We start from the raw sequence: 137,133 nt of genomic DNA, 5'->3' as shown, positions 1-137,133 counted from the left end.
TGTTTCTCCTTTCTGCTCCCTGCTGTAATGGAAAAAGTAAAGTATTCAAGAAATAATTTCACAGCTTGGCTAAGCATTAACAGTACTTTCTGTGTAAAAAATACATGATGCTATGGATTAATTCCTGAACTGACGTATGAGAGGATAGAAAAGCAGAATATAACGTCATTTTCAGAATCTGTGGGCTCTGTGCATATTCATCTCTCTTTCTCTTATTGCTTTTCTTTATCTGATCTTTCTAGATCTAAAAATTCATAAAAATCTTGAATCACAAAACTCTTGGGAAGTGAAACAAGCTAATTTTCAGCCTGATGCCTTTTAAAGAGTCTCCTTCAGCAAGTGAAAAAACCCTAAAATTCCCATATACTTTATTCCTGTAGTGACTATGACATGAAACACATTACTTGTGAGTCTTTTAAGATATTTTTCTTTATCTTCATAAGTTCTCTGCCTGAACCTACCAGTAACATGCACTCCCAGCAAAATCTGCACTACTGGGGTATAAGGAGCAGTCTGAGAAACGCAAGACAGGGAGTAGAAACAATGAGAGTAGATGTTGGCTTCTGTAAAATACAGTTTTGAGACACCACACGAAGTTCCCTTACAGCGAGTTTTAATTCAAAAGAAGACGTACAGAAGTTCAAGTATTTGTCTGGCAGATTGAGTGGCACATAATAAAGGCCTTTGACCCCAATAAAATGGGTACTTAAATTTTTGAGAAGCCTCACGCCGACAGACATCAAGACAGGAGCAGCAATGTGAGAAAGCAAGTCAGGCAGAACCTCTCTGAAGAAGTGAGAAACCCTCCTTTTAAATGAAGACGTGTACTTTAATCTTCGGCTGAGTTCTGTCGGGGTGAAATAATAAGTATTTGAAACTGCAGCTGCCATTTCTGAACCTGCTCTATTACTTCCTTAAGGTTAATAAGTTCACTTAGTCTTTATTCCTCTATGATACCAAGAGACATTTAATGAAGTCTTGTGTCTTAAACTCGGTTTCTCCAAATAGCCGAGTTCTGCTGAAAAATCTAAAATGAAAGGCTTTTTAACTGTGACCCTGCTCTGGAAAGGTAGTTCAGCGCACAAATAGTCTCACTGACCTTCCGCCTGTGCTCTGCTATACACGGCTTTCCTGAATTCATCTTGGGAATGTAGGTACTACTGGAATCCATGAGACTGGTGGTAATGATCTAACTGTGTGTATTAAATCTTTAGAAATATTTTAAAAGGGGATTGAAAATATCAAAGTTACTATAAATATCTGTGTAAGGAATCACTAACATTTGTTTTCCAGTTTTAATTAATTTCATTGAAACTTCTGAAAACTACACTTTTTCTTTTTTTTCTAACCTGTTTCCCTGGCCACCTTTTAAATGAAAAGAATTTGAAAGAACACCAGAGAGTCTTGCATTAATGTTATAGAGGTGAAATGTCACATATGGATATGACAACTGAATCCAATCTGTTCCGTGAGATGCAGATTTCTGAATGACTTACAGAGACACGCTGGTATCATTTATCCACACCTAAATCTTTGCTTTATACATTGCTTTCTGTTACAATCAGTGGCAGAATTATAGCTAAAATGACTGGTTTGCATACGGAGAGCTCTCCCTTTCTCTAGTCCTTTGAAGCTAAGAGTATATTACTAAACATCTTTCACTGGAAGCAGATTTAGTGGTTAAACTCAGCATGCAAAGACAGATAGGAGATGAACAACTATTACATTTACATTAGCAACATGCAGGAGGGTTTCAACATACACATAGCAAAGAGAAACTCTGGATAATTTTGCCCTTTGTTTTCCAAACACCTTTGTTTTCCCTCTCTCAGATGATATTTTACAGAGGTTCTCTAAGGTTACGTCGGGAATACGGAAAATATGGCTGAAATGATTTAATTTATCTTTAAAATAAAATCCAGTACATCATTCAGACAGGAAAGCAAGCCAGGGATGAACGTTTGGTATAAAAATTTATGAAACATGAAATAGGCTTTAATAGGAAGTCTGCGAAGTCTTGAAAGGATAGGTCTCTCTGAGGTGGCAGAGTCCTATTTTTATGGTGTTTTGATAGGTGGAAAGGTCATAAAAGTGTTGTGTACGAGGAGAGAATTCAAAATGTAATTGAACGTGGTTCATAAATCCACGGAGATGCAAAAGCTACACTGTGGTTACTAATTGCTGCGGGGCAATGTTTCTATTTAGTTACACTGTAAAGGCTAATAGTAAACACAGTCTCACATCTGCAAATCTCTGGTTTATTTTTCTTCTAAGACATGACTTAGCATTGACCTTATGTTGATACAATGATTATGTCTGTGTTTTCCAGTAAAAACTGTTCTTCCTTTTGTGATTAAATTAGGCTGTGAGCTCAGATTTTGATTTCTATGGAGTAGCAATGCCTCATTCTTCCAGGACTGCAAATGTCCTCATTTAAGATCACCACAGAAGGTGAGATAAAGCCTTTTATAATTCTGAAAGGAATCAGTCTTTTTAGGCCACTCACTACCTTTCTGTTATTAATCATAAAGATGGATATGTATAAAAGAAGATATTTTTACATCTATACTAAAATTCTGAAAATTCTACATTGACAAATGGGTATTAATAAGAGAAGGATATAAAGAGAAACGTTAAAAATGAGACCTTCCGGCTCAAAAATCCACTGCTTTCACAGTTTCCAACTATGAAGGGGCACCAAGCGAGCTCGGCCGGATCAAAGATTAAAACTCAAGGATCCCAGTTCTTGTTAAGTTCTTGTTTAGCAAATAACTGTATCATCTTTAATGAATCATCCACCTTTTAGGTATGCATATACAAGATAATATCCCTCTGATAGTGCTTGATTATATTGCAAATGAAGCTACAGACCAGAAACCTCTTTGCTGATCCTTACATGAGTTCTTGCAACAGTATGGAATAGTTTTCAGAAGACTGCAATAAAACCTACGAAAATCCGCACAAAACAGTATCTTATAGGAATACGGGTAAAGCTGAAAAGTAAAAATTTCATAACAGAATTCATACACAATTAATATTACTGTTCCACTAGCACAATATGTACTGTTCTGCCACTTGTGCATGCATGTGCATATGGTGTGTATTAAGTTACACAGACTTCTTTTTGCCTTGCTTGAAAATATAAGCTATGAACACATTTATTTTCCTTTTTTTCTTCTAATTATCCTTCAGATTTTATTTTTGTTAGTGGTGATTTGGGAATTATACTGAAAAGAAATTCCTGTTTCTTATGCTATAGTCCTAGAGAAACTAGGACGCATGTGAAAGAAGAATCTAAATAAAGAGAATTCATATAGAGGAAAAGGTCTGAGCCTCTGTCAAAATCATATGAATAAAGAAGCAGCATCGCTGATTATCTTGGCAGTGCAGAAATGCACTTGTTTTCTGATAGAAAATACATGAAGACAAGAAGAATCTGCCTCAAATCCTCCCTCACGATTGATCAATTTAATAACTCAGAAATTACAGAAATAAAATATACGGTGGATCTATTTTTCTGATAGGTGCTACTGCAAAGTATAGATGGCCAGAACTAACTCAGAAAAGCTGTCTTGCACGTGTCCTGGAGAGCAAGGAACGATCACATAGTTAAGCAAAATATGTACTTGTGTGTATTTTTGCCAGAAGAGACGTAAATTTTATGTATTTGGTATCTCTGCAGAGAATTTAAGAATTGTTTATAGATGTTAAGATTTTCTTTTAAAATAACAAACTTCTAGTCCTCTGGCTAGGGAAATTAATTTTGATCATAAATTGCTGCATTCTGTGCGCTTCCCACTGTCTGACTCTCTCATAGCTGCAAATCTCTTTCACACAGGACATTATTCTTCAGTTCAAGAATGAACACTTTCTGTCCATCCTAACTAGCCCTGAAATCAAGCCTTTTCCTCTTCACGTGCCACGGTACAAACTAAATTTGATAGGGTTCTGGGCGAAGGTGAAGGCTCATATTATTCAAATGAGCCAATACGAACGTCTTAAAGCAGAAACTTGTTTTATCTGCTGGTTTCACTCATAAAACACAGGATTAATTCTAAAATTTCTGCTCAAGCCACCTGCCTGTCCTGAGGTGCATTCATTGCACTTATAGGGCAACAAGATCCGTCAATGTCTTCTGTGTCTTTGCTGTGCGCTGTAAACCGAGCTCCAACATGTTAGTGTGTGTGGGTTTGACAGAGAGGCAGGATCTGGTGGGCTGAAATAGCCTAGTTATTGCTTTCTGTATTTTTGTAGGAAGCAATGACTAATTATGTCAGCCTGGAAAAGTGCAAATCCCCGTTCTTTATTTGTGGAACGTTGCTGAAGGGCCACTTTTTTCTAATTACACTCCAGGATACTCAAGCTGCAGAGTTTGCTGTTTTCTTCCAGTCTTTCCTTGGCTCATCCCCGCTCCCACAGCACTCCGAGGGTGTTCGCTTCTCTAGTTCCTGGGAGTCAGCAATTAAGAAAATTCCCGAGTCTTTAATTGTCTTCTCTGCTTCTCTTTCAGTAGATTAAATATCACTGCAAGTCATCTTCCGCCCCATGAAAAGCACCCATGAGGCAGTCTGAGATAATCTCTTAGCAGAAGATAAACCTCTAGCAATCTTTCCATTATGATACGTAACCTTTTGGCTTTCAGAGGTTCATGGAATATGCTTCGTCCTCATAGTTATAAAGCATCAGAGATTGAAACAGGGGTTAAAAGTGCAGGAATAAAAGAACATTTTGTTTAAATAAAATTAGAAATATTTTCAATTTGATGACAGGGATGAAGAACTTTTTGAAAGGAGTTTTAGACAAAACACATCTAGACAGACTGATGTGGTCTTTTGGAGAAAAAAAATGTATTATTTGGATGGATTATTCAATTTCCTGCTGTTTTCCCCTTGTATTCTTTTCACTTTTTACATCGTGTATTCAAATCCAAGCATAATTTTACCAACTAGATTTTCACTAAAAGAGAGTAAGCATCCAAATGGCCATTCCACTCGTACTCCAGTACCTATAGCTCAAAGCTATTTCGATATCTAAAACCTCTTCAAGATAATTGGGAGTGACGCATTTAATAACCATTTTATTCCAGTAAAAATACCTGTGCCTGGACAGAAGGAGAGCATTTCTCAACATACATGTTGGAACGTCATGTACTTCTTAAAGCAGCTACAGAAAATATGGTGATACTTAGTACTGCAATTCCTCTGGAGACCCCTCTGTCATAGTCAGAGGATACACTCATGTTTGCCATTTCAAAGGATCACTCACACAAGGCAGAAGCTTCTTTTTTCCTCATAACACTCTTAATTAATTTTCTGATGTCTGTGAAAAATGTATTATTAGATTTTAATGAGTATTTTTCTCTTGCTATAGCTGATTTGGACCTTAGTTCACAAATACACGGCTATGCAGTGAAATGGCGGGCAGGGGTTACCTGAAGCGCTTTGTTCTGTGGGCTGGCGCTGGTCCTGAGGGGGAACTGCTCGCTCCACATGAGATAAGAGACACAAACAGTCCTTCAGGGAAGAGGCCCATAAAAGTAAAACTATTTCTAGTTTGGAAAATGTGGAGTGAAATATAAGAAACCCCCCAGGCCGTTCACACAGCATCACTGATGCTGGGGAAGCTGAGAGGGTCTGGGCTGGAAGACTTGTGAAAAGGGTTGAAGCAGCAACAACCACCAACACTAAGGGGAATTTCTGAGGTCTGTGTGATTGTTCTTACTCTGTCATTGTCGCAGACACCGTTTGTCCTCTCAGGTTACGCTCACGATGAAATTTTCCTCTCAGGATATGAGCACAACCTGCGCTGCCCCTCGTTCCCTCAGCCTTCCCGCCCGGCGCCTCCCGGGACAACCGGATGGCGGGAAGGCTGAGGAGATGTTGATACCTGTACTTCTAATCATTAGAGTGTATTTTAAGAGTGTATTTTAAAGTGTATTTTATAGAACTCATAGTTTAGGAAAATATTAAGGTAGCAACCTTTAAAGATTAATCAACCTTGTAACCATAGCATCTTTGTAGTGGGTAATCATGCCCTATTCTTAAAACTGACATAGATTTACAACGTATTCTTTTAAAACGGGTAACTGAGGAGCAACTGAGAAACACGCCAATGTTACTTAACATTGCTTAAACAGCTTGTGTTGGAGTAGGAGTGCAATATGCTAATGGTTGTCAAGAATTGTAATTAATACGTAATTTTTCCATCAAGGTAAGCCTTGTGTGACCAACTGGTCAGCAGCGGACCTATGGAGGGACACCCCCAGTCCGGCCCTGGAACTGAATAAGAAATTCTACTTTTAAAACCTTAAAATGTGGTTTTAAGAGTCCATTACTTTGCTGATTTTACGGTATCACTGTGGGTACCGGGGCACCTCCGTGGGCTGTTTGGTCTCGGCTGTGGGAGCAGCCCCATGGATGCTGAGGAGATTTTTGCATCGTGGTCATTCTCCCCCCATTTGTAACAAACAACCAAGATCTGAGGTGTTTTTTTGGGCTGGTATTTTTTTCCCTGGATGGAAGGGCTTTTTTCTCAGAGCAACGCTGTCTCCTGCTGATGGCTGGATGAGGTCTCTTCTTCCAAGCAGTAAGTGATAGGACATGAGGAAATGGCCTCAAGTTGTGCCAGGAGAGGTTTAGATTGGATATTAGGAAAAAATTCTTCATGGAAAGGGTTGTCAGGCATTGGAACAGGCTGCCCAGGGCAGTGGTGGAGTCACCATCCCTGGAGGGGTTTAAAAGGCGTTTAGACGAGGTTTTTAGGGACAAAGTTTAGTGCTAGAGTTAGGTTATGGCTGGACTCCATGATCCTGAAGGTCTCTTCCAACTGAACTGATTCTATGGTTCTATGATTCTAGGAGTAGTGCTGTGCTGAAATACCAAATTCGGCCTTGAGAACTTGTTTGTTCTTTAACTTTTTTGGGGGGTGGTAAAAGCTTCAGGTAGGATTTAGGTACCACAGCTGAAAATAAAGAGGGTGTGAAGGAGAATTCATTATTCTTGCTCAGGAAGTGACATCCATTTTGGTAACTACCCGCCGTAGTTATAACAACAGAAAATCACTGTGGTCATCCTTCCATCTTTCTTAAATAAACAAACCTTGAGTTCCTTGTCTTTCATCCTGAAAACCAGCTCCTTCAACCTCACCCGATGCTAATTTGTCTTACAGGGGAATCTTCTGTACGGTGCACCAGTTCTGGTGGATTCTTAGCCCTTGCTAAGTATGTGTTGACACCTGGGAGATGGAACCAAGCACTCAGCTATTATCCTTTTGATGCTCTGTAAGCGTTTGCATATTCCAAACCCAGCGCTGTTTCCTGTGGTTTCACCAGTAGATGGGGGATGGTTTCACGTTGCAATTATTTAAAATTAATTGTTGCCTGCTGAAGAGTCCTTTTGGCTACCGGGGTAAGTCATGAAGGCTTTGGGATTCCCTCAATGCCTATGATGGAGTCAGGCAGCTGAGTGTCTTCCAGAAAAAGGGATGAAGCACCACTGGAGCACATCAGGACTGCAGCTGTTGGTGTCCTGAGTGCATGGATAGAAACCCTCTGCTCCACATGGGAGACAACTGCATTTGCTGCCAGCACAGCTGAAGTTTGCAGCAGTTTTTTGTCGTCTCTCGAGACTCGGTTGCTGCACAGAGTTCTTAATTAAAGGTGGAATTTTGCTGGGGTGTGTAGTTGAAGTCTTTACTCAGATTATTCATCAGAGGTACGTTTAGTTCTTATCTGGATGAGGAAGAGAGAATAAACAAGAGGAGGTGACAGTGCAGGAAGATGTGATGTTCCTGACCAGTGTTAATGCGAAGTCCCCGATTCCCGTCCTGTGCCACTCTGCTGTGGTGTCACTTTTCGCAGGGCATTCTGACGTAATTTTCTGTATACCTGACAAATAGGTTAATGGCAGGAAGGACAATTTTAGAATAATATCAGAATAAACAATCTGGTGGAATAAAAGCTTTTTTTGTTGTGTTGTGTTTTTTTCAAGTCCTATGTTAATAATTTCTTCCATAGTATTTGGCAGAACTATGCTTGTTATGACTGTCGTGCATAGAAATTGCTGTATGCTTGTAAAAATGTCTAAAATAAAGAACCACAGCTATTTCTCTGCTGAAAACCAAACGAAATTTCTTCTCCTTATTGCTGCAATCAGTTCCTCATATAAAGCGTGCTGAAGGTCTGTAAAATAGCTGGGGTTGTATCACCTCTGTTTTAAGGTAAAACTACAGAATTATTCTAGAAATTAGAGATTGGCAGAATCTTGGTTTGAGCAGAACTCCTGGATTAATCTGCTCATAGGGCCAGGCTGGGCATTCAGCTCCGCCACTCACATGACTTTGGATCTGTGCAGTTCTAGATTCTAAACTTCCTTCAGGCAGCTTTTCTTCTTTGGTTGCATTCGCTTTACACCTGGAACAAGGTGGGTTTCATGGAGTGAAACAACAGCATGGGCAACAATGGGGAAAAGAACTCAAAGTGCTGAATGTCATTGAGGCAGAAAGCAGAGCTTAGCTGCTCAGCGCATGAACTCCATCTTCCTTTATCTTTACAGTTCCTAAATGACCCATTGTCAGTTCAGAAAGGGATGTGAGATCCTGCCAGGTGAAGGAACGAGGCACAGCCTGGAGCTGGAAAACGTGGTGAATTTGAACCACATGTAGAGAAGAAGCCTGGAGTTTGGTGAGGGACCAGGCGTGCGAGGGCTGTGAGTGTCCTTTATACGCTGCTGGGACACTGGTGGGCAGCAGAACTGGCTTTGCTGGAACTTCCTGTGCATCAGTGGTAGCTAAATAAAAAAATTACGTGAGCTGTGTAGTAAGATAAGAAACAGTCACGACTGGGAAGATCTGCGTTCACTGCTCTTCACAACTCACTTGCTTAACTATCCAGCTTTTATCAAACCCTCAGTTCATGACGTATTTAACTTCAAGTTGAAATAAGCTGTGCCTAATACTTCTGGGCCAACTTTTGGACATCACCAGCCTCCATTGTTTTAACTTAATTATCTGTCTTGATTGAGATTTTTAAAAGTTCCTGAACTGGTCTAGCCAGCTGCAGGGAAGCACGCTGGGAAATCGCATGACTCTTGCAGACAACAATGTAATAATTAAAATGTGTTATTTGCATTACAAACAGCAGTAAGTCAAGCCCATGTAAGCTGGAACCAAGATGCATTCCTCATCAAGATACGTTCCTCATCTAGATGTTACGTGGTGTTGTACAGTGATTCCAGGCGTGATACCGCTCCGGATAAACCTGTCGTCTGCTGTCGGGATTGTGGAGCCGCATGCCAGATCCTTTAGACCGTGCAGAACAGAGCCTTTCTAAGAACTGGTCCTTTCTACACTACAGAGCAATTTTTCTCCTTTCCAAGAACAGCCGTGTATATTCTGTCGGTTCTTTGGTGCAGTTTGGCAAATCGAGCTAAAAATTCTCTATTTGAGCCATTCCTTATTGCTGAGTTTCTTTCCCTGTGCTGTGAAGCTGGTGCTTGGGTCTCTTGAGGCCAGAGGATGATTATCAAAGGCTGCAGATGCTCAGGGGAGGAGGCTGGCACAACTATTTATGTAGCAGGTTGAGTTTATCTTTGCCTGGGCTGCCTCGACCTGCCCAACCTCCTACCTCCTCCTTGGTCAACCTCCCATCACCTCCCTGTCAATAATTCATTGTTGCTGCTTTCCACTCTTCCCAACTGGTGCCAAAAGGGATCAAACAAACCCAAGTGCACTATCGTGACAAAACAAATTTGTCTGTACCTTGCTTTGTGTGGATGGATGGGGTAGGTTAGAGAGAACATTCTCCTGATCGTGACTTTCTGCTTCAATAATTTTGCGGTGTCTTAATTCTAAGCAGAGAGGTAAATGACTTAGCACAGTGTATAGGTGTGAGGCAGAGGTATTTCAGGCATTTTTAGTTTGGTCTTCTGTGGAAATGGGGCTTATTTTCTTGCATTACCTCTATCTCTCGGTACTCCCACATACCATACTTTTAACCCATGTGCAATTTCAGTTAAATCGGGGAAAGAAGTACTGAAATTAAAGATATAGATTTTGTCGAAAGAGATGATCAAGAAGGTAAAAGCAGCATTATTACATGGTTCTTACTAGACAGTAGAGAAGCCAAATGCAGAGCAAACGCCTCAGTATGGGTTTACACCTTATTAGATGTCAGAGGATCGTATTGTAAGACAAGAAATAATAGGAAAAAAACCCAACAACCCTACTTCTGCTTATGGAGTTAATCAGCTAAATTCTGTATAAACCAGAAGTTGCTGCTTTTCCATATGGAACTTAAAAAAGGGAGGCTGGTGATTTCCTTTAGTGCCGTGGTAATTTGAATGCTTCTGGTTTGCTTTTTTAATTAATGTTTCCCTTGCTCAAAGTGATGATTGCTGTGTCACTCTATGACTTTTATATGGCTGTGTTTGAATTTTTTTGGCTGGAAACCACAGTGAGAAGCAGTAAAAAGAGGTTTGGAAATATAATTGTGTGGGCAACACGATCAAGAGACCTGAAAACAAGGGCCCAGCCCCTCTGGGACAGAGATCTGCCCCAGAGAGTCTCTTTCCTTCTCTTCACAGTAAAATCTTTGCAAAAAATTGCTTTTCCATGCATCTACAGTCATCCAGTAGAGCATCTTACCCAATGTAGCAATACAGTTTTGCCTGCTTGTTGTTTTTTTAATCGTGAAGACTATTTCTGTTTCTTCTCTGCGTGGGGAAAAGTATCTTAGAGCACATGGGCTGAAACTGGCTTAAAAGGTAGGCGTTTTAGGCAAATTTTGTATTGGGATGAAGCTATACACATCTGATTATTCATTGTGACAGGTATTAATCAGTTCTTATTTCTCCTTGGGGTAGAAGCTGGGACAAGCAGCAGGAGCGGCTGCTTTTCGGAAAGGGTGGAGGAGAAGAGGCCTGGGGGTTTTGCAAGCCTCAAGATCTGCTTACAGCGTCACCTTGGGAATGGAGTTTGCTACCCCAACCTTTATTTCTGTGAAATCTCCTATTTTATGATGACATGATCTTGTTAAAGGATTCGGAAAAGCCTGATCCACCTTGCAGGAAAGGTGAGTAACGTGAAGGAAGATGCTGGCCTGCACTCTGCTAGTCAAATGTTGTTTCTTCTGTGTATAAATTGCTTTTCACCCACATTTTCCCAGAAGGACAAACCAAACCAAACCTCCCCATCCCACCCCTGCCTTCCAGACTCCATTGAAATACGTAGCTGAAAAAGTCTGGTTGAAAGGAGAAGCTCTGGGGGTAATAATCCCACAGCACCACTCCAGGGTAATTATCTCTCACATTTGATGAGTTCATTCTCTAGATCCCAACCTAAGTTCTATCGTAGCAGCTCGTCCAGCTGGGGGGATGCTCCCCTGTGGCTGGTCATGGGGCAGACTGAACTGCTGCCAGGGGCACTGCTTTCCCATTTCTCCAGTTTCCCATGAAAAGTGGCCCATTTTTAAACAGAAAACTTGATTTTGTTGAAAACTATGTGGGGGTAAAAAAGGTTGAGGGTGTAGGTCAGTGTTTACTGATAGATCAGCTCCTGGTGTGTTTGGTAAGGAAGGGAAGAAAGAAGGTGAGGTCAGACGCCCTAGACATTGCTTGTGGCATATCCTCCTAAAATGAAGCTGATTCATGTTTTGAAATGCCTTGACTGCAGGCAGATAGTTTGGAACATAATGTATTATGCAGATTTCTCCCTAATTTACTCGTCCAATTAGATCATTAAAATGCCTCAAGGATTTGTGGCTTGGTTTTATTTTGGTCACATTTTTAAGAAAAACTCACCATTTTTTTCTTGCAGAAATCTTGTCTCTGCACTCTGTTTTGTCTGGATGAGGATAACAGGTGTGTGCGCAGCCATAGGAGATAGCGACGCAGAGCAGACTGGGAACTGTCTCAAATGCCATTAATCAAGGGTTGAAGGAGGTGGTGGTTTCACCCGAGACTTTCCTGTGACCTATTAAATGAGCCACATTTTTGTGGTCACTTAACTCCGAGCCCATATTATTGCACAGACATTAAATTGCACCTTGTAGGAACTTTGGCAGCCTACATCACGAAGTCCCGCAGAAGCAGAGATACTTTTTTGAGATTGGAAATCGGAGAAGGCACAAATTGTAAACATTTTGTGTTGATTCTGTGCTTCAGCCTTGTACGTTCCTCCCTACCTGCTGCTCCTCAACTCCGACTTTGTACGAATTACCAACAAACGCTGTCATGGGAGCGCGGTGCCCGGCCAGATGATGTATTTGCATAATGAAGAGCTTTGGCCAGGGAGGTTTTAGCAGCAGCGAGGGAGGGCGGGGTGTGGAGGACACGCTCTGTAATTGAGGAGCAAAGGTGATTGTTTCTGCTTCTCAACCTGCGCGGGAGCTCCTCGGCTGCGAAAGGCAGAACTGTTAGGAAGCATCTCTCACCTGGACCTCTGGTCGTCAGGGAGAAGCGAGCAGGTAAGTTCTACTTCTTACAAAATCCATTTTTTTTGCAAGAAAACGCTTTTCTCAAAGTAGCTTGGCAATGCATTTGATGATAAGAAGCTTAGCATAACCTAGATTTACTAAAAGCTGTATGTAATGTACTGAAATGTGACGGATGCAGTAAGAATACTGCTAAAGTAGTTCAGAATAATTCTTAACTAGAGAAGCATTATCTAGTTTATCTCACCTGTCAGGCAGAAAACAAGTAGGGAAGATATGGAAGTAAAATAGAAAAGGTGAGGTAAATTTTTTCTAAAAACTTTAAGAAGTGTCTTTTGTTATTATAAAGTCCCATTCTATATAAGTTTATAAATTTGTATTTAATTTCCATGGAAAAAGTTTTTTTCCAGAGATCTTGACACCATCAGAAGTTCTTAACTTTCCAATCACAGTTTTTGTTTGGTCTCCTCTTATTCACCAAATGCCAGGAAGCTCCAGTAACAGAAACAGTCCTGTTTTCTCTTTACCTTTCCAGTTCTACATTCTGGTAACTGTATAACTTGACACTCAATAATTATTAGCATTAATTTCAACACAAAGCCTTAAAATAAATGTATATCTTTTCATTCTGGCAACAGCTCAATGCAATCTCTGCTACAGAAGAAGGCCGATAATTGGTATATAGTTTCCTTTCATTGTAATTCTGTGTGTGTGGTGTCCTGGATAGTCCCAGTTTGCATTCCAGCAGCAACTGATGCATAAGACATAAAATCCAGCGCAGCAGCAGAAATCAGACTTCTGGCCAAGTTCTATGTCCAAATCCATGAATGGTGAAAGGGAGAGGGCTTAAAGTGCTCTTTGAATTAATCCGCTTCAATAAATAATCCAAGGCAAGGCAAAGTTAGGAAAGCAGAGTTTGGCTTGGAGAACAGGGTTGCAACAATTATTGGGCAACCAGTTTCTGGACAAAAAAGAGATATTGTGGAGCCTCCTTGATAAGTAATGATGCCCAGTCCAGAGTGGTCTAAACTGGGCTGTTGTGTTCAGACCTGGAGGTAGGAAAGGCAAAAGGAATATAAATGAGGCCTTTTACGAGCTGGAGTAAAAGAACGACTCATGCTACTCTGTTACTATCTGATTGTGTTTTATACTTTAAAATGTACTTGTGATCTTGGAATTTTAGACCTCTTGTGTCTTTAAAACATCACGGTCAGTATGAGCAAACTGAGTAGCATGGAGGTGCTGCCCATACGATGTTTTTATATATTTTTTTCTTTTGGGAAGGTTTCTAGTTCTTCTAACTATCCTTTACCGTAATAGGGGAGGCTTTCAGGAGCAGCACTGGGAAGATGGATATTAAGAGCATGAAGAACTATCTGTATTGGCTGTACTGCCAGTTCGAACTCATCACCTGCAGCTATCTCATGGAGCCCTGGGAAAAACTGCTCTTCTACACTTTCAACATTTCCATGTTAGTTATGGTATTGTACACCGCCTACATCTTTGTCCCTGTCCACCTTAGCACGGCTTTTCAGTTCTTCTTGCACTTATTTGGAAACCAGCAAGAAAACACTGTTTCTATTGTGAAGTAACACGGCCACCCTGACGCTGACTTTTGGATCAAATAAGTGTTTTTCTCAACACTCTGGTTTTGTTTAGAAACAGTGTGCACGCACTGTTTTATTCTGCACTATCTCTTAATGCTCTTCTGTATCCTGGGAATCTCTGACAGCAACTTATTTTGCCAAAGCAATTTCAATCAGTCCTTGTTTATCATCATTTGACCATCTCCTTCTTAAAGAGCTTCCAATTTTAAAGACTGGCTGGAGTTAGCAAGCTGGGTTTGGTACAGAAACAACCATGCTGCATATTTTGTTATTCTGGGGAGATCTGCTTGGATATGGAGAGTTTTTATCTTGAGAAATTATAGAGCAGGGGTTTGTTCTTGCCTTCCATAGCTTTGCTGACAGGAGAGATGTGTACGTGAAAGGTTTTGCACAATGCTTTGCAAATATAAGCTGCTTCTCTAAGCTTGGTATGGGTGTACTTACAGGATGGTTTGATTATTTATTTAGTTTGCCTCAATGATTTAATCCAATGAATTACTTAACTGGTTCACCATCATGAAGCAACTAATACAGCTGATTGATTAAAAATGTGGGGATTTGCTTCCCTGAGAATTGATGATGAAATTATAATTGTCTTGGAATTTTTTAAAAAAAGAACATTTTTGGTTTACTTTTTTAGAAGGCTGGTAAAGCTTGCGTATCACGGACAGAACATGAAACCACATATCCAGCTGTGTTAGGGACATTTCAGTTGAAAAACAACAAAAATCCTACCTAAAACACATCTCCCCTTTTGTCCTAAACTCCTTACTCCCCATCTCTTACCTCCTTTTATATTCTACAGGGTGAGTCTGAAACATGAACTTTGTCACCAATGTGCTGGACACCCTGCAATTGCCTTTGTTTCAAAGTCTGTAGTTTTTAAGCTTAAGCCTTAGAAACAAGACGCCTCTGCTGCCAACTTGTGACCGCAGGTGTGGGCTGGAGCTGCTCAGGGATGAAATAACCAAACAATAAACTTCAGCAACTTGAATCCTCCTTCTGTATCACCCCAGGAGAAAAACAGAGTAGTAGGAGGGTGCGCACGGCGCAACATAAACACAACTTTGCTCCCACCCACACTGAGGTGAGTTTTCTCACATCTCTCCAGCATAGAGATGCTCCTAGAACGTCCCTCCAAGAGATTAGGATTAGTGAGTGGCAATCAAATCACTTATGAAATGCGATTTGGTCACAGACAGCAATAAACCAAAGTGAAGACACTAATTATGACGTCCTCTCAACATGAGATTCACTCCCTTTATTTATAATTAGGGGAAAATAAGATAGGATATGAAAATAGTTTATTCAAGAATATGAGGGCAGATGAGCTTAAATTTAGAATCCTTAACAGTACCCAAGTAACCTCTAAATTAGTAAAAAAATTATTCTATTTAATGCTTTCAGATGAGAATCCAATTGTATGCTTAATTAACGTAATATGATGGCTAAAGTAGTAAATAACTTGCATTTGCTCCTCGCAGCTTTCATGCTTAGTGTGGATATTGCGTTTACTAATGTTAGGAACAAAAGAGGGAAACATAGGAGTTTAGTTATGTCAGTTATTAACCTATTTAAGACAACAATTTTGTTTTGAAACTGTCAGTCTGTGATGCAGATAAGTCACTGCAGTAGTTTGCATTATACGTGCCGGATCCAGCATCATCCTACACCCATGGAGAAAGCTCAGGGGATAAGCAAGCCAACGTAAATATGTTTACACTAAACGACAGCAGAAGGCTGTACACATCCATCCCAACTATTTGTTGACATCAAGGGATCTGCCATCAGGCTGGTGAAGCAGGAACCGGTACCCTGGGCGTGTTGTTTATCGGTGCCCGTTCCCCGTCTCTCGGGCACAAACCCACTTGGTGTTTGGTGTGGTCGCCCCAGGTGTCTCTTGCACAACAGGCTGGTGGCTGTCGAGCTGCCCCGCTCGCAGGTGGCAGGTCCTGTGGCACCGGTGGCTCCTCCATGTCTGCAGGTGACAGTGACACTGGTTTAGTGCTTCGTGTCGTTCCACAGCACAGAGACCTCAGCTCAGCCGCAGGAATCGGCCGGAGCAAGGAAAGCACCCAAAAGCAAAGAAATAAACGAACCACCAAGCGGCAGCTGGGAAAAAACCCCACAAAACAACAACTTCTTGATTAATTTTACTCGTTACAATTCTCCCCTGCCTGTCCCCAAGGCTCTCATCTACGGGACAGCATTTAAAATACGGCATGCAAACTCCCGCTTGCAATTTCAGTTTCGAAACGCGAACCTGTCTGGGCTGCTCTGCACGGCAGCCCGAGGTGTTGAATGGATAGGATAAGGCCGTGGCTCGGGATTAGCTCATGTCAGGCCTGGGCAGGCTCATCTGGCAGCCAACATCTGGTCAGGGGCAGCGCTGCTGCAATCGGTGTCTGTCACCCCGCCAGGCGCTTGATAAACCCAGCCCAGCTGCGGGCGAGCAGCCGCTCCGTGCCGCGGAGCAGAGACTCTGGGACCGCTCTGCTTCCACGTTTTTCAAGACTATTTCCATTCATACTGGCTCAGCAGCCTGGCCACGACGTTTGTGTTTTAAACTCGTCGATAAGCGTTGCGAACGTGGATTTATTAATCTCTGTGTGGGCTGGGAGTTGAGGGGTGTGTGCGTGGGAGAAGAGATGGTTGGTTGCAGTTGCTGTTTGCAGGGTTTTATGATTAATAGCAATCAGATCCACCATGAAGAGGTGCTTGTTGCTCTGTCCTAGGCCTGTTGACCACAGCGGACACTTGTACGTGCAGTATGTGCTGCTTAGTGACTTTTGTCAATGAAGGAATTAATTTTAGGGTTTGGAAATGCAGACTTAAACATGCAGGCTTAACGTGACGAAGTTTTGGACATGTAACCAATCTGGTGCTCTAACATCATTTCCACTCCCCACTTTCGTGAACAGACCTGACCTCCTGGTCCCTGTGTTCATACAGGGGATGTTTATGTCCCTGTGGTACTTATACATTAAAAAGGAAGGTGAGGGTTGAGGCACCATTCAGATCACTGTTCCACTGCATCTCATATTTAAATGGCACAAATTAGCAACGCTGGTTCAGCAAGAGTTGAGACTAAAGAACAAAATAATAAACATCTCCTAAAATAAAACCGCTCATGCTGTTCACTTGGAACTGTTTGATCTTTACAGCTATAACACATAATGGTAGATTCACAGTGTTCTCATTATGAAGGTTCATGACTGTAGGACTTTTACAGCTTATCTCTCATGAAATTATAATCCATAGCTTTTATCGATCCAAATAGTCTAAACTTCCTAAAGGCAATGAAGATGATTTTGCTATGCGGAACTTTACCCCCTCTGCTACCGATTACTTCGAGCAGCTCTGAGAGGCCCAAGATAAGTTCATGCCCCTTGCTGTTACTTTTATTGTTTTGCTACTACGTTTTGTCTATGCTACTATTTACATCTGAGCGTAATTTGAGTTCTTATCTTAGCTATTCATTATCTGACTTGAAAATCCTGTTTCTAAGATGAACCTGTCAGCACTTAACAGCTTCTGCATCCTGCAGAACATATTCCTTTTAATCTCGCACGTATTTGTTTAGGACAATGTCGAGTTCACAGCAGGTCTCTTTCCTCTTACAAAGCCGAACTTAAACTATTGAGTCCTGCTTGGCTGAAACTTTCTGCCTAATTTCTTGCTCGGCTGAAACTACTGTGTGCAAGAGCTTAATTGTAACCTGCTTACCAACCCATCATTTGGGTACGTAAAACAGCGCGGTAAATTCCTTACTGTCCGCTGTCAGTGACACCTATAGAAGCTTTATGTCTGTATTACAGGAAGTGAGGTTAAAAAGTCAAACCAAACTTAGAGTAGCTACGAATACCCAAACTTTTCCAAAGCGTTGTAACCTGTGCTGAGCTCAGGAAAGCCGCAGCAATAGGAATCCTTCCAAGAGCCTGTGGCGGGCTGAAGATCACAGGCTTTGGGAACGAGTGAATTCGGGGAACGAGGAAGCTGCGGGAAACGAGCGATCCGTATCTGCGGTTCAGAGGCCGCCAAGGTTTAACAGCAGCTGTCTCAACATCCTCACGATTTGGACTAATGAGAATTCCTTCTAAACGCTGCTTGGAGCGTGCACGTTGCGTTGGATCCAAGTCTTGGGCAACACCAGCCACCTGTCAGAGCCGGGAGCTGAGCGCACGGGATGGAAACGGCACCGCATCCCCTTCCTCAGTGTGCTTTTCTCTTCTGCTGCATTCTGACCGGCTTAAATACATCAAGCTTTCATACATTAGCATAAATTCCTTTCAGCAGAAGTATGGGTTGAGAATTGCAGCCCTTTCTATCTCAGATCTGCGCTACAAAAAGGTACGAATTCACAGAGACCTGCATTCATAACAAAGGTGTTAATCATCGTCGTTGCAGCACAAAGACTTCATCATTCCAAGCGGTATACAAACAACCTGCCACACGATTTACTGTTTAAATACTTTACTTCTATCTTATAAAACTTGCCACTGAGCGTGGATTGTTTTTAAACAGCCTTTCAAGCCCTTTCAGTGCTTTGCACACCTGAAGCATTTTCTTAGTTGCTGTGAATAGGTACATTAGTTGTGCCTTTGTGTCACACATCACTGCTTAATTTCATAAAGTTGGATATTCACATTACACAAAATCACTTTCTTGATGGTTATGTTTTGCTTTTTTGCCATGGAAGATCCTGACAAGCTTTAAACTTCAGCTCCTGTTTCCTGTTTTCTTAACCAGGTTCCCACCCTGAGCGTACGATGGTTAAACACAGAAGATGTCAGTAAATTCCAGAGGCAATAATATTCCTTTCCTACACGATTATGTTCTGGAACGAGCTGTAGCAAACATTGCCAAAACCCCTTGGAAACCCATCACATGAGTCTCACCCCTATATTTAACTATTCTGGGAGAACGCAGCTAAAATAAGAGGCCTTGGCAAAGCGTGAGTGGAGCGAATCTGCTGGCAGGAGGAGCCGATTGCCAGGAGGAAACCCTTTAGCATCAACATTCAAGCAGCTTTTGTCTTATTATTCCTTAGGCTGGTGTTATGTTATCTCAAACTTAAGTGAAAATATTAAGAACTACATTGGCATAAAGACTTTTTTCAGTTTACAGTCGTCTTTTCTGAACAGGTTGGTTTTGGGGCCACCACGGCGAAGGAACAGTGACACCAGGTGGACTACCGCATTAATCACAGGCACATCTCCATTCTGTGGCAGCTTCTCCTGCCCCTGCGGACGCGTCCCGAGCAAAATTCAACACAAACTACAGAAGCAACCTATTCTCAGTGTGAACCTAACTTCTCTAAGGCAAATGGAGCTACTTCTAGGAGTAAAAGAGACAAATAATATTGACTCTATTAGAACTCCCCACCAGATCAGTAACTCATCGTCAACCAGCGCGTATTCTGTTCCTCAATTAGTGATTTCCAAAACTGGCACAGAATCAGTGCTCTGGGTCCAGCACAGGTCAGCTCTCTGGTGCCATTTTAACACTATTTTCCAGTAAATATTTCACCTGAGCAATTTCCACCTGAAATGTATTTGGGAACCTCTGCAGCTACATAAGAGCATCTCCTAACAGATTTTTAAAGCAGTTAAAGGTGAAATTATCAACCTTAGGCTTTTCATCAATATACTTTTTTTTCCTATTAAAAGGAATACTAAGTAGTCCTTGCATCCCCCAGTCACCTCTTTCTGTGTATTTGTTTCCCTCAATCATCCAGATTTTGTGCTGTGACACTGCACATTGACTTGGCAACATCACATCCTCCTTTACCATTTTCCATGAGCAAAAATCTTTCAGACCGCTGTTACAAAGTTCTGAACAGCTTCTCCCGTTATAAATGTCTTTTTTTCTCTAATAGAACTTCGAATTTCGATAAAATGATCTACAATCACACTAATGCATCAAGTGCTCACAGCAGCTACTGCACTAAATTTAACCACCACGTAACTATTCCAGACAACCCTTTTACATCTTCGTTACTATTCATAAGTTACTACACATACTGCTACTGCTTGCTACTCGCTATTGCGCATACTCCATGCTAAATCCAGCGCACACACTGTGCATTTATTCGCATCTCAAAAGCAACTCCCCCTCTCCCCAGGGCAACTAGGGGGATGTTACACTTCAGCTCTTTCGAATTCAAAACCTGGGTGCAAATTAATCATTAAGCAGTTATGGCTTAAAATCCCAAAGCAATTTCTGTATGCATGAGAGGAACAGAGATTTTCAGAAGGGGATGCAGGGTAACGCTGTGAATTAAGTACCTTTTGTCAACTCACTGATTTGGTGGCACCGAGCAGACCTTGGCAAACATTTCATTTGCTGCCACACCAGCTGAGCCTCCTTTGTCTCCCCGCTCTTTAAATGTTCAACTCGAGAAGCTAAAATTAGACCAAACTTTGGTTTCAAGTACACACAGCTCACCCCCTCATTGGAGAGCTGTTACTAAGTGTTACCAGCCAGCAAACAAATGCACAAAAAGCCAAGCAATATACTTAGATTTATGACTTGTTTGCCTAGAACCTGTAGCATGAGATCTTTCCTGACAAGACTCTTGCTGAAAGATGCTTGAAATCTAATACGGACTGGCAACAGAGCTGGGGAGACATCGCCAGTAACAAACAGGGTGACAGACAGGGCAGCAATACAGCTGAAATCACTGAAAACTATTAGAGAAGGAAAAGGGTTCATCAAACCAGCAGAATTAAAAATGAGCTTTTATTACAACTCTCTCTTCACCTGCCAACAATGGGATGCTTCTTACCAGGCACGGAATGGATTCATTTGCTACAGGTTACAAATTAAAATTCTTAAATTTCCACAGATTTGGCCCAATGGTGACTAGAACTGAGTTTATCTACATCTCCCCAACGCTACTGGCAAGTGTGGCTTCTGTAAAATCTGTATAATAAAAATAATAGAACAGTTTGTGTTGAAGGGACCTTCCCAGCTCCCCCAGTGCCACCCCTGCCATGACAGGGACATCTTCACCAGCCCAGGTTGCTCAGAGCCCCGTCCAGCCTGGCCTGGGATGTCTCCAGGGATGGTTCATCCACCACCTCTCTGGCCAACCTGGGCCAGGCTCTCACCACCCTCATACTCCCTGTGTCAAGGAGTGTGTGTAATGCTACAGAGAGGCAAACTCGCCCTAATTTTATCTGTCACTTCATCTTCAAAACGAGTCCTCCCTAATCTGAGGTTCCTCAGCTGGGGCAGCTCTTGACACAAAGCAATAATGGCACCAAGAGAAATCTTCTCTCCGAGGTCGAGGCTCAGCGTCTCCAGGTGCTGCAGAGTCGTTAAACGAGCCAAACCCGCGTTCGTCAGGAACTCAGCGTCACTGATCTCCAGGAACCGCAGCCCTTTCATGTGGCACCCGATGGAACCCATGGCGGAGTCACCGACGCCGCAGCCGCGCAGCACCAAGCGCTCCAGCTGCTCCAGCTGTGGAGCCGCTCGTTGGATCCCCGCGTCCGTCAGGCGGTAGGTGCCGGCAAGGCTCAGCGTCTTCAGGCGGCTCTGGGAGGACACGTTCAGCAGGTGGCGATCAGAAAAGGCGGGGACATTGCAGATAATGAGGTGCTGAAGCTGAGGCAGGGCCCCTGAGGCTGAGCCGCAGAACCAGGCACTGGGGATCTCGCAGCGGTTCAGCTCCAGCGCCGTGAGGGAAGCGGGGATGCTCTCGTAGGCGATGGCGCGGAGGTCGGTCTCGGCCAGGGCCAGGCGGTGGAGCTGGGGACAGCGCGTCCCCAGGGCGGCCAGCAGAGCCGGGGACAGGAGCCGCCGCCGGGTGCCGGAGCCCAGCCCGCCCCGCAGCCCCAGCGACCGCAGCGAGTCCTGGAGCCGCTGCCGCAGCAGCTGCCACAGGGCCCGGGAGCTGAGCTGCGGGCAAACGGAAAAGGGACCGTTCCCAGGGGGTGGGCGGCAGGAGGGGGCACCCCCAGATCTCTGCATGCAGTGGGGTGGTGCTCCTTCCTTCAGCCCCTGCCTGCAGTGGGGTGAACCCCCTCCCTCATCTCATCCCCAGCCTGCAGTGGGGTGACCCCCTCAATTTCATCCCCTCGCCCTCAGTGGGGTGACCCTCCCATCTCATACCCAGCCTGCAGGGGGTGATGTCCCCCTAATCTCATCCCCCCACCCGCAAGGGGGTTGACCCTCCCAATTTCACCCCCTTGCCTGCAGTGGGGTTGACCCCCTCATCTCAACCCCTGCCCACAGCAGGGTGACCTCCCCAATCTCATCCCCCTGCCCACAGTGGGGTGACACACCCCCAATCTCATCACCCCATCTTATCCCCCCACCTATAGTGTGGTGACCCAGCCCCAATCTTATCCCCTTTGCCCGCAGTGGAGTTGACCCCCCCACCTCAGCTCCTGCCCGCAGTGGGGTGACCCCCCCCAATCTCATCCCCCCACCTACAGTGGGGTATTTCCCCCAGTCTCATCCCCCTGCCCGCAGTGGGGTGACCCCTAGAATTTCATGCCCCCTGCCCCATGTCCCCCGTACCCGCTGCGCGCTCAGATCCACGTGTCTCCACACGGCCCGGTCCAGCGCCAGCCGCCGCCACCGCCGGCAGACCCTGCGGGGAAGGGGCCGCGATCAGCGCCGCTGCCGGGGCCGCTCGGGGCGGGGGGGGCCCCGGGGGTCCCACCTGGCCGCCCGCAGCCGGTCCCGCGGCGGCAGCAGCTCCAGGACCCGCAGCAGCACCGGCTCGGGCAGCGGCGGCAGCTCCGCCGGCGCCATCTTGGCCCCTTCCGGCTTCAGCGCCGCGATCCTTCAGTTCCTCACGAGTACTTTTTAAGCTCGGTTTTACGCCTTCTCTACGCTGAACTCAGTTACCGCAATGAGATAAAATAGTATCTGGTCCTACATAAGAAAAATGTAATATTTTTTACTAACTACTAAAAAACACGACAAAGCTCCTAAGAGGAAAGAGAACTCAGTGCGACAAACGCACAATAAACAACAGCACTGAGGGGTGGCTTAGAGCTCTGCTGCATCAAAACTGCCTTCCCAAATTTCCATTTTTTTCCTCAAATGGATGATTAAAAGATTGTGATAGAGTAAAAAAAAATAAAATAGCCTGAGTAACCGGTGAGTAAACCGAGCTGCAGCCTCCACAGCCAGAAATGCCGCTGCTTTCTGTGCCGTGGTGCCCGGGCTCACACAGGAAACCCAACAGACCCACACCTGGTTGTAAACACCTCAGTCTAAAGCTGCCACTTCAATAAGGCAGAAGTTTTGCTCGCCTGGCTGGGGACTGAACACTGAGAACTCCTTGATGATTTATTTCCTTTGAGGGCTTCAAAAGTGAAGAACAGCGAGACAGAGCGCGGTGCTCCCGCCGCCTCCTCAGCTGACGCTACGGAGAAATAGGGAATTTTCAGCCCTATGTATTTCTGTCACAAACATACATGCGGTGACAAACTGCACCGAGTGTTCTCATCTCAGTTATACACATCAATCATTAATACCCTGTGAGATGAATCCCACAGCTCCATTTTTTGCCAACTTCACATTATTACTATTTCCATCCTTCACATACGCCAGTTCTTTGGGAACAATTTTTCTCCTTAAGCTAAAAAAATGCAGCGGCAAACCCACTCTCATTGTGCTTCCATATTTATAGGAAATCAAATGTATATTCACATAAACTATTAGTAAAATTTCTGCTGAACCACCTTTGTGCAGTAAATTGAATTAAACCCAGATGAACATGGGTGACGTCCTCCTACCCCACTCTGGCCCCCTTAGGCTTGCACTAGAGTGAAATTTGATTTTAAAGTTAACTAAAATAAGATGGACCAAAAAATATCTGTATAGCTTTTTAATAGTTCATACCCAGTGTGTTAATTAGACATTATCCATATTGCTTTTAATACACTGATACAGAAGATAGTACAGTAAATATTCATTACAATTAACGCAAGTTTCTGATCTTTCTGATCAAGGGCTGCACTTCAATCATTTACAGGGAACTGTGTGTCCACACCATGTATGCTTAGAGTTCCTTTACCAAAGGAAAACAAGACACATTCTTGAGCTTCCACAAAATATTGTTATATGGAATAATCTAGCAACAGCATCAAAGGCTTCAAACCATCGTGCCAAAAAGATTGAAGGCAGGAAATATCCTTTCCACGTGAAGAAATGAGAACAAGAACAGTAGGTAGGTACTTTACCTACAGATCTGGAAAATTAGAATAAAGTCTCTCCTTCTGGAGATCCTTCAGTGCAAGACAAGGATTACTCCAGAAATTTAACTTTGTCGATTCTCTAGACGATTTTACATAAAACATGAATTCAGGACCATTATTTAGGGATATAGCGGTAGCCATCACATTACTTTTCACGTGCACGTGAACGGTTTGTCATGTTGATTTATGTTTTGGGTACTTTCTCCTCACTAAAGGAATATTTATTGCATTGGCGAGCGTGCTGTTCTTATTCCGTCATCATATTTGCTCCCTCCCCACCCGTGGCATCCTCAGAAATGTGAAGATCCTCCAGCATCTCAGCCAGGCTGATGCGCGGAGCGCCGTCATCGTCCGTGTCGCTCTCCACTGGAATATCTGCATCTAAAAAAGGAATAGAAAACAACATCTAAGCAAAGAAAACAAACCCCAAACCTCCTGAACCACCCCAAGGAATGACAGGGAAAAAACTAATCCCCAAAACAACCAACAAGCCACAAAAGCAACCAACAAAGCTCTTACTTCTGTAAATGTTGACGTTCTTCCTTATGGCTTCATCTTCCTCCAAATCTTCAAGGAAGTCTTGGTATTGTCTGGAAAAGACACTCAATGGATTTAATCCCTTTTCCTGTATTTTTTATGTAAATTTCTAAAACAAAACCAAAGAAGCCAAGCCCCAAGGGAGGACTGCAAGCCCCCATCCTTCTCATAGCACTCCTACATTTCCAACTCACTCTTTTCTGTTATCACCTATTAGTTTCCAAATAATGTTTAATTTATCTGTCCTCATTTAACTCTAATTGCCCCATTTTTTTCTACTTCTTTCTATTTTTGTCACTAAACAAACCAGAGACAAGCACGTTTTCACACAAGTGTCCCTTTAGCCAGACGGACACCAACTGTAACCTACAGACATGACGCTTCTAATATTAGTCACTTGTCTCATGGCTTAAGCTTTTCTTGGAAAAAACCCCATTAAAATAGCTTTTATATTTCACAATACTCAAATAGAACCAGCAGCATTTGCTTGTGTCCCCTTAACAGCCAGCACAGCAGCTTAGGCACCACACTGGGTTTATCAGCAAGCAAGACTATTTCTAGGCTCGGCACAGTCTCCTAGGTAGGAAGGACGAAAAGCTTCACAGATACTGAACCTTTCATCGTCCGTGTCTGCGCCTTCTCTGTCCCTTTCCAGCTCTCTCAGCTTCCAGTTTCTGCGCCGCTGGCGTCTGGTGCGGTCGTAGCTCTTCTTTATTAATACCTGCAGTGAAAAGCAGGACAAATTTACACATTCAACACTACCGATCACACTCTTTCAAAATCCAAACCAACACCCAAGTCTAGACTGGGGCAACTGTAAAGTCAGCTGAAAAGTCAGGCACTCAGAAGTTTTATACAGAATTTGTATAGCGTTTGTCCATTCAGAAGTTTCCAGACACTCTGGGTTATGTCCTGAATATGCAAACACACATCATGTAGTTTTCATCACTCAGTGAATGGTACTTTTAACAGGACTAACGTAGAATAAGGTAAGTTAAAGTAAATATATTCCTTAATGACCACACAAAAATTTAAGTTGTGGAAAATAATTGTCAGAATTAGATGCTATTAATATTTCAACGTTAATATCCCCTCTTCCTGTGGCACTATGGAACTAGTGAGTATTCATTATAAAAGCATATTACCTAATAGCACTGGGTAACACAGAGAACTTTGTAGGTAGAAAGAACATGGCCTTACCACATCAGGAATCTCGTGTGGGTTCATCTTATTGGCAAACTCGTCATTTAAGTTGCAGTTCGCCAAGTCGAATCTAAAATGCAAACAGGTCTATTATCCTACCCCTTTATGTAAATCTATAAAGCTGAACTCAAGGTACTGTATGTTTGTATTATAAGTTATAGCTCCTAAGAAAGATAAACCTTTCCAAATGAAGCACAGAGCAAATAAAAAATGCACTTCAATATGCAGGTGTGATAACTATGAATAACTCGCTGTCCCCAAATCCTGCTGAGCATCCACTGAGGTTCTGCTGGGCTCACAGCAGCTCCACTAATGTTCACATTTAAGCCTATTTGAGAATCACCTAATTTGCCTAATCTGAAAAAAAATATAAATTACATTTGCCACTCTTGTATATGATTCTATCAAACAAAAAGATCTTGCCTGCTATTTTAAAAATTCCTCCCATCTATCTGTGTCTAAACTGCTATTCCAGCCAATACTTCAGCTCTCGTTACTAACAGCCCTTTGCACAGGATGACTTGAATTCTGTCATTAAATGATCATTTAATAAAAGCCAAGAAACAGAACAGACCCCAAGACAAGGTCGCCAGGATTCAGGATGTGTCCCAAGTGAGTGCAGCAGAAATACTGATGATCCGTGTCCAGCTCCGAGGTTTTCCGCACCCAGGCTTCAGCCAGCGTGTGCTTGAGGAACAGAAAATAAAACACTCTTGTCATCAAATGCAGCTTAACCTGCCGCGCTGTGTTACCGTGCACTGCTATAGTGCTGGTTTAAATTACATTCATAATTAAACTTGTATTTCTACATCAAGGATCCAATATATTGCTGGCTACTCCTCACTTCTCGTCGTTATGAAAGTAAGGAAATGGACATGCCAACCACTTTTCACAAGAATTCCAACAAGGCTGTTTCCACAACTAGACGGGAGGTTTTTAAGTGCGTGTGGGTTTTTTTTAATTCATAACTTTCAACCACATGCAGCTTTTGACTGCGAAGAAAACATCTCGTACTGATTCATGAATTCTGATTAAAAAGAAATGCTTCTACACTTCAGCGAAAACAATTTAATAACTGAAGAGTTGCACAGCTACTGCAAAATGTTAATAGTGATTTTAACAACTAGTTTAAACTCTTCAACAGAAAAGCATTTCAGAAAGTGGAATCCAGATAACGCCCGTGTGACTTCCAAACCAACATCTTCCTGGGAAGAGCTTTGCCAGGGGCAAGATGCAGAAGAGCAGAAATCTGACTTTGCAAGGCAGAATGATTGAAAACAGAAGGGGAGGGAGGAGAAGGTCCAAACCACAGAATCCAATCAAGAGGAGCTCTCACCTTGTTGGATCTTGCCCCTGCACCTGCAACCTTTTTCTTTTCTTGAACCCTATTGATATCCATAATGATAAACTCCTCGAGCTGTTTTGGGTGGAACAAGCTATTGAAAGGGTGGCGCCAGTAGGTATTGCCATCAATTTCAGCGACTGGGAAATAAAAAGCAACAACAGAACAGCATTGGTCATCACAAGGGAAAGAATTTCTTGTGAAAAAATTAAAAGGAAAAAGAAGCATTTGTGAAAATTAAAGCAACTACCAAATGCATTCTGTTCCAATTTCTTATTGTAACACGAATATTCAGGAAATCATGCGTATTGCAAACCCGTGCGACAAGAGCAGCTGATCTGTGACAGACCTTGTTATTCACAAGTATCTTTCTTCTGGATGGATCCTTATCAGAGGTATTTTGCTGGTAGAGTTTACCAGCAAATACCAATCAAAGCACCGTGCTTCTTATACCAAAGTGGCTAAAATGACAATCCAGAGAAAAACCAGATGCCAGATTTGAGGAATATACCTGACAAATGAAGTGCTTAGCAGAGACCTAGAACATCCATGAACTTCCCAGTGAGCCCCCACATTTTGCTGACGATACCATGGAAATCAAGCTTTGGAAACCATACCTCTGTTCACTATTAAATTTCTACATCAGCGATTGTACAAATACATTTACAACACGAAGGTCTAAAAATATAAGATTTTAAGAAAATAGAACAAAACAAAGAATTGTGTCAGCAAAAAACAATCAGATGCAGAAGAGAAGGCTGAACTTACTCTGCAGAGTCCTGGGGTCGATGAGGTGGACGGTGCTCGTCACTCGAATGCACACGCAGATCTGGCTCATGTTCCCAAGACTCTGCGCCAGTTTTGGTGACAGACACACAACATTGTCCTGCAAGCAAAAATATAAGAGTTTACACTCACGTTTCCTTAATTTTTTAATCAAGTCTTCAGAGAGATCTGAAATAGATTTTTAAACTTGCTATTTTCAGTTCTCCACCCAATAACTTTATCACTTTCCACGCTTTGTGGGGAGCAGACCCCTCCATTCCCCCAAATACACAAGAAATCAGGCCTCTGTCACCAAAATCCAGCTCTACCCACTTCACACAATACCCTGAAGATGAAACAGAGATGCTACCTTGCAGATGGGAACAATTTCCACCGAGAAAGTGCTTTTGTAATTGTAGACATTACTATGAATATCGTGCGAGATCAAACGTTGGGATGATTTTGATCTGTAAAACATTAAAATAGAGCCTTCAGGCAGCAAGAAGGACATTGCAGGCAACGGGAGATAATCAGCAATGCAAGTATATAGGAACATACTACAAATCCAAACATAAATAGAAAAATGCACAAGGGTTAGTTTTACAACGGCTAAGTGGAAAACATGGGACTTCTGTAGAAGGGATTTTGCCTGTTTTAACTACAATACAGGTTCATTACATTTACAGAATTGTTTAAAAGCGAAGGATAAAGGATATTTCCCAAAAGCTTTTTTGTATTCAAGGCAATAAAGATAAATGATGTACCTAGATGGAACTGTACACTGAAGAAAGTCAACCATCTTCTGGGCCTGTTGCTTTGAAGAATAATAGAAATCCAGGCCATCTGAAAGAAAAGAAAGCTTGATGAGCATTTCTATTTGAAATACTGTGGGTTATTTTTTTTTCAAATACAATATAGATCCTCAGTAATCTGCTGTTTATCTGCACACAGCTCCCAGCACAAACACTCTTCCAAAATAAAACAGGTGAGTCTGTTCTGCCTCAGGACTACCAAGGCACCTCACGTACCGTGAATTTCTTTGATGCGCAGTGTGTTCTGATGGAGCCTGTGTTTTAAAATCAGCTGCTCCAAGTAGTAGAAAGTCTTCTTGTGCAGGGTCTAAAACCAACCACAGATAAAAGGTTATTTAAGAACTCTCTATTGCAAATGCTCAACAACAAGCATTCATATGGAGAGATCATCTAGAGAAGGGGCTGTCCAAAGTCTATTCCAAGTAACCAAAAAGACTTCAGAGATGTGCTCTATTTATACCAAATTATTTAAACCTTCTGTTTCTCATTTTTGTGTAATTGATTGATAAAGATATAATTTTCTTTAAAGAAGATTTACATATTTATAAACAATCTGTCCCACTGTTTCTAACACTCCTTTAAAATACAGAAGGACATCTAGTAATTCACCCAAAATCCTCCTGTCAGCCGTCATTTAAAAAGAATATGCTAATAATATGGGACAGCAAAAATAAAGGTTTGCTAAACTAAGATCAGCCAGAAGAAACCCCATGAACACAAAAGGTATTGTTGTGGCAGTGTGAGCACATCTTTTTCTGAGAAAAACCAAAAAATCACCCAAAGATTTGTCCTCCTGATTGTTCCGCCACAAACGAATGGAAATTCAGTTTGTCTCCTACCTTTTGTCTGACCTGCACTACAGCTTTCCAGAAATCCTTCGCTTCGATCCTATGACAGTCTTCACACATTTGAGACTGAACCAGGTATTCCACCACAAACACCTGCTGAAGAACGGCTCCATTTATCACCTGCAGAACAGAAGTGTAAAAGGTTTTCTCATCCTTGTTTACCACAGGATTCTGAAATAACTTCCATATTACACTGTGTGATAGACAGCAGACACATGCTGGATTCTACCAAAGAGAAGCACTTATCTAACATGCAATAATAATAAAAAATAAATAAAATCATACTGGTTTCCATTAAAGCTTTTTAAAAGCCAAATGCAGAATATTATACTCCAGTTACCTCTTTCTGAACAGTCAGTTTGAGCTTCAGCCTCTTCGAATGTGGCTCGGTCCAAATAAAACCTGCATCGATCAGCCGGACCTGCCAGTGGGAAACAACAAGAACTCAGCTACCGCCAGTGGTTGTGTTAGTTATAAATGTGTTAAAAACATAGAGCTCTAACTGCCAGAAAACACAAGCTTAAGGTATAGTTCATTGCTGTTCAATTGAGGAAGTGAATACCCTTAATTAAAAAAATATTATCAGTATACTAAACTCAATTAATAATGCTTAGTTAGAACGCAGAGTCTGATCTAACTAAAATAATTGGCAATTGTTACAGACCGTTAAACCAGAATGACTGAATAAACTATTCAGCAGCATCCTTATTAATGTTTATAAATATATAAAGGGTGAGTGCCATGAGGATGGAGTCAGGCTCTTCTCAGTGGCAAACAATGATAGGACAAGGAGCAATGGGATCAAGCTGGAACACAAGAGGTTCCACTTAAATTTGAGAAAGAACTTCTTCTCAGTGAGGGTAACAGAACACTGGAACAGGCTGCCCAGGGAGGTTGTGGAGTCTCCTTCCCTGGAGACATTCAAAGCCCGCCTGGACACATTCCTGTGCGACCTCACCTAGGCGTTCCTGCTCCAGCAGGGGGATTGGACTAGATGATCTTTTGAGGTCCCTTCCAATCCCAAACATACTGTGATACTGTGATACTGTGATCTCTGGATGCCATGTAAAGATGAATTTGGACAATATAATGGTTTCCTCACGACTTAAAGGCCAATTTAATCTCTAAAGCTAAGAACGTGCAAATTTCCTGCAGCCAAAGATCTTTTGATATTTAAGTACTAATGCAGTAGCAAGAAACTCATTTGAGCAATCTAATTCAAACCTTGATAACTGAAGTGACAATTTTTTGCTTAAAACACTATCTCAGATTTTTTCCTCTGGTAAGATTCTGAACCTAAGAGATACTTTATTCAACTGAAACACATGACTTTCCATGTGATCTATATATATAGACCTCTACAACTCTATTTCATATTGTCATAAATCAGTAAGAACAAGTATTGTATACATTATTTTTAAAATGTGTAAAAAGAAACTGTACAATTAAAGGCCATTAAAAACACGTTAGACTTCTTCAGTTAATTATGTTCAACTAGAATAAGAATTGTGCAGTATGCCTTAATATACAGAATTGCACTGCAATAGCCTCCTCAGTATGCTTGGAAATCTTTTGTTAGAGCCTGTCCTTACTGAACCCTCCAAAACCCCTGCATAGTTATTTGAGATCAGATTGTCATTATGTTTAATATAAATCAACTGATAAGCTTCATACAAGTACAAATGGCCGCTCTGGAAGGATCGAACCCTGTGTGAATTAGCTGGACTTCATTTTATGCAAAACCAGTAGACTCGCTATGAAATACCAACAGAATTAGCTACTTACCTTGCTCAGCGAAGCTTTGATCTTTTTAAGGCACAAAGCGAGCAGCTCTCTCGATTCCAAGGTGCACTGAATCCAGGTTCCCGGGGGCTGGAGGTACCTGAGATACAGGGAGCATTTTACAGCACATGGAGCTGCTTCAACAAACTAAACCCCTCAGAACATGAGTAGTTATCTACTATTTTTGCCCCTGAGGGTGGTGAGAGCCTGGCCCAGGTTGCCCACAGAGGTGGTGGATGAACCATCCCAGGTCAGGTTGGATGGGGCTCTGAGCAACCTGAGCTGGTGAAGATCACAGAATCCCAGAATGTGAGGGGTTGAAAGGGACCTGGAAAGCTCATCCAGTGCAATCCCCCCATGCAGCAGGAACACCCAGCTGAGGTTCCACAGGAAGGTGTCCAGGCGGGTTTGAATGTCTGCAGAGAAGGAGACTCCAGAACCTCCCTGGGCAGCCTGGGCCAGGCTCTGCCACCCTCACCAGGAAGAAGTTTCTTCTCAAATTTAAGTGGAACCTTTTGTGTTCCAGTTTGAACCTGTTACCCCTTGTCCTATCGTTGGTTGTCACCGAGAAGAGCCTGGCTCCATCCTCCTGACACTCACCCTTTATATATCTGTAAGCATTAATGAGGTCACCCCTCAGTCTCCTCTTCTCCAGCTCCAGAGCCCCAGCTCCCTCAGCCTTTCCTCACACGGGAGATGCTCCACTCCCTTCAGCATCTTGGTGGCTGCGCTGGACTCTCTCCAGCAGTTCCCTGTCCTTCTGGAACTGAGGGGCCACAACCGGACACAATGTTCCAGGTGTGGTCTCCCCAGGGCAGAGCAGAGGGGCAGGAGAACCTCTCTGACCTACTGACCACCCCCTTCTAACCCACCCCAGGTACCATTGGCCTTCCTGGCCACAAGGGCCCAGTGCTGGCTAATGGTCACCCTGCTGTCCCCGAGGTCCCTTTCCCCTACACTGCTCTCTAATAGGTTGTTCCCCAACTTACACTGGGGTTGTTCCTGCCTGGATTCCAGACTCTACACTTGCCCTTGTTATATTTCATTAAATTTTTCGCCGCCCAAGTCTCCAGCCTGTCCAGGTCTCTGGATGGCAGCACAGCTTCCAGTGTCAGCCACTCCTCCCAGCCTGGTGTCCCTGCTCATGGCAGGGGTGGCACTGGGAAGGTCCCTGATGAAGGTCCCTGATGACAACAGGCACCGCCGGCTCTCCAGCCACAGCCATGCGCCCCAAATCACATTTCCCCTCCGAAGGGGCTCCCTGAGGGGCAGAGGGGATCTCGGTGCCCACCTTTGGCACTGCTTGCAGAAGTGGAGGGTGCTCTGCTTGGGGATGCCCTCGGTGATGTCCACCTGTGCCCGCAGGCACCCCACGCACATGTTGGCCGGGTTGGGCGGGATGGCCACGCCGCACTGGCAGCAGAGGCTGGGAAAAAGAACGACAGACAAACAGGGAGGAAAACTCAGTCACCAACAGCAACGCTGCCCCCGGGGGTGGCGGCTACGCGAACCCGCGGACGCAGACAAAGGTATGTGGAGGGTTTTTAATGTAATATATGGTTTTTTCTTTTAAGTGGTGGGTCACGCAAGTCGTCCCCACCCCCCCATCCCTTCGCCGGGTACCGACCCCCGCGGCACCGGGCGCCCTGAGGAGACTCAGCCCCGCCGCCCCCGGGGCCCATCGCCGCTTACATGTTGCCCTGGGTGGAGGTTACCGGCCCCGTCATGTACTCCATGGCTGCGGGAAACACGCGGGCCCGGTGTCCGGGAGGGAGAGGAAGGGGAGGAGGAAGAAGAGGAAGAAGACGACAAGGACCCGGCCTTGGGGGCGGGAGCTGCAAGATGGCGGCGCCCGGCTCCTGAGGGGCAGTGGATGCCGCTTGTAAATCACGCTCTGACTACTGATTCTTTGGAACATTAATTCATTTTTCATTTGAAAATCACGGGATTTGATCCATCCATCATCCTTCCCCGCGGGGCCGCGCTGTGGTGCAGCAAATGGCGGCCGTAGGGGACAAAGGCAGCGGCTTCTCGTGTTCCTCCCTTTGAAACGGAGAAATAACAACTGCAGAGTCAATTCTTTATTTTATTAGTGCTGGGGATCATCCTCCATCAGTACTCCAAATACTGGATGCTCTTACCTTGCTTATATTTACATAATCAATACATATGCATTACAATTTTTTTAAATTTTGGCATACATCTAAGAAATCATTGATGATGTTAGTTGCTTAGTTTCTTACATCTATTATTAGTTAAATATAAACTAAGCACTGTGCTTCTAAACAATGTATCACTTAATCTTTTGTCTCCCTCTTGTGGTGCAGAAGGATCTGAAACTTGGGAAACATCCCCTGGTTTTGCCGGTGGTCGGAAAATCATGTCAATTGGTTAATGATGGATAGGTCTTTTATAACTTAATCACAGTGTACATTAATTTAGCAGTTTCTCTTCACCTTGGCCCTTAGATTTACGTCCTAATTTTTATTTTTTTTAATGGAAATGTGCCATGGTCGTTTATAAGCACAGGGACCGGTCTGGCAGGTGTTGCACGTCTGCAAATCGCATTAAAAATGATGCGACCGGGTGCTGCCAGCAATACAGGAGGTGGCGGCCGTTTTCAACTAATTCATTCTTAAAGGTTGCTCTAATTCATCTTCCAGCAACACTGCTTTGAAGCAACTTTATTATTGCTTTCACTAGTTTGTCAGCTGTGGCTTAGTGTCTCCAAATGTCCTTTATTTTAAAAGGAATTCCCAACTTTGGTGGAAAGAGTAAGAATAGGGAAGTTTGGCATTAAATTTATATTACTTTCAGTGTTGATTTCTGAAAGACTGTTATGTTCTGGCTTCAGAATTAACTGGCTACTTTTTGCATCTGTCGGCAGCTTCTCATCACTTGCAGAAATGGGTAGAACAAAAGTACCTGAACTTCTCCCTTTCTTTAGCCTTCCTGTATCTGAGCAATGAGGTCACATTTTTTTCTGAGAATACAAGTTTTAGATTGTATACGATAAACCATGTGGTGGTGCAGGTGCTTGTAAATAAAGAAACAAACAACTCTTCTTGCTGTGGATTCAGTTTTGATTTGAAATCATTATCAAGCCTGAATGAGTTCTAGTTCTCGTCACTGACTTATAAAGGATTGAATGACAATAATTACTAGGTGTCTTTTAATTTAGTGTTAGGATTTAATGTGAAACTACTCCGAGAAGCAGTTGTGAGTTTTTGAAGGGAGGATGCGGTTTCAGTAGCAGAATAAAAGGACATTATCCTAATTTATGTCAATAATATACTGACTTCAAGAGGAGCCACCCATTGCTAGTACATCTTACAAAGCTGAAAAAAACTTTATGGTGAGATTGTTGTCAACTACACGGTCATAATTCATTAATTAACAGTTACATAATACTTTGGTTTAGAAGGAGTTGGTACAATCCGTTTGGGTTATATTCCATTCATGGTGTACAATAACTAAGCATCACTCTGGAAAAGAGACGCTTTCATGATATTCAAGTATTTTTGCAGGTCAGCATTTGTTTTCTGCAGGTTTGCGGTTACAATGGAGAAAAGCAGAGCTGAATCACATCCACACGTTGTGTGGGGTTCATTTGATGCAGTGATATCCTGATGGAAAGGAAGAGTTGTTTGGGTTGCTTTAGAGTTGCTTTGGGGACTGAAAATCACAGACTGTGGAGCTGCCTGACGTGTTTTTATTTTGGCTCATTTTTCTCCTTGCCTTCACAGGCTGTTACTCGCTTCTGCTGCTTTGAAATTAAGTTTATTTGCAGATCTCTCTGGAGACTTACTATGTATTGTTAAGAATAAAAAAGGAAAAAGGAAATAAAGGTAAAAAGCAAGGGTTTTCCTGTGCTGAAGTTTCATTTCTATACTCTTCAGAGCGCCTGCTGCACAGTGGGTATTGTATGGTTTTTACTGTCAAGCCCTGATGAATCACTTGATCTTTGATTTCTTTGATTTCTGGAATAACACACTCCCTGTGAATTCCAGGCTGTCACTTGGCGACTCTCACACTGCAAGAGGGGAAGGACAAAACCTGTCAGTTATGGGATCCAAATCTGCTGTGAAGTCACCAGGAGGAGAATTCGATCCTAATAATACTTTTTATATTTTCACTACAGATTTGTTTGCAATTGCAGTTTTCTACACCTTATTTTGGTGCTAATATACTAAACCCTACCACAGCTCAAGGCACAGCCAGCTAAAATCTTGGTAGTCACCAAGGTACTTTGTATTGCCTCTGCAAGCTGTCGTTGCCCTGTGGCTCCCATCCATCCATCCATCCATCCATCCATCCATCCATCCAAGTAAAGTTTGTATATTTTAAACTGTCAAAGTATTATTGCAGTCTTAGCACCACTTCTGGAAGATTTACAGCTTTGTTCACCATAAACAAGATAAAAAGCAGACCGCAGGATTCCCTGAGACCTTCAGCAATGGCAGGTCTGGATTTCAGAACTTATTACACGGACTTTGGCCACGTGATGTGACTAAAAGATTTCACCAACTTTTCGTAATGAGGATCCAGTATCCGTGGAAACATAAAAATGGGCTTCGGGAGGGTTCACCTGTGGTTTGGTATAAATGACCAGAGGAACGCAAAGCAGGAAAATAATGATGGATGTGCCCAGGTGCTGTTTTAAACAGGCCAGACAAAGATGGAGAGGCTGGATTTGGAGCTGGTCTGGATTTGCAGCTGCACGAATCTCTTGGCTTTGTTCTTACTCATTCTCACTAAAACAGACACACACTCCTTAATGGCATATATAGCATATACAGTAAGAAAGTGGCAATAACCTTTCTGGAAAAAACCCTACAGGAATTACACTTCTAATGTGGACTGAGCCCTGGAGTGGTATTTTCTTTCCATGTAAATGTCTCTGGAGCTGTTCTCTGAAGGGCAAGATGGGAACTCATCAGGACATTTCAGTCTTCACAGCTCCGTTTAATTTCCGTTTTCACCCGGGAGCTGCAGGAGTTATAAGACTGTGTTCAGGCGCTGCTGTGAATTTATAGAAAGCTTTGTAAATTCTGGCAGCTTGGGTGATAAAGCTGTCAGGTCTGCACCACCAGCTACTCCAGTAGTGATGACAGAGAATGGAAAGTGTGAAAAATATTGCTCTCCCTTCTGTGACTGCTGCTGTTTAAAACTGCATTGGCATTTCAGTGTCTGACTGGTTGCACGGAGTTGTTAATTATTTCTTAGGGCTTCCTGAGGTCAGAAGCACGGCAAGCAGTGTCCCTAAGTTTTTATTTTATATTTTTTCTCCGCAACATTTGGGGATGTAGAGTGATTTAAATGTTTTGTCACATTGGGCAATTTGGATTTACAGGCTAGAATGTGTCTGGGAAATAAATACTCTGTATGAAGAGTGTGTACTTGCTAATCCTCTGCATCTGTGTCTGTGCAGAGCTCACTTTAAACGGAGAAGACACCGCATGATCGTGGCATCAGTCTGAATGCTGCAATAATCACAAAAGGGTCAGCAAAGGTCCCTGCTCTCCAGTGGCTCGGGTCCTGCTCCGACCCGTGCATCCCGGCTTTGTGCAGGTTGGTTTGGAAACACGTCCATGTGGCTCGTCCAAAGGTTGAGGCCACAGACAGGTTGTAGAGTGAGGTTTTAAATAACTCAGTCTCTTCTAATTCCACTTACGGAATCAGAAAATATGAATTAAAATATGTATTGAAAGCATCATGTAGAAATAAGGAATTTATTGACAGTATGTGGAATGTATACATCTCATTTGCAGAACTGTCTACTAATTAGAACAGTTGTATAATTAATTCAATTATCTATTCAATTTGTTACATCCTAGACTGAACCTTTTAACTCTTCCATTGATGTTATCACTATCAACAGCTCTAGCAAGTTTTTTAAGTGTCATTTTTACCCTGATTCATCTTTTCCAAGAGCCACATATATTTAAATAAACATTATTTGTGATCCCAGTAATCCAGAATGGATCAGAATGGTTTGTAGAAATGGAAAGTACAGTACTTCATCTTATGCTGTATTAAGTTTCATTTCTCTTCATTAAGCTATCCAAATATCTAACCGATGCGCACACTGACATTTGAATTATACGAATGACACTGAACTCACATGCAGATCGAGTTTATCCTAAGATTTGCAATAGATTTTTGATCTGGTCTTTAGGAGTGCTGCTCAGTCTCCGAGCTGCCAAACAATACCAAAGTCGCAGCATTAAAAGCTAAATAGCTGTTTGTGGTTTGCATGAAAACTCAAGTGTCAAGGCAAGAAAAGGCAGGACGGTGTTTGTGCCGGTGTGCTGGCTGGCGCACAGAAGCTTCATTTTCAGTAGAAACACCAGTAAATAGAAGCAGCATAGAACAATAAATTAATGGGAAAGATATTCCTGTGATTAATTGAACAGACACCTGAGGTCACTGTTCCCTCATGTAAAGCGGATCCAGGAAAGGAGGCCGTGAAGCCACCGCAGGAGCTCCTGGGACCTCTTGTCCAGTTAGACCTGCTCTGACTTTCCAACAAAGATGTTTCATTCTCATCTCTGCTGTTTTTCCTGCGTCTTTGTATTTGCAGCCCCAGATTCATGTCACTCCCCTAGTGAAGGCTGTAATCGTCTGGCCTATTTCTTTAGGAATTAAGGGCTCTTTTACTGATTGCAGCCATGAAGCTTCAAACTGATAATTGTGACTGTGCTCTGGCAGAGGTACGGCTGTTTCAACGTGTCTTTTATGGTCTCAAAGAGCGATATGAATGGGAAGAATAACACCAGCTAATTCCATTGGGACATGACACTTCCAGGGGCTGCTTTCTGTGAGATAATCTGCACTAAATTTACTGGCATAATGCGCCAGTTATTTTCCAGTTCTTGCCTATTTCTTCAGATCCTTGTGAGGAATCCAATTAGCAATCCAATTTATAGTATGAGCCACGAACATTATTACTGATGAACTTTAGGGGCAGGAACTAAGAGAGCTGAAAAGAAATGTCTTTAAAATAGCTTTACAGCAGAGATCAGCATATTGTGACACTCCACTTTCGGCTGATCGGTAGATAAAACCTGTGTTGCATCATTGAGCTTTAATGAGCTTTGTTGCAGCAAATATATCTGTGGTTTAGTTTCCTTCTAAGCAACATTTTGCATGCAAGTTGCATATAAGATACACTTGATGCTATGCAATGCATATTTTTGTGAGTAGTGTTTGAAAGAGCAGCAGTTTACATGCAGGGTTAGCATGCAGAGATGGGTAAACGCTGCAGTTTGTCAGCAGAGTGGGATAATTCTGAATTTCGGTGTGTGTTGAAGCAGCTGGGCCTGGCTGGATGCTCAGCGTGCCAGAGGTGCTGGGTCTGTGCAGCCCCAGCCCAGGGGGGATGCACGCAGTGATTTGCCATTGAAAGACATCCCCTGCTTTCTGAATTCCTGGAGCCTTTCAGGAATCACTGCTGTGCCTGTCAGGGGGGCAGCAACAGGGGAATTTTTCCTTGTAGCCTTTGACAACCAAAATAACCCAAACCATAGTTAATAGAATTGAGCTGCTTGAACAAGGAGAAATCTTAGAGAATCCTCCTCCTTGCGTTCTTCAGCAGCTCCTATCACCCATTTTATGTTTATTGAACATCACAGCTTATTGTTTCTTGGTAACCACAAACCCCAAAGCTTTTAGTTTATCATCGGGACACCTTCAGCAGCTCAGCCTTTACATTCTCTTGCCAACATGCTTTATTGTCAGAGAAACTCTCTTTGGTAATTCTCCTTTGCTTTAAAATACTTCACTGCTCTGAGAGTGCAAAGTTTTCCTTTTTGATCTCCTTGTTTAGAGTACAGACAGTTCCCACAAATACATTCAACTTAGAAATCACTTTTATTACAGTTTTTTTTAGTGTAAAAGATCATGATGCTTTTACTACCCAGTTCAGGCTTCTTCACCTGGGTTGGGGAACAGCCATAGCACAAATTTAATTTTAAGAAAAAGCACGGGCAGGACCCAGGAAGTGTTACTTTAATACTGATATGTTTGTTACCTATGCCACGATGCACTAGACCTGAACCGCAGACTACAAAACAATTGTTCCAAAAGAGCAAATATTTGCTCATCAGAACATGATAGGAATCTTTGAGACTGTTGTACAATAGCTGCTGTTTGCATTCCACGTGCCTTTTGTCATCTTCCGTGCCTCAGCTAAAACCATCTCATCCCATTAGGGGCTGAAGGAAACCCGGTGGGAGGGTGGGTTGTGCTGAGAGGAGTGGAGAACCCACCCCAGTGGGAACTCTGGACCTTGATGCCCATAAAATTAATATACCTTAGATATTTAGATTTCCAGATATTGGCACTTTGGATTCTCTCAGGAGAGAATATGAGAATAGCAATGCGCAGGTAGAATATTTTGCACATCGCGTCTGTTAGAAACTTGTATATAAAAATTACAGATGGTGTTGGTGTTTCCTAGACCTGCTTCACTCTGGAGACAACACCGAACAGAGGAAAAATCAAAACCACGCTTCAGTGAACTTGCTGTAGAAACAAAGCTGATGTCCTTTGGCTGGATGTGTATGGCTCCCTCTCCCTCCATCGCTGCTTTTGAGGACAGAAGCAGAGGACAGGAGTGTGGTGGAGGCAGGAGTTCTGTGTTTTGATGTGAATGGAAGAGCCAAAGATGGACAGTTGGTAGGGGAGAAGGAGGAGTAAGGAATGGGGACTGTATTGGTGGAAATGGGAGGTAAAATGAATAGAAATAATGATGCAACTTTGCAAGGGGGGTATGTGGAGCCAACTGGAAAGGGCAGGAAAGGACGGTGATACAAACTACAGCAGCGGGGGAGTTGCATTAGAGTGAGGCACCTGCAGAGGAGAGGGGTGGAGCGGTTTTGCTTTTGTCCAGACTTGATACCTTCTTCGGTAAGGAATGGGAATGTTCCAGCACTCCCTGTGCCAACCTCGTATCGCCGGAATAATCCTCTGGGGATTTGCAGGGCTGGACTGCAAAATAGTCCAATTCAAAGGGGCCCGGGGCAGAAAGAACCTGAGAATTCAGTTGTGTGTTTGTAGGTAATTTGTGCCAGAGAGTGCAGACTGATTAATGAAAACTGCATAAATGGTAAGGAAAGGAGAACATAGAAGGAGGAAGACAGGGACACTCTGCCCATCCAGGGCTCTGCCAGACCGCTTGAGCATTTTGACATTAAGCATCTTACCAGTGATACCCTGGGATACCACTGAAGTAGCAGGTTTGATTAATGTAATGGCAGTTAGCTCTTTTTGTGCTTGCGACAGTCCTCTGTGATGGCATACGCGTTTTATAATTATTCATCAAGATAAATTCTCAGGAAAGAGGTGTAGCAATGTTAGTGGGTTGCATTTTTGCTTTCCGCCGCTCCCGTCTTGCTGGCACACGCACAGCACGGCGATCTGACACATCGCTATTAAAGGATGGCTCTGCAGGTATTGCTCAGCTCGAAAATTGCAAAACTAGAACTTATGGTATGGATGGCAGACTTTGAATGTAAAGGCACTGACTGTAGACTACTCCTTATGAGTGGAAACTTCCAAAGCTGATCTGAATGCTTGCAGCTCATTATTTATTTAGAACTAAATGCCCTTATATAAAAGACAACCGCAGTGATGCTCCTTTTGCTATTGAAGATTTCTTGGGAAAAACAGGGCACGTATCCAGAGCTGCTGCAATGAGATGCTGATTTCACTGCCCAAGTCCTGTGTTCTTGTAATAAATAACATTTAGATGGACTGGATTTTAGAGGGCACAGGAATTCTGAATAGAAAGCTGCTATTGAACTGGGTATTCTGAGGTTTTTTGAGGTCACCAAAATGTGATAAGGCAGAGGTTTTGGATACTAAAATACTCAGATTATTGGATAGCAAATGAGTCACATCTATAGGAAGCACTGAGCATTTTTCGGTGTTTCTCCGCACCACGGACAGCTGATTGCAGCACTAGATGTACATAAACGCACCTCCACAGTGCTCTAATTCTACCTGATTTTATCAAGTTGTGCCTGATGTTCTCATATGAGAAGAAATCATAGAAAGGGAAGTAAAAATATTCATGTGTGATGTGGAAAGGGCTTCTTGGGATGTGAATATTATTTACCTGCAGTGAAATGTCCTGTACTTCCCCTGGGCCAGGCACCGGGCCCTATGGAGGTGGATGCGTCTCTTTGGTTTGCACCATCTTTTTTTCCAGCTGTTGCTTCATAAATCACTCAATCTCCGTGCATTTGGCAGATAATTAGTGCAGATGAGCTACCGGGCTTTTCTGCTTGTGCAATTTGCGGCTTTGGGGTATGCAAAGAACTGATAGAAGCTCTTTCCTCTGCCAGCCCGATGGGTGAGGCCGTTTGCTGTGCCTTGTCACCTTGGCTTTTAATTAGATTGCTGCAATGCTCTTACAGCCCTCTCTGATGTTAGGTGGCTTCATTCAGAGCCTGCCCTCAGTTGTTTTGGGTCAGATACTCCATGGTGTACATTTTACCTGCATTTTCTCTTCCTGTTCATTATTTTTTAAATACCTGAAGCTCATAAGGATTCATGGCGTGTAACTCATCCTTGAATATGACCTTGAAGTAATGAGATATTTCTGATCTACTCCATGATTATGAAGCAAAGATGGGAGCCGTCAGAAAAAATAAGTGCAACAGCACCCTAGCTGACAATAAGTCTGTTCCTGCCACGGCCACAATTTAACCTTTGTTTCCTCGCCTCCTTTTTGCTCATTGTCAGCAAATCAGAATCTGATTTTTTTTCATGGGCTTGCCAGATTAACCGTATTATCTTGTAGGCATTTTCTCTCTCTTCTTTGGCCTGTTTCTTGGGTTTTTTTCTCTCACTTGAGCGTATCTCAGCGGTAGGATACGCATTTCGATACAAAGGGTAGGCATGCATCTTTTGAATTGCTTTTAGTAACTGAGGGGGCTATAGCTTATCTTAGGCTGCATTAAATAATTCCTACAGCCTATTTCTAGCTCAAATCTTCTTATCCCAATGCAGAGGAGGCCTCAGTCATCCTGGTAACAACTCCCCACTGTACTGGAACGGCAGAATCAGCAGCGTTTATCAGCTCTTGGCTGTCCCGATGTAGCAACTACTGAGAGCAGCCTCTGCAATAAGGGTGGAGCAGGCACCGAGGATGATAAACGTGAACTCTCCGAGTTAATTCTTACCTCCACTTGTGAATCACGGCCTTACAGCTCGGGAGTTGCCGTATGAATTTCCTGGAGATATTTTCACAACTCGGGCTCTTCGAATTCAGGCAAAGTATTGCTTACCCTAAGGAATAAATATATTAAGGACAAAATTGTTCATGCTTTGAACCGAGGGGGTCTTCATTTAGTTCAGGGTGAGTTTTCTATTGTCTGTGTAAGGACAGAGAGTAAAGTGGAGCCCGTTTCATTCCGGCTTTCACTGCTGGAGCCGTGGGACGAGCTCTGTGCTGTCGCTGTGCATTCAGATCCAGCCTTTGCAGGACCTCAGCAACCTTACAGGCATCTGCCCTTCTTTGTCAGCTGACAAACACCGATATTACACTGAATTTTCAGTTTCCTGACATTGAAGGTAGGTTTATTTTACCAGAACATTTTGGTAATTTCAGCTCCCTTGGTTTCCTTGACTGCACCAAGTTGACCGCAGGGTGAAGTTTGCTGTGGCTGTAGGAGCTGATGCTCTGTGCTTTAGGAAGAGTCTGGCTTTTCTGCTCCCCAGTGTTTCAGTTTCTACTTAGGCTTGGCTTGGAGGGAAGTGCTGATATGATCCAACCAAGGCACTTCAGGGCTTATGCCTTGGTGCAAGCTGAGAAACACCATGTCATTTAGCTGGCAAAAGAGGGAGATTTTTTTATTGTTAATTGTAGTTTTGTATCCCCTTCATCTGACAGACCATCCTACTATTTTTCTGGAAATTATGAGGAACCCACCTGCTTTTGGAAATTTAATAGGAGAGGATGTGGCAGCCACAGCTCTGGGGGAACTCACAATTGCTGCTGCTGGGGCTGTGGGGCAGGGAAGAAGAAGCTCCTGCTGTCCTACAAGCCCGTTGCCACGTGCTCTTTTGTCCCCGAAGAAGGTAACCAATACTCCAGAAAGGCGAGGAGTGGCTATATTTGTAACGGTTTATCACTAAATTCTGCTATTGGCAATATCTAGATGCACACAGGTATCCCAGATATATTACTTATCTTGGCTAGGAAGATATCTGGAGTTACCAAACAGAAAGAAACGGGCTCTACGCAAAAAGTTTGTGGTAGGTTATCAGTAACTTGCTGATCTAGCTGCGGTTTGATATTTTGGGAGTATTTTAGCTGGTAGCTAATCTATATCCCACTGATAACCCTCCGAGCTATAAACTGCTGCTACCCCAGCTCAAGCTTTGCATTTTCATTCAGGTGATGAAAGGATTGCACCAAAATAACTTAGAAATAAGCCTGATAGATGGGCAGAGTCACTGGTGGTGATGCTGATTCCTACGTGTCCCATGCACGGCCACGTGAAGGAAGAGGTTTCTGTGAATCTGGTTTTAATAGTCCCAGGTAAAGGCTGCTCAGGAAGAAGCTTCTGGAGGCTCATGGTTGGGACACATGTGCCTGTAGTCACCCCCGGTAATGGATTTGAGAGGCGATCCATGAAAGTAGACAGGAAACCTTTACGGTAGGAAAAATACTATCTTGGCTTAAATGAAATTAATACAAATGAAGTTTAAACAAGGGAGTTCTGGTCCTGGCCAGCTGAGCCCCAAAATTTCTCAGTGCTTAATTTATTGATGCATTTGTACTTTCAGGGTGAATGCAACTGGAACTGGTTCATCTCCCATTCTGCTTTTCTTTCATTCATCACTGTTGGATTATTAGTGCTGTTTACTCTTGACATAGACGTTCCGTTTCCTTTTTTTTGGTGTGAAACTTTCCAACTGCTGTGCTCAGCCTGAACTACAATTAGTGTAGGGAAATAATGGAGCAATTAACATGGAATAATCAAGCAACAGGAGTAAAGAGTGCCCTGCCACGGTGTTTTATAAAGAGCTCAACGTTACACTCTTCACAACAGAGTTGTGCCCATATAATGTACGTACCAACCCATCTACCTCTTGTCCCCAGAAGCTGAAGAACACACACACAAAAGATGGTTTCACTTAGGTAAGGTTGCAGGGACCCTCCCAAAGAGAAGCTGTTGCTGTTTTCCTCCATCTTCCGAGCACCTCTCGCAAAGCTCAACAAAGATAACAGGAATAATAAGGAAGAGAAATGCTTTACAGGAATCCCACCGTGAGAGCTCCGGGGAAATTCACTCTTCCTGAAAGCAAAACCCATTTACTGGGTCTGTTTGCTTTAAATAGCAATATTACATTGGGGTGTGTTTTCCTTGAGACACGAGACCCAGCCTTTGCAAACCACTAAGAAAATGTTTTTCCTCATACTCCGAAAAGCAGGTCAGTTGCGTTTGATGCCATTGGGAACAAATAACCTTTTTGAGAAATTAAAAAATTAAGATGTCATTAGAAACAGGATTGATGGAGATGCCACGGCGTTTACATCATCACATTCTCTAATTAAAAAGTACAATCTTTTGAGGATAGCATAGTGGGGAGTATTTTGGGTTCAAGCACCAACTTGCTAGGTAAATACTTCCATTTTTTCACCTCCAGCATTTGGGTTGTTACTTTTATTTGGTACCTCATATTTGCAGGTTAACGCCTGGGATTAAACGGATAGGACAGCTCAGCCTGCGATCCCATTTGAGCCTAAACCACTCAGTTGTGCCACCAGCACACAGGTATTTGTTGCCTTAATTTATGAACAAATAGGAAATAGAGGACGAGCTGAGTCTTGCACTGAAATGTTATTTCTGAAGAATAAAATTTATTTTTTTTCCCAAAAAAAACCTGCATACACATGTTCAGATCTGTCCAACCTTCAAAACATGTCTTAGTTTTCAAACAAACCTTGTTCTTTTAAGCATGCAGGACCCCGCTGCAGCTTGATAAAGAAATTAAGAGGCTTTTTTTAATTCTACAACTGTGCAAACATCATTTGGAAGCTATTTACATTTTGCACCTCTCACTTCTAGTAACAGTAGCATCAGCTGTTAGACACACGCACTGTGTAGCCACGAGTTACGATTTGCCATTGACATTTGATTTGGGTGTAGAGTGAAAACCAAACAAACCTTCCATTGCTCAAGAAACTCCCCACAGGCAACTATAATAAACCTCATTTTTTCTTTATACGGCGGATATCTTTAAGCTACTAAAATATCACTTCCACTCTGATTTTTGGATCATCTTCCTCTGGTGCAGACCTGGACTTGGTGAATGGGAGCAGAAAGAAAAGATGTCTTGGTGCTCTGAGAGTTCTGTGTGTTCTGTAAGCTGCCTATAGTATGTTTTTTTCACTATCTTACACCATCTAAACTCAGATGCAGCAACTTCGACGCAGAAAGTTGGATTCAAGTTCAATACTCTTATTAATTCCTCTTCCAGTTTCCTCTCCTATTCATTAAAATCAGAAGCCAATAACCAGCCAGCTGTGAATACTCAAATCATTCTTTATTATACTCATCTAACCTGGGTCAAAGAAGACATGGCATATTTTGCCACTGCACCCTCTTGTCATAACTTCTTTGTGTATAATGAACGTGGAACCCCTTCTCACAGCCATCAGAAGTGGTTTTGCTGCTTCAAACATGCCAGTGTGATTAAATCAGGTTGCTAAAAGTGAGAACTGCTTGACTATTAGGTAAACGTGGCATCCCAGGTGATGTGTTTCATTATCACACAGCAAAAGCTGGCCTGTGTTTCATTGAACGGGGACTGCGCAGCCAGTAGTCACTGTGTTATTCTGGTTTTCAGCTCTGGTTATTAAGCAAGCCATGGTCTGTAGGAGAAAATGGTATTTTCATAACGGCAAAACTGCTGCAGAATAAATACGCAAAACTGAAGAAGACACCACATGTCACAAGTTGCGAGAGCTGCTGATTGCCACTCGGGCGAGTTCAGTTCATGATGGAAACGGTGCTTTCGGGCTGGCCCCCGAAGATCTGCGAGAAGAACTCCAGAGCCAGGCGGACGTGGATGGGGACGAAGACGTAAGCCGTGTACACCACCATAGCAACAACAGTGACGGTGATGGTGTGGAACATGGACTGCTCCCAGGGCTCCAGCACATAGCTGCAGGTGATCAGCAGGTACTGGTAGTACAGCCAGTAAATATAGTCCTTCACGCGCTTAATATCCATCTTCAGCTTGCAGGGGTTTTGAGAAGGCGACCTGTAACGATAGACAAGTCTGGATTACAGCTGCAGTGGAGAGGGAGAACCTGGAACTGATAAATCACGCGGTGACCATCGTCTCAAGTTTGACACCACGTGTAATTGTTACATAGAGGAAAGTTCGAACAGAAATAACACATCGGTGCCATCGCCAGCCTCTGGAAAACAACCCTGAGCTGCAGCAACTGCTACTTGCAGTTATTGAAACTCTATCACTTGGGCGCTCTCAGTTCCTATGTTCTCATTATGAGCGTGTTTTGCTATTCATTCTGCGGCAGGAATTAAAACTCCATTAGCTGCCAAAGGCACAGGGTTCGTGTGGAAGTCAGGGAGATACGCATTTAAATGGGAAGGCGTTGGGCTGGCTTCCATAAACGTGCTTTGCAGACTCGTATGCTCTGGAATAAAGATGAGATTAAAATAACTGCTCTGTAAAAACTCCTCTGCTTACTTCTGATAATAATTTTTATTATTCTGCGATTTTTGGAAAGAAACGACAAGCTATGAAAGGGAGGGAAAAAGTAATCTCAAATAGCATAAGAAGTTTTTTCAGCTCATTCCAAAGAAATAGGATACATTACAGATTAAGAGTATTTAATGGAAGTTACAAGTCTAGGAAATATTTTCCTCTCACCTAATATCTTTATGCATTCATTGTTCCCGTCTCCACACAGAAAGGAGGGAGGCTGAGCAGGTATTAACTAGGAAATGGGTTTTGCCTTCTACTGCTTTTTGTTAAAATTGCCTTTCAGTATTTAAAATAATCTTTAAATCCGGGCCAAAACCATCTACTTAGAGAAAATACAGAGACAGAATGATAAGCAAATGTACAAGGTTTCATAAGGGGACTCCTGTATTTTGAGGGTTGAGTTTAAAGACACAGATGCCGACCAGGTCAGCTCACAGTAAAAGGGAATACTGGAGGTTTTAGTCCTGCTGGAAAACCCTCCAATATATCATTTTGTTCTATGCTTCTGTTGCCTAAAATACCAGGAACAGAGAATTTGGACAAGTCACGTCCCTCCAGTCTTGTGCTTGCACTGAGTTTTGGGCAACAGAAATTTTCTGTCCCTTGAGGCAACAAATACTCAACTACCACTGGAAAATTTGCAACCTGTGATTAAAGTAATGATGGGCCACTGGTATAGGCCAAATATATTACAATATTTATTTAGTGGTGTGTCGTATATTCTGATGATACGTGGGTATTTACTGAAGGCAAGAGAGATTATCCATGAAAAGGAGCCCTGGTTTGTTTTGTAACAGCTTTACTTTGGTTACTGGTGTGTTAAATTTTTATCCGGTGGATGCACTGTTAAATGCACACACCCTCATGGATCATATTTCTCCATTATTCTTCCTTTAGATCACTGGTACCACCAGTCGCTAAGGTTCAACATTCCCGGATTATGCTGCAAATGGAGCATCCACCAGACTACGTCTCACCTGGAGACGCTGTCAGGTAGATTTTTACCCCTTTTTCTTTGCACAGGCAACAACTGCAGGCTCGTCCTGAGCCTGCCAGACTGTCGGGTTGAATTTGCATTCCAAGTGCCTGCCCAACGCTGTTGATAAGGGACCTGGCTATCTTTGTTCCCCCTCTTCATCCGTGTGCTGCCCCCTCTTACCCCTCAGCTTTCTCTCCAGACCTTCTCACATCTGTTCCCTAGTTGCTCCTCAACTCTCATCACCCCCATGAATGCAACCTCTTTGCTGGTAACAAGCGCAGTGAAATTGTAAACACAGGGAGGGAGACTTGTTTGCGTTAGCAGAATTTTATGTGGAAAAACCTCTGTATTTGCCCCATCACCCACCCAGCCTTTGCTTTCCCTCAGCCCCTCTTCTAGTGTCTTTTTTCCCCTCTATCTCATCTCCAAAACCAATCTGTTTCCTTCACTTCCATCTTCCCCGTATCTCCTAGACTACATCTCTTTGACCAAGAGGCCACCTATGATGCTTTTGAGGTGCAGATCACTCCCAGTTTAAATCCAGCAGTGACTGTGCTGTGAACAGCTTTACCTGCAAGCGCACAGGCTGGGGAGAAAGGCCACCACTGGTTTTTTGTGCTCCTGTGAATGGAAGATGATTCCTTTAGGACAAATTATTTTAAGGCAGAACTCAAGAGGGGCCTTGAAGTCTTGTAAATATTGCAAAGCCTGCAATAAGAATGGCCCAGCTGGCAAACTGTGACTCACTGTGAGGCAAAAGCATCTCTATTTCTACCTTCTGCAAAAAGAGCACATTTTTCAGTGAAGAGGTTAAGCCCATTCCTATACAATTGAAAGGAAAATGATAAGAACCCTCTCATACTACCTAGGATTTTGGTATTTACACAGGGGTTATACCCATGCTAGTTAAACTCAGACTTTTCTTGGGTAAATGTCTGTTAAGCCTGACTGCCATACAGGGAGACAGCAAAGCTGGAGTGCTCGCTGTGAGTGTTTAAGGCTACATGGTTATCGGGGGGGGGGTGATACAGTCATTTCAAGAGTAGAGATCCCAGGTTCATGGAGCTTTCTGCCCACAGCAACGCATACACTTGAGTATCTCAATACAGAGCTGGTGCAAGGAACAGCCAAAGACAGGAAAAAAATTCCCTAGGCTGATTTTACTGATATTAGACCAGTCTATCAGGCTGCAGACTCATCACTATCACTGACTGCATGTTGCTGTCTTGGAGGGATACATGAATAAACTATGAAGTAATTAAAATAAGGAGCAGACCTTTTGATTTATATCAAAGACCTCGTTACACTTTCTCCAGCCTGGGGATTGTGTTTCCATTCAGCTGGGTCACCAACTCCCAGCCTGTGCTGTTTCAGTTCTTCCATCACTAACCCCAACCCCACCTGTAATGGACCAGCAAGAACACAGCCCATCTTCATGCAGATGACTGATGGAGATTGAGATAAGTAAAAGAAAAGCAGTCAAATTACAGTCTTTGCCCTCACCACTAACACGCTTCCACTGCATTTAATCTACCCAGAGACTTTTCTCCGTTAGCAGGACCGTCTTGGAAATGCAGCAAACGCGCGGGGTGTCTGGGGATAATGCAATTTCAGATGCATAATTTATAAAAGGAAAATATAGGAGGGAAGGGAAAAAGAGCCATCTCAAAGTAGCTGCTTGGTCAATGAAATACAAGAATCCATTGATTTACTGTGACACAGACACCTTTTCCGAAGATTCCCCCTTTGCATTAATTCAGGGCCAGTTTCAAGCATAAGGAATGGCCCAAAGCTCCACATCCCCAGAGGCCTCAGGCAGCATCACCACTCAGGCCAATTACCTTTAGCAATAATCAAAGGGAATGGCACATCACTACACAAACCAGAAACTCTTGAGGCTAAAGTAAAAGGGGCTTGGCCTAGAGAGGCTTCCACTTATATTTTTAAGCATTGTTGGATTTTATTACATTAATGCGCAATCAGCTGGCACTCAGAGTTGAAAGGCTCCTGCATTATTAACTCATCAGTTCCCAATATTCCAGAACAGGAGATAATTTGCTGTTATGTAATTTTAACTTAGTGCTCACTTGTCTACAAATTAGTTAAGTATTCAGTTGCACTGTGCAAATGCCTCCCTGTTTAGAGGCCATGGGAATGTTAAAACCTGCTATGGATAGAATGAATAGAATTCAGCTTCTCAAGCCATTAAGCAATATTTAAATTATTTTCAGCAATTTCACCACCAAGCAAAAAAAACAAAGCAAGAAGAGAAACCTGTAAAGCAGCTTTTATTATTTTAAGTGGCAACCCGATCTTCTTGCTTGTTGATACAAGTCTCTGATTAGGGCAGCTGAAAAGATAAATCATCATAATAATAATTAAAAAAAACCCCTAGGTTTCATTTAAGAGCATGCCTAATCTCGACAATTTAGTGATTAATGACCTTAGTTCCCAGTGTTTGGAGTTGTAACCTGAAGATGCTGGTATTAGATGCTTTACTATGTCATTTCTGCTTTGAGCGACAGGGTTTTGGGGACTCTGTGGTCTGCAACCCAGCAAAATGAACCTGCTGGGTAATTCCTGGGGAAAGAAACATTCTTGCAGAGGAACTGGGATAGACGGGTTTCCAAAGAATGCTTGAAAACACCTTACACCCTCAGCAGGAGAGTTTGTTAACTCATACAGACAAAAAGGGTTTCCAACAGATATTCAGGTCTAGATAAGTTTACCTAGACCAGGGAAAAAACAAACCCTGGAGCTGGAGATAGTCCTGTAATCATCTCTGATGCTTTGAACGTCAAGTAGGGCCATGTGTTATAAACGAGGTAGGAAGGAAGAACAAGCAAACAATCCATCCATCCCAAAATGCAAATATTTAATTGGCTAAAAATTGGCCATTGGTCGGTTTTGCAAAATCCCAAGGGATTGCACACATGCTGGAGCTTAAGTAAAATTCTGCCACGGGCGCACAAGGCTTGTATTTGGTCTCTATAACATGCAAGCTCCAAATGGCAGATGTGACAATGCAAAGTGCAATAATTATTTTAAAGTTGTCCTACATGTAAATAACATCAGCTATTAGAAGAGGAATGGGTTGTCATCCCCCTTGGGTATTGAAATATATGTGCTTTCCACAGGTTATTTATCTGTAATTACTCTTATTTGAATTTTATGGTGGTAGATGGGTTTGTTCTGCTCTTACCCAGGATAGTGTGGCTTAGCAAGCAATAGGACAAGAGGAAACGGCCTCAAGTTGCACCAGGAGAGGTTTGGATTGGATATTAGGAAAAATTAGGGCTGTGGGGCATTGGAACAGGCTGCCCAGGGCAGTGGTGGAGTCACCATCCCTGGAGGGGTTTAAAAGGCGTTTAGATGAGGTTCTTAGGGACAAGGTTTAGTGCTAGAGTTAGGCTAGGTTATGGTTGGACTCCATGATCCTGATGGTCTCTTCTACCTGAAGTGATTCTATTATCCAAGACACCAATCTTGTCCTCTTCATGTAACAACTCTGGGATGAACCCACTGATTTTATGTAGACTGACATTTCTGAAAATACAAACAGAACAAAGAGATTCACATTCCCAGTCCATCACACATTTGCTTTAATATGTTTTATTCGGTAAGCACCAAGCATAGTGGATAAGGAATAAAAGACAGGTCCTGTGGACTGGTAACCAGGAAGAAATGAGGAGGAAATTCAGATGAGGCAGCAGTTAAAACTGTGCAGAGAATCCAAACACCAGCATTTCCCAGGGGTGTCTTGGTCTGTTCCTCTGTTGCATCTGTGCTGCTCAGATTCCCCACAGCCAGCATGGCCCATGGCCATGTAGTACCAGCTCAGCCTAGAAAGCTGCTAATTACCCACTGACAAGCAGAAACCCCCCTGATTACTTACATATGGATGTTTAAATGTGCCCTAAAGTTTGTTTTCACTGGGAAGTAATGCCAGAGAAAGAATGTGAACGAGAACAGCAGCAATAACGCCTGCACAGCTCCCACTGTGGACAATTATGCACCATTAAACATGTCTTTACATTTTAAGAAGAATCTCCCCCCAGTTCTGGAGTAAAAAAGCCCAGCAGCATGAGGCCATCTCTGGGTTATCTTCCTGAATCAGCACCTCATGGCGTGCTTGGCCACACATTACTGCAGCTAAAGGAATGGGAAACTCTGAGCACCAGAATGAAGTTCAGAGCTGGTAAAAATGTATTGCTGTCCATGACTCAGACATTTCGCATGGGGGTGAACATGCTTCGACTGTGCCTATGGTGGTTTTTTTAGGGAAAAAAAAGTCTTCCAGAACTGGAAAAATACTGCAGGAGTGGAAGCATTAAGGCAGAAAAGGCAATGACATTTTCAGCCATGTTTGTGCTTTCCCTTGCTCAGAAGTAGTAACTCCAGCATCTTCTGGACCTGTCAACCCTAACCCTCCTTCCTGCTGCCCTCAGTGGTAGCAGGGAGCTGCTATTTTGTTTCTTCTACATGGAAAGAGTTACATAATGCATACAAGACCTAGAGGATTAACACAGACCTTTCCCTGTTGACAAAAATACTTCCTTTCAGCTTTGATAGCTTCAATTGAGGCAGCAAAACACTGGTCGAGTGGCACTACGGGAGTGGCAGCGCCACACCTGCACAAAACCTGACCCAGACTTCCTCGTCTCCAGCTCTGAACACAAACCGAGTCCTCACGTGCGTTCTCCTTCAATAACACTGTAGTCCCAAGCATTACTTTGGCTGCATGGACGCATTTCTAATTGGAGCAAATGGATTCTTCGTCAGACTATTTCTCCACTTCGACTGCAGCACACCTGGGTGATTTCTGAAATATTATTTACTCCTTCAGTCAAGTTAATACACGGATGGAGTGTATGATGACCTACAACAATGCAGGAAGCAATTTTAAATACGCTATATAAGCTCTTGACCCTCAAGAAAGGAGAGGATGATCCCTGCACCTGCAGGGATCTCATTTGGAGAGAGGCTCCCAACCATTCAACCAAGAGCACAGCAGTTGAAAGCAGTTAATGTTGAAATGGCTTTCATGCCTTAACTACTCCCTGAAAACTGTAGGCTGCTCCTAGCAAAAAAACAAAACCCAAACAAAACCATTTTTTTCTTCAAATCATCTCCTCCTAATTTTGAAACCTGGCTGATTTATTGGTGCACCCTCCTTTCTCTGCACTCAGGCACAGAGGAAGGAGAAGGTGCAGCTTCTCTACAAGAAAAACATTCTTGAAGCAGCTCTGTCCCATTTTCTTCCAAGGCCAAATTAATTTTTCAAGGAATTCTCTGTTCTTCCTCCCTCTGAAGTTTCCTCAGTCATTTCCTTACATAACCAGCTGCTTCTTACAGTTTACGTGCAAGCTCTTTGCTTTCCAGCTCTCTCTGGGCTGGGCATGTTCTGGGTTCCAAGTCGTCCCCCTGTGACAGGAGCAGAACTGACTGTCGGTGACAAGCTGTGCCAGGGAAGATGGGTAAATGGGCAAGCTGAGATCTCAGGGCAGGCTTTCCCTGTATTTTCAATGTACACATCATTTATTAACATGGTTTTGAACAGAGCTGATTCCCAAAGAAGACCTCCAACTTGTGACTAGCGACCAGCATCAGGTTTAAATTGCAAATACTTCAAAATCGAGAGATCTTGAAGAACCGCTCCAGGAGGTATCTTAAAGGGGGTTTGGCTTTGTTTTTGGTGACAAGCTTCAGTTCCTGCAAGACTTTTCAGATTTGGGACATTGGCTAGATCCTACAAAGGCACTTAAAAGACTTCAAAGTTCAGAGGGTTGTGTAAACACATCACTCTATAAACCAAATAGCTGAGATGTTTGGGCTCTACAAAAAGATTTACTTTCAAATGTAGTTCTTACTTTGTTCAGACTTCTTTGGTTTGCTCTGAGTCATTTCTGAAGCAGCTGAACATAATAGCCGGTCTTAGGTTATATGTAATATGAGGAGGTGAATGCTGTTGTAGTTACAACAGGTATTAGTGGAAAATAGGTACTAAGCTCTTGTGCAAGTGCATCTCCTTTGAAATCTAATGAAAGGAAGCAACATTGCACCATGCCAGTTATTGGTCTAAAAAGAGAACAGAAAAACAAAGTAAGATACTTGCAACAGATACCTAAAAATGGAGATTTGTGTTTTTTGCAGAAAGTGATTTAACCCCATATATGTAATAAGGAACAACTTCCTTTGCAGGTCACTTCATCCCTATGAGCAAACGGTTTCGAACACAGAAAACTTGATATAGCAGAAGCTGAATACCCTTCAAATTGGGGGGGGCAGCAAAGCCATCCTTAATTTTCGTAAAGGAAGACACAAGAAATTCTCCTGTCAGGTAGCGGGCCAAGACAAGGCCCTTCGAAGTTGCAACACAACATGCAATGTCCCCTGAAAAGCTACAGAGTCTGCATTACGCTGTGTTTAACCGGAGTAGACAGCATGGGTGAAAAGAACGGAGAAGGTTTCCAGGTGATCTCTTGACATCTTATTTCAAGTGCTTTGCTCGTGCCCACCTACGTGCAGATGAGGCTGCAGGAGGAGAAAAAGGAGCACCCAAGCAGGACAAGGTGGGGTCCCCTCTGCAGGGGCACAGCCCAGCATCGTGTCACAGCCCAACTGCGTGGGCTGCGGTTCAGGAATACTCATCTCTGTGCCAGGGACGTGGCCAGGCTTGAGGCATGCACATACCACACAAATTAAAAGCTCAGTAAAAGCAGGATCAGCAGAAAGTATTGCAGAGCAATGGATGCTTTTTCTTATCAGTGAGCCGAGGCACCTGAGTCTTGGTGCTGTTCACTGCACCATGTGTCCTGGGTGCTTTCTGGGCACAGAGGAGATGGACCAAGTGTTCTTGTGGCCCTGAGCTGCTCCCCAGGCACCTTTCACCACATCTCCCATCTCTGCTGATGAACGACACACATGCTCCGTGCGGAGCATCCCTGCATTGCTCTGCCAAAACCGCAATATCTAGAAAACACTCCGAGGACTCGCAGAACTGCTCTCAAGACATAGTTATTTGTGCTATACTCATATTCACAAGCAAAAGATAAACAAGCATCCCAATTCCTAAAGCATTTTAAAATACACAATCCAAGAAGTACCATGATTTAGTGAAGTAGCAGCATTTATTACAGGGATTCTTCTCTATACTGTCCTGACTTTGCTTTTCCAATGAGGATGTACTCTTGCACCTGCTTCACACTGACAGGTTACTGGAAGCAACAAGCAGCTCTAAAGCCAAAATGCAGACATCTACGAACAGGGCGTATTGCCACCACAATGGTACAAGCAGCATCTTCACCCTCTCTCCTCCACCACTCCCCACCTATTTCAGCCTTTTTCCTTCTGAGTTTTTGACTTGTTTTCAGTGAATCCCTGCTAAGGCCAAACCACCTTCCTGGCAGCTGTATCAGCAGCTCCACCTGGAAACCTCTCACTGCAGGTCTGCAGCAACAAACCCGGAGAAACCTCACTGGAGGCTGTAAGTCCTTCTGCAATGGCACCAGCCACCTTGAGGAAGGTAAATCCTCGAGCTTTGCTGCTGCCACCCCTGCTCCAAGGCTTTTGCTCCAGCGTTTCTTCCCCAGCTACCGCCCGTCACGCAGGGTACGCGGCTCCGCTCGCCCAAGGGCACCGGCCCATTCATTTGGGGACACCCTGAGACGTCGCCCCCGCCGCGATGCCCTTGGCCGAGCGGAGCCGGGGCTGATCGCCGGTACCAGCACCGAGCCCTGCGGGGTCCCCGCAACCCCCGTCCGCACGGCGGCTCCGCGCTCCCCTCACCTCCACCCCGCTCCGCGGGATGCCGCGCACCGCACCGCTCCGCCGCTCCCCGACGGAGCTCTCCCCACGCCCCCGCGCTTAAATACCTACCGCCCCGCTTCGCTCCGCTCCGCGCCCCGCCGGCCGCGGCCGCGCCGGGGGCCGCTCCCCGCCGCTCCCCTACGCGCCGCTCCGCGCCGCTCCGCCCCGCCCCGCCCGCTGCCGCAGCCGCTGCGCGCCCCTGGCTGCTGCGCTCCCCTGCGCGGCGGGGGCGGGCGGAGCGAAGTCAGGCCCTGGACAGGGCGCCAAACCGGCTTTTACTTAGTGCTTTATATGATATCGATGCTTTGCAATATATAAGCTTATAGTATAATTGATAAGGTAGCGGGGGAGCAATGTGCCCTTGTGGCCAAGGTGGCCGATGGTACCCGGGGTGCGTTAGGAAAAATGTGACCAGCAGGTAGAGGGAAGTTGTTCCTCCCGCTCTGCTCTGCCCTGGTGAGGCTGCCTCTGGAGTACTGGGACCAATTCTGGGCTCCCCAGCTTAAGAAGGGCAAGGAATTACTGGAGGGACGCCAGTGGAGGGCTGTGAAGATGATGAGGTATCTGGAACATCTTTCTGATGAGGAGACACTGAGAGAGCTGGGGCTGTTCAGCTGGACAAGAGAAGCCGAGAGGGGATCTCATCAATGCTGATAAATATATCCAGGGTGGGTGTCAAGAGGATGGACCAGACTCTTTTCAGTGGTGCCCAGTGACAGGATGAGGGGCAAAGGGCGCAGACTGAAACACAGGAGGTTCCATCCGAATAGAAGGAGAAACTTCTTCACTTTGAGGTGCCAGAGCCTGAACCCTGTGTGATCTGCTCTGGTGACCCTGTGTTAGTGGGTGGGTTGGACTAGATGATCTCCAGAGGTCCCTTCAACCCCAACCAGTCTGTGGTTCTGTGGTTCTGGGGGGCTGGGTGCAGGAAGGGGTACCCGAGGGTGCCAGCAGGTGCCTTGGAAATGTTGGTGTTGGGATTCTGTGCTGGAAAAGACCATTGGACCATCCTCTGCTGGGCAAGCACATTGCGATGTTCTGCAGCGTGGCTGTGAGAAACCCGTGTTACGGGTGTGTGCAGGGGAAATGATGATAACGTATCAGATGAGGTGTTTCCAGAAAAGAGAGATATGGGTGGACAAGTACTTACAAGACTTTATCTGGAATCCTGTGACATACTATGTGATGCTGCCATGAGGCTTAAGTTTCCTTAGTTTATTCTGTCCTCATTATAAAGACTCCATGACTTGTTGTCCTGCTCGCTACCAAAGAGCTACTTGAGAAGTTAACTTTGCAGTGTAAGTGAGAAATAAAAGTAGCAGAAACTCTTTGTTCCCTGTTTCCCATCAGCAACAGGGTGCTGTGTAGAATCTCATTCCCTAAGCAAAGTAATTGCAGGGGCCTGATCTTGACAGGCTGATCCTATTTCTCTGCCTTCAAAACTGTTATATTTGCCACTAATTAAGTGATAAATGAGTGGCATTAAGAAAGGAAGGGTTTTATCTTATGTTCATTCATTAAAGATTATAGGTTTTGCTGCTGGGCTATGTCTAAGACATAGTGGCTTTTGCTTTGGGGCCAGTGTGGTAGTGCTGCTGGAGATCAGGGATCCCTGTATCGCTCCTGACGATCTCTCCAAAATCAGTTTTGCTCGTGTAGTGTCTGCACCCAAAACCTTGCACTGGCACTGTACCAAAATGAAGAGCTCATGGAAGATGAGTGGGAGCTGGGGTCACCTCCAGCGCGGTGGGACCACAGTGTCCCTGTTCTGGTGGCTTCTGAACCATGGAAGATCATAAAAGATCACAAACTGTTTCAAGGGCCAGATGTAACCACAGTTATTAAAGTTCCTCTTCTAGTATTTGAAGACATTTTAATGATGCTTTAAAAATGCTCTTTCCTCAATATCTTTAAAAGGCGCTTGGACAAACAAAGCTGCGCAGTCGGCAAAGGGGCACCCTGGATGGGACACTTTCATTCCCAGCTCATACAGTGAGAATGGTGCCTCTTCTGCTATTTTTATGGATGTTGACTGCAGAACTGATGCTTGCTTAGTCTTTGATCTTAAAAAGCACTTATGCAGAGGCTTTGTTTTAAACTTAGAGATAGTTGTGCACCTTTCCAGCTTGAAGCAGAGCTCCCATCAGCCCTGGAGCACCACAGGAGCCTGAGTTGTGTCTGTGTGTGCAGCTGAACTTGGTAAAATACCTCACGCCGGGGTGGACGGTGTTTTTGCCAATGAAATAGCAGCAGGTGACTATCACACTAGTCTCGTAAAAATACTTGCAAAAGCATTCTTGGCTATCAGAGCACTGTTAAGGTATTTTTCAAAGAGGAATTTACAAGTAACTTTCCCACAGTCGCTTTATCAGCCCGATGATCTGATGCTGTCTTGCTTCACTCAGTCTGCTGGTGGTTGCATGAGGTGCACTTGCCAATTTACACAAGACAAAGCTTCAGCGTGTATATGAATGCTTCACATTTGTCTTTTGACACACACCATCCTATTGAATGGAGGAGGATTTGCCTTACAATGAATTACAGATTTGCTGATAATCAGGTGTTATTTGCCTGCAGACAGGGCTGCAGGGTCCCTGCCAAGCCCTGCTGGTGTTTCAAGGGCTGGTGCTTCCAGAGGGAGGAACCTCACCAAGGATGGTCAGAGCTGCCTCCGGATTGAGTTCAGGTTTAGTAACTCTTGCGTGAGAAGAAGGACAGGGTTTAATCTGAAGGAGGCTGTGGTTTGATTTATCGTGCGTTGTTGCTGAGAGAGGAAAAGCTCCTTCCCCTCACCTGCTGTTTCTCCCTGAGCTGCCTGTTCCACTCAGTCTCCGCTCACCAACCCAGCAGAAGCCTGCTAGCCAGTACCTTGCAAGAAATAAAAAGCAAAGCAATGAATCAGGATCTAAAAGAAAGTAGAGTGGAAAAAGGAAAAAAATGGAAATGAAAAGTCTCATCCCTTGCGTTTACCAGCACAGCCCCTGCTGCCGGAGGCCAGTGGTGAAACAGAGACATAAACTTAACAGCAGAGTCATTTATACTGTTAAACAGGCATTCTTTATTTTATCAGTGCTGGGGAACACTGGGGATCATCCTCCGTCAGTGCTCCAGTAACTGGATGCTCTTGCATTGCTTATATTCACATAACTACTACGTATGCATTACAATTTTTGAAAATTTTGACATACACTATACTAAGAAATAATAGATGATGTTAGTTACAATTGTTTAGTTTCTTACTTACAATACATCTATTAATTATTAGTTAAATAGAAACTAAGCACTCTGTTTCTAAACTGTGTATCACTTAATCTTCTGTTTCTTGTTGTGCAGAAGGATCTAAAATTTGAGAACTATCCCCTCGTTTTGCAGGTGGCCAGAAAGCATTTATCTCGTGTCAATTGGCTATTGATGGGTATGTCTTTTATAACTTAATCACAGCATACATGAATTTGGCAGCTTCTCTTCAGTGGAGACCCTTGTCCCCTGAGCAAAGGAGCCAAAAAGCCTCCTGATACCTTAAAACCAAGCGTATACAATAAAAGATGAATAACATTGATAAGCTAGGCCTAGCTGTCACCTTCCTTCGGGTTGGGAGCTTCTCCCTCCAAACCTGCTTGAACCTCAATCTCCTCTAAGAGTCTTGTGCTTGTCATGGTAAAGTTCATACCTAAGTTGTTACTTGTATAAAGTATACAAAAATAAGGAGGTTTGTTGCCTTTTCTCCCCAGGGGTTGGTGCTGCCTTGTTTCACCACTGGGGATTTGCTTTTGTTATTCCTGGGGATTTGAGCGCTGGCTTTCGCTCCTGCAGGACACATCAGGAAGATCACCCCCTTGAGACAGGAATAAAACCACTTACCTACCATAAAGGCTAACATAACATTAAAACTATAGTCTTTGAATATTTCATGAGTCTTTAGGCTCTGTCACACCCTGCTATGAAAATCCTTGCCAATGGGCACGTTTTCTTCCCAGTGCGGGCCAGCACGTGGCTGGATTTGCTGTCCAGGTGCATTTCCGTCCCCTTTCCTTCTGCTCGCTCCTACAGTTTGCCTTTCCACACATGACCTGGATCCAACACATGGATGTTTCTTCTGCAGCAGCTGCTTTCTTGCCAGGGAGCACCATTCTGCATCCCTGCGGGTGCAGAGGTTTCTCCAGTGTCCCTACCTCTTGTCTTCTGCTGGTTGTTTCGCTCACCCATTCAGGCTTCATCCATCCTGGAAGGGAAACCACCAGACTGGGAGGCTGCTCAATAGGGACTAAGGTGACTCTTTGAGGTCAGAAAGGGGCTAACGTTCTAAAAATAAAGATCTTTATTTGTTAGCTGTCTGCATTTGTGGTACTGTCGATATTTGCATTGGGTATTTGCAAGCTTCGAACGTCAAATATTTACCAACTCATGTCAAAGTGCCACGATGATGCTTTTATTAATTCTGCTAGGTAGTCTGCACCTGTTTCTGGAGATGGCAGATCTTCTGTCTCGCACGCAACGTCTGAAATTTCACTTCCTTTCATGCAGTCTTATTTTGGAGAGGTAGATTTTAAGTGCAGGAGGGTCCTTTGCAGGCCTGGTTACCTGAACAGACCCAGGGGTGTTCCTGCAAACCTAACAAAACAAAAAGCTTAAGGTCATTTCTTTTTGCGATAGTGAGGTATCTGAATATATATGTTTTTCATGTCTTGTCTAGCTAGTCAGGCTGTCTTGATTAATGGAAACTTCCAGAGTAAGCATAATGCTTGATTCATCTGAGTTTGCAAAATATTCCTATAGAGCATCCCTGGGCTGGGATGCTGGGCAGAGATGCTGCTCTGGCTAAACCTCTGAGTATTGTCCCAATTTGCTGTAACTCTTTTCTTGTGGTAATGTCGAAAATCACAGTCCGATCTTCTGACAAAACCATGTTTAATGTCAATATGACAAATTAGAGAATAACCTTTTATCTCGGATAAAGCAATCGCCTCTGTGTGGTGTGTGTGACAACCATTCGTGGGTGGTTATCTCTCCGCTTGCTTTAGCTGAACACCCCATAGCTTCTATTTTGGGAATTAATGCAAAGGTGCCCGTAAGGCAGGATGGGCTGTGTAGGCGCTGGCTGGTGGGACAGTGGTGGCAGCAGTGGCTGATCCTGCCTCATGATGACATTTCTTGTGGATTTGGTACAAGGTAAGATCCACCGTCTGGTGTGAGAAATTATATTGCAGAGGAAACTGCTTTGACGTAGCATACAGCAAATTTGTGGTTATTTATAAGCAGCCCATCACTTGTCCTCATAAATATCAGTATGAAGTGGTATTAAGTATTAAGTAAAGTAAGTATTAAGTATTAAGTAAAGTCCAGTTGGGGTAACTCTGCCTGTACCCCAGCTAGAGGAGGGGCTGGGTGGCATTCTGGAGGCAGGTACAGCAATTAATTAGAAGGTAAAGGATTAATCAATTTGGAGTACAAGGGCTGGGCGGGATCTGTAATCCCGCATGAGTCAGATCTTCACATCACTCTGTCCCTTTGACAATATGAAATTGCTACAGCCACTTTAATGGTCTGTGTAAGCAAGTGTGTGATCTCGTGTTGTAATTGTAACCTTGTAATTGACCTATAGGAGATCTGAACATGTCCATACTCACATCCTCACTCAGATATCAGGTGCAAATATTTGTGCTTCTGGATTAAAAATAGCTTTCTCTAAGTGTTACCGGGAAATTTATTGTTTAATTGTCATACCTACTTGCTACAAAGCTGGTTCATTTGAGCAATCATAAAGACAAAACAGGAGGAGGAGTGAATGTGAGCAAATCGTGGGTTGAATGGGTTGAATGCTCACAAGTAGGTCTATTTTATTAATAGTTATTGCCGAATTCTTTCTTCTTAGCAGGGGCTCATCTACGAGATCTGGATTTGTGACAGGCAAAGCTGCTGGAAGCTTCAGCCAGGGATGTTCGTACCTCCAAGACACAGCTGCTCCTTTTCCCACATCTGCTGGGTGACTCGCACGGTTCCCAACCTCCATCCAGTGAGTCGGCAGCACCCCACGGCTGCGGTGGCGAATGCGTGGTGTGCTCCTCTAACTGCTGCCGAAGCGGCTTAGGGAAAAATTAATTTGCTGTAGGAGTGTGAAGTTTCCCTCTAGAGAAGGCGGCTGTGTTCTCTGGTGGTCTGGAAGGCAGTGCCAGCCCGTTTTATGGCTCCTCTGGGTTGCACCGGGTCGCTGGAAGACGCTTTCAGTTTCATTTTCAAAACACTCAATTGCATCCACTGTTTTGTCTTCTTTTACTTCTTTTACACTCTTACAATCCTGCATGACTACAGCCAGGCTGGCGATCAATCCTACTCATTCTGACACCAGTTTGCCATGGGAAATTCTCTTAAAATGAGCAATTTTCTATTAGCAAGGGTTTGTTGTGGTTTTTTGTTTGTGTGTTTTTCCCGTTTACTTTGACCATACACATTCTTTACTATTACTCTCAATGGAAACAAGTTTAGAAGATGCAGGTCTCACAGATAACTGAGTTTTCATGTTTTATCTATTAATCACATATACTCAGTGTACAAAGATGCCCTTTTTGTCCAGAGGCTGTTGGTAAGTTATTCTGGGAAGATGTTTGTTGTCTCCTGTTGTGCTGGTCCTGGATGGAGCAGGATGCTCAGGATGCAGAACACGATGTCTGGGGTCTGGGGGGGTGATGAAGGCCGAGGGCTGGGATCTTTGTGCTTTATCTTTGGGTGGTGCAGGCTGGAAAACCATCCTTGGCAGGGCTGTTGTAGCGCTTGGAGTGCCCCCATGTGCTGAGCCTCCGGCTTTAGCAACAGTTCTCCACAATCTCTGAAATGTGTCATCCTTCTCCATCCCACCTTCTGCCCCCTCATTCCTGTTTCTTCACAGCCAGCGTGGAAACCTCCTTCTTCGTCTTTCAGCTCTGCTTGTAAAAATATGCTACGTTTCACCACGATGTCTGGCATATGGCAAAGCTTGTCACTATTTTGGAGTCCAAACCAGATTCTGTCACCTCGTCACAAACAGCAGCTACTGCTGTGGAAATCCTTCCCACCAAGGCACTTTTGCCTTTTCAAGGTCTGCTGGGAGGGGTGGAAGGAGGTTACTCTGCTCCTGCCCTCATCAGAAGACCTAAAAAATACAAGGTATTTTATTCATCATTATAATTGAGTATTATTATACATTCCTCTGTATTATTGCTGCTGCTGGGTGAGGTGCGAAGGACACGGAGAGGTTTGTGCAGTGGTTCTCTTAAGAAAAATTAGGCTAAATGAGTGTGGGAGAAAGATGGATGGGAGATGCAAACCCCATGTGCACCTTGTTGCCTCCGCAGCTTGTCCCTGAGCACGCTAAGGTGTGAAATGAACCCGAAACCACAATTTGCTTCTCATACCACCTCTTACCTGTGCTTGAACAGAGAGCTGTATTTCTAGGATAGTTAATTTTTGCCTTTCATGGGTATTAAGTGTCTGTTCCAAAGAAATCAGTGGGAATCTTTCCTCTGATTTGAGTGTTGATGCAAAGTCCCGTGCATCTAGTTTATATGTCAGAAAAAACCATTCTCTCCCTCCACGCTGCTTTTTAACTTCGTAAATACTAAAAACTCCCAACAGGTTTTGAGTCCAACACATACACAGGCCATTTTGTTCCTAGATTTTTTGCTTCTTCTGAGGATTTTCAGATTGCAGCGTGAAATTCTTTAGAGCACTGTGACTTTAAGTGCCACAACCTTGCTTTATTACAAAGCATTTATTTGCCAGCGCAAAGAAGAATCTGGGTTAAAGGAAAATAGGTGTTTCAGTTTCCTTATTTCCAAGGGGTGTTGCAATACCTCCCAGTGTACAATGACCTGCAAGGGAGTCTGCGGCGTTGTGTGTCAATGTGGGGCCACAGAGGAGCAGGACCAGGTTCTTTGCTAAATAATATTTAAATAAAATTTTATATGAAAAAAATAAAAGAAAAATAAATAAGTAAAATTTCTGCTGTTGTAGAGATCTATAAGCCCTTTATCTCCTAACATGCTTCTTAACGTGGTAGTTTCAGGCTGACTGGATTTCACACAGTATTAAACCAGATAATGATTGCAGTGTTTATTATGGAATAATAAGCTTAGGATGGAAGCTTTTCCCAATGCAAAGCACTTTGCCTTGGACAAGCTGTGTCTGACAGTGAGACATCGCCATCTCCTGGGCAGGTGCAGCTGGAACACAGACTTTGGTTATTAATAAAACCTACAATAATTAAAAGCCTGGTAGTGTAGCTGAGGACCTGGCAAGGGCTGAGTCTGTATCCTGGTATTTTAGTTGATGCTATTCAGACGTACATCTTAATACAGACAAGGGCACAATCCGACTCAGAAATCAGAAGCGTGGCTTATTATGTCTTTGTGTACAAATGGTTGTAGTTACCAGGTTGATGTCCCTTAAATATTACAACCTCTGAGTAATTTCTTCTCCAGTTATGAGACTGGAAAAGTTTAAATGTAATGACAGTTCTGGGCCCCTCAGCTCAGGAAAGAGATTGAAGTGCTGGAGTGGGTCCAGAGAAGAGCAACAAGACTGGGGAAGGGACTTGAACACAAGCCCTATGGGGAGAGGCTGAGGGAGCTGGGCTTGTTCAGTCTGGAGAAGAGGAGGCTTAGAGGTGAGCTCAGCACTCTCTAGAACGACCTGAAGGGCAGTTCTAGCCAGGGGGGATTGGGCTCTTCTCCCAGGCAGTCAGCAATAGGACAAGGGGGCATGGGCTTCAACTCTGCCAGGGGAAATTGAGGCTGGAGATGGGAAAGCAATTCTGTGCAGAGAGAGTGGTCAGCATTGGAATGGCTGCCCAGGGAGGTGCTGGACTCACCGGCCCTGGAGGTTTTTAACCTGAGATTGGCCATGGCCCTTAGTGCCATGATCTGGTCAGTGGACTGGAGTTGGACCAAGGGTTGGACTGGATGATCTCTGAGGGCTTTTCCAACCCAGTCCATTCTGTGATTCTGTGACATTTGGGATTATTGTCATTTACTTCCGAGAGTCTGAGCCTTTTTAACACAAGGCTCACAACTGGCTTTATAAAAATGAAATCTGCAATTTTCTACAATCACAGGATTTTAAGAGCTTAAACTTTGAAAGTACTAACTATACTAAATCTCATGGCAAAACTATGGGTTTGGCAGTATTGGAGCCTGTCTTGCTTCTTGGTACTCTATTTCCCTTTTTAAAAAGATGTGTAGGCATAAGCTCTTGATTTTAATGAAATGTTGTCTTTCAGAAGGGAAAGAGGCAGGCGTATGGAGTGAGAGAGACCCTCTGTGAAATAATTAGATGAAAACTGATAATATTTGGCTTAATTCGCAGTGCTGGCTTAAAGGTTCTAAGGAAACACCACCTGCCCTCTGCAGATTAATAGGTGCTGCTGTGTTAGCAAACACCTTTGGTAAATGTTGCCTGTTCTCATAGTAAAATAGTAAAATAACTTCCTAAAACTTGTCAGCCAGCCAAGGCAATTTTATTTGTCTGTGGAACTTTATGGGAACTTTACATAGATGAGAATAATTGCACTCAATCCAAGTATGACTGCAGCTGTGAGACCAAACCTTATCTGATTCGTAAAAAAAAAAATAAAAAGAAATAACTGTGAATATTAGAATGAATTTTTAAACAATGGTCGCTCGCAATTTTTAATCGAGGTTTGAACTTGAGATATTTGGCCTCTCTGGGCCCCCAGACAGTACAGAGCTCAGATGTATTAACCCCTGTGCTCAGGGCGGTCCAAGCCTCCTGTTGTCTCCTCCAGCGCATCTTTCTCCAGGTGAGATGTTGCCACTCACCTTTCCTGTCTCCTCCTTATTTTGGCTCCATAAATGCAATTTAGCTTCTGAATTACGTCCACCAGAAGCCAGAAAGGGCCCTCGCCTCTTTAAATTGTTCAGAAAATCCAATTAGAAGTTGAGTGTTCATATGAAGTCACTCTGACAGTTCATCTCCTTGCCATCATATTGTCCAAAATGCAATTTTCTAATCCACAGTATGAGTATTTTTAAAAGGTAAATTACAGTTTACGACTATTTATAGAGGTCCCTGTGATTTCTACCAGATTATTGCACAGGCAAATATTTAGTCTGAGAGAAGGAAATATTTTGAATGAGGTATCTATTTAGACATAATCAATTATAAATGTATACATAAACCTGCTGGTTTGTGACATGCTATTGGCATGATGGACTTCTTTTGGGATTATTTTGATCTCAGAATAATCAAATACTGGGATGTACATCACGAAGGAAAGCAGCACGTTACCTCAGAGGTAGCAGGTACTATCTCATGGCTTTCGTATATTAAACCTGGAAAAGGAGATTTCAGCCAGGAAATATAATTTCCAGGAAGCTGCAATAAAGCAACTGTTGCTCTGTGTGTCCTGCAAATAGTGACAGTGGAGATCTTGCTGTGCTTCTTTAAGGGCTGTGCAATGTATGCAGTTTTTCCTATTTATTTTAGCACCTAAGCCTGTGAATACAAGAATCTTCGTATTTTTGGATAGGAGATAAGTTTCTGCATTGGTAGATATTCTTCAGGTGAGGAAGGAATTGTTGCCCTGAGGGTGGTGAGAGCCTGGCCCAGGTTGGCCAGAGAGGTGGTGGCTGAACCATCCCTGGAGACATCCCAGGCCAGGCTGGACGGGGCTCTGAGCAACCTGAGCTGGTGAAGATGTCCCTGTCATGGCAGGGGTGGCACTGGGGGAGCTGGGAATGTCCCCTCAACCCAAACGATTCTGTGATTCTATAGCTGCATATTGCTTCTCTACTTTTATCAGTAATCATTTTGCTGGGAAAGCTCTTGCCCCTGGTGCATTCAGCTGGTTCCCATCAATACCAGGAGCAGAATGGAGACCTGGAATCCTGCTGTCCCATGCTGGGGCCACGTGCCACCAAGGTGATCCCAGAGGGTGGCACTGGGGGGTTCCTGGGCTGCTTTGACACCCTCAGCTGCAGTGTGCAGCTGACACCCCTCACCCCGGAGGGACAACCAGCATCTAAGCCCCTCTCCAGCAAATATCATCTGTGCTGAGTGATGGACCAGAGGCAAGGAGGGCACCAATCCACCTCTTGCTACGAGCACAGGCATGGCTATTGAGATAAGTTTCTGCATTGGTAGATATTCTTCAGATGAAGTACTTGCACTGCATTATGGTTTTAAACTAAAGGAGGGAGATTCAGGCTGGACATGAGGAAGGAATTGTTGGCCCTGAGGGTGGTGAGAGCCTGGTCTATTGAGGACTATTTTGTTTCTTAACCACACTGAAGAAAACCAGCAGGTCACCAGATCCGCAGGGTTTGTGTGACGTCCCCGAGCCCCGCACACAAAGGGACACCAGGGTGAAAAAGGGGAGCCAGGTAATTTTATCACATTTTTACCTTTGACCATCTAGAGTTTCCAGACGAGCACAATGGACGTGGTTCTTAGTGGAGACCAGAGGCGCTTGGAGGTCCTGACAAAGGAGATCGGTGCCCTGTAGCGGGGCTGGGAGCGCTGAGATGCACGGAGACCTACATTTATTTCCAGGGTCATTTTCCACTCCTAAAAGGACTTGAAAAAATCAGCATCTGCGTGGGAGTTCAGCCTGATGAGCTACAACAACTCGTGTGCTGTAATTCGGTCTCTCGCAGAAATAAGTACGTGTTACTGGTATTTTAAATATGCATTTAGGGATTTGTGGAGTGATTGACTTGATAGAATGTAATAGGTATCATGAAGTTCTTGTAGCCCTTAAATAAATCCCTAAATGCTTATTTATGGGAAATGGTAGCTTTTGGATCCTTCTAGCCATTATACTTTAAAGTGCAATAAATCTCTATTTAGGTGTAACTGCACTGCTATCCTATTTCAAACAACATATGGCACAGGGTTTGGGGAATATACTGGCACAGACTGACTTTCCTGCTCTTATTTTCCCCTTCATATCTGAATCTTAATAACACTAAATGCAATTACACTGATTTTACAGGGACATTATTTTATTCCTTTGCATCCAATAAAAATCCCCATAGTAGTATTTTTTCAAGTCAAGCATGAGTAGTAGCTCCTTTTTCCTACATAAATGCCTTGTTTAATATTTACACTAAGCGCTTTAAAGTTCTAATCACAAATGAAAGCCCCCCCAATTTCAAGCTGAAAACAGAACAACTGTAGAGAGAAATTCCAAAGATCTTTGGTTTTTCCTGTTCTCCGTGGCATCTGAATAGCGGCACCTCCAGGTGAAAAAGGGATTTTAATCTTTTCTATTTTGCTTGCTTTATTATGGTGTTTTTACACCACTTAAAGCTTAGTTCCAAGTAGAAAAAACCGGACATTATTTAGGTGAACATGGAATTTGATGCCCAGTGAAGGTTCTCCTGCAGAGCTGTGTTCTGTCTATTCTGACACATGCTTAATAAAGGGAATTTAACATTATATTTTCTCTTTGATGGGTAAACCAGGATAGATAACATTCCCTCTCCTAATTAACAACATAGCAGAAAATTTTCCTTTCGATCTGCTTTCTGTTTAGCTCTGTTGGTTTGTGAGAGTGAAAAAAGGAACCAAAATGCTAAATTGTTGTGGGCAACCTTGTGACAAGTATTAATCATTTTGTTTCACACAGAAATGTTAATTTCCTTTGAACACTTTTAATCCAGCTCAAATGTCGTTTAATTCCATTTTTACCCACTTTCTAGTGTATGTGAATATTCTCTTTTCCAGTTTGCCTCTTGATATTTGAGCATTAAGATTTTCAATCACCTATTATTACAAGCCTGCCTTATTTTCCATGCTGCTTGGGTGTTCACCATTTCCTCCTTTATTGTATTTCCAAACATTTAGTTGCCCAACCTACTTCGTGCCTGCAGGTCTAAATTTGCCATTTTCATTGCCAACATTTGGAAGTGGAACCCTCTGGGAGGTGCTTTTTGAATCTCGTTTAAGAAATACTCCATTAATTGAATACTAAATATTCAATATTCCCTCTGTGTTTCAGAATGGTAGGAATTTTAATGGCCCACGTGAATCATTTGTATCAGGAAAATGTGGATCCAGATCCCTCGAATAAACAGGATGATTAATCTAGCGCTAAGTTTTCATTTACACTCTCAACCCATGAGTTTCCCCAACTGCTTCAGTAACTCAATAAGCACTGTATAATTCAAAACCCTGCAGTTGTCACATAATCTAATAATACTATTTCAGACTGCTACCAGTCAAGCTATTCAGAAAAATACGCTAACCCAAGATTAAAGCTGTTTTTCTTGCTTTAGCTTTAGTGTGCAGCAAATATGGCATTAAATTGAAGTCTGTGAGAGTGTAGGTTAGGTGAATACGGAGGAAACACTGTAAAATGCAGCAATCTTCGTTAAAATGGTTAATTTTCCCCTGTTGAATACTTCTGTTGCTAACAAAAAGGTCCTGAGTTAAGACCAAATGAAGGATTTAATTATAATTGATTTGGTTGCCTTTTATCTTCATTTCTTGTCAGAAATAACTGCTGAGGACACAAGTATTTTGAACTTCGGTTTAAAACATTGAGTCCAATTGTGGTGTTGAAAAGGGTGATTAATTTTTGAGAAAGAACTGTTTGAATTGAGGGTCCAGCTCAGTTTTCAGCAGCATGGACGAGCATCAGCGAGAGCTGGTGCATGTTCCACCGTGTCCCACACGGGGATAGAGCATCACGCTGCAAAACTCATTGATGTATCTGAAACAGCCTGAAAAGTGAATCAGTCTAGCCCGATATGCTTAGTAATAGACTTTTCTTAATCAACTTGTTGCCGAAAGCTGGAGACTATTGCGGAAAAGGTGGTCGCAAATAAATCACGGTGGATTACAATTCTCTCCATTGAAGGAAAGTTGATGGTTTTCTCCATTCTGCCTGAAACAAGCAGCTTTTCTTGTTCAGCAGCCGAGCTTGGAAGGTGCTGGGAGGTAAGAAATGCAGGGTGATGGAACGAGGTGGTTTCCTTGCTCGTATTTCAGCCAGACAAGGTGATAAAAGGCAGCCTCGCATTCCTGAGTTTGGTACTGAACTCTGAACCGGGCTGGGAAATCTAAGAATAAGTCTGACCTGCTTTAATGGGAAGGAAACAAGGGCTGTGATAGCTGGGAAAGAGCGAGGAAAATCAATTAGCCCATGAAACCCAAAGAGGTTAGTAGTTCCAATAAGAACAATGTTGTCACAAGAGATTTTGTCCCAGGTGGACGAAACCTCTGGAGGTGGAGGGAGGAGAAGGCGTTTGCTTGCTCCATTTACCCAGGGCAGGCCAGATTTGAGGCTAAATTCCCATTTTGGGAATCCAGCCCCATGCACACATGCGCTCATGAGCCCACACAGCTATTTCTGTCATTTTGCTTTTACCATTTCTCACCTCCCATGGTAAGGAGGGGAGTGCGATGCCAAACTCTGCACATTAAACACCGACAGAGAAACCCGGACCCTGCGGAAGCAAATGGGCAAATTCCCACTGAATCCGATGGTACAAAACACGAGCCGTGAGTTGAAAGATGAGTTTCCCAAAGCCCCAAAAACTGGTGTTGGGGGAAGAGCCAAAAAAGTCTCATGTGCAGAACAATGTCCCAGCACAGGAATTCACTCAAATTTCCATGTCACCTGCTCCTTTCGGGGTACTTTGCCAATCTGCCCGTCTCCCCACACCATACAGGATCTCATTGGCCGCGGGAGCAGCTGTTACACAAATAAAACCGATTCTCTCCAAAAATAAGATTGTCTTTCTCCAAGTGCCATTGAGGAGGGGACCGTTTGTAAGGTAGGAGAGAGCACACGCTGGTGGTTTGGTCTTCAGGTGGGATATTTCCAATGAAATAATAGAATTTAAGACATATTGGCAATATAATTTGTCTCAAGAAAAGCCACTGTCTGTAATGAATGTATGAGGACTCGTGTATTTCCTCCCCTGCATAAGGACTTGAAATAATTAACTAACAGAAAGTGCAGTCATCTCCATGATATTTAAAGCTCGGGGTTGAATACCTGTTATGAACTGCAATATCTAAATACTCTAGTTTTAGGGACCAAACCAGAGAAGAACTGTATTATTGTAATGTAATTGTGGGGTACATGCTAACAATTAGTGGATATTTAGATCAAACTAAATATAGATGTACTGAATGAGATGTCAGTGAGGTGAAGTTTAATTCTTCATGTTTTGTGTTCACTGTGAATCATGATCTTGTCTAGTGGGGGATTCCAGTGAATGATTTTAGAATCAGTGGTAGAATCAGCCCAGTATTTCATTTTTATTAAAATGTGTTTATATATTTAAGAATAATTATTTTAGGAACAGCTTTGCACATTATAATGAAAAATCCCTTCCTCTGAGCAATTTATTTTCTAAACAGACTGGTAAGCTATAATTTTTGTTATTAATGATGTTTTTCCCGTGTTTGATGGCAATCCATCAATCTGCCTATGGAACTGGCGAGTATCTGGTTTTAGAGGTTGCTGCAAAGTGGTTTGTGACAGTAAAACACAGAAGTGTTATTGATTTGCAAGCTGATTTGCCATTTCCCCATAAAGTTACCAAGTCTCTAAACCAAGAATTTCTCCTTCTGGCTTTCAGCATGTGGAAATTTTGTGTTTATTTAGTCACCTCCAGCAGTGGTGAAACCTTCCTGCATGAGTGTATTTATCCTTTACTGGAGCCGATGGGTTAAAGAGGGGGTTGAATGGCAGCAATGGGCAACAGTGATCGCTGGGGATATTGTATAGATAATCAATTTGCTGTTAAGTGATTTTGTTTTGGTGAGAAAATGGAAAAAATCATGACTCTTTCTTATAAAATGGAATTATTAAAGACAGAAACATTATAATCCAGCCCACAAATACCTGCCTTTGAGTCAGATCTCCTTTTCCTCTGGTTGGCAAGGACAGTGAGTGTTTCTCCTGGTGACTTTTTAATGTAATGAAGTGCCTTTGCTGCTCAGGAAGGTTCGATTACAGGTTCAGCAAGAAAGGGAGTCTGTTCCATTTGTATTTACAGGTCAGTACACTGGTTTAAAAAAGAAACAAAGATGCTTTATATGACAAGTCATCTGAGAGGCGTCATCTGTCCTATAGGAAAAAAACATGTGCTTCTTATTTCGTTCTTCCTTTGTGGTTCAGCTAAATCAACTCTTTAAAAATCAGAAGAATGGACCTGAAAGTTTACTCCAAAAGAGTCCAGAAAATGAGTCAGTAACAAAGGAAAAATTGACAAATTTTGGAATAGTTGATGTTTCATTTTGTCTCTATCTATACTTCTAGAGCAAAGCTTTTTATAATGTGCAGCTGTATTGGAGTCTGAAATCATTATGGAATTATTCCTAATCATACATGCGGAAGAGAGGCGTCGTATGTCCCACTGATCATATAACTCACAGTCTGTCCCCATAACTTCTACTGATACCCGTGGGAGCACGTCCAGCCACAGCCAACAGGAGCAGGAGAATGACAAGGGGTCTGGAGGGTGATGGTGAATAGGAGTGAGTAGGCAGGAGTTTGGGCTAATGTTGCTTTACTTTTCCCATAAAAAGTGAGGCTTTGTAATGTAGTCAGGCCCACATGTGCCTGACACTCCTGCAGGTCTTTCTGATGAGGAGAGACCAAGAGAGCTGGGGCTGTTCAGCCTGGAGAAGAGAAGCTGAGAGGGATCTGATCGATGCTGATCAATATCTCGGGGTGGGTGTCAAGAGGATGGACCAAACTCTTTTCAGTGATGCCCAATGACAGGATGAATGGCAACGGGCACAGACTGAAGCACAGGAGGTTCCATCTGAATACGAGGAGAAACTTCTTCACTTTGAGGTGGCCAGAGCCTGGCCCAGGCTGCCCAGAGAGGTTGTGGAGTCTCCTTCTCTGGAGACATTCAAACCCTCCTGGACATGACCCTGTGTGATCTGCTCTGGTGGCCCTGTGTTAGCAGCTGGGTTGGACTGGGTGATCTCCAGAGGTCCCTTCAACCCCAACCACTCTGTGATTCTGTGATGCTGTGATGCTGTGATGCTGTGATGCTGTGACTCTGGCTTGCTGGGCTGTGTGTTAGCTGTGATGAGCAGGGCTGGATGTTATTCATGCGAAACCAGGTGATTATTGGGAATAATAATGAAAAAGGAAGTATAGTGAAAGGGATGCAAATAAAAGCACAAGAAAAGAGATGGTGGATGCAGAGTAAGTGGGCTTTTTGGGGAATGTGCAAACGCAAAGAGTGTTGTGCAGTGATTTATTACGGTATTTATTTTTTCCTAGAGCTACCAACATGTGGAGCTCACCGGGGCCCATCTTGACGTTTGTGCTGCTGGTTGTCACCGCCGTGCACGCGGGAGTGAAGGTGACCCCAGATGTCAAGTACACGAAGACGAAGCCCCTGCAGCTGGCGGGTGACGGTGCCTCTCACACCCCTCCGCCTCCCCTCATGGGGAAAAGCCCATTCCCAGCAGCACCGGCCAGAGCTCAGTTCTCCACCCCGAGCCCCGTGGCCCGAGGGGCCACCACGCTCTTCCCCATTGAGAACTACACACTCGACACAACTGATTTCTTCTTCAACTGCTGTGACTGCTGCCCACCCACTGCGGGGCCGCGGGGGCGGCCGGGGGAGCAGGGACAACCAGGTACGGTGACGCCTGTCTCCCCGCTCTTGTTCCTTCAAGAAATGAGTTGCCAGGACTTGTGCAGCAAATGCTGAACATGATTATACCTCATGTAAAGCCAGAACGAAAAAAATTGCACGCTAGCAACATCCCAGAAGTTATAAATCACCAATATGAGTGGGAAAACCCCCAGAAGAAGCTGTGTCCCCATGGTGCTCACTTTGGGGACCACAGTGCCATGGGAGCACAGGCAGAGGTGTCCCCATACCACGGCACTGCTGACGGGTGCCCCATGTGGCCACACTCTTCAATTCTCTGTCCCTGGGTCTGGTCCCCTGGGAGTCACAGATTTACTTTCACGTTCACTTCAACCACATGTTTATGACCCTCAAAACTACCTGGCAACAGTTTTGTATCTTTGCTGAAGGTTTATGGTAAAAGTCTTTTATTGTGGATTTTTTTCCCCTTGAAAAAGAGGATGTTAGATACAAAAATAATTTGGGTTCAAATTTTAAAATAAATACTTGCTCTCACAAGGGGGAGCTCTGTATAGAGCACCTAAATATTTTATGAGACATACTTTGTCTCTTTTTTCTACTGCTAAAATACATATCTGTAGAGTGCCTAAATTTAATATTGCTATAATGAATTGTGCATTAGTCTGCAAATGTCCACTTTAATAGTGCTAATATTGGAGATAAAAATGATTAATCTGAGGAAAGGTGGTAAAATCATGAAATAATTTTCTTTGAATACAGTGTACTCGAGGGATTTTCACTTCCCATAGCTCGGGAGGGACTGGCTAATGGAAATGATAGTGGCTGCAGAGGGAGTTTGCACTCAAACGTCCCTTGAGTGTTGATGGAATAGTCCTTGTGTCAAGTAGGTTGTGTTGTGATGATTGGAGCTGCCATAGTCTGCTCCCAGATGGGCACCAGGAGTCTCTAGATTCCCAAATGGTTGAAAAAATAATAATAACAAAAAGACTGAAGCGAGCTTGCTCGCCTTGCAACTCATCCTTTATGCAGCATGGAGCTGTCTACCAGGTTCCACTTTTATATTTGGAGACTTAATTCTTTGTAAGGAGAGGGGCAGTTATGCAGCTATGGGAGCTCCTTAGATGTGCTGAGGTATTAAAGACAGGTTACTTCTGATGTTTTATGAATGTTTGAGCTCCTGTGGCACCGAGGCAGCTGAAAGTTAGCTTTAAAAAGTCTTTAACTCCAGCCAAGAGTGAAATGCAAAACCCACCCGTCTCATTCTTCGCATTGGTTGTATGATGCCAAATCAAATTAGACGGTTCTTCCCAGGGTGATGGAAAAAGAGTTTCCCTTACCAGGAATCCCTCAGTGCCTTGTTGCTTAGGTATTCTTTTGGATTTTCTTTATAAACGCAAACCTTTGATTTACTAAGATAATTTTGTTGATGTGATTACATTACAGGTCCCAAGGGGGAGAAGGGAGACGCTGGTTTGCAAGGTCCGCCGGGAGCCCCAGGTCCTCAAGGTCCAAAAGGTTCCAAAGGAGAAAGAGGTAAAGCAGAGTAACTGCTCATTTCAAAACCAGATGCTTTTGTCCTCATGGAATACCATGAGTGAGAAATGCAGAGCTGTCAGCTTCTCCATCTTGCCATTAAACAGCAGCAACTGCCTCCTAACGAGGCGCTAATTAGAGTCAGAAACCCAGCATTTGGGTGAGATGCGGTTGTCTGTGTGATGGTGCTCGGTGCTGTGCGATTCAGCTGAGGTTTCCAAAGGCGTTTCTTGGAATTGCTCATGTCTGTTTTGTTAATGAAGTGAGGGACACATGCAAAATGGTTCCTGTTGTCTTCTGTGTAATGATTGCTGTGCTGCAGACAACATCACCAACAATGTATTAATGGTGAAATGTCCTAGGAGGCAAAGGAGAGCAAGGCGAGCGAGGATTGAGTGGAAACCCCGGGTATCCAGGCAAACCTGGGCTACAAGGTACGAAACATGGGCTGGGAAATGCAAGAATATTGCACTGACCGTTCCCTTTGCTGTTAGTGATGACACTCATCTCCAAACAATCTGATACTAATCTTTATTTTTTCCCCTGCTTTGCCTTTTCCTTAGGTGAAGCTGGAGCAAAAGGCAATAAGGGCAACTATGGCTTCCCTGGACTAAAGGGACAAAAGGGCTCCAAAGGGGACACTTGTGAGAATGGCACCAAAGGAGACAAGGGAGATAGGGGGGATGTTGGAGGCCCCGGAGTGGCCGGAGAACAGGGTGACAAGGGGGAAAAGGGTGACACAGGGGACAAGGGGTATTGTGGGGAGCCAGGGGGGAGAGGTGCGAAGGGGGAGAGAGGAGAAGGGGGGACAAAGGGAGAGAAAGGCAGCAAAGGGGAGATGGGGGCTGAGGGTGTTCAGGGGGTGGATGGAAAACAGGGAGAGAAGGGTGAGCGAGGAAATAAGGGTGAAAAAGGGGACCTGGGACCTGCTGGTGTGATGGGACCTTCTGGGCCCAAGGGGGTCGCCGGCAGCAAGGGGGGCCGAGGGGCCCCGGGAAAGAAAGGCTCCCGTGGGGCGAAAGGTGCCCGGGGGGACACGGCAAAGCTCCTGCGATCAGCCTTCAGCGCCGGCTTGTCCAAGCCCTTCCCTCCACCCAATGTCCCCATTCGATTTGACAAGATCTTGTACAACGACCAAGCAGATTACAACCCTTCCACCGGCAAATTCAACTGCAGCGTGCCCGGGGCGTACGTCTTCTCCTACCACCTCACCGTGCGAGGGCGGCCGGCCCGCGTCAGCCTGGTCGCCCGGAGCAGGAAGGTGGCCAAAGCTCGTGAGACGCTCTATGGCCAGGAGATCGACCAGGCGTCTTTCCTGACCGTCCTCAAGCTGAGCGCAGGTGACCAAGTGTGGCTGGAGGTTGCGCGGGACTGGAACGGGGTCTACGTCAGCGCTGAGGACGACAGCATCTTCACGGGGTTTCTTCTGTATCCCGATGTTTTTGAGATCCTGCTATAGATTTAAAGGGTAAAGGCGTTACTGAGAAACGTGCCTTTCCCTCCGCCTGCAAGAGGAGAAATGATCATCAGTTTAACCCATTTAGTTGCTACGTTTCATGATGTTTTAACGAAAATATTTATATTTGCAAAATATAGATTAGTCTGAACTAACAGCGGCGTGTCCTTTGTGCAGGTGGGTGATGACTGAGAGAAACAATTGTCCAAAATGCAGCAGCACCGGCACGTGAGCGGTGTTTCTCATAACAGACTTCAGGTTTGTAATTAGCCTCTTCAAATGATGTAGCAAAAGTCATTGTCTGACAGCAATTTTAATCAGGCCAGCTCCTGCAATCCTTGCAAGTTCAAAACTCCGCTGGAAATCACTACTGAAAACCATTGGTTTTGGGAAAGATTGCAGAGGCTGATTTATAGAGCTTAATCAGATGTGGACATGAGGAGTAGGTTTCTTGAGATCACATGAAAGTATTTATTGTGTCACTGAATCAGTATTACCCAGTACTTTAGACTTGGTCGTGACTTACATCAAGGTTTGTCTAAAAGAGTTTTAGAGCTATTTGATCGGTGCAAAAATGTCCACAATCTTTGTCCATAGGCAAAAACATATCTGAAACTTCCAAAAATAACTGAGAGATGCGTAATCCGCCCCATTAGGGTACTCGGAACCCCCCATCTCTGAGCTGCTGGCGAGGAGGGGGAGGCAGGATCGGCTTTGGCATTTGCACGAGTCCTCAGTTGTGATGGCCCAGGGAACGTGTGGGCACACTTTGGAAAATCTGATTTACCAAACTGGAGCTGAATCTTGTAAAATAAAAGTAGGATGTTAAATAATCTCTGGATGCAAGATTTGATATATTTCCTTATTATTGCACCTTTTCTCGTCGTAGTAACTTTACACCACCTTTAGTATATGAACTATGGCATGCAGAATTGTTCCGATCACTCCTTTTTTTTTTTTTAGAAATAAAACTCAAGTCTCACAATTGGCCTTTGGTGGTGCTGGGAGTTACTTCTCTTCTCAGGCTGTTGCAAGCCCTGGATGTTTTCTCTGTGATTTGATGAATTCTGCGTCTGAGCCCAATGCAGATGGGGTGAATTAGGCTACTATTCCCATTGCTCTCGGTTTCCTTGCTTAAATTGCTGTCGTGCTTTCCGTATCATATTTAAATACCTTCATAAATCTTGTTCCTGTCCCTACTGTCTTCTTTTTACATGGCACCGAGATGAAGAGTTCCTGATACTTTTTTTATACAGTGAGAAAATTAACACCAGAGAACTGCTATTAAATTCAGAGATAAAAACAAGGCAATTTTTAAGAGGCTGATCCTATCTGTCTGGTAAATGTAAAGGGTCCTTCAACTCATCAGCTTCACAACCCTCTTTCAATATCAGCAATTCAAATGGGAGACGTACCGGCTCTGTCAAAAAATGGTACTTAATTTGATGCTTAATCTGAGTTAGTTCCTGTGTAGTTCAAATCCAGACTACTAAGTATATAAGGAATGCAGATTTCCATGTATGAATTCTCTGGCAGCTGTTAAATATTGAGGAAAACCAAGGAGTTGTATTATAATAATCATCTTGCACTCCTGCTGTCACAACACCCCCAATTCTTTTGTTGTGCCTTCGTGCTGCTTCCCATCCGGCCCCTGTAGCAGATGGTGCTACATGGACTGGCAATTTTCTCTTCTCCTGCTGAAGTTCCTTGCGCTTTTTGTACGAATAACTTCTACAAATGCTCTTGAGAAAGCAAGGCAAAAATTCAGGGTCTCTCATGAATCTGCTCAGATCTAATCCTCTCCAGGAATTAATTGCCTGGTCCCCTGGGGAAAAGAGCTGGCAATGCCGTACGAAATACAAGAGTGGTTGTTTCCTTCCAAAAATCTCTGTATAAAATACACCCATGGAGGGCACAGCTGGGTTAGGAGACTTTGAGCTGCTTAAATCCCACAAAGGTGCTTTGGGGACAGGTGAACAGGAGCAGCTGGGACAGTTCAGGTCTGGACTCACAGATCCAGGGAAGGATGTGGGGTGCACGGGACACAATCCTGCTGATTTTTAACCCCCGTGGTGGATACGGAAGGGTTTCTTAGCATCTATAGCCTTGCCAGGGGTACTTTTAGTTTAACTTAAAGTATTGATGTTATTTCTAAAGCTTTTTAAATAATTTTATTTGAATTAAAATACATCAAACAAGTATCTTGCAAAGTCAAGTGTGTTAAGCACAGCCAGGGGTGCTTTGGCTCAATATGGATCTTTGCAGAGAGGGAGTTATCTTTATCTAATATAAAATGGAATTAACAACAATGCTTGGAAAATATTGCTTCTCTACCTCATTTTTTTCCCCTGCTTCGTTATCTTACCCAAACCATGTGTTGTTTGTTAACCAAGTACCTTTAATCAGATCAGTCCACAGCTGGGCTCAAAAATTGCCCCAAATTAGTTGACATTTTCAACACACCTCCCCCTTTAACTGATGGAGCTGGCACTTTGGTAGAATTATTTGTCTTTTAAAGGCCGTATGAGACCTCCCTGCTGAAAGGGTTTCAGAGCTTTAACCACAGCTTTGAAGTATTTTAAAAAGCCCTTGTTTTTCTATTTACTTTCCTCATATTTCATGTCTTGTCAGAACAGCAGTGAATCAACTGATTGCAGATGTACCTTTTCTCAGTGTGTACCCCTCCTAAAAAATGCCAAGATATTTCTTCCATTTCACTTCTGAATCTGCTTAGCACAGATTGATTTTGTAAAGCCAAGTGTCTCCTGTCTGTGCTGCGACGAAGCAGTTGGGCACTGCTAGAAGAGAAAATAAATGCTCCGTGTACTGATCGGAAGAGCATCTGTCTTCAATAACTAAGAAAAACTATTCCAAGCTGACAAAAGGCCCTAAAAAGCAGCTGCTTCTTTAATTAGGATGTTGAGGGCTAAATATACAGAAGGATTTGGGTGCCTTACTAGGAAAAACATACTGGAGTTAGGCAACTAAGACCTATAAAAATGATAACAATAATGAAAAAATAAAACCGGGGGAGCGAAGGATGTCAGATGAATCCTGAGCTGTCACAATTCCTTGCTGCAAATGATCCTTCTACCATCAAAAAACAGAGTATCCTGGTGGGAAAGAAGATCATTCTTGATACTTTGAGAAATCCCCTGTCTGATACAACTTTGCTTTCATCTCAAAGCAAATAAAGCGCCTGGAGTGGTGTCAGGGCAGCGCTGAACTGGCTTTGCCTGCCACAAATCATGATGCAACCGGCTCTAACGACATTACAGAGCTGTTCTGATTTCCAGCGAAAAACACCTATTTTCTACCATTTTTCATTCCTTCTTATCCCTGTCTTGGATCTTACACAGGTACCACTATATCAACACTTATTGTCAACATTTTGCTGGCAGGGCTGTGGCTTTTAACCAGAGGAACACCCAAGGCACCATCCTCACCAAATATCTTTGGTTTCCCTGTGCTTTGTGCTCTTGTTTTATGGTTTTCCAGCTTCCCTGAGCTCCTGAGAGCCACCACTTGCTTTCAGACACCTCCCCTTGCCCACCAGCTGGGTTGAGTTTGCCCAAAACAAAGGGCACCTGCAAAGCCTGAGGGTGTTGGTTTGTAATAAATTACAATATCCCACCAGCTGGGAGTGTTTTGTGTCTTTAGGAGCAGAGACCAGCCCTTGGTGGCCTTGTTTGGTGGAAGGTTCCCATTCTTGGGAGGTCTTCTCCTTCTCTCCTGGATCAACATGAAGGTTGATGGGTTGGTGTCCTACCAGCAGCCAGGTAAGCAAGTTCTACGTGGGTTTGGGTGAAAATCGTTGTGTTTCAGTGAAAACACGCTGATTTCAAGATTGGATTTGATAACAGGCAATATAATAATCTGAATTCAGGTGTTTCACCTGAAATATGTCTTGTTGTTTCAGAGAGCTGTAACTCTGCTTACAACTACTTGGCTGCAGAAAGGCAGGGAGAAAAACCATCTTTTGATGTGAATTAAAATGGATTAGAGTGTGATCACTGCCAGTTATCCAGTGTGCTTGTAAAACGCTCGAGCTTCTTCATGGGGGTATTTATCACGCAGTGTGTGGGCTGGTGATGTTTTCAGGGTGTTTCTGCTGTTATTTATTCCCAGTAAGAGCTTTGTCCCAGTTTTCATGTGCCCTGTCTGCAAAGCTGTGCCTCGAGTTGCAGAAATAGTGCTTGAAGTAGTTTCTGAATGGCACAGCCCTGCCCCTTGCAGTGAGTTTTACTTCCAAATGGAAAGGGTTTAGTCTTGCAAGCTCTGGTTTAACAACAGCTGTGGTTTTCTGTAGAGGTGCATGAACTTAGATGCACATATTAAACACCACAAAGTGAATTTTGGGGTAAACTTGAATAACTGAAGTGCTTCTTCCTTGAGATGGCAGTAGAACAGCTGGGCACAGAAGGGCTAAGGTAGAGCTTGAAAGCTCATTTTCAGTCCCCCTTCCTGTGTTTTTGGTGGCTGTTTTGTCAATCAGATGATTCTGGGTGTTTTTGGCAGATATGAATGCTTTACATTCCCATTCCTGCTCTGAGGAACTTTCAGTTTAAGTGTTTGATATCCAAATTGAGATGATTGTAAAGGGGTTGGTGTGTGTGGTCTGTTTTAGCCCAGCTCTGTCTCTTAGGAAGCCGGTAGATGTCTGGGAGAGGAGATAACCAGACAGAGCTGCTTTTTCTTGCTCTTCTGGTAAGGAATCAATGTAAATGCATCTCTTCTATGCAGCGTAACACTTAATTGCTTCTCTCTGAGAAGGAGCCACGAGGCAAAGGGAGAATTCCTGGCGCACCTTTTCTCCCTGGCAGAGGAAACATCTGTTCTTGCTTTATTGTTAAACTGTCTCAATAGCTGCCTCTTGCCCACCTTTATCTCTGCGCTTTTTGTTTCTGTGCCTTGAACTTAAACCTATTGCTCTCTAATGAAAAATCAATTATCAGTCAGTAAAAATCACATTTGTGGAGAATCTGCTGTGCTGAGTCACTGGGTAGTAAGAAAGGGCTTGAAACATGAGGTTTGCTATGAGGGCACAGTCATAAACCAAGCGCTGGGCTTTATTTTAGTTGGATTGTGAATCAAATGAGTAATACTCTATTTTTATGGTGCCTGTGTAATATTGCTCTGACATTTCTAGTTATCTGTGTAAGCTTTCATTGCTCTATAACAATTTATTAAGCTGTAGGGTATCCATGATTATGTGGTGAGTTTAATATGATTGTTCATCAGTTTGGTGTTGAAAGGGCTCCAACTGAGTCACTAAAGATACCTGTCTCGGTGTTTCTTTAGAGAGATGATAAAATATCAGATAATACAGTCACCTTATGTGAGCTAAACTGTTATTTTTTCACTTTGGCTCTTCCACGTTTTCTTTTGGTATTCAGCTGCATAACAGGCCAGTAAATTGTCTTTAAAGGAGTAAGATTGGGGTTATGGAGAGTGGCTTAGTAAACACAAACTGTAATAATCTAGACCCGAAGCAGTTATGACCCAAGACACTATTTCTTGCTGAATAAAACTATTATCAGTCTGCTCAGAATATTTTCTCTTTGGTGAGTGAAACAGCTCAGAGCCATGGAATGTATGGCTGAAGCCATGGAATGTATGGCTGAAGCCATGGGGGATCTTGAGAATGGGAAGCAACAAATAAATCAGTCTTAAAGTTTCCAAGTCCTTAGTAAGCTTTTAGTATCAAAACCAAATCAAACTTCTTGTTAAACTTGACAAGTCACTTTAATGCTTTCAGTATCCCTGTGGCCTGTAGATGGCAGCTCCTGAAACTCAATGTTGCTGAAATTTGCTTGACTTGCTCCTCCAAGTGTTTCTTCTGGGCTCAGTGCCAACAGCCAAGGTGGTGCTTGTTATCCCCTCTCAGGATCCTCAAAATACTAAAATAACTGGGGATTCATCTGCTTCCAGTGCAATGGTGCTCAATATTTGGAGTACATGGATATTCAGAGTGAGCATCTGCTTGAACAGGGACCCAAACTGAACTTGAGGGTGTCACAAAACTGTTGAAAAGCTTCATCTCCCAGTTACCGCCTTGCTCGCGAGGTACCTTGATTAATTGCCACAGACATGAGGGTGTTCACAGAGCATCTCTTAGGGGTTTGTTCCTGGAGTTTTGGAAGATCTCTGCAGGGCTGGGTTAGCTGGTGAGCTCTGGTAGAGGAGAGAACAAACCCAACTCTCCTTCGACCAACTCTTTTCTCCTCTGCTGAAGCATTATCTTTAAATTAAGCAACTCTGTTCCATAGCTCATTTTCCCATATATTTCTCACATACCAATGTCATCTTCATCCTCTCTCCTCTGCCACAAGAAGCAGATTGGAGGGCTCTGATGTGTGCGATGAAAGCTGATGTTCCTCAAACAGCAAAGCTGCTCTGCTTTTGACAGCTGCCGAGCAGGATGGCAGCACGGGGCTCCCTTCATGTCGACCTCTTTCCCCGCCAGGATAAGAGGAGGAGAAACACCCCAGCAATAGCTGCATTTGGCATCAGGGCTGGATCAGAGAGAACGATTGCCATGGATGAGAACTTCTGAACTCCTCTGTTGTTTGGCACAGTTACTGTGCAGGACCTAATTACACAAAAAAGCTCAATTCAAATGCTTTTTCTTTCATCCAGTGAAACTCTATTGCCTTTATAGCTTTTGTAATTGGTCTGAATGGCCCAGAAAGTTCAAAATCTGACCGTGACCACCCCACCACAAGAACCTCAGATCCTTCCAGATTGCCATGACCTGCTCCAAACAGATTAAACTGTCCCACAAATGCAGCTGCAAGTAGCTCTTGGTGGCCTGCTCCTCTGCTTTCCCATAGAAACTGTAATTAACACAGCTGCAAACGAGCTCTTTCAGCAGTTTTCCCCACTGTCCCATAAAACGTGGAGAAGATGGGTCAGTGCATTTATTAGGCCCACGGAATGTGCGCAGCTCTATCGGCTCCTGGCACTTAGCAATAAGTCCTCTGCTCTCCCATTAAAATGTAAATTGGAGGAGAAAATGTCTTCAGGCTGGTGGGTTTCTAACGTAGCTCCTCTGGTACCACATGGGAAGTTAATGAGAGAATGTGATTTTTCACAATCTCCCTCATGCTGAAAGAATGGGCTGTTTGAAGCTGATATTTAATTAGTTCTGCTTCTCCTGGATAATAAATGGGGAGCAGGGAGTTGATGCATATGTTACAGAACTCCTGCCCGCAATGATGACTTGAGGGAAAGACTGAGCACCTATTAATTCCCCGATGGTTTTGCTGTGGCTGACACAGCTGTAACTGAAGGTTCCCACCTCTCTGCAGTGCTAAATGTACCTGTCCAGGTGCAGTTACATCTCATGTTGATAAGCAAACTGTACCCTTAGACTCATCTGTTCTTTAACTGACCCCTTTTTGTGACATCAGGGATGTCACTGAGTGCTAGAGCCTCTCAATAAGTACATGAAATAGGTGGCATTTTTTGTGAACTTGTGATGAAAACATTTCAAATGCTTCTACTCAAAGTATTCACCAAAATGTTTGGTATCCAGTCATGATGCTTAGGCTGGAAGCAATTTCAGAATCAAAATATTTTGGATGTTTTGGGGCTCTTATTCTTTGGCTGTTTTGTGATACCTCTGCTCCTGTGATGCCCACTCCAGCACAGCTCTGTGGCATCAGGAGGAAATAAAGTATTGATGGAAGAAGGTTGAAATATCAGGATTTCTGCCTGTTTTGGGGACAAAAATATGGGGTTCCCTTACCTGAGCAACCTACCTCTCTTCTGGTTTCTGCTGTTCAAGCACCTAAAAATCCCTAGGTAGCCAACTCAACAGGAATACTTAACACTCTTGTGGTTCTCTTTATTTTAGTTCTGCCTTCTGTGAAGGGTAAATACATGCAATATCTTATCTCTTTATCCCCACGTCCCCTTTCTGAACAAGACGACAGCCTCGGTCTTACTGAACTTGCATCTGCGGATCTGGCAAACAATTTCTGGACAGGTGCAAAGCAACAGGGTCCAGGAGAACAACCTGCTGTGCATATGCTATTTCTAGGCACCGTGTATTACACGTAACCTGTAATGCAAACTGAAGGGAACGACACAGCCCTGACATGAGAGATGATTAGATCATCCAGCCCATCTTCTGCCTTGGCAAGGCAGCTTCCTCTAGAATATTTCTAAGAGAAACGGCTCCAGAAAAGCTATTTGTTGCTGAAGAGATCCTGCTCTGTGACCTTCACCCCCCAATAACTCTAATGTTAAATCTTGAACCCCAATATATCCTGTCACATCCAGCTGTTGATGTGCAGGAGGGACATGGGTGGGCTGGAAGGGATTAGTGCACGCACAGCTGGGCACATCTGGAAACTCAACCACCTCAGTCTTCCCTTGCAAAACTTGGGGCCAGGAAATATGAAAATATTCAAGAAAACACAAATATATGGACCTGTATGTCACCACGTCTACTATATTCAGCCCTTTTAGATCTTAGTCTTTCTTTTATTGTGTTATAAATGCAACCACACAAGAAATGAGCATTTAGCAGCAAGTTGTATATGCCTGCTTTGTGTTGCCTTAGCTCTTTTCTTTTTATATTCACTTTCTATCTGTTTCTGTCTTCTGCATCCTCATACCCTTGATTTTTCTTAAGCTTTTCTTTTAGTTCTATTGCTATCCAGATTTTTCTTCTCCCTGGGGTGCATCTATTTGTTTGGATGACTAACTCGCTTTTCCTGTGCAAGTCTGAGTTTCTACGTTGCTGATCCAAGTCTCTCTGATGATCAGTCCTTGTCCATCTGTTTGCTTCCTCCGGAGCCTGCACTGCAAGCTGCGAAAAGGATTAATGTATGTATAGTAGACATACAAGTTGGGGTAGTCAGAATTAGCAAAAACAGCCTCATGCCTTGTGTTTTATGCCTTCCTGTTGATGTTTCTGGCTGCTGAGGAAGGAGCTCCCTTTGCTAGATTTATTTTCATTCCCCACCATAATTAAGCCCCAGGTTCCATCCCCCGAGTCTGGTCAGCTCTGTCTCAAAGCCATCGCTTAAACCTGTGTTTAATAAAACCCTTTCTTTGAGTTCTTTAGGAAAAAAGAAAAGGCAAGCCATGAAGGTTTTTGTCAGCAAAAGGAGGTAGCTGAGGTGTTCTTGCCTGACTGTGTGCACGGTTTTAGCAGATTAAATCTGTTGCAAATAGCTCAGTGCATCGTTTCAGGAAGCGCTTAAATACTACTATACGTTTGGATGATGAAAACAAGACGTTATTAGCTGAAGAGGTATGATTTATTCTCAAATGACTGAATTGCTGGAGTATAGAAAGCTGGTTTTGAAGCGATACACCCCTGCGTGTTATCAGCCTAATGTGCCCGGGTTTAATACTTGTGTTGCTATTGTACAGGGCTGCTTGTTTGTGGCGCTTCATCCGACGGCGTCCTCGCAAGCTCGTGTCTTGTATTTCTTAAATAGTTAATTAAAATGTTAAAATCCATTTACATCGGCGATGGATGGCGGGCCTATTTGCATTTTGAACAGCTTTGTTTAGGCTGCGCTGGCTGTGCTGCTGTATTTCACCTGGTTATTGGGGAGGCTGCCAGGGAAGGGAGGGACAGCAGATGGCGATGTGGTGCTGCGGATGGGCCAGCAAACCCCGGGAAACTCTGGTCTGGCCTACGAAGTCCCCTGAAAAATCAAGACAACTGTGTAGGGACCTGCCTTTGGTTTGACCTTGGTGGGATGGGTGCAGAGAGGGGCTTTGTACTGGAGCTGGGGCTGTAGGGTGGTTCTGATCTCTAGTGTAATTAGATGATAGAACAAGGGGTGATGGTTTAAACTGAAAGAGCGGAGATTCAGGTCTGACATGAGGAAGAAATTGTTGTCCTGAGGGTGGTGAGAGCCTGGCCCAGGTTGGCCAGAGAGGTGATGGATGAACCATCCCTGGAGGCATCCCAGGCCAGGCTGGACGGGGCTCTGAGCAACCTGAGCTGGTGAAGATGTCCCTGTCATGGCAGGGGTGGCACTGGGGGAGCTGGGAAGGTCCCTTCAACCCAAAATATTCTGCAATTCTATGTGTCGTATCAGTTGTTCTGATTATGAACCTGTCTATGGGCTTCCTGTAAGAGCACAGCTCAGCGTAGCGCTGATGTGACCATCATCCTTGCACTCGCTGTGCCCTGTTTGCCACCAGGTGATATTTTGGCTGGACAGTGCTGGGCTTGGTGTTGTCATGGTGGTGGGGCAGCACCAGGGTGTCCCTTCCATCTGTGGAAAGTCAGTTTATGACTTTATGCCCTAGAAACTGCATGAAAGGCCAAGCTTGGGTCCATGAGTGGGGAGGTTCACGTGTCTCAGTGGCTCCTTACGTGTATATTAGGGCTGTTTTGGACATGAAGAATGGAATTTCCTGATACCTTTGCTTGTACCAACCTTCGTGCCTGCCTGTTTCTTCCTCCCTGCCTCTTCCTCCTTCTCTACCTTGCTCTTTGCATATATATATATGTGTATATATTGCCATATAATCGACTACGTGATGCGTGTCATCATGGTATGTCACACTGAAGACCTATCATGGCCTGCAGGCATCTTCATGAGGGATTGTGCTGAGATAAAATCATAAATGTTGATCAAATCCTTCAACTTAGCTCTGTTTTTTATTTTGAATTAAACATTGTTTTGCCAGAGAGGATATGTTTGTGGTGAGAGGTCTGTATGCGGAGAGCTGGAGTGCAAACCTCAGCGTGTCATATGTGCATTATTCCCAACAATTGCAGTCTGGAGCCTTAAAATGCATGTGACCACATGGGGGACTCTGGCGTATGGTTTTTTTAAAAAGTTATTTTGCATATAAGGCCTAATACAAAACCTAAACCTCATGTTTTTCGTGTCTCCACATGTGCAAATTTAGGAGGTAGAAAAACTGCAACGCACAGCACTTAGACATCTACTTGATTTGTGAGACTCATCAACTAAATAGACACCCAAATGCTCTTATCAGCACCTGCAATTGATTTCTTTTTGATGGCAAATTAATGGTATGTAATTAGAGGTGGTCTTTAAAAAAAAAAAAGCTACTTAACCTTTCTGGAGCCCAAAGCATAAATAAATCCAGTGGGTTTTCAATGCGAGAGGTGTTTCTGTTTTCCCTTTACTGCCTAGAGAAGGAGAAGATGTTCTCAGTTTCTTTGCAGGTACTGACTCTTCCCAGGTGTCTCATTTGCACCGCAGCTCATTTTGGATGGAAAAGCAGAGAGAAGAGGGGCAACGGGGGACTTATTGTGAAGAACAGGGTTATGGTTACCAAGTAAATAAACCACACCAGAGCCCGTGTTCTGCGTGCCCTCAAATACGCTTGTACGGAACTGCAGAGCAGATGCTGGGTGTCTCTATCTCATAACTAATGCACGCTCAAAGCACTGGAGATTGTGGAAAGTTATATATTAGAAAAAAAAGTATATTTTGCCCTTGCTTAATTTTGGTCTAACTAGTGAATGAAGGCAATATCAGAATTTAACTTCTCTGTGCTTTGTGGAGAACCCAACTGGTGTTTGGTGTAAGGAGTTTTGGCTTTCTCGCCTGGCTGAAGAAATGGATGCTGTGAGTGGTGAGGGCACGTGAATCCAGCACTGGGATTGGAAATGGGTCCCTTCTGAGCAACCTGCCTGGGCCCAGAGGTATCAGCAGAAGTTATTGAATGAAGAGTGGAAAACAATAAGTGACTGTCAGTCGTGACCGATCTGGTGACTGACAGCTGAGAAAACACACGTAAACCAGGATTTTGTTTGCAACACAATATGCAGGCTTTTCAGGGAGATTTGTTATGAAAATCACCTCTGGAGGTGTTTAAAAGATGTATAGATGAGGCTCTTAGGGACATGGGTTAGTGCTAGATTTAAGTTAAGGTTGGACTCGATGACCTCAAGGGTCTCTTCCACCCAAACTGATTCTTTGAAATGTGCTTTCTGTTCTTCGGGAAGGGCTTGCAGCACCATGAGGAGTTAACTTGATGGATGTAGTACCCCTGTTCAATTTCTGTGGTAGTTGCACCCACTCCGATGAGATGCAGAGCTTTCAATAGGGCAGTTAACGGCTCTTTAGCAGCTTTTGTGCCCCATTGTCCTTGTCCTCATGGACGTGTCCTCACTTCTATTCCCCCCTCGGCTTGGAGGCGGGATGGTTGGGAGATCAATAGACGGTTCCTCAGCCAAGGAGGTGCCCAGACCCACAGAAGCTCCAGGTCCAGCTCATCATGGCCACAGCCAGACCAGACCGGGCTACAAACGGGGTCCCCCTGAAGACCAGGGACCGGCTGAGGACACTTCCCGGGGCTGAGCCCCCCCTGCCCCTTGGTGAGTGATTATTTCTGCTGGGAACACCCTGCAGTGAGCCCTTGGTCCCCCTGGACAAGCGATTATTTCCGTGGGGTCACCATCCTGGTGTGGTTGGGTGGGAGCAACATCCCAACCGGTACATCCAGCCCGCGGGTTATTAAATATTCCCGGAGTGCTCATTGATTTGGCATCACCCCTGCTTGCATCACTTTCTGTTGTTCCATTTCGGTTCCGAATTAAAGTTGGTTTAAGCTTATTATTTGCTTGGATTCGGTTTGGGGTGTCTCCGTGACAATTCCATGCTCTTATTTTGGAAGAGCTGTTCCAATTTTTGAATGAGCCGGGATTTGTATCTGCTGCAGTGCTGTGTCTTTCACTACTGCCCTCTGTGAAGGATGCCATGAGCTTCCCTTGAAAGCTCTGCCTTGGAGGTTTCCCATTTACTAAAAATCCCCTTTTCCCAAGGCGGAGGCAGGACTGGGGTTGGGTGCTCTGAGGTTAATCAATAAGTTGTTTCTATGCTGTGAGACTCTGGGGTGGGTGAGAAAACATGCACTTGTTCCTGCCCTCCCTTCTCCAACCTATATGGGTGCTTGGAAAACCTTATTTTATTTTTTTTTTAAATGATGACTAACATACAAACTCATTACACTTCCTAGACCTGTTCTTTCTGACCTCTGAAGAGCTGGGGTTTTAATTCCTACTACACCGCCAAGCTTCACGCTAGCGTAAAATGCCATTTCTTTCTAAAGTACTTCTTGTACTACAGACTTCTTTTCTCATTAGGCTGCAATGCGATGATTTCTTTAAAACTGTCGGTAACCCTCGCGCCAGTCAAAGCTATTTTAGAATAGCAATAATTATTTTTTTTCACTAGAAATCTCTAATGTGGTGATGTTCTCTGCAATGTATTGAAGCAGATGGGAACAAGAGGAGCCGAACATCTTTGTTTTGATTCAGTATAGCTTAATGGAAGCAGCCTTTAAAGTCGAATGGTTTAAAGCTGATTTTCTCACAGTTTATATGTATGAAAGAACAAATCCTGTCTTGTCAGGACACCCAAATGAGTAACACCAGCAAAACGTCTCGTTACGAGACAGAACATAAGCCGTGTGGGTATAGGAGAGAAGTCAAAAGCATCACTGAGGAAAAAAATGAAGTTGTGTAGGATAGACTGAAGCCAGGTGTACGGATTGCTTATACTGGATTAAGGATTTATAGGATGTGTAGCAAAATATGGTGTGACCTTTAGTGAAAAACCAACTCTACGAGGTAGCTGAGCCTTCTTCATCCCTCAGGTGGTGGTTTTACAGTGTTTAATCACTGACTGTCAAAGGTCAGACAACTTCAGGGGGCAAGATGTGTCACTTAAATTCTTGAAAACTGAAATGTTAAGATGAACTGTGACTCTGCTCTGTAGTATTACCAGAAAATTCAATCTGTGCGTTCAAGTGAGGACTTTCTGCATGGGTGGGAGATACCTGGTGTGTCCCCTCAAACCTCAACCCCTAGTTTATTGCGTGCTTTAATGAGTACTTGTGGCTAATGACAGCTTAAAGACCTCTGGAGGTCTTTGGTCCACCACCCAACCATGGCAGGGTCAAGTTCAAACCTGCAGTATCTTCATCAGGGTCCTGTAGTGTCATCTACAGAAAGCTGATTAACGTAATAGAAGGCGGGGAGAACCTCCCCTTGTATCTTTTCCCCCTCCTCTGCTTTCCTGTACATTATATGAGTGAAATTTAGCCGTGGTACGAGGATGTATATCTTCATTGATTCTCATAGACAAATGCCTCTTTCAATCTAGGCTTTGACACTTGTTAAATATCCCAATGGAGCACCTTATCAACCTTCTTGTTTCCATAATATAACTAATAACTGGCTGTTTGTGCAGTGTAACTATTCAATTCATATCTGCATTTCGCATCAGTGCACTAGGTTTTGGGGATAATAAATCTATCAAACAGGTGCGGTAACTGCTTGCCTTTAAGCTTAATAAGATTTATTCATGTGGGTTTAGTGTGTGAGAAGTTGTCACAGGGTCTGTTGGCTTTAACTTTACTTGCACTGCTCTTGTGTAAGGATACCAAGGTGCAGCAAATGGTGTTTGGAAGCTCAAAGCTCTGGAATACCAGAGTTTCATGAAGATAAAATGGTATTTTCCATCTGTAGTGCATTGTATATTTGGCATTGAAGGCTTTTCTGTACGGTTTACCTATTGGTGACTCCAGACAAGAGGATTCTGGATGAAAGTTCTGAGGGTGGAAACTTGCTTGGTAGACTTGTTGGAGGCTTCAGACATGCCCACAGAGATAGACACGCAACTTGGGGACACCAACGCCTGCTGCCACTGAGCCACTCGCAGGCTGGAGGTGACACAACTGCCTTGATGCCTGTTGGGTGGGATCAGCCCAACTCCTGCTTTTACCTCTTGGCAGGTATGTCCTAGCTCATGTTTTCACTGTTAATCAGGATTATCAATGCTCAAAGATAAATCAGACCAAGAACTTCCCATGTAGCTGTGCTCTACAATTCTATTGAGTGTGTGATCCCAGTGCTAAAATGAGAAGTTTAGCCCACCTTTCTGCACTCAAGGCAATGTAAAAAGTAATTGAAATAGCTGGATTTTGTTAAATTTTCACCCACAAAGGAGACTTCCAGCTAGCAGGCACTGTGGTCTTGCTGCCATTAGCTTCTATGCGTGGCTTTTGAACTCTGCATTGTCTTCTCTTAACTCCACGCAGGTGGGGATAGCAAGTGTGATTGACTTTCACACCTCTCCCTCGAGATTTGCTTCAATTCCCTTCAAAAGGAGCAGGAATTTTGCTCTGGATCCAGCCCTGCAAGGCCCAGCCCATGGACACCTCCATGATGCACTGAGATTTAAGCTCAGCTCTGCTGAATCATGGTTCTTTTTCCTTAGTTAAGACTTTATAGGTTGAAGCTGAACACAGCTTAACTTTCAGTTGAATAACAATAGTAGAAAAGAAGTCCAAGCTATAAAAGCTGTAATCACACTTATAAGCAGCAAAACCAGTGTCTTGCTGGCAGTTTCCAAATATATCTTCCAATTTCTTATTCACTGTTGTTATCTGCATTTAATAGAAATGTTTCCACGCAATTGGTGGTAGTTGACTAAGTCACTTTAAGGAAAATAACTTAAATGTGTCTAAATATATTCTTTCAGAGCTTTGTAAAACCTTTCCTAAATCTAAAAACAATAAATCCCATATGCGAGCTGCTGTTCCCAGTGGAGACCAAATTCATCTGCAACATGATTAGAGTTTTAACATCTCTTGGCAGCCAAAAAGAACAATCAGGAAGCAGAAGGAAAAATATCTCAGGCACTGGAAAGTTACTTTAAAACTAAAATAAAGCGCTTGAGCAGGAAAGTAACTTATAATAAAAAGAGTGAGTAACAAACTGTCAGCTTGTTCAAACCAGGTATCAAGTCAGAGTTATACCCGCATCTGTTTTATCCTGGGTAAATAAGTTATGATTGAAATTACAGGAATCTCAACAACTCACTATCTAAAGTGAACCCACGGACACCAGCATCCAAAATGACGAGAATTCAGTGCAGAAAACAGCACTCGGATTTCAACTCCATACGCCCCGCTTTTGTTTACAAACGAAGGTATTCAAGAGGCAATGCTTTCTTCCCCAGATAATAATGTACTCATTAATTTCCTGGGTACTTTGGAGCTTCTCGAGCGGGAGATGTGCAGCTCACTGTGAGCCGAGGGCTGCGGCAGATGTGCCAGCTGCAAACCTGTGGCACTCCAGATGTGCGTCCTCCACGGACAGGAGGCCTTTATTTGTCAAGGGAATTGTTCAATACCACCAGAAGGGCCTTGATGAAGATAGAAGGTGTTTTTTTCCCCGTAATTCTGGCATTTATGCATTAACAAAATATTTAACAGATACTGAAATACTTTTTAGCAGTAGTGGATGTGCTGTCCTGACCTGTGCGTAGTTTTAATGGTAAAATAGTGATTTTTATTTTATTAATTTTTGCTTCTTTTTATGGAAACTCCAAATATGCATGAAGCAGAATGTTTCAAGTTGGTGTAAAAAGGTATAGAATTTTCTTCACCCCTGAATATATACTGGGGCAGCTGGACAGGGTGGGAAGGGTGATGTTCTCCCTGCCAGCGCCACGTGCCCATCTGAGCTTTCCTGGCATGTATGTGATTTCCAAGAAAGCAATTTATAAAATCACCTTTGGGTGCCCAGGGATGGGGATTGTGGTGCAGTATTTCTGTGCTCTGGTGGAAGGTGTTGCTGTCGCCCTGTAGCATTTTTACCTTGAAAGTTGCAGGTGTGATAGCAGATCTCACAGTAGTTGCTCTATGATCTGTTTTCTTTCCATTTATTGCTGCATTGTTGGGTCTTACAGGTCTTAGTTCAAGCAAAAATATTCTGGTGAGCTTCACAATGAGTTGCTGGTGGAAGTGCTTACCTAGTTTCTTGAGTCCTGGTGGGCAGCAGGGTGACCATGAGCCAACACTGGGCGCTTGTGGCCAGGAAGGCCAATGGTACCTGGGGTGGGTTGAAAGGGGGTGGTCAGCAGGTCAGAGAGGTTCTCCTGCCCCTCTGCTCTGCCCTGGGGAGACCATACCTGGAATATTGTGTCCAGTTGTGGCCCCTCAGCTCCAGAAGGACAGGGAACTGCTGGAGAGAGTCCAGCGCAGCCACCAAGATGCTGAAGGGAGTGGAGCATCTCCCGTGTGAGGAAAGGCTGAGGGGTGACCTCATTCATATTTACAGATATATAAAGGGTGAGTGTCAGGAGGAGGGAGCCAGGCTCTTCTCAGTGACAACCGATGACAGGACAAGGGGCAATGGGTGCAAACTGGAACACAAAAGGCTCCACTTAAATTTGAGAAGAAACTTCTTCTCAGTGAGGGTGAAAAGAACACTGGCCCAGGCTGCCCAGGGAGGTTGTGGAGTCTCCTTCTCTGCAGACATTCAAACCCGCCTGGACACCTTCCTGTGGAACCTCAGCTGGGTGTTCCTGCTCCATGGGGGGATTGCACTGGATGAGCTTTCCAGGTCCCTTCCAACCCCTGACATTCTGGGATTCTGTGACTCAAATAGAGAAATATTTGCTATTGAAACAGAGTAACTTGTCCATCCATGAGTCTTCCATCATTCGTGGTCTCCTAAGCAAACCAAACCAAACCAACTCCTCTCTGAGGAGTTATCATTCCACAGAAAATCCCTAAGCACCTAATGAAAAAGAATCTTTCACAGTGGACAGTTTGCAAGATGTAAAAGTTAGTATCTGTCATCGGGATTTTACAGCAAAAGATGCTTCCGAGTGCTCTCTCCCAAAGAAATCCTAATAAATCAGCACTGCTGGAAACATTAAAAAGTTTAATGAGGCAGAAAGAATTATACTTTCAGAAAAGGGTGTTTTTTCTTTCAATAATGCTTTAGGAGCGCTTCACCATTTCGCTGGAGCCTCCTGTGGAGTCTGGGGCAGACGTGAGCGGAATCGGTGCTGGACCTGTGGCGATAGCCGCGCGTTCTCGGGGTGTTCTTATCAACCAAAGTGTGTTTAACGCACCCTGGCTGCGCCGGGATTTATGGCGAATCGTTTACCCCGAGATTTAAAGCGGCTTCAAATCTGCCTGAGATTTAAAAGACTTAAGGCAGGGAAGCTTTTGGGATTTACAGTGTTTTCAAATTTGCAAATGCTAGAAATGCCATTATCTGAGCGAGTCTTTATTAATCAAAAGACATAAACCCGTTTTTCTCTCTAGCAGAAAGCTGTAGAGCAACTCCAGAAGTTCTGGGCGGTGTGTGGTAAAACATAAATTGAATAGAAATCCGCAGTTCAGTGCCTCGGATAACAAGGAGCTACTCAGAGCCGAATCGAGCTGTCTCATCCGGGTGTAACTCAGATTGCTCTTTAGAGAACATGTGTAACACGTCTTGAGGTCTCCAGAGCCTGTGGGAGTTCTTATAATTGATGTGAATGAGCTTGGGATGCAAAGGGAAATAATATTTACCTTTGGATGGCAAACCTGCCCCTTAAGGAGAACTTTTCTAGGAGATCTCCATGCAGTTTCCTTCACAAAGCGGGAGGTAAAACCTCATTTATTGAGTGTGGCTCCAGATGCTCCAGGATATTGCTGGGTAGGAGCTTTGGAGATGTGGGATGTGAACTGATGAGACCCTGCAGTAGCCTTGAGTGATTTGGTGCAAGACAGTTCATTATTTCTTCTCAAGTACTTGGTTGTTGACAAATGCTGGTGATGCCAGAAAGGTCTGTAAAGTGACAAATATTTTATTCATGGGCATCTTTTCCTGGACACGACCAGAGTGCGGGATCAAGCCCTAAATGATTTATTCAGAGCTGATTTCAGGCCTGTGGTATCTGCCCTGTGACACAGACATTGCAACCAAGTTTAAAGTTACAAATTAATTTCTCGCTCTTGGGGGACACATTGCAAAAATGAGAACAGCCTCATTCCTCTTTTTGGACTGTGTTTTCTTTTTCTTTAAAGAGTCAGCTTACAGACATGAAATAAAGGTTGGAATGAGGTGAAGAGGACTCAGATCTGGTATTTGAAGTAGGTTTATTTTAGCTCAGTTTTGCTAGGTTGTGTTATCATTCCAGCAGCTGTTTTGAAAGTTTATCTCATCTACTTCATACTTTAAGCGCTCACTGAAACCTCTGCTATGTATATTTTATTTTTCCTTTCCCCAAACATTCTACCTTTTATTTATGCGTCATCTTTGTCAAAGCATTTCCCAACCTGACACTTTCTGAGGATTTAGTCTTCTATTACAGGGGCTTTTTATTGCTTTGCAGCAGGAACTTGCTACATGATGCGTGTTTATATATATATATACACACATATATTTTAATTTTTCCTGCTCTTCCTGATTATTTCCCTTCCCAGCACTGACAACCCCTCAAGCTCCTGTGAATGGAGGTGTCTTCGTGCCATTTGCTTCCTTTCAAGCAGAGTCAGCTTTTTAATACCAGAAGAGTCTGAGGGGAAACAAAATGCAAAGGATGACATTTTTGAAGAAAAGATGATTTACATGTTGTCATTTCTTCCATTCAGTGTGATGTCAGTGTTGGGATGTGCTCATGATTGATTCTCTTTGCTAGGAAAATCTTCCTTATACTCCCAAGTAGAACCACCAGAAATCCATCTGCAAATTTTTTGATTGCTTTTTCCATTCAGAAAATCGATTAAAAAGTAATAAGTAGCTAATTAGAGTTCTCACTGCGTATCATGTACGTCTGTGGACCGGCCTTCACCGAGCTCTATTAAATTGTACCATGTTCTAATAATGAGCTTTCATTTTTCTTGTGAGCCAGTGACAGAATATTCTAGCATGTAACGCGACTGATATCAGTGCAAAGCACTTAAAAGCGATGCTTAAGTCTTCTGTATCTTTAGTATTTTATACATAAGGATCATGCAATCCCCAGATCCTCCAAGGCATGGCAAAGCAGCAAAGATCAGCAGGGCTGTTTAACCAGATAACGTGCCAGCAACTCAGCGGGTGTGGGATAATGTCTCTCAAAGGGCTTCACCATTAGACAACAGACTAATTGATCAGACCAACTTAGTCCAAGGTGAATTCAGTTGTTTGTAAACAACCTAATGCCAGAACATCTTCTGCTGTTCCGTTCTGCTTCATGAAGTAGTGTAAATGCTTTAGACTTCATATAGACTTCAGTATTCAATTTATTTATTTATTTTACTATGTATTTTCCATACTCTTTCTGGAATTCCTATTTCCTTGTTCTCTTTTGCTAGCTCTTCTCCCCACACGCTTGTTCATCTTGGCCAAATTTCCACCTTCTTTAACATCTCCCATCTGTGAAGTGGTGGCATAACAAGTGTAGAGAGTTCTACCAGATATTTTGTCTCCCTAAAATATTCACATGAATATTATACAATATTCAGGTCTTATTGTTTCCTGCTTTTGTTCTTTCTACAATGCTGATTAGTGCTTGTGACTCACAAGTGCTTGTTTAGGGAAATGTACCCACCAGCAATTGCTGTACAGTGGTGTCGCTGATATGAAAACACCACAAAAATGTTAACAAAGTGTGTTCGGTGTTATTAGAATTGGATGTTAACCAAAGAACATTGAACCAAGGTTGCAGGACTATAAAGTTTTTACTTGGAGGTTGACTTCCCAGCTATTCTGGTCTTATCACAATCTCTACATCTACTTTTATTTCTTGGTATCTCGCACTGTCTCATGAAAAATAGTATTGGATATTCAGTCTCAATGGACCCCTGGCTGATCCAAGGTGGATTTTTTTCCCCTAAGATGCTGTAGATGTACTCACAGCATAAGTGCATTTCTACTTTATCTTATAGCCTGAGAGTGTCTGTATCTAAAATGCCACTTGAGATGAATGCATAATCACTGGGAAGAAGTTATCCAAGAAATAGAACTTCTCTTTTCAAGTTGTCTGAGAACACCATAAGATTTTTCTTGAGCTCATTTGAAAGTCAGTGTTAGCTTTTAATACATCCTGCAAATATATTCTAACCCATGGATTTCTTGTGGACAATTTGTTGCAAGTATTTGAAATCCAGGTAATGCCTCTTTAATCACCAGTATGGATTTATCCTTGAGCTCTGCTTGGGGCATGACCCAAAGGCAGCTGTAACTGGTGAGAGTTCTTCCAATACAGTTAATCACTAGGAAAACAAAAGATGTTAAAGGTCTGACTTGGATTTTGCTCATCAATCCCATTGACTTGAACAGGGTAACAGGGACTTCAGAAAGGGAAAATGTTGTGTCTTCTCCAGCAACTTCAAAGAAGATGCTCCTTATTTTGGATCCATCATTTGTAGCTTATTGAAACCAAACTATAGGCTTTTATTACGTAATCAATACATCTAATAAAGTTTTATAGGAAGGGTGGATTAATTTTATGTTCTCATAAATTCTCCTCATTTTGTCTATCAATATTCACAGGATATTTGAAAAGCAGTTTGAAAAAGAAACCCCATTCTGTCTCTTGCATTTAGTTTATCAAGAGGACTCTTAAATCTCTGTCTATGCTACATTAAGAGCAGAATCAAAAAGTGTTTGATAACCACTTATTAAATCTGTTCTCCTAAATTGAGTCAAGATGGACATCCGAGATGGAAACTTGTTTTCATAAATACACTTTATGCACACAGCCACAAGGCACGGATGCTGATGAATCCCTGAAATAAAACTCTGGTAGCTATAGAAACACTCCCCAAACATTGTAGTGCTAACTCTCAGTCCTCCATGCCTTTAGCAAACTACTGTTCTTGTCTGTATCTGTTCTGTCCTTAAAAAAAATAGCACTGGATATAGTGCATTCCAGTTGCAAAGATAAAGAAAGAGTATTGGGTGCTCATTCGCAGACTGCACTTGAAACGCATGAAAACCAGTGGACATAACTTTGTAATTGTTAGCTATTCAGCAACATGGAAGATACCTGGGGAATTGAAAAGCACTTTTCAGAAGTGAACCTTGGGAAACCAGAATGTCATGAACTCTTACTCATTCCTGTTCTGAACAGAACAGTATTTTATTTTTCTTTTCCATTGTTTTTACTGGAAAATGGTTGTAAAGCTGAAATACAGGGTGCAACCATGAATTCCATATCTGCTTCAGAGGTGGTGCTTTGGAACCAAGTTCCCTGCGCATCAAATCTCTCTTTGCTCCCAGTCCTTTGGAAGGTGCTGGGGAAACACGAGTTATTTCAGCAAAGGACCCTGATCTGATAGTGGAGATGTCTGACTTTTGGAATAGTTGTTCGCACCAGCTTTCTGCCTGGGGGGGTCCCTGCTCTTGTTGTGTGCACCCTGGAGAAGGGTTGAGACAGGAGGTTTGTGGTGCAGGGAAGGAGCGAAGTGATGTCCCTGCTTTGCCGTCCTGCTGAGTCTCCATCCGAGTTCATCAACTTTTTGAGCAAAGACCATTCTAGATATTTATATTTTTTAAGTGATACTTAAGGTAGGGTTTGTTAGTAAATTTTCTTTTACATGCTGAATTTCTTTTTTTTAAGCTGGTGAAATCTATGTTTGTGTTTTCTCTGTGGAAAAATAAGTATTTAATAAAAATGACTGCAATGTGTAATTTAATTTGTAATACATAATTCACTCTGAGGTGTAAGCGTGCTGTTTTCATCTGGTGCTCCTTTTGGTTTCTTATCAAATATTGGGTCGGGTTTGGGCTTGAAACCAGCAATTGCTTTCACATGGTACCTGGGATAGGCAGCCCAAGAATCTGAGGGCTAAGGAATGAAACTTGCAGCTACGCATGCGGTAAATTTAACCTGCTGCCTAATACCAAGTGTAGGGGTCTAAATGTCAGAGAAGAACGATCCACTTCATGTAACTGTCTGCTCCATGCACAACTGGTCTCTGAGAACATCTCCCGAGCGCCAGGCTCAGTCTGAGCCTGGGAACTGGACAGTCTGACCTTAAAGGATGAGATATATTTACCTAGGTAGAGTTTTATTTCCCTTAAGGCACCACTAGCAAGAATCAGATCAGGATAAAATGCCAAAAAATAAAAGTTTCTGCCACTTAGCGGGGATGATTTCGGTGCTGGAGGTGCCCAGCAGAGCAGAGTGACCTTTCTGGGTGCGCTGAACTCTCAGCGTCTTCTCCCAGACCTTCCCTGGGGTGATGCTCTCAGTGGGCGAGCACTTCACAGCACTTGCGTGATGCTCTTTAGGACGTGCCCTTTCTCATTCAGACTTCTTCCTTTTGCACTTCTGTTATCTGGGGAGGATTTTCTTCTGTGGCCCATGTTGCTCTTGTTATTTATCTCCTGTTACAAGCGCTACTTTCCCACTGTGTAACTGGGAACCTGTTTTCTGGTGACCTCCCTCTGAAACCCGCCCTGCTCTTCAGCTTCACCACTGTTTCCTTCTGCTGCCACATGCCAGTTAGGTTGGGTTTACTCCTAGGACTGGTTCTGAATACCAGATTGCCGTAACTTATTTTTAAACTCTTTTTGAATGTATTCTCAAAATGAGATGTATAGTACTTTATGGAGAGATGTTTTTGATGTTGTGCATGAAAGTGTTTGTGGCTAAATCCACCTGAATTTAGAAGGAAGCTACCTGCTTTTGTTTGACTTAGGACAATAACGCATCCGATCTGGACCCAGCCTTGCTGGATTGAAAGTAGCTTTTCTCCTCAATTAAGAGGCCTGTGTGTGTTTTATTTTTTGCCAAAGTGGTTGTGCTGTTTTTCCCTCAGAGACACACGATGGAGTTTGTGTTGGTACAAATCCCAGAGCCAAATTATGGTGCATATGTGATGCTGCTTCATGCAGAAGATGTTGTATTCATGGGGAAACGATTCACAGAACTCTCCAGAGGGACATCAAATATCAGCCTTTGGATTGTCAGGTCACTGTCTATATATAAGCAGAGGTCTGACCCAAACTTTTTCCAGCAGCAGCGTTTTTTTGTGTATATATATATATATATCTTAAATATATATAAATATATGTGTGTGTATAAGTCTGCTTTTGTTTTGGTGAAGAATACATGTTTATATGGACACATGCATAATGTTGCACAACTATCTGGGGTGCTGATGTAGTTCAAGGATGGGATCAGGCAATGTTGCCAAGAGATTTCAGATGCCCTTCTGTTAGTGCAATGTTGTGCCCTATTTTCACAGCGCACTAATAGCTCTCAGACATCTTGTATTCAACAGTTGTTGTATGTTTTAATTTACGTGTATGTTGTGGTTTATTAGTGGCCAAGAAGACTTGGCTGGATTATGATTAGCACTCTTTTAATTGATATATTTTCTGGTGGTAACTTGTCTTTTGTGGGTGAACACGAGCTGATAGTTAAGTCAGATTGTGACTTGGAATGATGGGACCTCTTTGATCCTAACCTTAAAACCAGGGCAGGTCACCTTTTTTCATATTAATACCTTTTCCTGCTGAAGTCAACTATAATTTGGGAAGAAATGTACTTACAAATTAAGCGGCAAAGTGTTGTGTTTTCATGATGTATTTTGATGCAACTCAGATTTAGAAAGGTCTCAGCTACACAGCTGTACCTGATACACCTTTTGATGGGTGACCTTCAAGTTCATGAGGGTACTGACTTCTATTTTTAAACCTTTCATGGCATAACCCAAGGGACACCCTTGGAGTACATCCCTCATTTTACAGTATGGAAATAAGTCAACAGTTAATGGTGAAAGACAAAACAACAACAAAAACCATTGAATTCTGGTAAACGCAGCAAATTCTTGACTGAGGACCTTCTGTTCCCCTGGTAGTTGGCCACTAGGGATGTGTGTTCTTGGGGAGGCTGTTGTGCATCAAACAACCCACTGAGAAGTTTGTTATATTTTTCTTGGTGTTGTGTGTTTCTGTTGTGTGTGTGTGGTGTTTTTTCCTGGGGATTCACCAAAGCACATTCTCATGTGCAGAGGGGGTAGAAGAGTCAAAACACATGGAGGTCTCAAACCTGCTGATGTTCTAGAAGAGCTGTTGGGTCGTTACTCACTCGCTGCTCACGGCTGCCAAGGACAGTGTGTGCATCAAACAGCGAAGATGCTTTTACCTCCTTCTTATCTCCTGGTTGGTAATTAACCCTGAAGTTGAGCTCCCGCTCGAGTATGAGGCCAGAAGCATCGTGTGGGAAGCACGTATTTATCTGATTGCTTCTCTTTGGCTCTTCTTCACGCACTGCATATTTATTTCCAGACTATTTCTGGCCAGCAGGAGTTATTGATATTAATGATGGGTAGACTTTTCAAAAGATCCTGAATTTTTAAAGCAACTTTGAAGCCAGTTTGCTTTAAACTCTCTTGAAAACTTCTGCCAGTACAATTTCATTTAACATAAATAATTAAAATCTTTCATCCGTGTGATCTTATTGTTATCACTCTCTATTCTCAAGATGGTTATCATACTCTATTCTCTAGATTAATAAATCCATTTTTTGGGGGACAGAGGTGAACTATTTCTATATTACTTTAAATATCCTTATGTAGGTTTCCAATACAGTTTCATACAATTAAATCATGACCTTGACAGGAGGCTTGAGCCGGTGATGTGAAACTTGTGAGGCCATTCAAAATTCACACTACATGTGTAACAAGCCCTATGAACGTGGTTTGCACCAAATGAATCAAATGCTCTTAAACATAAGGTATTTAAAATCCCAAATGCAATTCAGATGGCAATTTTTGTAACACAAACCCATCTCTGCTGCCTTTTGCTGTCACAAAAGGGTAAGTCCTGTTGGAATGTTAAAGCAGCCATCAGCTCGGTGTTTTGGTGGTCTTTTGCCATGACTGTACCTTCACCTTGACTTTTGAGAACAAAACATCATTTTTATCACCTCTTCAAAGAGGAATTAACCTGGGCTCTGCTGCTGTTATTTCTTCCTCCTTGGCCACCTGTCTGATCCAACCCTAGTGATGGGGGAAGCTGCTGATTTTTTTTCCTTTACTCAATATAACAAAACCATGTTACTGAAATTAGATCCAGCTTGGTTAAAAAAGAGTTGCTCTGCTGCAATTAAGAAGGTGCTTAAATGACCCCTTTGATCCCTCAACTACTTAGGAGGTTTTGGACAGAACTACTTCTGTTGAACTGGCCCAGAAAGAATGTAGGAATGGAAAATACTGTGTTTCTTGTCTCTTCCTCCCACCTGGAGCTGCTGGGTATGTGCTGATGGATGCAAAGCTTGGCAATGGATCATGATGTAGAATCAAATCAGCTGCTTTCAGTCAGATTTCCTGTCACCTGGGTTTTTGGGGTCTGGATCCATATTACAGACTTGCTTCCACAGCCAAGTGAATAGCATAGCAGCAAGTTGGTTTTTTTGGTTTACTTGTTTCTTTTAACTTTTCTACTAAAGGGAAACTGTCAGCTTTTGGTCACCAACAGTTTATCACTGCTCTTCTGAAGTTTCTCCTTGCTGAATATCTGATAGCTCCTGCCTTACGGATGCTCTGGTTGATGGCTGATCAATATGCAGAGCCCACCAGTTTGTAAGAGTTCAGGGTCTGCTGGGCACCTTGGACCATTTTGTCTTTGATCCGTGTGCTGTCCTGGATGGAAACGCCCCATTGGATCTGGGGTTCCTGGCAGCCTCATCTTCTGCTCTGTAACTTCGTTGCCCTCTTGCTGTGGAACCTGGGCTGGAGAAGCTGCTTTGCCGTAGTGGTTCTTACCTCTTTGTCAAGTAATGTTCTATCCAAAGGCAGGAAAGGTCAATATTCCACTCATACCCTTTCTTGGTTTTCTGTCCAAGAATCTCTACTGGTCTTTTTATAAGCAGGAAGTAAGAAAATAGAGGAAAAAACAATGAAACCCTGCAGCCAGGACAGGCTGCAAACTCTGGTTGCTGTTGTGTGTCTCTCCTTGCAAAAGAGGAGCAAAGAAAAACCTGATGGGAATCAAAGGTCTCCAAGAACCCTGAGACTCAACCCCTCTGGTCTGTGCACTCAATTTTCAGCGTGACTTTTTGAAAACTTTGTTTTAATTGGGTTGTTGTGGCCAATAGCTTGTCTCTGGTGTGGACGTGGTAGGGTTGATCCCTTTGCTTCTGTGATCTGCACCATATTGTTACCCCTCTGGTTTCCCATAAGTAACATGTAGGGCCATTGACCCAAGGTAGGGCCATTGACCCAAGGTAGGGCCATTGACCCAAGGTAGGGCTGCCAACCCAAGCCATTGTGTCCTCCAGCTCCTTTTTCACCAACTCAGCCCCACCATGGTCACCTGTGGGCTCCCTTGTGCAAGCCCATGATCTGCTCATCCTGCCTGTGTATGTCCGTACACTTACATTTCATGACATATAAATTTAACTCTACAATTTACATTGGGAGTCTCACAAAAATGCCATAAAATTTGGTAGCAATGCATATTAATCTTTTATTTTGGTTTATAATGTGTGAAATGCTGCGACTCAGGTGTGTTTCTCTGAATAGGTTTAGTAACCACAATCCTGCTTTGCCTTTCAAAGAAATAATTGATATTTGCTTGGGGATGTCTGTGACTCTATTCTCTGCTTCATTTATGTGGGCTCAAATCCAATTTGGTTTGAAACAGTGATGATGATGTCCTTACAAAGTCAATATTTCAGAACAGCTCCAAGAGGGGAAAAATTAGAGGATCCCAGGATCCAGAATGATGGCTTTATCTTTAATTTAGGTCAATTATTGTGAAATAATCTTGTTATCCATAACTACCTGGCTGGGGAGGATGACATATTTCTTCGTTGCGGCTCGCCACCATCCCTGTCTGTAATGGCAACATGTCCTGCGTGCCTAATGATAGCATGCAAAGTGTCTAATATTTTCAGATATCCTTTAGTAAAAGCTATGAATTCATATTTAATGAAGCCCAAATGTCAGGGGGAGTCATTTCAATTATATTTCTGACAAAAATAATATTTCACAACATGCAGAGAGCTGTGAGAAATAATTGTAGATTCCTTATTTATATGGCAACCAATAATGGCATTTTTTTTTCCCCTTCCGTAACATGATTTAGTCTCATGAAACAGTGATTTTGTTCATCTTTCTGTGGAGTTTGGTTTCAGCTGCTGCTTTCTTCCAAGATGGGAATTTTTTAATATGACATTTTTCTTCTGGAGGTCAATTGCTTTACTAACCATCTGAGCTGAGTGATGTGACTTTAATTTTAGCCAGATTTCCTAATATTTTGTTCCACATGTGAAGCGGAAAGGTGTCGTTTGGCAGATAATGGATCATTTACAAGAAGTAGTTCTAAAAATTTAAAATAAATGCTGTTCTTAAGACGTGTTCTTAAGTGTTTGGTGGTTGTCTGGTGGCAGGGAGCTGGAGAGCTCAGTCCTGGTCCCAGCTGTGTTCTCTATAGCAGCTTAGCGGGAAATTGTATTCTATTTAACACCTTTTATTTTGATGGACAGAACAGAAAGAATATAAATCCTGATCAGCAGAAAGCTTTTCTGTCTCTGAGAAGATTTTTGCAGTTGTGGGAAATGTGTGTTTTATTGAGGATAAGCTGATATTGGGTAACATCTAGTCCCTGAAAATACTGTTGTGCTGTTTGACGTTTAAACACAGTCACTTCAAAAATCTTCCTAGTGGAAAATGTTGCCCAATAGTCCAGTAACACATCTTTTATTGGCTATAAATCCATGTGAAGATGTCCATATAATCAAGCATATTTTTCTTACTTGGGGTTTGTGTGCAGAAATTCAGAATTATTTTCTTTTAAGGAATAGGTACAGTGTTTTTTTTTTTTTTTTCTTCACAGAATGTTAGGGATTGGAAGGGACCTCAAACGATCATCTGGTCCAGTTCTTCTTGAAATGGAATTTATCTGGAATATTGTGTCCAGTTGTGGCCCCTCAGTTCCAGAAGGACAGGGAACTGCTGGAGAGAGTCCAGCGCAGCCACCAAGATGCTGAAGGGAGTGGAGCATCTCCCGTGTGAGGAAAGGCTGAGGGAGCTGGGGCTCTGGAGCTGGAGGAGACTGAGGGGTGACCTCATTGATGTTTACAGATATCTAAAGGGTGAGTGTCAGGAGGATGGAGCCAGGCTCTTCTTGGTGACAACCAGTGATAGGACAAGGGACAATGGGTTCAATGTGGAACACAAGAGGTTCCACTTAAATATGAGAAGGAACAACTTCTCAGTGAGGGTGGCAGAGCTTGGCCCAGGCTGCCCAGGGAGGTTGTGGAGTCTCCTTCTCTGCAGACATTCAAACCCGCCTGGACACCTTCCTGTGGAACCTCAGCTGGGTGTTCCTGCTCCATGGGGGGATTGCACTGGATGAGCTTTCCAGGTCCCTTCCAACCCCTGACATTCTGGGATTCTTGGTGATCAAGCCTGAAGTGCTGTTGTATTTTCAGAAATGTTTGTGCTAACAATCTTAACTGCTAAAATCAGTGTTAATTGGTATGGACTACGCAGCAATGAGTAATCTAATTAAAATAAAAGTAAACAGAGGAATCCCTTGAATGGTCATAAAATATCTGGGACATCAATCAAAGGCTCAAAGATTTTGAGATTATTCTAAATTTAAATATACCCCACCAGGGAACTGTACCCTGCCTAGGAGGCTTAATTAGACTGTAAGTCAGCATAAAACAAGTGGGTGCGTTCATGTTGGAAGCTGCTTAATGCACCTTTCGATAGCTCCAGCAGCATGTGCATGAACTTTAAAGCATCTTCAACTAAGCCTTTTGTTTGGCTTCTAATTTCCCTGAGAATTTTAACAGTGGGAATAGCTACATTGAAGAGCTTTGTATTTCTGAGAGCTCTGAGCTGGTAACGTCTGCTCAGTGTGGGAATTCATCTACGAACCAAACCCGACGATCGGCTGAGTAATTTAAACAGCAGAGCCCGTCATCTCCGCTAAATATAATTTATAGTATAAGGGGGATATTTTTTGATGAATTGAAGCATAGAATGTATTAAATACTGTGTGTTGCTAATGAAAATGTGTAAACTTTTAAAGTAACTGATTTTTTTCCCAGCGAGTAATTTTTGCTGAGCAAAACAGCCCCTTCCTTACTAGTGCTTTTATGGGATTTGTTGGAATTATATTGTAAACCAAAGACATGTTCTCTCCCCCTCAAAAAATAGTACAAGCAGTATATTTGTATTTAGGAGTTTGGGGATGTTTCTTTGCTTCTCTGGAGCATTCATGGGAGCTCTGGGGGTCACCCAACCATCCCCGGTTTGCTCCCTTGCCCACGAGAACAGATGCAGGTTGACTCCGTGCTTGGGTGAAGTTTGAGAACATCAAGAAATCAGTACAAAGGTAGATGAAGAGAAAAGCACTGACGTGTTTATTCCTGGTTTATAGAATCCTTTTATATCTCAGTGAGGGGTTTTTTTTCTTTTGTGTTGTCCCTCGCCAGCAAAGCAGGTTTTACCGGCTTTGCGTGGGATTTGGGTCATCAGACAAAAAGGATCAGATCTTCTGTCCTTGAAAAGCTTTGAATTGCCTTCTGTGGATTCTTGGTTAGAGTTCTGAACAGACTTTAATTGTTGGTTTGGCTAATCTATTAATTTCATTTCTGAAAAAATAAATATGATCCTTTTGGAACAGTTGGCTATCTGCCTTTGCTAGAGGTGTGTATTTATTTCCATAAATTTAATTTTTATGGTGTTATGGCTTTTACTGTGATATGGTTTTGCCAGCTTTTGAAGCTTAAGAGTAGCAGAGCAGCTTAGCTTTACATCTTGCTGGATACTCCGTAAGTGATTTGTATTGATGTGTGCTTAGATGAATCTGTTTTCATAAAAAAACCTGGGGTTTTCATGGATGAATCAGACCTAATTCTGCCTGACAAAACATCAACGTAAATAAGAGCTGATGCCATTGCATTGAGAAGAAGCAATTGTAAATAATGGGGAGAAAATTCTATTTACAGAAATATTTCTTGTCCAGAGGGTCATACTGGTTTTCACTTATCTATTTGTTTTTTAACTTGCGAGATGTCTGTATTTGGAGTGAACACAGACAGAGATTGTATTTCATTAAAAGAGAATGCTGAATGTTCTGGCTGGAGGTGGCCAGGTTTAGAAGAACTTAATTGCTGAAGGTGTGCATCTTCCATACAATCACAGAATCACTTCACCACCATCATTTCCACTGAGAAATTGTGTGTATGGTAAACTCTACCTGGCACAACCAGCCTCCTGTTTCTTTCCAAGCATTAGAATCGATTCATTTTTGTCTCAGTGGATGTTTTGATGCTTCAGATTTTATTTCATTGGTGTTAAAATTTTCTAAGATTAAAAGGAATTACACAGTTATTCTTGAGGCTTCCCTTCACCTATTTTCTGACATTTAATTCTTTTTTTTTTAAATGCTGCATTATGCTTGATTCATCCTTAGTTCTCTTAGGTCTTCTTCCTTTTTTTGTTTCTTCCTTCTGACATTATAACATGTTCCTTTCGATGTTTTTATAGATCAGAGAGTTCTTCCCTACCTTTCTTCCTGTCTGTCTTTAAAACAGGTATTTCAATTAATGTAGACTGCAGCTGGAAAGGGAAGACTTTTTATGAGCAGTATAGTGCCGTGGTAGTTTAATTTGGGCATCTCTGAGTATGTCATTGAATTTCCAGTTGTTAATGTACTTAAATTTCTTGTTCACATTTGACTCTCGTGGAAATCTCAGGGGATGCCTCCAGACAGCCAAAATGCCCTAAAGAAATAGAAGAAAGAACAGAGTTTAGAGAGGTCTTGTTTATTCAGATAGAGGTTTTTGAAGATGAAATGAATATTTAATTGGCGACCAACTCTCTGGGACCACTGCTCCGCAGCTGAGGATGTCCCTTGGGACTTGGTCACGTCCTAAGCTATCTCTTGCGTGTTTTAGTTGTTGTCTGTGCTGCTGGCAGCCAACGTGCAGCGAGAATCCTGGTGCAACACTTGGGGGGAGCAAAAAATTATTCGTAGTTCAGAAACAGCTGCTTTAACTGAGATAATTTTGCTTATTCCATCAGAACAGCTAAGTAGAGATTTGTATGTTTGCTCTGTTGATATGTCTAATCAAACAAATCCTTAAGGAGAGGATGGAGGTGGAATCTTTTTCTTTCACAGCTTTCTTCTCTATGGAGCAATTTCACTTAGCAGCAGAGATTGCTAAGGCATTGCATGGCAAAAGAAAGATGGATGGAGATGGTCCTTCTATAGCAACAAAGGAATCAGAGAGTTGTAAGGCTGCTCTGGAAAGCCACCAGTTGTGAGGAAGCATCAGTTCTCCATAAACAGGAATCTCTTGCTATCTAAACAAAGTTTTAGTAGCTGAACTGCATGGGAATGGGTGTTTTCCCTGGCACATTCTGCTATGCAGTTCCCCTCTGGAATGTGTCCCTGTGCCTTTGCTGGGCAGGAGGATGCTGGGAAGTGGGTACAAACATGTTTTGGAGGTTCTGTGTATTGTGGTTTAACCCCAGCCAGTAACTAAGCCCCATGCAGCCACTCGCTCACTCCCCCATGGTGGGATAGGGGAGACGATTGGCAGAGCAAAAGTGAGAAAATGTGTGGGTTGAGAATAAAGACAGTTTAAGTAAAGCAAATGTTGTGCACACAAGCAAGATGAGGGATTCACTCACTACTTCCAACTGGTAGGCAGGTGTTCAGCCATCTCCAAAACAGCTGGACTCCATCACGTGAAATGGTTACTGAGGGAGACAAACTCCAAATGTTTCTGCCCTTTCTTTTTCTCCCAGATCTATATGCTGAGCATTGCATAATATGATATGGAATATCCTTGTGGCCAGTTTGGGTCAGCTGTCCCAGCTGTGCCTCCTCCCAGCTTCTTGTACAGGGACTTGGAGCCTCCTGAACCAGATTCAACTCAGGAGCTTGATTTTGGCCACCTGTGCCTTATTTTGAAGACTGGATGTAAATGAGTGTGTTTACATCCAGCCCCTTATAGAGAATCTTGATTTGTTGTGAGGATGGGGAATTTAGGGTTCTGAGCTGAGAAAACAGGGATTGCCTTTATAGCTGGTTATGTTTGGGATTTTGTGAGTGTGGGAGTTGTTCAGCTGTGCCACATTGGCTCTCCTTGTCTGAAAACTCTTGTTTAAAACAGTTGGAATATGGAATATTTTTGGTTATTTAATCATTCAGTTGGAACAGAGCAATTGATATTTACTGAGATGCTGGTGACTGACCTGTTCTTCATGTCTGTCTTTTGGTGAGAAGGTGTCTCTTGGTAGGCAGGTTGTGAAGCTACCGAGATGAGAGCAGCACTTCCAGAAACCTGGAAAATGGAGAAGAAACAGCAAGGTGGACATGTACAAAACCCCATCTGTGCTTGCAATTTTTGTGCTGTGATCATTTAGCGCTCAGGTTGTACCCTCATGGGAGAGGGTTCTCTCTAATCAGTTTTACAAGCCCTCATCTAATTTATCTTCCTAATCCTGACAAAACCATGGTGGTGTCACTGGTTTATTTCCATGGATCTGGTGTCAGCATTTCATGGACCAGTTACAGACTGGTGGGCAGTTTAAATATGTATTGCAAATCTTTAAAATTTGGGTTGTAGTTTAATTAGCTACTACTTTGATCTGTTGCAGTGTAAACAGGAAAGTGAGGGAGCTCATTTTTTCCCCAAAAGCCCAGATAATGTTTAAAATGAGAAAGACCCAGTGTGTTTCTGCATCTGCTTTTGGTTTAGTTTGTCATCAAAAGTATTTATTTGCTAGAAAACCACCACCAGGATCATATAGTCTTTTTCTTACTTGAAATTTCTTCCTTTCGTTTTCAAATACCGCAGCAGCATTGCACTTGTATTACGTTAATCTCTCCTTACATTCAAACTGAAATCGTGTTGGTTATAAGTAATCATAAACTGACAGACTTGAAAAGCTAACATTTGCTGGCTTCAAAGAAAGGGAAACTGGTGATAAGTGAGGTTGTAAAAAGTCAAATTAAATGTTAATTGATGCGAGGGCACAAAGCAGTGAGACACTTATTTTGGATGCAGGCGGTACATTTATCAGACTTGACAAATTGACCACTGTGGTTTCGTGGATACTCTCATTTCTATTTTCTTAATTTATACGAAGAATAAGCTGTTAGGGGAAAACCAGTAGTTAGGCTGAGCTAAAGCCGGCTGGTTATTTAGGCTGATGCAAAACTGGGTAAGACTTGAATGCCATTGTGCGTACCTGAAGAGGTTTATTTTGCGAAAAGTGGTGATCTAAAAAGAACAGTACCAAGTAGTCTGGATAATTTCCATGAAGAGAAAGGACATATGCATACTTGCGGAAATAAATTGAAAATCCTGTCTTAATCATCATACTGCATTTAAATTATGTGAATTTGCATAAAAACTGATAAACAGTAAAAACTGATTATTTTCAGAATCGTAACAAATACTTGTTATTACATGTATGAAACAAAGAATTAAAGCTATCAAAATTAAATCACGTTTTAGGGACCGTTCTCCTTTTCTCTCGCTTCCTGCTTCTCCTTAATAACCTGAGACAAATCCCAGACTGTTTAGAATTGCTTAATGCTTAAAATAGGTTGCAGAAGTAGGACAGCTACATGAGCATATATTTAGCATATTTGCATTGGCCTTCAAAGTAAGCTGATTTTGCAAAAAATGAAAGAAGAAAGGTGTGTAGGGGGAATGACACAGAAAAGTAACCTTTCTCTTGAAAATTCTCTTGAATTCTAAATCAACGCGTCTCCATCCTTAAATACTGTCTGCTCAGATTTGGAGCAGAAAATAGACTCAGATGCTGATGGTCAGATTTCTCTTAGCTCAGAGCATAGCCATCCAATTCAGCCTAAATTTCATGTCCTTCAAAGAAAAACAACAGGCACTTTCGCACCCACACACTTGACTTGTGTTTAGGAACCTCTGGGGACTTGGTTGAGTAACAAGAGGGGGGTTCTGCACTGAAGCTCCCAATATAAAACCTTCAAAAATTAATGTGCATCTGGAGTTTGGAAGTAGCTCCTTTATAGTGATAACTTGGGTTCAAGTAAAGCCATACAGTAGTGATAAAGGTTTAAATGATGAAACTGAGGCAGCAAGTGGTACCTCTGAGAAGAGTCAGGAAATTTAGACCATTTTTGATTTAATTATTTATGTCTTTGGAAAAAACAAACAAACCCAAACCAAAAAAAACCCCAACCAACCAATGCAAGAAACCACACACACTAAAACAAAAGAACCCCCACAAAAGCCCCAAAGCCAACCAAAAAACCCCAGTCAACCAAAAAAACCCCACCCACTACCACCACCAAAACCCAACAGCCCAACTGCATTGACATGATAAGGTTGTCACAAATACAGAATTCCACCCTGGTCAATACTGTCAGTACATTTAAGGGGATCTAATGGCACTGTGAAGAATTTGAGAAAATGGCAAATTTTTTCGAGCTGTGTCTGTCTTCATTAATTACCACTTCAGTATAACTTTATATTTTAAGCTTCTGAAGAACTTTTCTTTATTTGAAGTCTCTTGGCTTCCTGGTGCAATTAAGTAGTTTTGAAAGTAGCCAGAGAAGCCTCTAGAAGACCCATGGAAATAAATGGGAGAAGCAGAGCTGTAATCTGTGTTAGTGAAAAAGGTTTCAAAGAGATTATACACAAAGTACACAGGTGATCCTATTATCTCAATAATTATTTTCATAACAGTAGTTAGAAAGTTTTACATTAACTGCGTAATTAACTGCTACAGAGAGGCCACTGTATGTGAAATAACTGGGACCATATCTTCCTGTTGAAAAAGTACTTTTAAAGAATGAATTTGTGGGTGGGAGGAGATGTTAAAAGTGTAGACAAAAAAGAAAAACGATCCATTACCTATTATATTTTTTCCAAAGCTTTTAAAAGCAGGACCAAAACTGAAATTATTTCTGTTTTGGTTATTGATGGAAGTAGTTCTGGTAATCCCTGTTTATTGCTTGCTCGGCCTCAGAACCTGTTCCACATACGCTGGGTTAATGCTCTCAGAGTTGGGCCAATATTCCAATTTTCCAGCTGTTCCAGGGCAGAGCAGGGAAACCCAATGTCCCCTTCCCACCAGGTGCTGGGGGGGGAAACCTTCTCATCCAGGTTTTCCTGAGCTATTTTTCCATGCGGGCAAACTCTCCATGTGGAAAAGAATAAACTTTTATCGTTAAATTTTATTTAAACTCAGATAATAATTACATGCTCCCTACTCAGCCAATTCTGCAAAGGCGGTTAATTTTCTTGTAACAGCAGCGTTGTGATTTGTTTGTGGTTTTGTGTGTGTGTTGTATTTTTTTAATTAATAAGTTTTAGATTATAATAACAGCTTCTAAAACACTTAAAATGCTTTAAAGAAATATTTCATGACTCTTTGTGAGCTAACATCTCCTATACAGCCTTCTCTTCTTCAACTTTGTCAATGGGTTAATTCAATCAAAATATCCCATTCCATTTCTCTCGGTGTTAACTTTTATGGGTTGTTTGTCTCTACTTCATCTGGGTTAATTATGTAAATCTTCATTTCACATCACGTAAGCTGCTTCATTTCACACCTCCCTGGAGCTTGTTAATACCCTATAAAGGTGTCTATTTTATTTCTTATTTGTGTGTATACCTCCAATACAAATTAATGCTCCATAAGACCTGGGCTTTAAATTATCTGAAGTATGTTGACTCTTTCTACTTTGTGTCAGTGCAGGCTGTAGTCAAGATATATTCAAGAATATATTTTTCATGAGACAATAAAATAGCTTAATAATTCTGTATGTCAAACCTGAAGCATGTGAATAAACACAGCAAACAGTGAATATATAGTCTCAACACTTTTAGTTATTGCACGCCTCTCTTATTTTTATATTTCCAGTGTGTTTTGGAGCTTATGAGGAATCCCAGTCCTGACAAGTTTCAAATGCTCCTGGGACGGCACCAGAGTTGTGCTTAACTCCAATAAACTTTTGAGGCAGTAAAACAGGTGTTGTGTGCATTAAAATAAATAGTGTTTTAATGAAACTGATTTTAATGAATACATTATTATACACAAACTTAGTGACGCTACTAAAGGTTAAACAAAAAAGGGCAGCAGATAATACAAAAGTACATTTAGCACATTGACCCCAAACTGGTTAACAAAGCCACCTGCTCTGGTTATGGTGAAAAACTCCTTGTGCAAAGCCAAGAGAAAATAAAGCCTCGTGTTAAGGAATTATAGTGTTGTTTGGAGCCACTTGGTAGAATTTACAGGGCATGTTATCATGCCATTATTTGAAGACTAGTTATAAAATCAGACAGCAGAACAACAGAGCTTGAGGAGCCAGAACAGCTTGGTGAACAAGATAATGAATGTATTTTCTCTGTGAGCATGCACGGAAGTTCAGTTGGAGAAAGCGAACGGAACCAGACCCTGTTCTTTATTAAAAGAATTTCCTTCTGCTTCTCTTCTCAGTGTGAAAACTTTTCATCTTTTGGAAAATTCAAAATAGCAATCTCTGTGTGCTGCTTTGGGCTATCAGGAGTTGGGTAGATAAGTGCCAAGGGATGCTCTTTTATTGAGGATGATGTGATTTGGTTGGGTACAATACCTGCATGAGCTGCTTGGTTCGTGTGCTTTCCTGAAATCTAAAGAAATAACTGTGGAGACCAAGTCAACTTGTACAAAGTGTAACAACTGGAGGCTGAGGTACAGCAGTCACCTCTCTATAGCATATAAAATAAATATGGTTGTGTATGTATGTATAAAGGTGCATTCCAGGGTGTTTATTTTTTCTATGATATTCTTTTCTTCTTTCTACACTTCTCCTTTTGTTATTTTTTTCCTTAAAAGCTGCAATTGGTACATTTGTGTGTGTACAAGAGTACAGCACCCCTGACCAGGTTAGTTGTGGCTCACACATGGACCTTCTCATTGTCCTCACCTCTTTTTTTCCTTCAAAACAAAGCAAAATTCAGAATAAGTGGACATAAATTGCTTGACATAATGTGAGCTTAACCTTGATTAACTTTGAAATCTCTATTTCCCATTGTTTAGCCTCATTTTCTCAAAAGGCTGAAAAAACTCCCTTCAAATCCCACTACAACTACAAGAACTCACTCCTCCAATATCATAACAAATGTTCTGTTTCAGTCTCTATTTTGTTTTCAAAAGATGTTCATTTGTCTTGAATTAGTATCTGGAATAGCTGGTCTGTTTCTCAGTCCATGTGCAGCAGATTGTGTGGACGAGCAAAGGAAAAATCCAGTTTGCTCTATTGCAGCCAGCAGGGGAAAGGATGATATATATAAAGATACAAAGGATTTATCAATACTTGCTATTGCAGCTGAGCTACTGTGGTGAACGAAAGCTGTTTATACAGAATGGGATTCTTACCTGACTTGTGGCTGGAGCGATATTTGCAATATAAAAAACTGGCTTTATAACTTATGTATGTGGTTCTAGATGGTTGTAATTATGTTACTGCAATCAAAAGTAATATAATATTAATTAAAAAAATATATATATATTTAGGCTCTAAGTCAGTGGGATAAAGACACAGATAAAATCCTGACCAAGCACCTGATCCGTGCATAACAAATACCACTCGCAGCTCATTCTGCTGATTGTGTTCTCCTGTGATCACCAAATAACGTTCTGTGGTGCGTACCTGCACACCCAGTAATCTGTCTGTCTGGAGGTTTGCCAGGCATCAGGTCCTTGATTAATGACAAGAAAATGCCCCTCTAAGCTGCCTGTTGTCCTGTAGCTGCAGGATTAGCCTTTGCAATAATAACATACATCTTTCTCTGCTTAAGTGACTCTCCACTTTCATCCTTTACTAGGGGATGCTATTACTTAATCTATTAGTACTTCTGCTGCTTAATTTTCTCTAATGCAAAATTAAGAGAAGAAAAACTCTAGGCTCAAGTTAATCCTAGTTTTATAGTCTTATTTTGCTGTGTGTGGGTATTGTATAGGCAGGATGTTGTGCTGTGCACATTTGTATCAAGGTGTGGAAGCAAACATATTCTGAGACGATGGTAAAGCTTCTTTAACCTTATATCTACATGGGCAAATTTATGACCAGGGTATTTGAATTATTTTAAGAGCTGTATAAGAAAAGTGTAGTAGAAGGTAGTGTAGCATTTATTATGGGTTGTATTGGGCATAGAAAATCTAACAGTGTATTTTTTTCATTGTAAGATTGTGATATAAACACAAAATGCTACAAAATGAATCCAGTCTCTCTTCACTCTTGACATGTCAATGTTACATTCTTTCTTGTGTGTTTTACTTTGTTTGCAGTGGGTCTGTTCTCTTTGAAAACTTCAGGTTATTTAGTGGGTACTAAAGGATTTTGTGCTGTAATTTTCTTAAGTCTGTTACCAATTGTATCCTGACTAATGCTTCATTCTCCCGTGAAAGTTAGAAAGGGCTTTCCTGCAACAGAATCAGGACAATTACTTACAATCAGCAAAATTACAGTACATTATCCAAGAAATGTCAGAAGATGGCAGCCACTTTCTGCTGTTTGATCAGAGTATCCAAGATCCTTATTCAGTGAGAACAGAAACACTCCGAAGGTGAAATGAGACGTAATGGTAATTTTCAGATTGCCTGTCAGCCCTAAACACATTTCTGTCCATTGAGAGTGTGACATAACGTTGACTTCTCTAATATTTTATGGTTAATTTGCATAACCCACAGTACCAGTAATTTCTCGAGACTTCGTAGCAACTTTTCCACATGTAATTAATAGAAAAACCTCCCGCATAAACAGAGGCTAAAGATGTTTACTGTCATTGCATGACTTGCTATCTGAACGTATCGTGGAACTACTGTGCAATTTGTGTATAGCTTTCAATAAAAATACCTGCCATAAAATCAAAGCTCTCCTCAATAAACCATACTGATATTATTTTATGCCTCTTATATCTCTGACTAGGGTAATAAATATTCAGCAATAGGGTTTTTAGAATTTTTGATGGCCTGGTGTTAGAAATCTGATTAAACAAGTGTCTTTCTGTTTGCTAGATACGGGCTATTGAATCTATCATCTCTGGGTTAACAAGGATACGTGTCCTGCTGGCCGTCCAGACTCCAGACAGAAAACATAACGTTCAAATATTCAGACTTCTGAACTGGGTTTATTTTGTTGTAAGGAACTGAACTTGCTGGTTCAGTTCGCAAGAAATCCCCAATAAGATCTTTTAGAATGAAGTCCCCTGGGAAAAATAAGCGTATTTACTACTTTACTGCTTCTTCAGATGATATCAGTACAATGACAAAGGGAGCAAAAGTCTTGAAGTTATTTTACTGTTGAGTGTTGCTAGGGAAAAAGGGATTAACAGTTTTAATTTTTATTTAGATTTTTCCTAGGAGGTATATGTATATACACCTATATATATAGAAATATATCTATACATGCCTGTATCTGATAAAAATGCAGGGACCAGTGCAGCTCTACCAAGATCTCTGCTCTGTATGATAGCAGAAGGTGCTTGGCCTGAAAGGACGAATTGATATTTCTTAAAAAAATAGAATTAAAGGATAAGAATATGAAATATAAATGAAGAGGATGGTGTTCTTGTCCTCAGTTAATACTGAAAGAAGAGACATTATTATCTTACTTGCTGCTCTGTTTTAGTGGGAAGATGTAAAAGGGGAGGAGGAAGATGTGTTTGTCCTCATAGGGATGCTGGAAGGGCTGTGGGGCATCGGAACAGGCTGCCCAGGGCAGTGGTGGAGTCACCAGCCCTGGAGGGGTTGAACAGATGGAGATGAGGTTCTCAGGGACATGGGGTAATGACAGTGTTGTGTTAACAGTTGGACTTGATGATCATAAAGATTTTTTCCAACCAAAATGATTCTCTGATTCTAGTTTTGAGAGAGGTACTGCCAGATTTTGGGGCTAGTTTGTCTTTAGGAGCAGGTGCATCCAGGGTGAGAGTGTGGATGGGGACAGACTGCTTGGTTCGGAGGAGCGAGAAAAGATGTCACAGAAAATTATATCTCCTGAAATAACTTCCTTCCAAGAGTGTGTTTTATTCCTGGGACTACAAGAAAGGTATCATTTTTGATGACTAGTCTATCTATAATTAGGCTCCTAAGCTGCTGCCAAGGAGAGTATGTATTTTTTCAAAGGAACCTGTGCCAAATGTGTTGAATTAGTTTGCAAGAAATGGGCTTTGTTTACATTTTTGAGAGAAGTTCCTAATTATGTTAGGTTCAAGTGCTGAGAATGTCAGCAAGCAATGAAAATAAACAGGTGATTTAAGAAAAACCGTTAGAATACCTTTCCCAGACTGAAAGGGTTGATAATGTACCTCGAGTAGCAAGAATGTTACAACCAAAGGGATCAAGTACAGTCAGCACCTGAAGGCTAATCTTAAAATAACATATATATTTCATTTATTATGTACAATAAGTGCAGTTATGATACCTTGTCTGTAACCTTCAACTCACATACTAAAAAGCTTTACTTTTCACCCTTTTAAAGACGCAATGTAAAATGTCATGTGAATGTGAACAGAATGAGTACTTATATTTAACAGTTGGACTCAATCTTAAAGCTCTTTTCCAACCAGAATGATTCTCCGATTCTACTTTTTTTCAGTAGGAATTCAGTTTTGACCAAGTCTGAGGTTCTGTTTGCACTGTTTAATTTTAGACGCTCAACGTCAAAAGTCTCTACAGAAAAGGACATTCACACAAAAATGGCAAGTCCTTCAGATTTTTTCCCCCCATATCTATGAATATCTCCTATGGCATCTCTGTTTCCAACATAAACCAAATGATGCGCCTCATAACTTGTTGGCCTGCAGGGTGGGAAAGAATTGTAGGATCTTGAAGGAGAGATCTACTTGCACATCCAGATCTACTGATGGTGTCCCACACCGATGTCCATCCAGGCTCTCCTGATGGTTGCCATGTGTTTTCCAGCCAGAATTTTCCAACACATTCTTGTTATGTCTGGGGTACTAAAGATCAGCAGGTTTCCTTCTCCTATAGGTGAATGCCACTGGGGAGTGTTTATTTCCTTGAAGAGAAATGGTCCAAACAAAGCCCCCATATTAATAATTTCTGTTAAAAGATTTAGATTTTTGAAGTCTAAATGTAAATACTAAATAACTCAAAGTCTCAACCTCTTGCTTTTTTAAGGTGGAGGTGCTAAAACTTGGAGAACTCAGAGCACTTGGAATTTTCCTTCAAGCGCCACATCAGTGCAAAGATGTTTTCCGTTACAGTAGGAAATATCCCAGAATAATCCAGAGACAAGATATTGCTGAAATAATTTGCTTGAGAGCTGGATGCAGCCACAAAAGCTTTGCAAAAGAAAGGCTTAAATTAGTACCATATAATCCTTCACCTGCACCTGGGGATATGTAGAATTTAAGCATGCTGCAACATAAAACCAGTTTTTGTTCATATAGATTTGGTTACAAATCAGTAAAATGCTTTTATTTACCCTCTACTTACCAGCAGTGCAATACCCTGCATTAATTTTACATGAGGTATGAGTTTAAGGTGCACGTGCAATTTTTGTTCTGACTCCTTGCACAAATAAATAGCATTTTGAATCCTATTATGAGAGATACATGAGGTAATCCATTGCTTTTTGTTAGTTTTGTCTCAAATTTTATGGGTATGAGGTAAAATTGAATTAATCTTGGTTAAAAGATGACCTTTTGAATAGGTTTCCTGCGGAGTGTTTTAATTATTTGAGCAGGTATTCACAGCTTGAGCCACATCAAGGATTGATTTGCTTTGAGTGTATCAAAGAGAGTGGGTCAAAATAATCCCTGGTGTAACCTCACTGAAGCTGGTGACATTTCTGAAAAAGGAACAGTAGAAAATTATCCATATAGGGATACCTATATGGGTATTCTTCTAGAAAATGTCTTGTAGTAACGGTATTTCAGTAGTGCAAAATTCGTTAGTTATGTGAAAGCATTTTATGGTGTGTTGTTTTATTTATTTATTATAAAAAAAAATAAATTGAGGTGCCCCCAAAGCCATTTTAGCCCCCAGGATGATGGTGTAAAGTGGGATACTGGGCCCAGACTGTGGTCCTTGCTCATACAGAAGATGCCAGGGCATCTTTGGCTGCTGCCCCACAAGTGTCAATGCCCCAGTGATTGTTTCCCACTAACCTGGACAATGTGTATCCTTCCTGCCTGCATAAACAGAGTAATTCAATTTAGTCACCAAAGACCGAGTCAGGGAGCAGGGTTTCTAGGAAGCTAATTATTAGTTAAATGGGGGATAATTAGATTTAAAAGGAAAACTGTAAAGGGCCTGGGAAGGTGACCAGAGGCTTGAGAACAATAGGTTGCGTTGAAAGAGCAAGTCTCAGGCTGGAGGGTGACTGTCGGTGAGTTCCTCAGTGCCTGCTTTTGGACCCGTATCATTTAATATTTTCATTAATGACTTTGGCACAAAAGTCAAAATGTGCTAATGAAATTTGCTGATGACATAAAACTGGGAGATAGTGTCAACACTGAGGAAGATTGGATTAATTAGGCAGGATTAGGTGACCTCAAAGACTAAGAATAATAGAATTAGGATAAAATTGAGTAGTGCAAGTTCAAGGTTGTGTCCTGAGGACTAATGAGATTAATTTCATTCAACAACATCAAGAAGTGAACGATCTTTGGGCGTTTCGTTGATCACAGGATGCTTTTGAGCTGTTGATGTGATGCAGCGTGTTGTGAAAGATGCTGTTGAGTTCTCGGCTGTAAAATCTGTGTGGGGTTGTGGGTTACCAGTGCTCGGGAAAACCCAACTGGGGCTGGAACTGATGTCTGGAAAGGCTTCCAGGCAGATTGGGGACAGGAGAGCTGGTCCCACCAGAGGATGGAGCATCTCTACTTGTGAAGCTGGGCAAAATTAAGACTGCGAGGGGCCATGGTTGTGCTATATAAATACATTGGGGGATAAAGAAGAGAATGGAATAAACAGTCTAGAGGAGGTTTTTGTCAGCTGGACAGGGGGATGCAAACATGGTTTGGATAATTTTGGGAGAGAAATTAATGGAAGGTTTCTGGCTGCAGCAGAGCTGGGAATACTGGGCAAAAGAAACATTTGAAGTGGTGGAGCTGAGATATGTTAGAGGTGGTGTCTGTCAATAGGGAGAGGCTGCTGTTGATGGTCAAGGGGCTCTTCCAGCTCTCTCTTCCTAACAGTACCCCCAAAAGTGATTTATAGACATGTCTAGACAACCATTGCGACATTTGAATCGCTTGCTGCTATCTGTAGAGGTCTTAACACCAGTATACTGAGGGAGTACAGTTAATATTTAAGCCTGTCACTTAAGCTTTCAGAGCTGTGTCTGCCTCTTGCAGAGACCAAGTACGTTCACATAGAACAGTCTTTGGAGGGGGTTGAATTTTGAATGAATTTTTCATCCCTGTTGGTGCCTGCGGTGCAGATATGTTTTTCCACAGTATTTTTCAGCAGGTGATTTGCTGTAAACTTCTTATTTCACAGAAAAGTGAGTTTGAAGAGGTAAGGTGGTTCTTGGATGCAACGTTTATTTTAGTGAGGAAGACCTTGTGGCTATAGCTTAAAGGAGAAAAAAAAAGACAACTAGCAGATGGTTTTTTGAAACACCATTGAGCTTGTCGGTCACACTGCGGGATTGTGACACATTGCAGAAAAAATACCAAATGTTTCTTGGACACATCTGGAGAGAAGTGCTTCCCTGTCTCCCCTTGACAAGTGTGGCTATTCACATATGGGAGTAAATGCAAAAGACAACTTGCTGTGCCTATATGTGTTTTTAGTGACACTGCTCCTGATACTCCAGGGGCTCCCAGGCTTACTCTAACACGCTTGGATAGCCAAGGACCTCAAATTAAAATAGCAAGAGACAAACACAATTAGAAACTTGTTACCAGCTTGCCAGTCCCATACATTCTGCAGCTGAAAACTTCTTTTTGAGTCTTGTCTGTACTCGTCTGTCTCAGCAGCAGCAAGGCACAGAAGCAGAGGACTTGAGAGGTTTTGGAAACTCTTTGGCCTTTAAATTGTCCTTTGGGAAACAACATAAATAGATTGGAACAGTGAGCAGAGATATCTATCCTGCTGCAACAACACATGCACGCTAGACATTTGGAAGGTTTATTTTATTTATTGGGTCTTTACAGCAGTCCCCATAATGATTTAGGGAGGGGAAATGAAGCATTTGCAGATGTTGAGATGTCATTCATGAAAGAGACGTTGAGGCTGGATAAATAGGATTTTGTGTGTGTATGGCTACATGGAGTCCATCTCTGCCTCAGCTTCTGAGACTTCTTGAGCCCAACACCAAGGAATTTCCCAGGTATTGGCTGAAGGGGACAGTAGAGGAGATATAGCAGGATTTTTTTCTTTCTATAATAGGCATGAGGTTGAAACCTCTTAGACAGTAACTTATGTTTTATGAAGTACAGTAGGTGAGAAAGCCACTGTCCAGACCTACTTTTCCTTGTACAGATTTTGATGTAGGACATCTTTCTATCTTGTCATGTTCTTTACAGAGCACTTAAATACCCAGATGAACTAAAGAATATGCAAAATATATGTAATGTTTATTTTCATGTTCTACTTTAGACTTGATTTTCCTTTTCATAACACAGGGGTTTTGTGTGTCTTCTTCAGCAACGTGTTCTTTCCATTTGTAGAAGGCCAACCGGAAGTGCCTATTACTCTGAAATTGGGCACTTGAGTTGATTGTAGGTATCTTTTTTTCATTTCCCACCCTTCTACAAGTGTCCCATCCGGTTCCTGAGGGTGCGGAGCTGCAGGGCTCAGTACGGTGATTATCTTCTGGTTACACGCACAGGTGCTGTACAGCATCCTCCTGTGGGTATTTTGCTCAGCAGCATCGAATGTTAATGCTTTTCTTTACTTATTTGTCTTGCCTGATTTCCACAGTATTCTCAGATCTGTATATATGGGACAAATGGGATTCTTTGAAACAAACAAGCAGAAATCCTTTTCTTGTGTATCCTGATTTCTTGGCTGCTTTAGAGTTTGTGTTGCTAGCAGGACATCTTGAGGAGTTCGCTTGCTGTTTTTGCCGTATCCCAGCTATGGCTGCTGCGTCTTTCACAAAACATTTCCACCTTTTCCATTCCTCCTGTTGTGCCCATCTGAAAGTGGCGGATCACCAGTTTGATGCATAATGTGGTTTCGAAGATGGTGACAGAGCAAAGGAATCCTGTGGGTTCATGGTGTCAACTGGTGAGCTGACGTGCTGGTTGATGTGAATACCAATGTGTCACTGCCCAAGGCAGGGCTCATACTCTTCATACAAAGTATTTAGAATAAATAGAGCTATGGGTTTATGGGGTGGCCTGTGTCCCTCACCACAACCGCTTGCCTGGCATGCAGTTTATGGTTGATGGGAGATGTGGGACCTATGTCCAGATCCACCTCTTGCTGCTGCAGACCTGCCTGCCTGACCAGTTTGGGGCTGTTTGTCCATTCAGGATTTTCTTTTTAATGAATGCACTTACTTTCAGGAACAAATTTGACTGCTTTCAGAGGAAAAAAACCATAGTCTTCACAATTTTTTATTTGAGCTAAACCAGAAAGTTTTACAAAGAACCCCCAGAAAGTTTCACCGTTGCCGTGTTTCTCGCCAGTACGGGGTGCTGAACAATTCACTTGTAGCATTTGAGCTCTAAGATGTGATTTGCTTGCATTTGAAAATGATTTTTGACTGCTGTGTCTGTGTCAGGGTATGTAGAAACCTTTTGTAATGTGGCACACACAGATTTCACTGCTTGTCTCTTGGAAGCCACTTCCTGGGTACAACCGGTGAGTGTTTGACTTTCTCAAATGCAACCAGTCATAGCCCTGTTTTGTTAATGTGCATTAAAATTATTAGTTTATTATTTTAGTGTGATTATATTCTAAGACCGACACTTTCCAGAATTAGTTTTGCTTCTGTTCTTACAAGTAGATATTATTTGCTTTATGTAATTGTAGATCTTCAGTTGCCTTGGCAACGTAACACAGTTTTTTTAGATTTAGAAACTAATTTGTTTTCTGTCACTTTGCTCCTTACTGTTAAGGAGACAAGCTGTTTGCTATTAAATAAAACTTTAAAAGGAGAGATAAAATGTGTATAAAAATATGAAGTATAAAATATCATGTAGCCTTCACTTGTAGATGAAGGAGAAAGCACTGGCAAGGCCAGGAGGGAAAATCCTCTATTCCTTAAGAATGAAGTGGAAGGTTTTTATGCTGCCAAGGGGGATTTGGATGTTCATGTCCCTGCCCCACTACAGGGAGAGCACAAGGCACTGGGCACCCTTTGGGTGCCGTTCTCCCAGTAGTTTGAAGTGAACTGTTTGCTCCTCTGTGTTTAACTAGGATGGGATGCAAGCCAGTTGTGGTCCAGGAGCTGTGCAGACACATCAGCATGGCTCTGTGCCTGGGTATTGCCTCCTGCTCATGTGCCAGATGACTATGAATGCTTTTGTATACGTATACGTGTACCTATGTAAACAAATGCATAGAGTGAGTCTTCTGTGAAGAGGTGCGTATGCCTGGGAGGACCCAAAGATCCAGATTCCTGAGTTTATAATCCCATTTCTGCCACGGACTTTGTTCTCTACAACAGAGAAGACCACTTGATCTCTTAAATTTTGGGCTAAAATACTGACAATGTGCAAGGTACCGAATTAGGAATGCTGAAGATCTAGAGTGAAATTTTGCCCCCAAAGTTCCCCTTCGCCCTTTTTCCTACAACTGAGAGACTTTCTGATTTGTTTGCCTGCCTGGCAGATATTTGTCTAACCTGCTCTTAGAAACTTCTCCTGATGGGGATCTATAAATAAACTGTTCCACTGATGAACATTCCACAGTGATAGAAAAAAATCACAATATACTAGTTAAATCTCCTCTGCTTCTCTTTAAGCCCACTATCCCTGTCCTATTCCAAATGGATATGAAGCAAAGTGTCCTTCCTCCTTTATTGCAGGAACCTTTTCTGTGTTTAAAGGCTTCTATCAGGACTCTACTGAGGGTGTGCGGGGTGAAGGAAGCACCAAAATTGGCGGTATGTGAAAAGCAGAGGAACAAAACACTTTGCCACCAGCAATGCAACCAGCCATAAATCCCAAACACCAGTAATCCTGGTTCAGCTGGGGCTGTGTGTGATATCCCGAGGATTTATTAAGACTATTTAGTACTTATTATTATAATAGATAGAATTAGTACTGGTGAATGAGATGACGATTTGCTAATTGTGAAGTTCTTGAGTAGTAGTGAAAACCAAACGGGTACAAGACAATGCAGGTAAGAGATGCAGGTCGCCAAGTGATTTGTGGTGTGTTCTTTTTTTCTCTCCATCTGACGTGATGTAGGAAGCTGTGATTAACCTTTGTAGCATCTAACTTGTTGCTATTTTCCACTTAGAGCCAGGAAGTTTGGCTGTATTTCAGAAATAACTGACATTGACCTTGGAGGGACTCAAAGGCTTTCTTGAGCCTAAATACATACGCAAGTGTGTGTCACTGCCCTAATTTTGTATTGTGTAGATAAAATGACGATGGGGTAGTAATTTTGTTGGGTGATTGTTAATTTAGACTATTGACCTAAAATTAAAAGAGGGAAAAAAGAAGGAAAAGGAACAAGCGAGCACTCAAAAAAATGCTGGTCAGTGTTACTGTGCAATGACTTTGGGTGTTAGAAGGTTAATTTATTCTGTATGCTTTTATATATTTCTGTGTTACACTACTATACTTTGTGTTAATACATTTTATAAAATATATTGAAGCAGAGAAGATTGTAAAATTAGATTGAAGTGTACATTATATCACAACAAAAAGCTTAATCCAGTGCTTAGAACCTTACAGTGATGTTAGCAGAGGATTCCTCAGGAAAAACCTACTAGTGTCATCATCTCTCGGTGTGTGATTAAGCTTTACACTCCCACAGCTTCCTGAGAAGTGCAGGAATCGTGGCCATAGAACAACAGGTCTTCAGGACATAAAACTGGATTTTGGCAAATTGTGTGTGGGACACTCCTTAACTTGCCTGTGAAATCATGAAAATGTGGAGTAGCTTTGCAAAGGAATATTTTTGTATGCACACTCGCTTTCATGGCAATGTTATTGGGCTTTTGCTTTCTAAAAAAAATATATATATATATATATATAAAATTAAAAATATGAGGAACCTGACATTGTTACCAGTAAGTGGGTTAGTCTGCAAATGGATAACAAAGGAATGAAAAGAAGGTGGAATAAAAGCTCCTGCTGGCAGAGCTGGATTGCTGGGCTGAGAGTCGCTGATGAGCAGCATTGCTACCCAGCCACGTTTTTAATGGCTCTTTGTTCAGCCACTTAAAATAGATAATTCGCAACAATTTAGGACACCACTAAACATGGATTGTCACTCTGATGTGTCGAATATGTTAGAGAAATAAATTATTTTCTAAAGTCCGTCTGGGAATGCTCAATTTTAAGGAATGTGAAAGTTTGCTTTATCTTAACGCTTTGTCCACTGTGGGTTTTGTTGGAGATTTAATGCACAGACTATTTCTGTAGCTTTGTAGCTTTGGATTAAAATGTGATGTTCCCTTGGAGACAAAGGTGGTATTTTATATTACATAATGTGATGGGTTCAGTACTTAAACAACATATAAATCAGCCCAGTATCTTTCCAGCAAAAGGGAGAATATAAAATATTAATGTTACTGCTGTAAAAGTAGGTCTTTCAGATTAATTTTTTTTAATAAAGTAGAAAGCCAGGGATGTTGAAATGAGTAGAAAAACAGGCTGGTGAATTTAGGCAAGTGGTTGCAATTTTGTGTTGTAGGAGGTGTGTTTTGTCCTCCTCGTGCTGGTGGCCTCAACTAGGGCTGGCAAAACCTGAAAATTAGGAGCCAAAACTTCATTGAACATCACACCAAGCAGAACATATTTTTACATAATATTTAGTAAGGGTTTATTTTACCCTGTAGGCTTATAACCTCTGTAACTGTGTCTGAAACTGTGATTTTGATGTCCTACAGCACTCGAGCACTGTGTTAGGAGCCTCTGCTAAACTTCATGCAACCTTTGTGAAGATATACGTTATTTTTCAATACTTATGAAGGCTGCTGTTTACATGCAGCACATCCGATTTATGTGGGTTTTTGTTTTTAGGAACCACTAAACTGAGAGTGTAGGGATGACCTTTTTTAATTCTTAGAAATAAACTCGTGTAGATAAAACTGATAGATAGAGGTCTATGGAATTAGTTCCTGGTCTATATAAAGCATTGTATCAGGTTAGATGCTTGGCTTGCTTGAGTGTTTTGAACAAGAACACCAGAGCAAGGACTGGTGATGTAATGCCATATGTTGTATTTTGATTATGATCTATGGTCCTAATCAATACATTAAGCAATGTCAAATTCATCCTTCAGGCTTTTATTTCTACAGAAGCAAGTAGCAATCAGTGTAGAGGAAAGGAGTTTGAGAGGTTTTGGTTCTATAAGTCTGAATTCAACTGAGATTAATGCTTCACTCTCCACAATGACACTATGATGTAATAAAAATCAGACCTGAAGCAGACCGAGTGCTACGTGTTCATGCATCTATGTCTGCAGGAGGCAGAGGATGAATCCTCCTTTTTAAAACCTTTTATTCACTTCATTTTAGTGAATGGGCTGGTCTTTTACTGCCCTGGTTGGAGGGCAAATAGATGGAGCTACGAAGTCCCATTCGGTCTTTGTGAAATGCATTTGCATGGAGTTATTCAGGAGTATGGTGAGCTAAAAACTTGATTAGGCATCATAACATGTAAATCAAAAACTTACGTAGCATTTTTATAAATTAAATTTATAATTTTCATTAACATTCTGGGAAGAATAAGCAGGATTGTTCTCCAAAATAATTTCTGTGCGCAGAACAGATAGCATTATGTTTAAATAGTTTAAAAACTCTGATTAAAGGCTCTACAACTGAAAGACACACTTGTATAACTCTTACATGTTACTAACGGAAAGAAATAGCTTGCACATAATCTCCAACAGGAAAGAGGTGGGTGTCGGTTTTGTAATCCCAATGTCTGGCTTTGAAAGACAAATCTGAAAAACATGCAGCTCTTCTGCTTGTATTTAGAACAAGACTTGAGGAATTTTGTTCAGCCAGAGAAAAACAAGCCAGTTATAAGTAAGTCTTTTATTTTTAGTTGAAGTAGAGTAATAAGATGTACCAAGCAGTATGGCATTTAGGCATCTTCAATGCAACAACTGTGAAGGCTTTATGAATAACAGACTCCTAATCTTAAAGTGTAGCAAAGTTGCTACATTGATGTAGCTGCTTAATGAGCCCACCTCTGTCAATTTTGAGAGAGCTGTACCCAAATCCTTTTGTAATGTGGGGGAGGAAAAAGTATAAACCAAAAGCAAACAGCCCATACCTTTCTGCTCTGTTTGCTTTTGCTTCACTGCCAATACTCTTGGGTTGAACTATAACCGAAAAGTCAGAGGTATTGAATTGCTGTACTTGGAGCTGTGTGAGGACAGTGGCAACTGGCTTGGCTGGTAGTAGAAATATGACAACAAACAAATCCACTAAAGCATGCAACACACACGTCTTGTAATTCAAAATCTCTCCTAGAGATTAGAATTATGGCTAGTGTGGACAAAACTCAAGATTTTAAGCATCTATTCATAGCATACTGCAAGTTGGACTAGAAGAGGTGGTTGCCAAAAAATGTATCTAAAAAGCCCAGAAGCTCCAGATGGGATGACGTCCCCAGTGAGTGATGGGTACAACAGCCTCTCCCATGGGTTGGGAACATCTGCAGTTCCTCATGTGCATATCACTCCTTGTTCCCCAGTCATTGCCCAATTACATGGCCCAGGGGATACTCGACTCTGTCTGTTCTTTAAGCTTGGACCACTTTGTGTTGCAAGTCTCCACAACCGAGTGCTTGAACTGGGCTGTTGGACATAGCCCAATTTTAAAAATCTCTTGTTTTGCCCTTTGGATAATGAGTACACAAAACCTAAAAATGTCCTTGATTTTACTGTTTTAGTTTGCTGCGACACCAATTTAATTGTATGGATTATACAGGAGCAGCAACACCAGTAACGAGCATGCAAAAGCAGTATAAAGGAGACCCAGTTACGATTCCCCATGTTGAAAGATGACAACCTACCTAAAAACTGAAGTATCTGGGAACACACATCATAAATTTAATATGTTTACTTACTAAAATGTTCCTGAATTCTTTTGTATTCTTTCACATCTAATTATGCCATCTGTGTCGCTGTTGTGAATGCAAGAGGCTGCATCAACTGAGCGATGCTTCAGCAGAGCTGCTTGTATCTGTCCAACTTATGAAATTACAGACTGACTTAAAAAGACGTTCTCCTTTTAAATTTGTTTGATAAGCATGCCAGTGATCCTCGTTTCATGGTGTAGAAGCAGGAGGTCTTGTTGAATGACTGATGTATACTTATGTGAGGAGACCGAAAAGTGTGCGTATCCTTCCTGTGCATGGGGGCACTGGGACAACATCTACTTGTCACAGTTTCTTGCCCTTGGCATATATCTTTCTGGGTTAACCATTAGGCATGCAGCCCCAGAGCATTTTGTCAGCATTTTGTTTATAAGAGCTTTGAGAGGGCAGATGTGTTCTGGAAGGAATCAGCAGAAGGCACTGACAACTTTATTGTACACTGACGTGAACTTGGATCCATCTTTGGAATGGGTTTGGAAGATGCGATGAAACCGCAGCTCGCATCCCTTAGAGTAAAATAAAAATCAATCAGTCTTTGCTCGATATTGGATGAGCAGTTTTAGCCAAACCTACCTAATGTTTCTCTTAATTTGGGCATCTCAAATGATCCATTTTGCTGTGAAGGGATTCCAGAGATGACAAGCCTGAGAAGAAAACATTGGAAGTACATTAAGAAATACAATTTGCAAAGCTAATTTATGTATATACTTCATAAAATGACAGGATTTCTGCAGTGTTGGGTTTTAACTTTATGCCCACTCAGTTTTCTTATCAGCTGTATGCCAGTGGCTATACACATAATTCTCTCTTTCACTGCTTACTGGACCCAAGCCTATTCAATTTAGTTTAGCTGGCAATGGTGCTTCTCACTTTCTTAAAACACAGGGCTTTCCAATTTCCAAGAATGTTTATAGTATCAGAATAATTTGAAACAGGTGTTCAAGCCTCTCTTCTCTACTATGCAACAGAAGGTTTATATATTTTTCATTATATATGGAGACAAACCATAACACCTAGGATGACCATCTGTCAATGAATTTCTTCTTTGACTAGAAGCAAAATGGGTTTTTTCTTTGTTTTTTATTGTAGACACTGGTGAAGCTGATGGGATGTCCCACTTCTCACATAGAGTTTTATGGTTAGTAATTTCCAGAGGATTAGCCTGCTTGATTGCTTGACATGACTTTCTTTCACATTTGGATAATTCCAGTAAAAATAAGGCTGTGTGTACTTCAGTCAAAACTTCTTCGTGTTTAGTTGTTGTGTTTGAAACTGCGGAAACCCTCCTGTGATATGGGATCACTCCTATGGGATGTGCCCAAGAATTTCTGCTGACGGTGGGTAGCGGGGGATCTGAGGAAGATCTGCTGGTCCTGCTGGTGTCTTTGTGCTTTCTCAGGGACAGATGAACCTGGGCTGTGCTGGGTGCTCCTGAGGTTACCTGAGCACATTATCCCACGGTCTGCATCTTATCTAGATAGGTCTCACTCACTTCTCTGTAGAGAATAACATTTTAAAATAATATTTTCTTCAGTAATTGTTTCAATTTAGGGCCCCTGATAGCCCCATTCTGCTAGCCCAGCATTCTTAATTTGCTTCTTTCCTTCTCTTTGTGTCCCCAGACTCCTTGTACCCTTGTACCCACCTGTTTTTCCCCAAGCACATGTCCTGTCCAGCTTCTCCCGTTGCCGTTACTGGTCTGTCTTCTGCCTTTTGGGTACCTCTTGTTTTGTCCAGCAGCTTCAGCCCATCTGTGACTATTTTCAAGGCAACACTGCAGGTCACAGACTCTACACTGTGTAAGATTTAAGATGCTCTGGGATTTAGTCATGAATCTGGAGAGGTAGCGATACCTTCATTATGAGGTAGTGGTATCTTTGTGATGAGCTACCTCAGAAAAAGTTCCTGATGGAAAATAAAAGCAATGCTTTCATGTCTTGAACAACAGTTCAAGCTTTGTGTGGTCTAAAGTCTATACTGTGGAAACAAGTATTTTCCTTTTACGTTAAGGTCACTAAGGTGGGGAGAACAGAGGAAATTGGGAGATTTTGGGAAAGGGAAACAAAGTTGAAGATGTGCTTGTCCAAGCTGTGTGGCTGCCAACATCTCCACTGTGCATGGTGGGGGCTTCCAGCTGTGATTAAAGCTTGGAGCTCCCCTAAATGCCTTTGCCAAAGTCTTGTGCCTTCTACCCTCAGCCTGGTGTGTCATTCAGCACCTACTTTGGCCCTCCTTTGCATCTTGCAGAGGGTTTCTATCATTTTTTGCTTCTATTAAGGAGGGATTAGTGCAGAGATGTAGGGAGAGGAACCCTAATCAAGCTCCTCCATGGGTGGGGTGGCTGGGGAAAAGGGCAGGGAGGCGCAGCAGTGTCCCAAACATCAGCAGCAGCCAACAGATATCTGGGCTTCTATAAGGAGATTGAAAATCCACTTGGGGCTGGGGTGGGTTTTGTAATGCTTTACTCTTTCTTTGAGCTTGCTTAATAATATAGTGTCATTAATGTGCTTCTAAGTATGTTAACACAGCTGCGAGCTATTGTGTTTTATGGATAGAACAGATCTTGTATCCCTGCCCAAAGAAATCTTATGGGAAATTTTCCAAGAGCTCATTAATAGCAGACACTAAATATACATTCCCACTACAAGAACAAGTACTCTTGGGTCTGGTTAATTGTTATGTCAATTAATTTTATACAAGAACGCTTCTGAATGAGCGGGTGGGTGAAAGCTCTAGATAGGTGAGAGGCCGTATCAGTCTCTGTCCACTTTCTGTTCCACCCATCCAGAATTACCAAAGCAAATCTTCATCTGGGGCTGGTTCCTGGAGTTAAAATGAAACCTTTTCCATAGTCGTGAGTTCAAGGGAACATTTATTCTGAGTACAAGGTTAGTCATTTCACTTCATTGTTTTCTGTATTTTAGAGGTAGATACAGCTCTTCCCTAAATAACTCTTGTCAAGCATGAAGTCTCTCCCACCCTTTCACAGTTTATCTGTGGGCTGCTACTTAGCTTTGTAACTGCAGCTGAGGGTAATGGCTCTTTTCCCCCAGCAAATAATAGCATTGAGAAAGGGTAGAAAAAGATGTGGCTTGGTAACAGCAAAAATCTCCCTCTCTGTACCAAGCTTCAGTCAGAGTGAGATGGGTGGTCGAATGGACTTCTGGTGTTGCCATCCATGTTCTCCTCAGGAACAGAAGAAATGGCTCTTCAAATACAATTTAAGAGATTTTCAGAGCTGCTTTACAGTTCAGTCCAAAGTAGGATTTGGAAACCATTGTGTGCTGCAGTGAATGGGATCTGGGCACCCGGAGCACTTTGGCAGGTTTAAGCATCTCAGCTGCATGAGACAAGGTAATTCAGCTAATACATCTCTGCCAAGCCCTTGGTGTTATTCACTTGGGGACTCGGTTCCACTGTTCTGGTTGGCTACGAAGGGACTGGAGTTTTGGCTCTTTATTCTCAGCCATGTCTAATTCTGATATTAAGGAAATAAAATAATTATTATTGGTTCACATAATTTCAGTGTATTGCAGTATTATGAGAAGCAATAAGCAACATTTTTTACCAGCTTGACTGATGAATGCTAAGGAATAAAATCCAACCTATGAAAGAAAGAGTGTGAAAATAAATAATAGAGCTGTGCCGTCTTCTAACTTTCCAGGGTCATTCACAATAAATAACTCAGAGTAGTTTTGCATAGAAAATTTGATCAGCAGGCAAGGGCAGTTTTCCCCAGATCTCAAGAATGGTAATTAAAAGGGAGCTGTAGTAGCTGGGAGAGGAGCTACAATTAACAGTTTTCCTAGTCCTTTTCAATTGTAAGTCACAGGAGCAGTGAGCTGATTCATCCTTTGGAGATCTGTGTTTGCCTCCATCCACCTTCCTGGTAGATTCAAACTCAGAGCTGAAAGTAACTCTGAGTTTGTTATGAACATCAACACCTGCCTACAGACCAAAGGTAACGTTGCTCTCAGGTCTGCTGGCATTTAAGAGCTGTAATCTGGATTACAAAGTTTTATGGATTGGAATTACAACTTTAAACAGAACTAAATGTGATTATAGTTGATTATCTTCTTATTCAGCCTTTGAAAGAGGGAAAATGCCATTCCATGTGTATATTCATTCCATTTATATCTTGTACGTAGAAAGACTTATCGTTTATACCTGTAAGTGCTACATGATCTCTGGTTTTCTCTGTGTAAACGTACCCAGGGAGAAAGACTGGAAAATCAGTTTGTAAATTGAATATAATTCAGCCATTTTGCTGGTGAACAAGTTGCAGGATTGTGTTTCCCAGGAAGCAGTTACTTCTTTCTTTTTGTTTCAAGGGTAGCTCTTGATACCAAAATACTTAGGTAAGCAGAGCTCGTGGCTGCGTGTACGACATGTTACTCTTAAAAAACATGGCTAGTAAATAAATTTGGAGTTGCGTCAGAAACAGGGTCTTTAAGTCAGGCTTTAGGTATGTTTTTATTGGGGTCTGATAAAATAATTTGGTAATGAAGGGGTTTTTTTTTGTGGTAAAGTGGTGGTTACTAGTTTATAAATGCATATAGGCAATATATGGGTTTGGATGTAATGACTCCTATAGGAGGCAACGTCGAGGTGTACACACCCAGGAGAAATTCCATTTTAAGTATTCTTTTGCTGTATCTTCTTACACTTGCGTATTTTGATATGTTCTCCCTAGAAGGAACAAACGTTTTCCTCTTTCAAGGTATAGGACCCACTTAGGGAACAGGGAGTTTGAACGTCTTTGACACAGTCAACCCTTTTCATGCTGTTTGACGTGATACCATCGTCATGTACAACCAACCATATGTCTTCAGATGTTTATATCAGTGTGAAATAAAGCTCCAGTTTTTGCGGAGTTTATATCTAAGGGAAACAAGTGTACTCTCATCTCTGCATGCTACTTGGCATGCTCAGAATTTGTATATTTTGCAAGAAATTATAGTTATCGTCAGTCTGCAGCTGAGAGCATCTTGCTAATTTTAAGCTCTAATTTGGGGGGTGTTCCAAAAACTAAGACTTTCCAAAAAGGAAGGATAATAGGTTGAATTGAGTTCTGCAGAGAGAGACTAGTTTGATAAAACTTCAGTCTAATTTGCCACCATGACCTCTGTTATTGAAGTCTATAATTCTTATGAATCATTGCTCCTGAGTGGATCTTAAACTTCTTGCTTTAAATTCTTATTCTATATCTGGACACATCAGGACATGGGAAATTACCCACCTAGTCTTCAGTAACCAAAAGGGCAGCTGAAGACTAATGACGCTTAAATTTAAAATATTAAATAGAACCTGGTTTTTTTGCCTGTTGGCAGAAACTGGATCTGATAGCAGAACTCTTTGAATTAATGTCTACGCAGTTTCACTCACCTCTGTACCTTAGTTATGACGTTCTTGGGAAGAGGAACATCTTTCTGATGCTGTCTGGTCATCTGGTGCTCTGTGTTGCCAGTGAAATCTGATAATTTTTAGCATCTGCTGGGTGACTTCAGGAAGGCAGAAGGGTGCACAGAGGGCCTGTGCCTACCACCACCAAGGAAAGGGCCAAAGGCTGTAGAATAGTTGATATATGTAGGATGAGGGTCATAAGCTGAGGATCTAGCACTCCTGGATCTTTGCATTATGTCATGCTGAATAGGTTGGTCATCTTTGCATTGACACCTTTACCCACCAATGTTCCTGGCCGTCCCTCACCCCAAGGTCCTCTCCCCCCTGTTCCCATCATTGTGGCAATACCTTATCGTAATTGCAGATGGAAATTTGGCTTTCACAAAGAGTTAATGTGAAACAGTCTCACGGTGAACACCTCCTGCTTAGAAGGGAACCATCATCATTAGAGAAGGTGGATGGAGGTCAGGGCAGTCTCTCTGAGGTAAATTCACATGCAGTGTTTTGCTGCTGCAGAAGCAGCTGAGCTCTGTAATAAGCAGAGCTCCAGTGATTTGGAACCTCCCACATTACCTAAGCCCTCATATCTTGTTTTCCTTAGCATTTTCTTAACCTTCAAAGAGGAATGGATTAACTTTTTAAGTAGGCATGGTGCTGCCAACTATAAGAACTTGCATTTACCTCCCAGAAGAAACTTGTCAGTGGAATAAGTTTAAAAGAGTAGGGAATGATTCCTTACTTAATTATACATTAAAAAATGGTAAATTTATTCCTGCAGATTATTCAAAACAAATTATTCAGTCACCCTTAGGGAGTACTGTGAAGCCTGTAAAATGGGTAATGCTTGGGCACTTCTGCTGGAATAGAGTCCTTCTTATGGTTACGGGTGAGAGAATTTGGACTGATGATTAGCCTGTGATGGCTGGAAATGTGTGAGGAGCAAATGGATCACATCAGGCTCCTAATCATCTCAGTCCTGTTAAGAGATATTTGTTTTGACTGGAGCAAATTTCCTGCTCCTGTACTTATCTCCCATTGATTAACACCGGTTTTCTCTTGACTTGAGATGTGTGTGATAGCGGAAGACCCAAAAGTGACAACATGTGTTGTAGGGGAGAGAAGAGTGGGAACAAAACACTCTCTGGGCAAAGCCCATAAAGTATCACAGTGTTATTTGTGACCAATTAGTAAATTGTGGTATAGGTTGTGTGCTTTGAGATCTACCTACTGCACTGGCATCTTCTTTGCCTTGAAAATGTGAGAACTGGTGACACGATGTAGGTGCTTGCAGGCCAAGACCAGCCTGGGAATCCTTCTAGATGCTTCCACACAGTTTCAGGGCCAACCTGAGACATCCCACCACAGGATTTTGTTCAACTCTTCCAGCTGTAATCCTGATGCCCCTTTTCTGAGGAAAATGCAAGTTGCTATGTTCTGGAGTGAACCTCTCTTTGACCTCAATGTGTTGTGTCCAATAACTCAATTTATGTCATTAAATTCCTGAAATAAGAAGTGGGTTTACCAGCCTTTGTTTTGCTGAGAGAGTGCAGATCCACCATCAGTGGCTTTCTGTCAACAAACACTCTTCATGGAGAAAGCACTTTGACTGAATTCCCTAGGGAAAAGTAGTCTGGATCTGGATGGTGAGTAGGAATTTCTACATCTTGTGAGTTGGGGGCAGAGGAGTTGGAATGGTTGGCTGACGGTGGCTCTGAGGGTATCACAAAAAGGTACCTTCATCTTTCATCCTCCTGTTAGCCCGTGAGTTTTTTATCCTGGTTGAGAAATCTCTCCCTAATTTCCTGCTTTGCTTATCGCTTTAGAAAGATGGCTCAGTTGTGTCTTTCACAAAGCATCGTCTGATCTGGATTCTCTTGTTGTCCTCGGCTGGACATTCTCATAGTAGACAGCTTGCAGAGATTGCGGTCAAGATGCAAGAGGACAAAAACCAGCCCAATTGTATGTGCTAAAAATTCACCCAGAAGACAAATTTTCCAAGATAATCAGAGAAAAAAAAACCCTGTTACTTGATATTGTTCCTATCCGAGTGTAATGAAGCCAAGTTGAATCTAAGATGTGCCACTTAGTGTAAAACATGTTATATGTATATAGTGCCACACTTGACAAAAAACATGGTACATGTAAAAGTAATAGAGAACTTTTACTCCTGTAATAATAAAATATTTCTGCCATCTCTAAATCCATTTCGCATGGGTATAAGTATGTAAATAATTCTCCAATAATAAGTTTGCTATTTAGTTTTATTTGTCAAATGACAACACTGAGTAATCACAGAACATTATTTACAGAATTAAATGACAGTGCCTGCAATTCAAAGAATTACTATATCCACATACTCAAAAAAACCACAACAAATCAAAGGGAATTCATTTGTCTGACAGCAATACAAACTGAATAATAAAATTGGAAAAAAAATCCAGTTTGAAGCTATTTAGCTTGGAATAATTTGAGAGAGAAGATAGGGGAAGGAAGAAGAAGGGAGAAAAAACGTATTTGAAATTAAATGTCGGCTTACATTGATATGGTCTCTACAGGATAAACTGCTTGAGCTTACAGGCATATGGGTGGCAATGAAGCAAATGAGTAATAGTGAAGAATTGGGGAAATAAGTTCAGTTAAAATTTTGCAAGACGCTTCTTTTGTAAAGCTCACAAAGAAAAGATGCTGTTTGTGACCACTGCTAAGAAAACCTTAAAACCTGCAAATTCTGGGGCACTTGCTGCTTCTTCTTCTTATTTATTATTATTTTTTAAACCTGCTTTCATCCAGGCTGCTGACAGGACTCCAGTTTCCATTCTTACTCTGTCCTGGCACTTCGGAACTGTATCCAGAGACAGGACTTCACCTGAATCCAACAGGCCCAATAGAGCATCATTTGCATCTGTTTTGTCAGGTTGTGAACGCTGTAATGAAGCTGAGCTTTTCTTATTTGTCTGTAACCAAATCAGTCCCACTAAGGAAGGGGGAATATGAGCCTCACTTAACCTTCCATGAGAGCTGATTGTTATCCGCTTACATTTAATTAAATAGAATTCCACTGAAGACTGGGGCACTGTGTGGGCCAACATCAGCCACACATGCTA

At 42.5% G+C, this 137,133-nt stretch overlaps 5 protein-coding genes across 6 annotated transcripts; 2 read left to right on the top strand and 3 right to left on the bottom strand.

The window, feature by feature from the left end:
- Nucleotides 1-13,776: 13,776 nt before the first annotated feature.
- Nucleotides 13,777-14,019, top strand: LOC136105387 (serine palmitoyltransferase small subunit B-like). Its single transcript, XM_065845133.1, has one exon. It carries the CDS (start codon nt 13,777-13,779, stop codon nt 14,017-14,019), a length of 243 nt encoding a protein of 80 aa, XP_065701205.1.
- Nucleotides 14,020-20,756: 6,737 nt separating this feature from the next.
- Nucleotides 20,757-23,193, bottom strand: LOC136105372 (F-box/LRR-repeat protein 12-like). The gene is made up of 3 exons (XM_065845109.2): nt 22,709-23,193; nt 22,564-22,636; nt 20,757-21,939 (listed from the first exon to the last, which is right to left on the bottom strand). Exons 1-3 carry the CDS (start codon nt 22,798-22,800, stop codon nt 21,166-21,168), a joined length of 939 nt encoding a protein of 312 aa, XP_065701181.1. The 5' UTR covers nt 22,801-23,193; the 3' UTR covers nt 20,757-21,165.
- A 676-nt stretch (nt 23,194-23,869) lies between these two features.
- Nucleotides 23,870-33,351, bottom strand: NMD3 (NMD3 ribosome export adaptor). Its single transcript, XM_065844976.2, has 15 exons — nt 33,236-33,351; nt 32,835-32,969; nt 31,547-31,643; nt 30,102-30,182; nt 29,753-29,881; nt 29,130-29,220; nt 28,866-28,944; nt 28,472-28,568; nt 28,105-28,222; nt 27,331-27,476; nt 26,569-26,681; nt 25,992-26,064; nt 25,406-25,512; nt 24,774-24,844; nt 23,870-24,635 (listed from the first exon to the last, which is right to left on the bottom strand). Exons 1-15 carry the CDS (start codon nt 33,277-33,279, stop codon nt 24,502-24,504), a joined length of 1,515 nt encoding a protein of 504 aa, XP_065701048.1. The 5' UTR covers nt 33,280-33,351; the 3' UTR covers nt 23,870-24,501.
- Nucleotides 32,710-77,596, top strand: OTOL1 (otolin 1). Its single transcript, XM_065844977.2, has 5 exons — nt 32,710-33,072; nt 73,333-73,694; nt 75,116-75,205; nt 75,568-75,639; nt 75,769-77,596. Exons 2-5 carry the CDS (start codon nt 73,343-73,345, stop codon nt 76,662-76,664), a joined length of 1,410 nt encoding a protein of 469 aa, XP_065701049.1. The 5' UTR covers nt 32,710-33,072; nt 73,333-73,342; the 3' UTR covers nt 76,665-77,596.
- Nucleotides 46,000-56,228, bottom strand: SPTSSB (serine palmitoyltransferase small subunit B). 2 transcript variants are annotated; one of them, XM_065844978.2, is made up of 2 exons: nt 56,154-56,228; nt 46,000-46,825 (listed from the first exon to the last, which is right to left on the bottom strand). In XM_065844978.2, exon 2 carries the CDS (start codon nt 46,792-46,794, stop codon nt 46,552-46,554), a length of 243 nt encoding a protein of 80 aa, XP_065701050.1. In that variant the 5' UTR covers nt 46,795-46,825; nt 56,154-56,228; the 3' UTR covers nt 46,000-46,551. The 2 variants fall into 2 exon arrangements, with proteins under 2 accessions (XP_065701050.1, XP_071668839.1); XM_071812738.1 differs by lacking the exon at nt 56,154-56,228 and adding an exon at nt 56,064-56,122.
- Nucleotides 77,597-137,133: the final 59,537 nt, after the last annotated feature.

The sequence above is a fragment of the Patagioenas fasciata genome, chromosome 9 (assembly GCF_037038585.1).
Source record: "Patagioenas fasciata isolate bPatFas1 chromosome 9, bPatFas1.hap1, whole genome shotgun sequence".
Lineage (NCBI taxonomy): Eukaryota > Metazoa > Chordata > Aves > Columbiformes > Columbidae > Patagioenas > Patagioenas fasciata.
This window is presented reverse-complemented; position numbering and strand designations above follow the sequence as displayed.

What these genes read in the sequence shown, in the direction of transcription:
- LOC136105372 (XM_065845109.2), bottom strand. Translation starts at nt 22,800, where the DNA reads ATGGCGCCGGCGGAGCTGCCGCCGCTGCCCGAGCCGGTGCTGCTGCGG. An exon ending in GACCGGCTGCGGGCGGCCAG is followed by an intron (nt 22,637 to 22,708) that starts GTGGGACCCCCG and finishes CCTTCCCCGCAG; the next exon opens with GGTCTGCCGGCGGTGGCGGC. An exon ending in TGGATCTGAGCGCGCAGCGG is followed by an intron (nt 21,940 to 22,563) that starts GTACGGGGGACA and finishes GTTTGCCCGCAG; the next exon opens with CTCAGCTCCCGGGCCCTGTG.
- LOC136105387 (XM_065845133.1), top strand. Translation starts at nt 13,777, where the DNA reads ATGGATATTAAGAGCATGAAGAACTATCTGTATTGGCTGTACTGCCAG.
- OTOL1 (XM_065844977.2), top strand. Translation starts at nt 73,343, where the DNA reads ATGTGGAGCTCACCGGGGCCCATCTTGACGTTTGTGCTGCTGGTTGTC. An exon ending in GGGGGAGCAGGGACAACCAG is followed by an intron (nt 73,695 to 75,115) that starts GTACGGTGACGC and finishes ATTACATTACAG; the next exon opens with GTCCCAAGGGGGAGAAGGGA. An exon ending in AGGTTCCAAAGGAGAAAGAG is followed by an intron (nt 75,206 to 75,567) that starts GTAAAGCAGAGT and finishes GAAATGTCCTAG; the next exon opens with GAGGCAAAGGAGAGCAAGGC.
- SPTSSB (XM_065844978.2), bottom strand. Translation starts at nt 46,794, where the DNA reads ATGGATATTAAGCGCGTGAAGGACTATATTTACTGGCTGTACTACCAG.
- NMD3 (XM_065844976.2), bottom strand. Translation starts at nt 33,279, where the DNA reads ATGGAGTACATGACGGGGCCGGTAACCTCCACCCAGGGCAACAT. An exon ending in AACTGACTGTTCAGAAAGAG is followed by an intron (nt 29,882 to 30,101) that starts GTAACTGGAGTA and finishes TCTGTTCTGCAG; the next exon opens with GTGATAAATGGAGCCGTTCT. An exon ending in AAATTGTTCCCATCTGCAAG is followed by an intron (nt 28,223 to 28,471) that starts GTAGCATCTCTG and finishes TTTTGCTTGCAG; the next exon opens with GACAATGTTGTGTGTCTGTC.